This window comes from Leuresthes tenuis, unplaced genomic scaffold (assembly GCF_036924035.1).
Source record: "Leuresthes tenuis unplaced genomic scaffold, fLeuTen1.0.hap1 SCAF_11, whole genome shotgun sequence".
Lineage (NCBI taxonomy): Eukaryota > Metazoa > Chordata > Actinopteri > Atheriniformes > Atherinopsidae > Leuresthes > Leuresthes tenuis.
In genome coordinates, this window is record NW_027325365.1 from 20,015,167 (window position 1) to 20,156,434 (window position 141,268).

The window sequence follows — 141,268 nt, forward strand, 5'->3', positions numbered from 1 at the left end:
CATTATTTCCAGTATGAATGAAAACTTCTTTCTGAGCTGTTTTTTCTATTCCGATGTAACTCTTAGCTCAAATAACAGTAAACCTTTTGCATTTTTCTGTATTATTTAGTTCCTTACCAACACCAGGCATTATAAACAAATGTTGTGGTTACTGTGCAGATGAGTCATGTTAAACTTGATTATTTCTGCCTGGAGAATTTTATTTGAGGCTTGGGTTTAAGCAGTCATAGCAGATGACAGGTAGACACACCACCAGGTGGAGAGAAGGAAGTCTTTATGACACACAGGGGTGCACACGCAAGTGAAGAACTTTTACAGCGTGGTGTCACTATTGTGCTCTGTGGTTGCCGGGCAACAAGTTGAATGCTGGAAGGCACGGTTTCAGGTGTTCCGAAACATCTCAAATGACCTTCCTTTCTCTTATCTCCTGTCTCTTTGCTTCACTTGTTCACTAGCTGTCAGAATCAGCACATGGTTCACGCAGGCGCCCTCGTAATGACTGTGACCCCACCCATTTCCGCCGGGGTGACAGCCTTTTATGGGCATGAGAGTGAGTGTGCAGGTAAGTCAACAAAAGCTGACTCTGGTGTGACTTTTCTTCACTCTCTTGTTGTCATTTTTGTAGCATGTCTTACCCATGTTGCAGGGATGTCCAAATCTGGTCCTCGAGGGCCGCTGTCCTGCAGGTTTTAGATTTTTCCCTGCTTCAGCGCACCTGATTCAAATCAGTGCATCATTAACAGGCTTGTGCAGAACTTAACAATATTTTGAACACATCTGTTTCATCTGAATCAGGGAAACAGAAAACCCACAGGAAAGCAGCCCTCAAGGACCGGATTTGGACATCTCTGCCATATTGTATGAAGCTAAAGTTTGTCTTGGGTGATAGTGAAGTATTGATATTCCAAACATGAAGCTGAAGGAAAAATGGTGTTACAAGTAGACAGGAAAAGAAAGAAAGCAATGACATGCACTCATAACACTGAGAAAGTATTTCTCTTGAAATTCGAAAATTTCACACTTGGGCTCTTTTAGGATTAAGGTTGGCAATCATCTGGCTGCATACAACACAGTCCGCCAGAGATTCTCATCCCACTCCAGCAGGTCACAAGATAGATGTAAGATGTCACAGAATTTTAAATCAAGCAAAAATGTTCATTCTTTATGTCTCATTTAAATTGTATCATTGTTAAATGCTGGGTAGTTTTACTTTTCCTGGCCACTTCGGATAATTTGATAAATGAAACAACCTCTAATTAATATGTTTCTCTCTCTGATAAACTAATCTTTAATCCTAAAAAAGGTCTCCGGGTCATACAAAGGTAACTAAAATGGGTGTCGGACAGGAATTGTGATCTAATTTCCTCCCTTTGATTGATCCATTACACACCTACACAGCAGCGCATGGACAGACTAAAACTAATCCTTTACTTCTATCTGAATCAGCAATGCTGTCAGCGTTAGTGTGAATCTCTATTTCAGAAACTACTTACGACTAATCTCCGACTGCCCATGCAGGCAGCACTCACTGGAAAATGTCAGAAAGCATGTTACACATTTTATTCCAAACAACTTATCATCGCTTAAAACTCTGTCTCTTATCCAGCTGCCAAGCCCATGCCACCCACTCTCTTTTTTTCCTCTGCATTCCTGATATCAGACAATGCAGAGAGGACTTTTCCAGTGACCAGTCAGCCGTCCTGTGGGTCAACATCAAACGTGGCTCCAGGGTCAGATTCACCCACACACTTCTGGGTGTGCCGAAGATGATGAGACTCCTGCAGAGTGTGTGTGTGTGTGCGTGTGCGGACACATTACAGGATAGAGAAGCGGTCAGAAAACTTAAACAATAACAAACTGTCTGGAAATAGCCCAGAACCCCAGCTAATGAAGTCAGGGTTTCTGATTTGTGTGTATGATTGGAATTCACTGCAGTTAACCATGATGTGAAAGATGTGTCTGGAAAATGTTAATTGTGTCACATGAATGGTATGGATGAGCTACAATATTATAGGAACTTTTACCTTTTGCAGATTCATCATAAACATGCTCTGTGACAGTCTCAATTAGGTTTACATTAGACAGGCATTTCACAAACGCTGTCTGTGCCATTAATATTGGCTGGATTATCTAAAATATGTTGGAGAGCGGGTTGTTTCACATCAGATTTGACTCTAAGAAGTTAGGTAACTTGATAAAGCTTCTTATTGGGCCAGACCAAAGGCATGTGGAATTATGTGTGTTTGTCTGATGATAATTTTGTCAAGGCGTGTCAGGAGGTTTACACAGATTAGTGTGTGTTACTAAGGTGTGTCCCTAGTCGTTATCCAGTTAGTAACAATGCAGGTTCAATAAACTTGAATAATTCATTGAACGTTACAGAAGAAGTAGTAAGATGATATTCTAGATACACATTTGTCTTCTGTGAATGATTGACAAGCATTTTTAACGTTGCTATGCAATAACTACGTGTCCAGCTGATGAGCTTTGCAGACACCTTTTACGACTTGCCATAATTAAACGGACTCAGTGTCCTCTTTAGTTACTTAAAGTAGATTGCAGTCAGACTCTTTCTAGTCACTGGATCATCACTGGCTCTCTCCACAGGCTCTGGCCTCATTAATGACAAATATTTGTGGATGTAACAGCCTCTTCAAAGGACACAAGTAAAACAGTTTTCTTAAACTCCATGTGTCACAATATTCTGCTGATTTTATAACACCACAAAAAGTGAGTGTGGACTCTCTTCAGGGTGTTTTCCTTAAAGAGGAAGTCACACTAAAGTAACACCGAAGCCCCTTGACAATAATTAATTTTCCTGTCGTCCACATAAAACGAAGCAGGGCACTCGCAAGTTAGCCTCTGGACACAGCTTACAGGGGCAGGATTTTAGAGAGGGGGCATTAAACTGTGCAGCCATGCCTGGGCCCTCTTACAAAAGGTAAAAAGGTGTTGAATTAACTTCAAGAGAAGAAAACCTCCTATTCAGCTCTGGTCTATGACGCCCTCCAGTGGTCAAAGTGGTAGATCCTGCTTGTATGATAAACAACAGCCTGTAGCCCCCCAGAATTAAGGTGTCATTATATTTCTCAAAAATCCTTGTGACTTTGGAAGAATTTGTTTGAACCAACTTTTATATTGTCCCATCTATTGACTCCAATTGAACACCAAACACCCACAGAGACACAGCAGTAACATCGTGTATCAGGGTCTGTAAATGCAGCCACACAGCGCCATCTAGAGACACAAAGTTTTGAAAATACTTTTGAAAGGTTTTAGTTGAAGATGTTAAGTTGTGTTTGAGATAGATCACTCATTCAGGGACCATTTGCAAAAATATTGATCTGTTTGGAAAGGATTGTACCAAATGTGGCTGCTTGCTAACATCCATCTTCCACAAGGCAAGGAGGCACTTTACATAGATCTTATTTATCATCAAGACCTCTGTAGCTTCTGCTTTGAATGTAAAAAAGCATGTTTAATGAGCTAATGGTTTAATGTAGTCTACTCTGCAGCTGCTCTGTGTTGATTACTTGTAAAGCATTAATGCACTGATGTAGTATGCCAAATATGAGGAGTGAGGGCAGTGTCTGTGCACATACCCCAGTGTTACATTGTTGCCCCCAATAACAAGATCTCTAACTTCAACTATGATGTGATGGCAAAAATCTGTGATTTTTATAAGTTCAGAGGTATGAAATAATATTTCTCTAAACAGAGTACATTATATCATTTTCCTCACTTTCAAACTAAGCAACTGATTTTTAGTAGTGAGTTGCCAAACAACAGAAATACAGTACCGGTAACAACATTTCACAAAAGGACCTTGCATGACTATATCGGCTCCAATTTTACATGGCCTTAAGAAATGCATTGAAATGAATTAATAGAATGAAATAAACAAGCAAGGAAAAAGAGGCAAAGCACATTCATAACTTTATTGGTTGTTATATTGTGTTGTAGACAACATGTGCACAAACTCACCCATCCAGTATCAGACAAATACATTATTAAAATAAATATGAGGTTTTTCAAAACAATATGTTCAAGTTTTTAGTTTGCTGAGAAAATACACACAGTTAAATCAGTAAACCTACAAATAGTGCCTGTGCATTACTGTAGACACACAGTATTATGATTGTATCCTAGATAGAAAAGGTGATGGGTAACAGTCTTAAGAACACTTCATAGAAAAGACCAACTTGCTTGTAATTGCAATGCGGTTAACCTAAAAGAATCATTTCATCAAAACAGCCCAGCACAGAAAATAGCAGCAGCAAATACACAACAACCAAAGAATTGCTGTCTTCAGTTGCAACGTTAAAACTCGAATAACATTACAGGCTACAATTAGTAACTCCCTTTATACACAGTGTATTTTAAACCTAACAGGCTCCAGGAAGGCGGCCTCCACTCTCTATTTCAGGACCTTTTCCCCCCTGTCGGGGGTAAGTGAGGAGGATGTTTGTGGTAATAATCAGGTGGGGTGGGATTTGGGCTTGCATTCATCCCCGTGGGGACGTAATACATACTCTCCAGGTAGCTGTGGTCCAAAGTTGGATGATTTTGGTGCTCTGGCTTGGACCCCTGACCTGATGGATTCCTGTAGCTGACCCCAGGCCCACTCGGGTGTATTGCTGCTGCAGCAGAGGCGTCAGGATATCGGGGTGGCTGAGGCTGAGCCTGTGGGTGGGCTAAGGGAGGAGGAGCCGCACAGGGCATGTACTGTGGAGCAGGGGCATACATGTTGGGGTTGTGAAGAGGTGGAAAGGGGGCTGCTGAAGGAGGATACAGGCCTGAGTGTGACATTGCTTGCTGTGGGATGAGCACCTCCACATACTGGCCAGTCTCTGGGTCAAACAACATTTTCCTCAGTGGCTGTACAGGCACCTCAATATAAAAGTACTTTCCTGTTTCAGGATCCAGGAGCACTCTGCGTGGGGTCTGTCCATAGCTACTTTCTGAGTACAGACTGGCGCTGTCCCCCCCATATTCAGACCCATAAGAAGGCCCCATGTTTTGAGGGCCACACATGTACTGAGGATCCATAGGGGGAAGACCAGGAGAGTGGCTGTGGTGAGGATCAGTGTAAGGAGCCCCAGCAATGCTCGGTGGCTGCTGATGGGGAGATCTGTGGATGGGTGGCCGTCGAGAGTCAGTATGCTGGGCTGGCTGCAGTGGGCGGTCAACAGGGCAAGCTTGCATGAGTGAGGGGTGGGGAGGACAGGGAGCAGACTGGTGGAGAGGCTGGTACATTGAGGGGGGCTGGTTTGGACCAAGAGGGCTTGATTTTGGAGATCCTGGTTGGTAGCTCATTGGCTGAGGTTCTGGTCTGCACTGATGGGGGCGGAGAGGAGCCTGAGTCATGGAGTAAGGTAGTGCCTGACCTGGTGAGTGAGGTGGGGCAGGTGGGGTAAGGTTATGGGGACTGCGGTGATGGTGAGGTGGGATGGGAACAGAGTGAGAGGGGTAGCCTGCTGAGCAGGAGCAGGGAGGAGGGCGAGATGTGGGTTGATGCCGATTTTGCCTCACAGGAGTCAAATCGGGAAGTAAGAGTGGACTGAAGCTCTCTCTTTCATCATAGCTTGGAGGGTCATCTGAAGCATAAAAATGCAGCTCATCTGTTCTTTGAGTGCGCTCACTGGAGAGAGATCTGTGACAAGACTGATTTGGGTATCTCTGTAATTTTGATGTGGAGACAGTTGGTTGTTTTGCATTGTTTGAAGTAAAAAGCATAGCTTGCTCATGAGGATACATTGCCCTGGGATACTGCATTTGGATGTCTTGATCCGTAAGAGCTGGCTGTCTGGCTCCAGCTGGGGTGGGTCCGGGGATATGATTTGGTTTTTTGTCAGAAACCGGACCTGAAGCTGAAGTTTCACCCAAGCCTGTGGCTGATGATGTAGCTTGGGATGCAGGGTTTTGTGCATATGTGGAGCTCTGAGGAGAAGCAGCAGGCTGTTGCTGCTGTCCTCTATCACTAAATGCCTCTGTCTCAGATGATGCTGCTGGTTGGTTTGAAAGACTGGAGATGGTAGTCGCTGTTTTGTGAGGTGGAGGTTTGAGGCTGGACACTGCAGACACAGCCAGTTTTCTTGAATAGTTTGAAGTTGATGCAGACTCACCGGAAATCTTCCTGTAGATTGTGGGTGAGCTCACTACAATTGTTTGAGGCCTCTCTTCACCTTGTGGTTTTCCAGTTGATGACATTGCTGAAGCTCTCTGTGTTTCGCTTGGCACTACTTCTAAATCTGCAGGTTTAAATTTGCAGCTTGGTTTTGGAGGCACAGCTGGCTTTTGAGAATTTTTAGCTATAGATTTCACTTCGATAGTTTGAGGCCTGTGGTTTCCGGTGTATTCTGTGGGCATGTCTTGTTTCATAGGTTCTTTAGACAGTGACTTGACCTCTATTGGCTGTGGTTTGAATCTCCGTATTGCAGGGGACCTTGGGGGAAAAGTCGGATCTAGTCTTTTCACCGCTTCAAAATCTCCATTGTCTTTCTGTTTGGATAGAGGTGGGGTTTGATCATGTGAATTCCTTTTTTGTTTTGCATTTTCTTTTCCTGGAGGCCTAATGCTAACTCCCTCATCCTCTTTGGGCTTTGTGAGGATGTCTGTGTTGTTAGTCACTGCTGAGGGGCCTGAGGAAGAGAGCATCCTCTCTCGGTGAGACTCAATTAAACCTCCATCTGACGTAGGAGTGGTCTGAAGGGGGATCTCTAGAGAGTTCACATGCTTACGGGGAACTTCTTTACCTGCAGCTATGTTCTGGGTATTGGCCACCACTGCTCCAATGTCAGCTTGGTAGCCTTTCTCCTTTAAAAGCATGGAAACTGAGTGGCCGCTACCAGGGGCGTTGCCTGGGGGAGTGGGCCCAGGTGAAAGTGAAGCGGGAACTGGAATTTGGATTGGGGCAGGAATCTCCTCCGGGGCTGAGGTTGCAGACATGTTAGTTTTGTTTGGTCTTTCTCTTATCAGCACCACAGCAGTGGACACCTCTCTTTCCTTACTGGGCTGTTTAGGGAGGCCTCCAAGCATGGGGGGTTTTCTGTCTGTTCTAGTCACTACAGGTTTGTCTTCACCATCTGGCACTTTGTGGATTTCTGTCACAATCTCTTTTGTTTCTGCTGAAATGTTTGTATCATGTTCGCAAAGCTCCTGAGTTGCTGTGTTTCCAGTTGTGTGATCTGATGTGATTGCTTTCAAGGACTGGGATTCCATGTTCCCCTCTGTGACAGACTTCAAAAAGTCTTGGGGTTTGTCACCCACGTCTTTCCTAATAGTTGACATTTTATTTTTGTTATCTTTCCAGCAAACAGCCTTGTATTCAATTTGCATTGGCTGTGGACCGGACGGAAAATTTCCTTTGCTCTTAGTTGGAGACATGGTTGGCATCTTTGAATCTTGTGCCTCCTCTTTCGGTTCCTCTTTCCTCTCTGTCCAGAGCTCTTCTTCTCTTTCCAATCTCTCCTCTTTCCTCCTTATCTCCTGCATCACATCTGTCACCCCCTTTGCTGTGGGCTCATCCCTCTTTTCCTTATTTAAAGTGTCCATCCTTTCCTCATTTACATTTGATGGCATTACAGCACTAGCTGCCTTGAAGGAAAGATTATATGTATTTTTTACAAGCCGCCTCACATCTCTAACTTTGTGAATTGGGGCCTTAACTCTATCATTCTCATGATCTTCCTCTGTTTTCTCATCCGTGTCGGTGACAGTCTTTGCCTCCTTTTCTCTGTCAGACACATCTGGTGAAAAAGCCCCAGGTTTGCTTTCAGCCTCTGGCGTAAGACAGACATTGAGAGAGGCTTTCTTTTTCTCTGTGGCTTTGAGTGTAATCTCTTGCGTTTTGGATGTGTAGGCACCCTGGTCACCTTGCAGCAGTTGTTTGTGGTCCTCTGTGTTTTCACATTCCTGGTCTCTGTTTGTCACTCTGGCCTGTGTGTTGTTGGCTTCGTTGGCAGAAGGAGACGGGGTATTTGCTGACTCACCACCCTCCCTTTTGTGTGTTTTACTATGCTGTAATCCAGTTCTGGGGTGTTTACTGTCAAATGGCACTTTTAATTCTGATTTCATCTCCGATTTTAAAGATGTTGCATTCCTGCTTTGAGAGTCGGCCTCGTCACTGTCAGTTTGGGAAAATGTAACACTTCTGATGCTGCTGGATGAGCTTGGCCTGTTTCCAGTTCTTATTCCAAGGCTTTTGGGTAATTTGGCTTCATCCTTTGTGCCTGACTCCCCTCTCATAGGAAGACCCTCAGATGAAACACTGTAATCTGACTGAAGACTTGAACTTAGATTATAAGAGTCAGATTTTAGGGACTCTTTAAGTGGTACCACTATGTTCTCTGTTGGTGGGCTCCTTCCTTCACCTGCTTGCTCATCAGGTTGTCTGTCAACACTTTGCATCTTCTTGGACAGCACACTCTTGATGAGGCATGAAGCCATCTTGGTTTTAGAGCAGGTTTCATCCATAGAAGCAGATTTTTTTAGTTTGGACTGTCTTTCATTTTGTTTATTGGACTCAGGGCTGCATTCAGAAGGGTGAAATTCTTGTATTGCTGCTGGTGTGCTGTGTTGCCTCACAAAGGTCCCTCTTGGGTGACTCTCTTGAGAAGGGCTTTCCACCATCACAGGTAGCCCAGGACTGCTATTTTCACTACTCTCACCCTGCTTCCCTTCACCATTATTCTTTCTTTTCAGCTGGATCTGTCTCTTCGGCACTCCTTTTCTCACCTTCCTGGAGTCTTCTCTTTCCAAGGCCACATCAATGCATTCAAAGCTGCCCAACTCATAACGTCTAGATGGATCAAGGCCATCTGAGTAGTATAAAGATGGCTGCTGAAAGGAGACTTCATCGTGGTCAAGCTTTGGTGCAGAACCCCTGAAGTCAGCATAGGCCAGCCAGGCCGCATTGATCCCGGCTGGGCTCTCCTGGGGAGATGCTTGAGAAATGTTTGTAGATGAGCGATGGCTGGAGTTGTACATGTCAAGGTAATCTACTTCAGGGCTTGACAGGCTGCGGAAAGCCAGGTCTGTAAACCACTTCACCTCATTGTCTGTTTCATCAAGTTCACTTCCCATGCTGGAGCTGGAACTCTGACAGGGCCTGTTTGCGGCACCACGTCCAGGAGCGCTCCTTTTGTTTTGGGTTGTAGGTTGTTTAAGTCGTCTGCTGGTACTTCCACTTCTGTTGTCTTGTTGAGACGCGCGTTTAAGCACACTCTGTTGTTGCTGTAGCTGTCGTGTCGCTAGCAAACTGTCTGAATAGGAATGCGCTGCTGGCAGTCCCTGACGGGTCTCTCTGTCTGTGGGAGCTGCACTGCAACTTGCAGGTCCTTTTCTATTCCTGGCACTGAATGACAGCTCAACCTGTTCCCCTCTGTAACTGGTGACCCCCTGCCACCCCTCCCCTCTTTCAGGATCCTGCTCCTCCCTCTCTCTCTCTCTCTCCATCTCCCTTTGCCTCTCTATACCTACATCTTTTTTCTGCTCTAGTGGAATTTCCCGCTCCATCTCCAATTGCCTTCCTGGCTTGACCTGGTGGGGCTGGCTATTATTGTCAACAGGGTCAACATTGGGGCTTTCCCTATTTGTCGCAGCTTTCTTTAAATTACCACTTCGTGAGGATGCTAAAACTTGAGATGGACTACGGCTTCTGTTCTGCCACTGTCTGTATGGCTTCTCAGGGGCTATGATGTGGACAGGTGTAAACCTAGTGAGGGGCGGAGAGGGAGTCTGCCTTCTGTTTTTATGTTTGGACATGTCCTCTGTTAACGTGTCTCTGTTTCCACGTTTAACTTTGGTTAATGGTTGTCTTCTAGACTTTTCAGGCGTACAAGTTGATGTTGGTGAAGAAATACCACTGACAGAAGTCAGGGGGTAAGAAGTTGACTGAGGATGGAGATTTTCCTGTGTTTGCACAGGTTGCTTTGATGTTGCCCTGTGGACAGGTGAAATGTTTGGACTCTTGTGCTCATGGGCTATAAGATAAGGGGAGGGGGACTTGATTTCACCTGGGAAATTACTATAAGTGTCTTCTCCCTGAATAAAGAAGGAGTGAATGCCCTCTTTTTCCTCAGTGAAGGAAGTTTCACTTGATTTATCCTGAAGGTATTCTTCCTTTAAAGTTTCTTCTCTCTCTGTGGCTTGTTGTATCACTGAGCTGTCTAAACTTTTATCAGATAGGACAGATATAGGTGAATGATCTGCCTCCGCTAATGAATAGCTTTGGAGTTTCGCAACAACTGGTTTCTCTCTGCTTTGTGATTCCAATGTTGGTGACACACTGACTTCTGCCAGATGTGTGGGGGACTGTGTTTCTGTGATATCACCGGAAAATAAATCGGCTTCAACCACAGGTGTGTTTCTAACAGAAGAATTAGGTGGTGTATACAGAGGGTTAAATTCTGTGGAGAGAGTTACTGGAGAAAGTTGGTACCTCTGCCCAGGAATTGAAGCAACTGGCGATGGATCTCTACTCCTGTGCATAGGTGAAGGACTTTGATGCTCGTCAGATGAAAGGGTTTGATATCTTGGTTCGGGTGAGGGGGTGAAGTTGATAAGATGAGGTGAAAGTGTTTGGTACCTGGGTTGAGGCAGCAGAGTTGTTTCAGACTGTGGAATAGAACTTGGGAAGCCTGATATGTGAGGTGAGTCTTGTGGGGTGTCAGTGGACTCTGCAACACTGCTGGTTATACAGTCTCTGCTTGCTTCACAGGACATAAGAGTACTGTCTGGCTCTGGGGTGGAGAGACAAGAGAGTTCTGGAAATGGGGTACTGTCCCTGTCCTCAGGCTGAACAACAGAGTAAGAAATTCCTGTAATATGAGGGGAGGAGGTGAAGCTTCTTGGTGAGGCAGAATCAAAGTGTGGCTCTAGGAGAGGAGAGGCTGATGCCGTCTTCACTTCAGGGGATTGCTCTTTTCTGCTGACCTCAGGTGAGGATGCTATAATCCTGATTTCAGGTGAAGGAGAAGTATATCTTTGATCAGTGGGAACGCTGTTGTCCCTCTCTCCAGGTGATGGAGATAAACTATAATTAATCACAAGTGAAGATGCCTGTGTTTTGATTTCATCAAATGTTAAACTGTTTCTTATCTCAGTTGAGGGGTCAGGAGAGGGGCTTCTTGTCCCAGTGTTTGCTGGAGATACAGGACTGAGTAAGACAGGCGAGGCACTTGTGTTTGTTAATTCAGGCGAAGCAGCACTCTCCACAGGCTCAGGAGATGTTGCTATTGAAATGACAGGAGAGGGGGGGGTATATCGAGGGCTAGGTGTAGAAAAAGTACTCTGTGGTTCAGATGATAACCTTGTATCTTGGCTCTCGGGAGTAGTTGTGGTGTCTCTTCCTGCAGACAAGCGATCTGAAATCAGTACAGGGGTGTGAGCACAGTCTTTAATATCAGGTGTGGAGCCTCTGCTTAAGAGATCATGCAGGGAGACTCTCCCACTTAGCTCAAGGAAAGGAGATGTTGCTTGGGGATGAGGGGAAGGGGAACTATGTCTAAGCTCAGAGGACACCACTCCTGATTGAAATTCTATCTCTAAATCACTGGGTGAAGGTAAAGGAGATGAAAAGATGCTTCTAGATTCAAACGCTGATTCTGTGAAATTGTGAGAAAAATGTGCAAGCTCAGGTGATGGACTGCTGTTTTGATTTAAGTGACTTGCTCCTGGATTAAGCAAGTCCTTTTGAAGGGTGGGACTTGGACTTAAAGACTGATTTGAGGGGCCACTGCGTCTGTCTTTGATCGAAGGAGTTATTCTACTTGGTTCAGTTTCTGAATTGGTTTGTTTTGGATCAGATGATGATGGTAAAAATCTATTTTCAGCTGAGGAGGAAGACAAGGATGACAGTCTTCCCTCTGGTTCTAGGGTATTGAGGCTGTTACGTCCAGGAGAGGGTGTCCTCTCACCACTGGTGAGAACTTCTGATGATGGGGTAATTTTGTCGAGTGGAAGTACTGGTGATTTGTTTTTTGATTCTAAATTTGTAGTACTGTCTTCACAAACTTGTGGATGTTCTGAACTTAGTCCCTTACCCTCCAATCGCCTTCTCTCTGAAGACTCGTTTTGCTGTGCAGGGTTGTGACCCCTTTCTCTTGAATCTTCAAATCCCTCCTCTCCCTCACTGGACCCCTCTGCAGTATGGTAGGAACCAGATGAATCGTTCAAATCATCCACGGGGGGTGATACAGCAGCTGTGCTTTCTACCACTCTCTGGGAAAGGACAAAGGCGCCTGCGGCAGGGCTGCTTGAGAGGGAGTGCGATTCGCAGTCGTCTCCAAAAATGTCACACAGGCAGGTGGTCTCAGAGATGGCGCTGCGTTGAGTGGGGACGTTGATAATGTCGTAGATTTCAACGTGGTTAGGGGTGCCGTCTCGATGGCACAAGGAAAAGGTACGGGGCGCGCTGCGCAGGAAGGAGTAGCTGTCCCCTTGGAGAGTCCAGCTGTCCATTGCTAGTCCACAAGCTCCAAATTTTCAATGTGGCCAGTCCAGGCTGATTCTGCCGTCTGGTCTTGGCTCTGTTCCTGCACTAGAAATAAGACATAGTCACCTGGAGGGTGTGTAGCTCATTACTTATATCAACAGTACTAAAGCATTTGATAAATATCACTGAGTGGTAAAAAGTTTATTAATTTCAGTCTTGAAATTTCGTCCTCCTTTTATTAGCTTTTAACTATCAAATGTTGTATGAACACTACAGCTACAACATCTCTATCACTATTCTGTAAAATGCTGCACCAGACAGCTTGAAATAAAAAAAGAAAAATATTAACTGTAACTTGACTGCAAATCTTAGGTTACATGCCAGACATTCAGAAATCCGACATGTGCTTACAATCTTAGAATTGCACTGAGACATCAAGAATTCTTTGTGCAAGAAGAGAAACACAAAATGTCTGCAACTGTACCTTTGGCCAGGATGACGCTTTCTCAATGGCATTGAATTCCTTTGTGTTGCAGTATCTGCCTATCATCCAATCAACAGTCTTTTAAATCCACAAAAGGCTACAAGTTGAAAAGACCCTGTTCTAATGCCGTATCCAAGACTGAGCAGCTCTGCACAGCCAGTCTGCCAGTGACACACTAACTGGACAACGTCAGAATGGCAAATGCACTGCCATGTGTCAGACTTGAATAGAAAAAGCAAAGAGAGGGATCTCACTCAGACACATTACATCCCTTAATACTCTCATCTCTATTTCTGCCCCGCCCCTCTGAGCTGGCATCAGGGAAAGCACTTACTGCATGTAGCCTGGATTTATTTTTTTTCTTCTGCGGACTGTGCGTTGGTTGGGCACTGGCTTTTCTGCGTGAGCTCGAGAGGGGTATCTTACAAGGGGTGGGTGGGTTTATAGTTAGCAGCAGGTGCTGAACAGGCCAGGATGGACGAGTACGCCTGGAATCTGACACTTAGAGCCAGCTCAGTCACAGGGCTTCTCTATATATAGACCCATATTATCAGGGCCAGATAGACGTAGCTTTAGCATTTTGCCTGGGCGCGCTGGTGGTAATAGAAAGGGTGAATACTGAGTTGAAAGAACAGCACACACATTGTCCACTTAGCTGCAGCATGTGAGGTTGTACTTAACATTGAGAGTGTAGTTGAACTACACTTGCTTGCACTTTTCTATTTGGGCATTATGTGTAAATGCCAAGGTGTGGTTGAAGAGCAGGTCAAAGGTTAACACTGACCAAATGACCTTAACAGCTCACATGAAATCCTGTACACTGCACAGTTTGCAAAACTTGTATGATAGGATGCTCTGACATATTGAAACCCAATTATACCCCCACATTGTGAAGAAACTTTCATTTCCAGGACTACTATAGCCAGTGAAACACCTGTTTTAAAATCGCATTCATGCTTGTCCATCGTATGACAAATCAAAACTTCCAAAACACAATTGTTTTTATTTGTTATTTTCACATACAAATCAAATAGTGCTACAATAGCAGGGAATTTTGACCTATGCTGAGGCCAACTACAGATGTTTAGTAGAAAGTTCAGATAAGCCCTATGGACCTATCCTAATACCTCATGTGATCACCAGTCATTCTCAGTCATTAAGTCATACGGGGAAAACCAGTGGAAAATGCCTGTATACAAAAGGCTTTTATTGTCTCAACTCTGAGAGGTTAACAAGCTATAAAGCAATTTAACACATATACATCTACTTTTCTGTTTAAAGTGACATTGAAAGAAACACTTCAAGTGAGTACTGTCCATGATATCAATGGGTTTTTTGTATACGGCACTACTCAACACAATACTATATCTTTATCTTTTTAACAGCAATTCTTTATAATCCATCATTGTTAACAGAATGGTGTCTAAAAAAATAGTTCAAAGCTGTCATGTGACTTAAATCATAGGATAATATAGATCACATGTTAGCCCTAGAGTTAATTTAGTAAACTGCCATAGAGTATTAGATTATGTTTTGCCACTATGCACATATATTGCTCAAGTTTATATGTACAACACGGGCTTTTCCAACAATAAAGTTTTCAAAAAGCTGACCAGTGTGACTTTCTTCCTTGCATTAGTGTCCTTGTGTGCGGGGTATGAGACTGTGTGAACTTAAGTGTATAGAAGTGCTGATGAATTTGAACCTCTGTGGTTAAGTCAGCACAGCAGACTGGAGGAGGACTCAGTGGGAAAGAATGATGAGCACCTCAGCAATGGGGTGCTTTGGTCTACATCACTGTTAGATTATTCACACCAGCCTGCATAAGTCCAGACATAAGACCTCACCCACTATCGCCCTCACACAAATAAGCTCCACATGAACAATATGCAGCATGGACAGCTAATTGCAGGGAAACTATTATAACCTTCAAAAAGGAATCAATACTGAGAGGTAGATGTTCAGGGTCCACATGCTTGCAAATGTTAAAGACTGTCTGCTACAAGGCTTCTGTATGTGTGAAGGTAAACATGACTTACTTGTGAATATTTATCAGAGCTACTGTTTCTTGTTGAGGCTCCATCTGAAGGATAGGATGCTAAATAAGGATCCAGTCTTGTGAAAGTTGTTTTTTTTTAACTTCCAGCATATTTGACTGTAAAAATATAAAGATCACATTTCGAATATATCTTTTTGTGTTTTACACATTACCACAGTCCTTGTTTCGTTCAGCGAACAGCCCAAACCTAAAAACTATTGAGAGGAATAGCAGCTAATATATATCTTTTTATTATAAGGAAACCGATTTTTAAAATAGAATTAATTAATTAATTTACGCTCAAAGAATTTCAGATTTACTTTTTGCTACATCCGCGAGAAATGATGTGAATCATGTGGAAAATTTAAGGTAGATTAAGAATAGTTTCCGACTTTTATTTTTCAAGTGTCCAGTTAGCGCAGCATGCGACACAGGAAGTTCCGCAATACGACTGCTGGCGAAGTGTTGCCATAACAGGCAAGTGGCTAACGCTAATGTTTGCTAACTAATTAGCAGGATAGGTGAGTGTTTTAAGAAAAAGATATCCCTCAAATTTAGTTGACCGCCGGTAGGTGTTTAAACTGTTTGAATAATGCGAAATGATGAAGACGTGTGGGTTGTCATTCCCTCTACAAATAGTTTGGGCCTTACCAGTCAGCAGCAGGCTAACATCTACTAGCATCTAGCGGTGAGGGGCTTTTGTAGCCTGAAAGCGACGGTGATACCGTTTGTTTATGTTAGCTATGCGGCACTTTAATTGTCAAAATTACCGCACCGAATCAAAACACCCGGTTTGCCATCTATGGCCCTTAATATGTATAGTTGTTAGAAGATATTGACTAATTGTAAAACGTGATATTGCTGTGTTGAAATTGTAATTACCGATTGGAGCGTTAATGTTGGTTAGCTCTTTACGGTAGGTCGACATTTTCTGTACCCCGCTTATCACGATTGGTGAGTTACAGCAAATATACAATTATTAAGTATGTTTAATCTGTTGAAATTATGAAATTATCACTTCTTCCGACAGACCAGGAGTCTAAAGAAAATCAGCTTTGAATGTTACATGGTGATGTTATTTCACCCTCTTATGGTTTAGACGGAGGTAAACACTAGGCCGCAGGATACACTGTGTGTCTGCATTTAAGATTGTTCAGGCCCTGCTTGTTGTTAGCAGTACTGCAGTAGGCCAAACTTTTAATCAGGGCCGCATTAACTACTTTAAAGATAGAAATGGAGAAAAACCAAAAACAAGAAAAAGAATAAGAAAAGGTCTACCTCTTGTTCGAGGTCCCTTAACGCACCATGGTATCCCATATAGTGGGGCTAAGTTTCACAGTGAGAAATGTCATCTTAAATCTCATAGAAACAAGGTTGGTCACATTAAAATCAAACTTTCCAATCTTTTTCTACTGGGATGCCCTTTCAGATTTGCAGTAGATTCTGTCATGTTAAATTTGAAGCATCATTTGTGCTGTATGACCTGCTTACTGCACATTTGAACTTAAACAGAAAACCAAAATGTTACAGGTAGTATCAGTCTGCTGTCATTCAGTTGAATGTTTTTATTGTCCGTCATTCCGTCACGATTTAGAGATTTTTCTCAAATTTCTATTATGTATATGAGGGCTGATTGATTAAGGTGAAAAAATGATTTCAGTACCTTTTAACTGTGATATTCCTTGAATGATATCAAAGAATTACAGGAATTTGTAACACTGTATTCGTAGCATGAAAAAGTGTTAACTTTACTGACTGTCATTGTTTTATTTTTATTCTTTTGTTATTAAAGTTCAAAGTCAAACTAATAATAATTGAATATCAAATTTGATTAAATGCACAGCTCAAAAGTCTTATATTTGTTAATAAGTAAGTAAGTTTTATGTAGATCATAGTATGTCAGAGCAATAGAATATAATTTTGAGATCAATTAAGTACCCCCCCTCCCCTCCCCGTTAATCTGTTCCTTCTGTCTCTCTGTCATCTAGGTTTTGTCATTGTGTGTGTGTCCCGATCTGCACCATGGAACAGTGTGCATGTGTGGAGCGGGAGCTGGAGAAAGTGCTCCATCGCTTTGTAATGTACGGCCACCAGTCTGAGGAAAGGCTAGACGAGCTCCTGCGCAGTGTCTGTGAGATACGAGGGCAGTTAGTTACTTTTGGTAAGAAAAATCCATATTCTAAAGGCTTCTGAACCTTATAGATGTGAAATATTTTTGTGCCGGGGGAACTAAACTACATCAGTAAATGAAATGTGACTTTGATATGCTTCTTCAGTGATTTAGCCCAACTTTTACTGCATAGATGACTGCATGCTGTTATCCCTTTTCTGCCTAACAGGAGTACAAGATGCAGACTTATCCGTCCTGTCCCAGACTATGGCACAGTGTTGTAAGAATATCAAAGAAACGGTGCAGATGCTTGCTTCACGACATAAAGACATTCATGGCAGTGTGTCAAAAGTCGGCAAAGCCATTGACAGGGTAAGGGCGGACGGCAGCGATCTGAACGTTTCAATTTTGGCATACATAGGCTTCACCTCTTGCGTACTCCCCTGTAGAATTTTGATGCAGAAATCAGTGCTGTGGTGGCAGAGACGGTGTGGGACACCCCGGAGAGACAGAAATACCTGAGTGAGACCATTGTGGAGCACCTGTATAGGCAAGGGATGCTCAGTGTAGCAGAGGACCTTTGTCAGGTAAGAGATTCAGGCCTTTTAACCAATTGTTGCTGGAACGACTTCAAGATTAATAATATCATTGGTAATAAACTAGGAGATGCAAACTTATGGTGCTAAAATTGAGTGGATTTAAGCACTTTCCAAGCAATCTGCCATTGATTGTTTTTCAGGAGTCTGGTGTAGTTATTGACATGAGTATGAAGCAGCCTTTCCTGGAACTGAACAGGATCCTTGAAGCGCTGAGGATGCAGGACCTGGGGCCGGCATTAGAGTAGGTCATCTGTTTATATGTGTATTGTTTCCTGATATCGCCTGTTTATAACCAGCCCAAGTATTTGTTTTAAAAAGAGACTTGAGTATTCTTCTGAGTTTGAACCCAACTGGTCCAGTTTCCAATTAGACTGGCAGTAATTTGGTCATGTCAGAACTTGATAGTGCTCAGTCCTGGCACCTTTACGCACAATAGTTGACTGTACTTGTTCTTTTCTATACCTCCTTAGATGGGCCGTTACTAATCGCCAGCGTCTTCTGGACCTGAACAGCAGTTTAGAGTTCAAGTTGCACCGCTTGTACTTCATAAGTCTGCTTAGTGGAGGGATCGGCAACCAAATGGAGGCCCTGCAGTATGCCAGGCACTTCCAGCCCTTCGCCTCTCAGCACCAGAGAGGTCTGTTGTATAAAGTCACACTGATGCTATCGCACAGATACTTGAGTTGTGTTTCTAAGTTTTTATTACAATTTGAAAAAAAAAGAGAGAATAAGAGTCTAATTCATCAAAGATGTAGAATCTGTTCATTTGAGTGAATGAAAGCGTCTTTAAGGAAACTAAATGAGCTCACATAACTAATACAAGATTGCTTGTTCTGGTTATTTTCTGTTACCTAATTGCAGATATCCAGATACTGATGGGCAGCCTTGTGTATTTACGTCATGGCATCGACAACTCGCCGTATCGGAGCCTGTTGGAGACAAATCAGTGGGCTGAGATCTGCAACATCTTTACTAGGGATGCCTGTGCTTTGCTTGGCCTCTCTGTGGAGTCTCCACTAAGTGTTAGGTCAGAGAAACACGGACAGGAAACTGCTCTCTATCTCTGGTTTCCTTTTAAAGACTCAATTTTAATTTTTTTTCAACCAACTTTGATACTGGAACTGAAATGTTTAATTTGATTCCTTCGGGTTGACATATAAGCAGCGATGCATTATCATCAGTACATGCTCCTATTAAACCCTGTGTGTATGACATATTTATTGATGACATGTTGTTTGTGTTGTTTCAGCTTTGCATCAGGATGCATGGCCTTGCCAGTGCTGATGAACATCAAACAGGTGATCGAGCAGAGGCAGTGCAGTGGAGTCTGGACACACAAAGATGAACTGCCTGTGAGTCTTTTCTGCAGTTTTCACACAGCATTTGTCGCTCTTCGTTTTGTCTGATTCTGCCGGTAATTAATTTTCTATTTGTACATTCAGATTGAAATTGACCTCGGGAAGAAGTGCTGGTACCACTCCGTGTTCGCCTGCCCAATCCTTCGGCAGCAGACCTCAGAGAGCAATCCTCCCATGAAGCTCATCTGCGGCCATGTCATCTCCAGAGATGCTCTCAACAAACTTACTAACGCTGGGAAGTAAGTGGGCAAAACGGCACTTTGAGCTATTTGTAATGGTAGCATAGGTTTGTTTTGGGTGTTCCTGGATCAAACTAAACCGTTTCGTTGCCCTTTGCCCCTCGTTGCTAAAATTTGGAGCAGCGTAAACAAACAAACAAAAAAACATCTGTAGTCAGCCATTCAATAATGATCTTGTCTTTAGTCTCTTCTGTAACATCTTATTGCTGCTGTCATCGTTTTCAGGTTGAAATGCCCGTACTGCCCCATGGAGCAGAATCCGTCACATGCAAAGCAGATCTACTTTTGATACCACACTCTCCTCATCAAGGATGAAGTTACCTGGAGCTGTTTACGTCTCCAGGACCCTTTCCTCTGTCCCTGGCCTCTTGGCCTGTTATTGTAAGCATTAAGGTTTTATCCCAGTGCTCCTCTGGACAGCCTTGGCCATCCTGTAACCCACCTCGGACCCTCCAACTTTACATAATTTACAGAGTCCAGCAAGGACGGTCCAATGACAGCCTGTAGTAAGGGTGAAGAGTCTGTCAGACCATCCTTCACGAAGGTGCGCCTCTGAAAAAGGATCATTCATTGAAAACTCATTTGCAAATGCCTGCAGAGTTATAGGCTTATCTTTTTAAAGTATGTAACACTTTCTAGTGTTTGTTTTCTCTGCTTTTTTTTGACTGTTTGAGTTGGATGGCTGCTTCTTTTTTTTTTCTTCTTTCCTTTTCCTTTGGACAGAAGCAGTTGAATGATTCTGAATGAGATTAGAGTTTGGGTAAAGGATGGAATAGATTGTCTTGATTCTGCTTTCAGAATGGGAATGATAACCTCTGTTACGCACGATAAAACCCACAGAGTAGCAAATTGCATTGAAGGCTTACTATTTGCTGGTAAAGGGAAGTGGAAGTGTGGGCGTGTGTCTTGATTTTTGAACCCTCGATTGTGACCCATTTCTCCACCATGTTGTAATAAAGGCCTCACGTAGCTTGAAAGTCGCATTCGTTAATCAGTGGTGGAAGAGCTTTGTTTTTCTGTGACTGACTGCACCAGCAAGATTTTTCCTTATTATAGAAGCCATTTGTCTTGTTCAATGTACGTATTTAACACATATGACAAAAAGCAAACACACAAAAAAAAATATATATATATATATATCTATATATATAGATATATAGATGTATGTATATATATATAGATATATATACTACTGTGAAATGTTTTCTGTTCCGATTTTTCATCAAAACCACCTCATGTAAATTAGGAAAACTCAAAAAAGGAAAAGTATAATCGACTCTACTGCATAATGATTCAAATCACTTGTGCCGTTGCTTCAGTCTGTGTACCCTAGGCTAGCGCGCCATGTGGTTTGAAGATGTAAAGTGGTGTGGTAGCCTTATAGTGAGACTTGCAGTGACTGTGGGCTTGTGACTAAGCTTTACGTGTTGTGGACGGGGGAAAGTCTTTGATCATTGTGGCTGTTGTTTCTTATATACTTAAAGATGCCTCTGCAGTGTGAGGTGAGCTTTTATTTGAGGTTAAGTCAGGTTAGCAACAATAAAATCCACACATTTGCTCAGGGTTCATGATAACAGTTCATGCCACACTTTGCATTTAGTATTTAAGCTGTACATTTATATAGGGAGTCTTGAACAAATGTCACACATACTTCACTATTGAGGCTGATATTTGAGGGAGTTGCTGAAGATTGTATATATATTTTCCAATTATTATTGTCAGCTTAGATTTGGAAAAAGTGCAGGCAGTTGGATGTATAAAGTGCCGATGGTCAGTACTAATAGTGGAAGCTCCCAGTGTCCTCTTGGAAAATGGTGATGTCACCTCACTGTCAGGTGAGGCAAGTTTCTTCGACAAGCACTGCACCAGCATGGCTCACCTTGACGACGCAACATTACACTCAGTTCTGCAGACGAGCGCTTTATCTCGGTTTCAGACTGAATGCGTTAAACTACCTATTCTTTTCGGAAGTTCACTGAGCTTCCTCTTCTCTTGGGTTGACAATCATTCATTGCTTCTTTGAGTGCTAGCGCCTTGTGCTCCTCTCCTTTTCATTTCACTGATTGTTTGCATTTCCTGCTTTTGTGAGTTATGCAACTCTTACTGTAAATATTTATCCCCTTAACATGTTTCATATACCTGCAACTGATATTAAAATAAAAATTTATACTCCAGTGAGTTTCGCGGGCTTGCTCTGGCGTTTGGTGGTGGGGTTCTCTTGCAGTGAGATGCTGTTGGTTCCCTCTCTCATTACCACTTGGGGGCACTGGTGCTTCATCTTTGACTTCAACTAAATAGCCTTGAGGTCTGAAATCTCAGACTTTAATTGTGAGTTTCAGAAGCAGGGACCATTTTTAACCATAAATGATTCACTAACATTTAAGGCATCACGTTAATTCTTCAGATACAGAGCTCTGATGGAATTCAGTGCTGCAACACTCCCACAGAGTGAGAACATGCGCGATAAGAGTCTTTTCTCATCCCACTTCACTAAATCACTCAGCCTCTCTGGAGCTGTGCAGTTATATTAAGCCCCAGTTTATATAATGTTTTAAATGCCAAGGTAAGGTCTGTGTGAGTCAGCTGAGCTCATATCTACTCAGATTACGACCCTGCATAACAGATAAACCTGCATTATGAACTTGAATATGCTTTCCTTTTTCTACTATTTCCATGCTTCCCCCTTTGTGTTATTTTCATGCGCAGCAGATTTGGCTTTTATTAAAAAAAGTCGAGCGTTCAACCTTAATTCCTGCCAAGAGTTCCTTGGTGTGAAGTTCTAGCTTGTAGTTTTGATGGTCTCCACAGAAGTGCTCCTTCCAGAAGGATCCTCCTATGTTTCCTTCTGAGCTGACCCTCCACCTCTCTGCTGTCTGGACAGACAGAAGTTGATGGTATGTGAGGGCTGACCAGGGCTGAGCGGAGAGAGACGTAAGGGAAAGGCTGCGATGAGGATCCGAGGCTAAACCTCTAAAAGCCACACAACTCCCAAAAAGCTTATGCCTCTCTGCTCAGTCCGTCATAAAACCCCTCTTTGGGTTTTAGTGGTACTCTGTGGACAGACCGAGTCTCTTCACAGCAGACAGGCGTCTGAGCCTTTGAGTGAATGCCAATCGCTAACATTTTGACTTTGATTTCCAGCATTTCAACTCAGTTTAACAAAACAGAAAAGCTTACCAGCATTTCGCTGCTTAGACACGAGATTGGACCTTCTCACAAACACACAGTGAATGCGAAACAAAGATATAGTTGTACTGTACAGTTTTATTTCCAGTAAATACACATGAGTCACAGTATGTTGAAAGGTCAATAGTGAGCTGGCTTTTGAGTGTTCATATATTAATAAGCAACACAATAGAACAGCTTTCACTGATGTCATGCATGTGCAGCGCAGTGCACCAATAAGCGGGGCAAACTACCATCGTTCACTGATCGCTTTTTTCTCTGCGATCAAAAGATGTGGAAGTACACAGGTTTAAGACAACAGTGGGCTTGGAACACAACAACAAAAAGGCCAGTCGAATAATAATTACAGTTATGTACAAAATATATAAATCTCACCTGAATGGAGGCCTAATGAGTGACGTGAGTCCAACTTTTTCAGGTCAGGGCACATGGTTTTCTCAATAGTAAAGACTGGCAAGCTTGGTAACAGATAGCTTAAATCTTTCAGACTTAAACTAGAGATGCAGCCTTATTTCCAAAGCTAAAGTGAACCACAAATACTCAGATCTGTCTTCACACACTCTTCAAATGCTGAATCATGACCGGACCCACCTGTCTCCATATAAATGCTTTGGTTAAGACCCTTCATCAGTTCAACAAAGTAAATACAGTCAATAGTAGCATACACGTCTGCTCTTTTCATAAGTGGGACAGTTTAGGTGCTTGGCTTTTAAATATAACCGAGAACTGACACAGTTCTTTTGCTGAGGACAGATGTGGCACAGACACTTCTGTAAAGTGACCCTCAGTGTGATTGTGTTTAGGAGGAGATTTTGGGTCCAGTCTTTGCAGGGTGAGGGCACTACACAGCCAACAATGTTGCACAGGTAGAGAGGGGCGGACAGACAAGAGGCCTTTTTCTACCAAGAAAGACCCAACTTTTAAGATAACTCTGAATTTTACATTTATTCTACACTGCCTGAAAAAAAAAATAGAGAACTTGGGACTGAACAGCTGTGTAGGCTTAAAAAACACTTATGAAGGAGACTGAAAAGAATAAATAAAGAAGAGAAAATTGTTTCAGTAAGGTAATGACCATAAAGACTGGGAAAAGATGAGTAACAACAGGGTTAGATGAAAGGAGGATGAAGTTCTGCACCCATCGTGCCTGGTGCCTACAGCGCAAACCTGCGGGGGCAGAGTTAGGATTTGGGGTTGCTTCAGTTGGTCAAGTGTAGGCTCAGCAACCTTCTGTTTTTCCACTGGTTTGTTGCATGTGTTCGTCATTCCCTTTCGTCATTTTCACATGGCTCAAAAGATGTTTCAATTATCCCTATTTCGGACAAGCTATCACGTGATTTTCGCTTGCAACGTACAGATCAGACAATTTCGCCTACGGAAGTAAAGAGTTTGACAGATATGACACAATGTGTTCGAAAAAGCGATTTCTCAATGATTTTGACATTGTTCGTCAATCTTTTCAGTCAGTATTAGTTAAAAATTTGCTATACACTTTTGCGCATCATCTCAATAGTTTTGAGTCTTATCATTTGAAAATGTGCTCGGTTGTTCTTTTGCTGGCAGACTGGCTCTTCTGTAGACGCAACAGATGAAAACAGTTTGCATTGCAAACAAGTCTGTCACATTCAAATTTCAGAGGATTCCATCCTCTCTATCCAGGGAACACTCGAGGAAGGTGTGTCCCCTTGTTTTTCACCCACTGTATCGCTCCTCAGATCCGGGGCTTCCTTTTCCAGTGTCCCATCTCTGCTCCCTCCTGCTCCTCGCTCTCTTCCCGCCCTCAGCTGGTGCAGTTCCCTCTCGAGGGCTTCGTTGCGGTGGTACATCTCTATGTAGCTGGCCTGCAGCTCTTTCTGGTAGCGGATGACTTTGTCCTTCTCTGTCTGCCACGTGTGCCTCTCTTCCTCAAAAGCCATGGCCTGGGCCTCACTCTGGCGTCGCTCCAGTAGCAGCTCTGCACGCAGACGCTCCTCTGTAGGTCCCCCATAGCCTCCTGCAAAGAAAAAGTTCATATGGTTTCAGCTTCAGTCCAGCTGAGCAGTAGGGGGAATATAATGAAAGACACTTGGTGCTGCTAAACGATCAGAGAACTGTGCTCCTGACCTGGTTACTCGAATAACCTGATTTTAGATCTAAACTTGGAAACATCAAAACTTAAAGCAACCCGGACACGTGCCCTGCTGTCTGAAACCTGTTTAAAAGGCCCCACTCTATTTATGCTCATACACACTGTGGCTGGTCTGATCATGTAGGCCATTTTTTTCAGTCAAAGCAAGGAACTCAAACGTTACAAAAATAAATAGATGAATAAAATGTTTTCCATTTTTCTTCTTATTTGGTCATTTATTCATGCATATCATAATGTTTTATTTTCAATAAATGTCTTTATTTAATTTGTGAATGTAAATCGCTCTTGATCTTATTCTTTGAATTCTTTTCCATTTTATTGATTAGTCTTTGCTTTGTCCACTAGCTTTTACTACAGGGTCTACTTCTAAGTTCTTTTTCACTTGTGTAAGACACCTAATTTCTTGTTTGGGTGACAGAATCTGATTGGTCAGGCCAGACACATGTGCTCCAAAAGTCAGAACAAACTTTTGACTTAGGCCTTGTAGATCTAATAATGCCAAAGAACATCTGGCAACTTCAGTGTTAATTTCTCACCTAAAATATGATTTTGATGAACTTCATGATATAATATGTGATAGAAGAAGTAGTTTACATCAGCTCAAACCTTTTTGGCTCAGAGCAAAAGGAAATTCAAAGATTTAAAGGAAATAACCGAGCATTTTTGGGGGAGGAAAAAAGGAAAATGGAAAGTTAATGTGATAAGAATGATTACAAGGCATTATAAAAACAAGGGAAAAAGAAGAAACTGAGAAAAATCTACATATAAGAAAGAAAGGTCTATATATTTAACAATATAAACATACATATATACACAAATGAATGACTGAATAAATGTGAAATAAAGTGATTTAAATAGTTGTCTCTATATTTCCACATAATTATCTTTTATCTCTGTGGATCTTTCCTAATTCATCTTCATACCCTTTCACAGATTTATTCCCTTTTGTGGAACTCCTATCATTTCATGGTCAGATACCTGTTGCTCCTGCTGATGGACTCTCTTCAGCTCCTTTTCCATCTTCTCGTACACTCTGAGAGGAACACCTGCCACGCTGTGTCCCCTGCAGGATGAGCTTGAGAGCATCTATCTGCTCCTCCTTGTTGCGCAGATCCGTTCGGGTTTCCCTGAGCTGTGTCTTCAGCTGGAACATCTCACTCAGCTTCTGGGTTACCTCTGCCTGGGAGTCCCTCAGCTGCTGCTTCAGTAAGGAGATCTCCCCGGACTTCTGGCAGACCTGAGAGACCGATCAATGGCAACATAGAGGCATGATGAAAATAAACTTATCTTGTCTAAATCTTGACTGTTTGCTGTAACTCCATGTTGGAGATTCTCCCTTCAACACACTGTCACTGCCTCATCCTTTAAAAGCCTCACCTCCCACTGCGTCTCCTCCAGGGTCGGACTGGTTGGCTTTGGTAATGTTGCAGTGTCTTGGCTCACTTCCCTTTTCAGGCCGTCGAGCTCCTCTTGCAGCCGATTCCTATCCTGCTGGGCCTTAAACAGCTCCAACTGCAAGCTGCGCTGGGAGCGCTGGGCATGCTGGGACACCTGGCGCAACTTAGCGGCATACAAGCGCTTCAGGTCCTCCACCTCCTTCTCCCACAGACGCTGTTTCCCTTCAAACACCTGCATGCGGAGAGCAGATGGAGGTCAGACTTCAAAAGAGAAGCAGATGGATCTATAGTTGGATGGCAAAGAGACGATAAGAATCACCTGAACGATAGCGCCCTCACTCTCATCCAGGTTTCTTTTCATCTGTTTAAGCTCATGTTCTTTCTCCACCAGGCGCTCCTCCAGATCCCGCACCTGGAAAAGAGGAAAGTGTGAATGACTTAGCAATCTGTCAGTCATGTTGACCTGTTCATCCTCTCGTCCACTCGCCCATCTGCTGCGCACTCACCACATCCTCCACAGAGAGGGACAGCGTCCATTCATAAGGAGGTGGAGCCTCTCCTCCGTATGGAGTCAGACGGCTCAGAGTGGCCATGCTTCGACATGCCATCTCCCCTATAGCCACGCCCCCTGATCCAACAGCCTTCATGCCCAGAGATGTGCGGTCCAGGGAGCCGATGGTGTTGATCTGCCCCATAGATGCACTACGGTTTTTAAAAAAAGAAAAGAAAATGATCACTACCCACACAGTCATTAAAAAAAACAGTTATAGCAACACTGACGTAGCAGCAGACCTGATGTGTGCAAGGTGTGGGCGGAAGGGAGGGCGGTATGGTGGCAGGCTGCTCATGGAGTTATGGCCCGAGTCTGACAAGTTATCATCTTCCTGGCTCATCACACGCACTGAAGAGAGGGCCTGTACAGTCATAATTATACAGCTATTAAATAATGGTTGAAAAACAAATGGAAAATCACCAGTAGAATTGTTTTGCATCTGTAATCAGCATGAAAAACTTGACAAATCACTGGATAAGGGATCCAGATCGAGTTCACTTGTTCTCTATCGCATAGCTCAACTTTCTTCCATGTTTAATTAAACAGCAAGTAAATCAAACAAAGAGAAAAGCAGACTTGAAACCTCATTTGTCATGCAGATCAAGTCATGGGAAATGCATGAAGGCTTAAAGTCATGAGGGATACCTTGTTGACACCTAATGTTGGTCCTCCGTGACGGGAGGGCGAGGAAGAAGAAGAGGAGGTGGAGACCGCCTTAGGGACATGGGCGTACGCTCTATGCAATCCGTTAGAAAGGCCGTGATCCATATCCTCCGACTTGGAAGACGGATAGAGGTTTTGCATGGAGCTGAAGTTTTTTGGGGTGACAGGCTTGAAGGCAGAAGACCTGAAACGAACCTGAAGAGGGAGCAGCAAGAGCAAGATGTTTTTAGAGCATAACAGAGGTCAGACGTGAAAGGCATCACTCTTAACAAGACAGGCTGGGTTCTGTGGCATAAATCACAACGTTTCTATTTAATCAATGCTACTACACCCTCTGTGTTCCCAGTTCTAATCAATTCGAGCAGAGAAAAGGTGATATTTGATCACTGCAATAAATTCAGAGCACTGCAAGCGACAGATTTTCAATCTGTGGTGGTGAGCTGAGAGACATCTGAGGCTGAATTATGCTGGTAACAGGCTATGGAGGTGTTGCATCCCGCTGCTAGAGATGTATGAATGTGATTTTGATCAATTTACCACAACCCTAGTAGTCTTTCACAGACTGTATATCTTTATAAAAAGAACACAACAGCAACTCCTTCATCTCTTACTTTAAAGACTACTTTGGTGTACTTTTACCTAAATCAGCATTTTAAATTCTAAATCTTCAAGTTATTACCTTGAAGAAGTGATCAATGCTCAATGTTTGGCAGCCACGTAAATGTCTCTTATCAAGGCATGCCAAATTAGTATTTTTTTTATGAATATATTCACCTTTTCATACTTGCCCCCACTTGGCAGTGAGTTCTTTGTCAGATCTACTTCAGTGCCATCTTTATGATAGACTTTGGCATAAACATCGTCCTCCTCCTGGCCAACGATGATGTCCCTCTTGCCGTCACCACCTGCATTTGCTTTAGGCTCTTTTCTGTTTGGAATCACAGCAGGTCAGACATCAAGTGAAATGTTCTACCACAGTGTCAGCTTCTAAACGTTTTATATGGCAGTGCCCACCTGGTGATGTTGAGGTAGTTGAGTAGCTCTCTCTGGCTGAGGCCTTTTTTTATAAGGCCGTTGGTCTGCTTGGGTCTCACCTGGGGCACGGCGCGGTTCCCTTTGGTGGGAGACACATTCGGCCTCTCCACCAGACTGCCTACGCTTCCCATGCCGCAACGAGGGGAGAGTGGTGAGGCGGGGGGAGGGTGACGGAAGTTTTTGCTGGGGCCACGTGTCAGAGGAAGAGTCTGGACGGAAGTTGCCATTGATTACAGGGCACTGCGGGGAGGTAAGGTGCTCTGTAAAGAAGAGAAACAGGGTGTAGTGGGTAGGTCTGTTAATGATAGAAAAGTAAGTTGATCCGATAATGTCAAAGACACTGAGACGTGGCCCGCTTCTCAGCAGACAATTTCAGCACCTCATACCTGATCACTCTGAACTTTTTTATGTTGACTAGATCTTTAAATGCTAAATTTGTTGTTTATCTACAAGAGTAAGGGTGCAGAAGGTATTGAGAGTTTTTGGAACATTTGATGGAATGGAACCAAAAAAATTTGACAGTCTTTGACAATCTAATTGTCACGACCAGGCAGAACACAGGACACAGATGCAGGGTACAATAGTCTTTATTAGCAAGACTGTAACTCTCCAATGCAGAGGAATAAATACCAGCTATCAAAATGATCTAGAACACACTTCTTCCAATAAATAAATAGGGAGAAGCGTGGCTATGAATAATGATCAAAACAAAAGGTCACTCCCCTCAAGGAGGAAAACAAAAGACTTAACTTTATCCAAAATAACAGGAAACACTCTTTCGACGGAGGCAGCGTCACAAAAACACTCCTTAAAAACTGGAGGCACAATGAAAAGATTATCGAAACCAAAATCACTCCTTACGGAGGAAACAAAAGACTATGCCAACTTTAACAATGAAACTATATCTATGACACAAAAACTTACAAAATCAAAATCACTCTCTTGGAGGAATACAATGGAGCAGAACGCGATGGCTTGGCAAATATGGCAAATATGGCAAGGCTAGAGTGACTGTACGAACACGAAGGAATAGGTGGACACAATTGGAAATCAGGGAAGACAATCAGACTGGTGACACACGAGGAAGGGTAAGTGACCCGAAACAACGCGGTGTGACACTAATAAACCAATGTAGTCACCAGTGCTACTCTAATTGTAATTACTGTTTTTAAAAAAAAAATCTGATATATTTCCCATGTTAATAATTTTAGGTTATGTTAGCATACTGCACAGTCAGGTTAATTAGCCCTAACATTACAAAACCACTGACAGCTTAAGTGTTTAACACAGTTCACCTCTTTACGATGCAATGTTCTGCTGGATGTTACATCTCCTCCCCTGAATATGTCAACAACACTCGCCTGATGTTCACAAAACCAACAGACCCACCAGATTCCAAATGAATGGCATCTATGAAAAGCAATCCCAATCCACACAGACTTTGCCCCACAGCTCAAAAGGTCCAACAAATCTATTGCGAGCATCCTGATATTACATTCCAGGACCCCCTCAGATGGCATTTGTTAGCAGCCTGACTGGTTAGAGCTCTTTGAGCAGCATGAGGAGAACTTAGACAATATAAGGCAGGTTGCTATAATGTTATGACTTATCAATGTACATGTACATAAAAACTAAAAGGTCAATGGATCAGGCAGAACAGCACATCCAAAGGGAATGTTTGTGGTAATGTATTACCAATCTATTTAGCACACGTTAAGATATCTTATGGGAAATATTTCCAGGCAGTCCATCCAGTGGCTGATGTCATACAGTATTTCATTGTGTAACAAACATTACCATTCTTTCCTCCTTTACTGAAATAAATTTCACCTCTTGCCCCTTTACCAGTATAAGCGTTAATCCCTGGAAGACAAGGGCGAGCTGATGCATTTAATCAGCTGTGTTTTTCTCTACAGACAGCTGCCTCACAGCACAACTAGAACAAACACACGCAACCTGACCTCCATGCAAATGATATAATAGGACAATTCATGCAAACATTACTTTACAGAGAAGCACAATCTCCAGCCAGTTTAAAAATCTCCATTTCCGCGATGTGGTAATGACAGAGTGAGCTTCTCTCGTCAAAGCTCCGTGTTATCTTACCCAACAGCAAATAAAAAGAGCACAGGATCATGTGAGGCATGGACTCTTGTTGTTGTTTTCCAAGACAGGGCAGCATATGTCACATTATAAGCTTGTTATGCAACTCTGATCCAAATAGTTTACCACAACTAATTTCCCTCAAAGAGAAAAAAGGGCGCACCGATGAACCCGGCACATAATGGACATTTTAATCAAGTAGTGTGGTCAGGTTTGCCTTGCAAATTTCCTATCCAAATGTGCTTTCAGAAGTCTATCACTGCTTCAAGATTTTTCACACATATTCGATCGCTGTCTGAGCGATATAAGGATCATTAGTCCCAGCAACACATTATAAATAAAGACACAACAACAAATATTTTCTATTGATTTTTCAAAAGCTAAAGCAGTTGCCGACACCCACCTGAGAAGCCTTAAGAACTTCTTCACCCCCACATGACGTATCCTCTTTGTACAACCCCACCCCTCCCCGTCGCCACCGTTTTTCAAATCTCCCACATATCCCCTCCTTCCTTCCTTTTCAGACAACCTCATTAAGGTGCACTATTGATTTCACCCTTTTGACCCCCTCTGTTCCTTGTGCATAAACACCCCAAGCACTCATAAAACATCCTTGAGATCATAAAACACACAAGCATACCACAGTATTTCCGACTATAAATAGGACCCGAGGGAGACAAAGTCTTCTTTCGTGTTCAGCCAGTGGATGTGCTACTCATAGAACAGGTAGAATCTAAAGGGGGTTTCACTCCTGTCAGCTGTCAAATACACATTTGAAACACTGAACACTTTTGCTGATAGATAAACCTTCTAACTTATCAGCATCTATTTTCATTCATCTCATGAAATCAGAAAAATGGAACAGAGCAGCTAAAAATCTGCCACATATAGGTCACTTATTTGATTCTCCTCATTTTGCAAGCATGCACATCAGAGTGCAGATAAGTAGGATACAGATGGCAAAATCCAACAAAAAACAAAAAAAAATTTAAGGGTTGCTGTCATAAGAATTGATACACTCATCAAGAATTGACGTGCATGTCTTTCTTTTTTCCCAAGATTATATTCCCGGGATGTTTTGCTTTTTATTGACAAAGCAAATATACTGGAAATACTCCTCGGGGCAGGTGAAACCTAAGTGTCCTTAAAAGCATTAAGAGGGATTTTCCAACTGGCTCCTAATGGAAAAGATATCAAGCCCTTTTAGAAGCACATTACAAGTTATACAGTGAGATTATCCGAAATGAGTGTCTGTAGGGCTTTGAAAGCTGTTTGCAAAAAAAACCCCAACTTGATTACATGTGTAATTTGTAAAAGCTTTAACAAGTGTAATTCTGCATGAAGGATCAAAAGCTGGGCTCGTTTCAACCGATGACTGGGCTATCCTGCAGCCCGCCTGCCTCTTCTCCGCTCCGTCAATATAAACTATCGACACACTCGCTTCCTGAAAGCATTCAAACTCACTCACTTTCCAACACAAATCTCCCTGACATCCACAGAGGCCCTCTGGTATTTCCTCTTGCTTTCATTACAATCTTTATCAAGTGCCTTGCACTGCGGACCTGGACAGTTACAACAATTATGTAAATGGTTAAAATAGGCAGGGAGAACTCCAGCCCACTTCATTCAGAGTTCTCAGCCAGGCTGAGATCAAAGAAGCCCAAGCTGCTCATGTTTATATTCATAAGGTACAAATTCCCCCAATGTGAGACTTTCCACTAAAGCTTCTGGGTCCTAATAAGCTCATAATACAGACCGAGATGAAGCTGTGGAAGAAGCCTGATAATCGATAATGATGGATCTGACAAATTATAATATGACTCATTGAGATGTGTGTTTTTCTGCCTCCGTCCAGTCAAAAAATCCTTATGTTTCTCCGTGTAAGAGTAAGACATGATCAAAGTAAGTAGGGTTAGGTCATGCTGAGTTGCATGCATGTATGTGTTTGACATCATATGAATAAATCATGAGTGTGCAAAGCCTAATGGCTGCTGGTCAAGGTCTGATGCAGTATTTTTAGCTGCTGCTCTTTACTAAGTTTGTGTGTTGTAGCCACAAAATACACACAAGTCCAATCGATACTTGACGGGAAGCTGAGCTTGAGGGCGAGTGTCCTATCTACCCAAAAGGAACTGCTTTGCTTCAAACATCAACCACAAATCTTGCGGGATTGAAGAAATCGTGCATCCAGTTGTTTTCCATAATTGCCTTCTAGTTTATGGGCCTGAGTAAACCAGGAGACACTGCAAGATTTACAGCTCAACCCAGACTCGCCAAGAGGCCCTGAAATGCAACACACCTCCTTAAATCTCACACACACACACAGACGCACACGCGTGTGCAGATCAAAGCAGTGCCAGCCTTGAACAGTTATGGCTTAAATGAAAAGTGTTCTGTTTTTGATTTATGCCTCTTTCAAAGCGGTGACGAGGTTTTTCAGAAGTGCTGTGTAGACAGCAGATGCATCATATCCTGCACACTTTTACCTGCATCTGCTGCGCTGTGAAGTTGCCTCTTTTTTTGATGGCCTTGCAAAAGATATCTCCAGAAAAAAATGAATTTTGAAAATAATTTTGCACATGGATCAAAAAATATCTCTTGTAAATTGACTAGGTCTTGTGACGGTATTTACTCTCTTGTACCGCATCATCTATCCTTAAACAGTGCCATATTGAATACTGCTAAATCAAAACTGAATGAGGATTTCAGATCTCAATATTTCTCAAATGTCCTCATTTTGAGCCAACTTTTTTAATTATCATACTATGATAGCTAAAAGTCTTGAGCGGGGTTACAGGCTTGCAGTGAGACTTTGCTCTCCTCTCAGAATATCTTAACTCCTCTACAAAGACTACGACCACTTTACTACAATTACAAAGAAAACAAAACCCTCAAGAGGAGGGCTTCAAGGACGATCTCTCTTTAAATATTGTAATCGGCTCTCTCACAGGGAAAGAAAAGCTTTCAATGAAATGCTTGAGCGTGAAGAGGGAAGGGTTCAAACCCTCCCAGACCCACAGCTCAGCACTGGGACTGAGGCTGAGGGGAGAAGGACGGGGAAGCCAAATTCCAGAGATGCTTGACAGAGCACAAGCTTGGACTCGTCAGTTTTTGATGCACAAAGCGCTCCCACTCCCACGGACGCTCACTCACACTTGTGTGCACGCGCTGGCCACTCAACACAGTCCCAATAAAAAGCATACGCACGGATAGCAGCACCTGATCCCTTGCCCTCCTGCCTCAGCGCTCTTTCTCTCCCTTGTGCATGATCAAAGTTTGTTTACATTTGTGGGGTAACTTTGCAGGTTACATCTAAAACTCCCACACAGCGCACTCTGTTACATTATATAAGCTCAAGCAAAGCCTTGCTTGCTAGGTTTTCACAGCTGTTAGTTGTGTGAAACATTACCGTGCAGTTACCATACCAAACACAACTGTTATTCTACTGAGGACTACAGAAATACATTTAGCACTTACTCTGATCGGTCGACAACCTGGCGCTTCCCGACAAAGCCCCATAAGGCTGTTGAGCAAAGGCACAGCCGCAGTTTCAGTGAAATGCTAATCCTAACATGCTTGCAATGACTTTCCTAACATTGTTGACACTGTGCAGATAATGTTTACCTTGCTCACCAGCTCATCTTTTTTTAGCGTGCTTACATTTCCTAATCTTTACTAAACAAAGAAATGAAGCTGACTCTGGTGTGTTACTTCCAGAGGTACAAACTGTATATTCAAAGTATTGGACAAGATTTTCATTTGAACAGGTGATAAGAGAAGCCAGTCTTCAAAGTAATTTGTTAGCAATTAAAGAGCCCATATTATGACTATTTACTGGTTCATAATTCTGTTTTTGGGATCAAGGGACTGAATTACATACTGTAATGTTCAAGAACACATTCTTTTTTCCACACTGTCTTCTGTCACAGCACCTGTTTGTCACCCTCTGTCTGAGATGCTCATATTTAGCTCCTGTCTCTTTGAAAAAAAGCCCAGTACATTCCGATTGGTTATCTGATTGTCAGAAATGCCACAGCAAGACAACTGCTAAGACAAGTCCAAGGCAGGCATTACACAAACGTGCTGCATTGTAAAATAGATGAGTGGCAGAGGCAAAGCCTAAACTATCAGAAGCAGTGTTTTCTTTAAAGAAGAATGATTTTTGGTGTGGACTTATGGTTTTGAAGTTTTTCAGGCCTTTAACGTACTCAAAAAAGCAGGTGACGAAAATTAATTACCAACATCATTAAGATACATCCCCTTAAATGTATGTGAAAAACCTTTGCCAATCTATCCTGTAGATGTTGATGACTTTTATTGCATAGGGTTACTGTGTGGTAGTTGAAATAAAGTTATTCAGTGCCCTAATTCACTTGTGATTGGAGGTGGTGGTGCTAAAGCTGAAGGCACAGCGTTCAGTCTCACACTCTCATCATTGATAATGACAACGCCAGTCTTTACAGGGGTCAAAGGTTATATTTAGTCATAGCCGCAGATACAGGGCTTGATTAGGCAGACAGTTAACAGACATTTCATACTGCAAGTTCTAACAAGGGAGAACTTTTGCATTTAATGAGAAACTGGACCAGAATGTTTAATATACCAGACCCTTGTACACACTCATCCATTAATATTAATAAGAAACCATGCAATCCCCAGAATGAAACGCTGCCATTTCACAAAGGACATAAACACCAACTTGCTTGAGTAAGTGCCTTTTCATCAAGGAGCCTGTTCCTTATCAACCAGCATATTTTAAGGATGGGGGACTGCTGGTGGAAAAATTCACCTGACAAGTGGGTGTAACAAGTTTTGCCTGAGGGTTCTTATGCAGTACACCAGACCAATGAGAAGAACCAGCAGTGACGATTCCTTAAAGTCTCCTCCAACTCTGCAACACTACCTCTGCTACGCTCAAATTATAAAGAGCAAAAAGCAATAAAATAATGATCAGGGCTGCTAATTCTCACAAACTGAGCTCCAGAATCATGGACATTTCATGTAAGGATGCAGCAACCGCTAGCACTGAACAGCCAATCAGTGTTTTCTCTAGCTGGCAGACGTAACACTGATTTATGTTGAACTGGCTGCCAAAAGGAAAAAAAAACATTGACAGGGTCCAACAAAGCCGACTGCATTAGTTTTCAAAAAGAAAAGAGAGACAGATGTTCACTGACACCAACTAATATGCAAATGTTAAGATAAACTGAGCTGGTCGACAAAATGCCCAATAAACATAAGCATGCTAACATTTCCTAGTCAAGAAGTTAACATGATGATGTCAACGTTGGTCTCAAAGAGCTGCTATCATGACTGACAGACAACAGATGTGTGTATGATGTGGGCATTGTGATGCACATATGATCTCAATTGGACAGGGGTCAGATGGCTGAATTTCTGACATGTGGGTCAGCCGCAGCATTCCCACACATGCGCTTACCCAGCCATCCATCTCACCCCACCCGAGTTCAGGGAAAAAAATCCCCACTTTAGAGAATCGGCAGTAAAATCAGTTTAATTCTATTTAGAAGTCTCACAACTAGTTGACTTTGCCCTGAACCCACTCCACTAAATCAGCTGTCATGTCTTCTTCCAAGGCAGAGCAACTGAGGTGAACTTCATCACTTACCATCTGTTAGAACATTGATGGGAAGCCTGAACGGTGTGCTCAGGCTTTTACTGCTGCTGTTGACTCTACAATATCGTATTTCTACACAGAATTCAATTACTGGCTTTGACTATTGTAGCCATGCAGGGGTTATCTGGAGTGACTGGTTATTGATCTGGATCTGACTGATGTTACGTAAAGCTGCTTCATTATAAGAGAGCATTCATAAGGCCTCCTCTTTAACCCCAATATATTATCAATGCTGTTCATAGGAAAGTTTATTCGGATTCTCCTCCAACAGTGACTCCAAAAACGACGTTTTGTCACAATATTCTCAATTTGATGTGTGAAACGGATTGGTTGCATAATCCCTCACTCTGTTTAGATTAATGCCTGTGTGATCCTTCTGTAAGGTTACAGGGTCAGCCTCTGTCAGTGTGTATGTGTGTTTATGTGGATGTGTGAGATAAAGGGAGATTAGTACTGGCAGCATAAGAATATGTGCCTGACCTCAGTGTTGTTTTAACTGGCATCCACTTGCCCTTCACTCATTTCTCATGCACAAACGTGCACAATGTACTAATCTACCCTGAGTGGTATACGTCCCATCATACCAAACTGACAGAAATAAATCTGATATCATTCTTTACCAGATAATATTTCTCTTGAGGGATGGAAATGATGATAAAATGCATTAATGCACACACGCAAAAAATAAAAGAAAAAAACCACTCGCTTGAGGTTTTTTTGTTTGGTTAAAAAAAGACGATATATATTAAGAGGTAACAACTTTGCGAATCGTGTCTTAACTGGAAAAGCTTAAAATAACAAAACTCACCAGCTGTTTCAGGTCTAAGTCATCTTAGATGGCATCTTCCCAAATATGATAAAATACATTTCCAGAGTTGAGAGCAATTCTCGGAAGAAGAGCTCTCTCAGTGTTCGGGCTGTGGATCTCCACTGCAGTTTGTTTGGGTATGGACTGCTACTTCTTCTACTGAAAGAAAATTATTATCAAAGCAGCCTATGACGCCACCCTCGGATGACACTATACAGCCTAGTTTATGATGTCTGATTCACACTTTCAGAAAACAACAGATCGCTTCAGATTTACTTAGCTGTTGAATAAAAACCCAACTAAAGAGTAAGATAGTTATCTTGGTGTTGAACTCAAAGAAAGCTTGTTTAGTATTGTTGCATCTGTCAACCTTTATATTCTTGCCCCACATTTAATACAGATACAGTTTTTTCAAGAAGACAAAGCTAAGGAAATTGTTAGTCTTTTCAGTTCTGTCAATAAGGACTACTATGTTTGCCAATTGTAACGTGACCTCTCTGAGATTGCTATGACAGCTACAAATGATTTCTAATTATTTTTAAAATATTTATATTTAATACGTATCTGATATTGATCATTGTTGTTGCCCATTGTTTTATTCATTGTTGCTGTTGAGTCAGTCTCATTATTCACATTAATATTATTTACTATGAAAACACAAATTAGCATCATCTTATCACCACCACTAGTTTGCAGCTGCTAGCTTTTAACTCAGCTCAAATGTAGTAGAACTACTCTACACTAGAAATTGAGAAATTTAATGTAAAATGAATGTAATTAGTATCTTTAATGACATGAACCTTAGGCTCGACCACTATTTCGAACGTCAAATAAAGTGGCTAATGTTAGATAAAACTCTTGTTGGGTTTTAACTATTTTACTGCACAGTGACAGATTTGTTTTCCTTAGGTTTGTGAAGGATGAATGAAGCCATGGCTGTAGGCAAACTATGTAAAAAGAAATAGGCTTAAAGTTCAGGTTCTTTTAAGGTGATGCACTGCAAAAGTAAGATGGACTTTGTTAACATGAGTGGTGTGATCATGGCACTGTGTTCTGCATTTCTTATTTTGATACTTTTGTCTGGATGATGATTTTACAATGTGCTCAGGTGTTGGCATAAACAGTGTACATTTGGCATGTGATAAGAATCAAAAAACAAAATGTCAGCAACAGAAGTTAGGCAGGGCTCACAACTACACATTTCAGACATCAACAGTCTCACTTCTCATTCATTTTGAGTGTAGTGATGTCCTGCATTGCCCAGTTGAATTCTGAGCCCGCTAAGTTGCTCGCTGTTTGTAGTTTGTAGTGCAAAGTTCACTGTCATCATCTTCATTATCCTCACCATATTTCTGCTTGCTGCTTCAGAGTACACAGTAGCACAGCGCTACACCATCATTGTTGGCCTATGTGAACGAGCAAAGGGGAGCAGTGTCGGCTAACAAGCACGTTTTATAGAATGTGACCACTGTGTGAAAAGAGGATTTAGATTTTGCTGTCTTGTAAAGTAACGAACATGAGGTTTGACAATCCATTATAAAACTATAATAATATTATAATAGTTAAGTAAAAAAAAAAAAAGGCCCTCTTCAGCTCACTGTCTTCTCCAAGTGCAGCTATTGCATCTGCATCAAGCACTAAATTCAACGCGTGCTTTTTCAGAAGTAAATAAGTGCTCGCTCTGCAGCTACCTGTCAACTGAAAAAGTAAATCACACTGCATGATTCATTCAAAAATTCTCCTCCTCCTAAAGTCAACTCCCTTCAATACAAATCCGTAACACTAAAACCGAGTTTGAGTGTGTTGAGATGATTATATAGCAGTTGCATCTGAAATATTATGTTTTTGTGGACTTTTTGTACTTTTTTTTTTTTTATTTCAGTGAGGATGTAGACAACTGTGAAAATAGCACCATGTTGAAATATTTCCTTATACAACTTCATTGCAATTTGTGAGAATGCAAACAAGCGAATGGCTAGCCGTTTAGTTCACTGTGTCCTGAATCCAGCTCAAGTTCTGTTTGGTCTCTGGTCTTTGGTCTCAGCTTGCGAACGAAGCCTGGACACTGTTTGCCAACTGCTGCTATCAGCAGAGCTGTGCTCAGAATTGAGCACAAGTTCAGCAAGAGCCATGTGAGGAATGTGAGCTCACATTCCTTTAATTTCTTTCTGGCTAATTATTAATGCGCCATCACATAACGCGTGGAGCTCTGATAGGGTGGTATGAATGGTCCTCTCTGCTGAAGGCACTGATGTGTTGTAGGACATTTTTCGTCCATTGAAAAAACACCTTAGTTCCCATGAGAACTTCCCTGAGAAAAAAATAATGACTGATAATTTAGCCTCATAATCAGAGAGTGGGGGAAATAATGGTAAATCGAGCTGAAAAAGACAAAAGCACAAGGGGGGCAGCGTCTTATTAAATTCTTCACTGCCAGAAAGGGTTGAGGCTGACTAGAGACTTCTTTGTTTCCTGGAGTGGTTCATGTTGAAGTCAGTGCTCTGTGATTACAGCAATGGAAATTGAGTGGTTCCCACATCGACCCTCACCTGAACCGATTCCACCTAACCCCCCCCCACACCCACACACACACACACACACACACACTCAGTGTTAGACCACACACTCAGCACAAACAGAACATTTGTGGAACGAGAAACTGATTAGGATTCAGAAAAACAGATGATACGGATTGACCCCAGCACAGTCTGTACTTGTTAATGTTAATGCATTCCAATTTAGGCCTGAAGAAACCACAAAGATGAAATACTTTACTGATCTCATCCCAGCAAGCATTCTTTGATCTCATGTGAACCGCAACAGCAGAGGATACAGCGAGCAGGCTGGGTGTCAGGTAGTAAACACTGATGCTGACGCATGCCGATGCCTTGTCAGTGGATCAGCACTTTTTTGTCTTGTGGAGTTTCTGTGTAAATAAAGGAAGTGTTTGTTGCTCATCTGTGCTGAAACCACTCAAATTCAGCTTGTTCAGTCAAACAGCTTTCAACTTAAATTATTCTATAAATTGAAAATATACAGTAAACAACAACAACAACAACAAAAAAAAGCAGTGAAATTCCAAAATTAAGAGATTTTATGAAGCATGGTTCTGATATTTTGCCTGAAAGTCAGCTTAAGGAAATCTTGTTACTCTGCTTGGATATAATAGAAAGTCGTGAACTGTTCTCAGGGGTCACAAATAGGCCATCAAGCAAAAGAATGAGAGTCAAGGAAAGATGGTTTATTACAACATATTAATTCTGTGTAGGAAGACAGAGCGGAGGCTGAGGCTGCTACGCAGTGTGATGTCATTCGCCCGGTTGACAAGATTTAATTAAAAAGTTAGCTAATTCCAATTTGGCTCCACTACAAACATGCATTTCTTATGAGCAAAGGAATTGATAATCAGGTTGTTTTCCTCCTCCCTCAGCAGTTTAAGCTGTCCTTAGAAGAGGCGCCTTAAACCAAAGTGGCATATTGATATGTCAAATGTTTTTCCAACACAAAGCATCTAGGTGAACAGCATACACACACGCAAAAACAACTTTCTTTCAGTATGACAGAAGTGGCTTTTCAAGTCAAAACCAAATCTAATCCTTTCACACAATCAAAAAAGAAGGACACTTTACCTGTGTGGTTGGCCACCTGCAAATTCCCTTCTCAGCTCCGGATCCAAGTCTCACTCAATTCCACTGCCTCTCTGCCTCATGCTCGTGCTACAGATGATCGCATGACCGCATGGCTTTCAGTTTCTCCCTATTTGACGGCAGCTGGGAGGTACGAGGATGAGAAGGAAATTCTCTGAACTGACCTGCAGGATGACTTTACACTGATTTAAAAAGAAGACTAAACTGACCTAAACTGTGGATGGTGTTAATAGAGACAACAGCATCACTGGAAATTTTCCAGTGGTTTAGATAGTGAAATAGGAGAAACCACTAAGGGTGCCCACTGTCATCTGTCACTGTCATTTCATCGTAGGGAGCTTTGCACTTTCCTGTTTACCCTCCGCTTTCACTGCTCATCCCTTTATGTACTTTGAGCTCTCACAAGGGCCGGTGTGGTCGGACTTGTTCCTCCAGTTCCAGACAAAAAAGCCCCGCATGTGAACCAGGTTCCAGGCATTCATCTCAGACCCAGCATTGAAATCCAAGCGCCACCTTCGGCGGACAAATACAACAACAACGCAGTGTGTGCTGTTTGCTTACAGATTAAAAGACAATAAGGAGGGATTAGAGTTGGGTTCAAATGCAGACAGCAAGAACAGAGAAAGAAGCAGGAAGGGTAGGACAAAAAAACAAGTGAGGGCAAATGAGGAAGAAGTGGAAAAAAAGGACATGTGGGGGCTGTGTCAGAGTGGACCGTCTGGACAATAGTCTGAGTGTAAGTCTCCCTTCCTGTGACTGGGTTACAGGACAGGTTCCGCGCTGTATCGAGTTACATAATTCAGACTGGAGACATTCGCATCTGACGGGTGAGAAGAGAGAGCACATTGTTCTCTGCTCCTTCAACAGAAGAGAACAACTTCTTTCTTCGCCATGTGATGTTGACCACTGAGCTGAGGGTAGTCAAGGAGGTATCTGGGCTTCTTAAAGCTGGTACCAATAGGTGGGCACATGAGAATCTCTGCTAACAAAGGACCTTGCCAGTCAGAGATGCACTATGTTTAAGCTGGCAAGCTATTAAAGACATTCCAGAGCAAGAATGTGATGTTTTATGGTGCCCTTTGGTCTGCACGGTGGAATTTAGAAGAAAATCGGCTGAAAAAATGAAAAGAGCGGATAACCCCATCAAAGCTATGCAGCCCAGTCTAACACTCGAGCAGGTGCCAGTGTACCCCTGTCATTATGTCTGGGGCCTGCAGGCATATCCAGTCTCAGATTCCAAAGTTATGCACTTGTGAGTCTCCTGGCTGAGGAAGACTGGAGGAATAGTAAAAGTGGAATATGGCTGTGTGGATGCTGGGAGAGATGGCAGCAAATAGAAGGATGGAGAGGGAACAGCAGTGTAGAGATCAAAAGCTGGAGATGCAAGGTAAAAGCATCAGAGAGATGAGTCGAGGCCTGCTCGCACATACTGTACCTGTCTGACGAGTCAACTAGACGAGATGATAGCCTGAGCTAGACTCATTTCCTTTGCTTAAGCTCTTATGGCCAATAACATGACAGGAAACAGCTTTGGGAGCCATTCTGGCTGTCTGGAGAAATAACATCATCTTGTGTCAGTTAGCCAGCTGTATGTCAGCTTGGAGTTCTTTAAAAACATGGCATTTTGAAATTCTGTCCTAAAGAAAACAGGTTTTACATAAAATGAGAGGTAGATGAGAACACCACTCATGTTTGCTAAAAAACTAACAAACTATTTACTTATAAACAAGACGAAACCACTAATCCAGCTCTGTCCAAAGGTCACAAATTCCCCTCAACAGAAACTCTATTGAGTTTGGCATGTTGTTTCTTATTTAACTGAAACCAACCTCTTGCACAGAGTCAGGTTAGCTTTTTTATCCTCTAGCTTCCGTTGTGCTACATAAGCCACGTCTGACTGCATGTCTATTTTTTTGACAGAATGAAAGTGTAAGCAACTCTTAACCATTGTCCCATTTTTCTACCTGTGTGACCTAAAAGGGAGACATGTGCAGATCGCGCCAGGTAACTGACTCCAACCTTCAAAAGCACTGTATTGATTTTATGTAAAAGCACAGCAGGATATGACAGCAAACTGAAATGCTGCTGGAGAGAACACAGCAGATATAAATATAACAATGCCCACTTACCGAGGAGAGGGTTTCGACTCGTGGCCTTTTGTTCTGCAACACTACAACTCTTCAGACTAAATAAAAGAGACAAGGACCAAGCACACACACATGCACACAAAGCTCATCCCAGTACACATACAGAGGGTAACCACTGCAGCTGGTGTCTATAAAAAGGCAGGTGAGTGCGGGTGCTCCTCCCAGGGAGATAAGCCAGATCCATAAAAATATGAGGATACGATAAGGCTGAACACAACACAGTCGACTTGCTCACGTTTGTTAATAATAGCCCCAGCAGGAGTCAGGGTTAACAGCAGAGAGCTGCTGGTCCTGGCAGCCTCCTGAGATGGTAACATTTAGAGGCAAAGGACAGTATGAGCTCCATCCAGCTTCCTACACTCTCAGACTTTTCCCCTCTGAAGGACAGGGAGGGCCGCCTGACCCATTAGGAAAAGTTAACAGTTCAGCAGTCAGGTCAACTGACAACGCACTCTCGAGTAACCCAAGTAATACTGGGCACAGCAGACCTTACGATGATTAAAAATGAAATGGTGGATGTACTAGTTCACTTTTATCTGGCAGTGGAAGAGAATTTGATTGACAGAAATGAGTGTAGGAGCCATCAAGCTAGCTCCTCGTGGTGCCAAATCCACCCATGCTCACTAACACTTAAACTGTTACAAATCATAAATCTGTGATGTTCTGTACATTAGCTATTCTGTGAAACTGTGAGCCTTGCAGAAATTTGCTTTGATATTTGCAGACAGTACTTATTAGAAAAAAATTATATCAGTGGTATTACTTAATGAATATCCAGCCAAAATGAGCATCTATTTTATGCAGCTGACAACAAGTGTAATGCTTGTTGCAAGTTACATGAAAAAGGAGGAGAAGAGCTTTGGGTTCTTACAATTTGATAAGATATTCCAGTTTTCTTGCACAATTCCTGGGAGTCAAAATAGGCTAACACCCAGAGTTAGATACCAGCACATACATGCTGCCACGGCTTACCTCGACTGATCAGGCATAACATTAAAACAGCACAGTTGAAGCAAAAGAACACCTAATGTCTCATTTCAGAAGAATGTTCTGCTTGGAAACCTTGGGTCCTGACAGCAATGTCAATATTACTTTGACAAGTATCACCCACTCAAACATTCCTGCAGACCATGCACTCCTTGTCCGTAGTGGCCTCCCCCAACAGGACAATGTGTCCCACCACGCAACAAAAAAAAACAAAAACTACTCAAGCTGAAGAGCACAACAAGGATGCCAAGACACTGACCAGTCCTCCACCCCCCCAGTATGCAGCAAACAGGACACTAAAGATCTGCTGGAGCCAGACACGACTAGACACCCCAAATCACTGTTTTAACAAACTTCCCTTCAGGTGTGGCTTTATCTTTTTAGGGCTGCAACTGTTTTTTTGGGTTTGTTTTGACACAGCAGGGGGTGAATCACTGTCAACAAAGCATTTGCATTTTCCCTCCACGTGACTTGCATTAGCTGCAACATCAACGCTATTTTCTAAGTGTTCTTTTTTTTTTAATGAATTTCTGAATATAAGTTTGATAACTCTCATAGTAGCTCTGTTTTATTTCAAAGATTTCAATATGTTCACAAATTAGTTGGCAACTTTGTGCACACTGTCCATTTGTTCCAGTGGGGCTACTGACTGGACTTCTGCAAATTTAAGGTAACCTTAATGTAAATAAGGAAAACGAACAATTCTACATAAAAATCCTCCATAAAATCCTTCTCTTGTGTTGAAGTTTGGAAGACGAGGAAGATCAATTCTCGGCTATGAGGAAACATCTGTCACTGTGTTTAATCATTAACCTGGGCGTGTTCTTTTGTTTGGTAACTGGAAAATAACTTAGTAGAGGCTTGTAAGTACAACCTTACCCATGTGAACGGGCATGAAGCAAAGCAAAGTTTTACTCATGTTAGTTAAACCTGAGCTCAGTCAGATCAAAGCTCTCACGCTGCAGGACCACACACGTGCACTGTGGAAAGGTTTGTTAATGCGCTCAAATACCTGATCATCTGGTGCGGGGTTACATATATATATATATATAAAAATATATTTGCAGGCAGTTGCTTACCAGGTCAAACACTTTCCTATGGTCCTACTGATAGTTAATAAATGCAAACTGTTGCCCTTTGCTGTGATAGCTTTGAGCTGTGAAAGCTTAACAGCCTTATGTCCAACTGTGGCTGAATATGGGCAGAAGGCCCGGCACGCCTGGCCAGGTCCAACACTGATTTTCTTAACCCGGCCAGGCTTTAATCGCAGCGACAGACGGCTCAGGGAGGGGATCAGGCCAGCCGCGGGCGGAGGGACGAGTGAAGGCGAGGAGTTTAAGTGTATGAGCATGACACTTTCTCCTCAGAGCGATGAGGCATGCCCTTGTCTATTAGGAATCTATGAGATGAGAGTTGGCAGGAGAGAAAGAACGGGGTAAGAGGATAAGCTCAAGATTAGAAGCAAATAATGTGAAAATGGAGTGAGAGGGGAACAACATCTGAGGAGAGAACAGTGGGAACAGAGTTCAGGAGACAGAAAGAAATCAATGAGTAGAAGAAAGGCTCATTAGTCTTTGATTGGATGGCTGGCCTGAGGGGAAATGTCTGTCAAGGAGCAGAGTGCCATTACAACTGTGCTCTGCCCACTACACCATCTGCTAGACTGTGCGTGCATGACTAACTTGAGGTGCACTTACACACAGCAAAACATGACTCCGCGATTTCACATGGATCCAATAAAGTTAGATTTTATCGCTCTCGCAGGGCAGAACATTTTGTCGCATCTTTAAAATCTGCTTCAAACCAAATCTGATGTCGGCGGGCGGGGGTGGACTTCATTCAACACCACTCTGCTTGATGGAACAGAATCTGTATCCTCTAATCTTTACGTTAGGCAACACTAAGCAAATGGTCAGCAGACATTTGATGGTCAGCAGAATTAGTGTTTCATCAGCTGCCAGTGCTTTAAGGACACACACACATATAAACACACAAACAGACACACACATGCACTCACTCGGGAGAGTGTCAACCCCCTGGGAGCTCAAACAGCTGACCGAAGGAGACATCACATCAGCTGTTGGGCTGATTCTGCTGAGAGAGGAGCACCAAAGAGACAGGCTGTGCTAATATAGTGGAGTCAAAAACCTCCCAATAAGCTTTTAGGCAACAGATGGGTTTGTAAAATAAACAAAAGAAGGCGCACAAAACACTTTTTTTTTTAAACACAAGATATAAGTTTTGGATTTTTCTCTGCAATCCTGAATATACAACATATCAGGAAGAAAATTCCATTGAGCACTCACAAAGTAAAGTCACCTTCTGTATAATAGTCTCTTTGTTTTCATAGGCTCAAAAGTAAGTGAGCAAATGTAAAGATTTTCAATACTTCCAAATTATTTGCACTCAATTCCTGTCTTGAGTCCAGAATCTGTGGGCATCATCATAGCCCGAGTTTCTTCATTTAAGATGCTTTACAATTCTTCCCATAATCCCTCCCATCGTCTATAAACATCAGTGGTCCAATTCCAGTGGTAGCTAGATTTGCCCATACCATAACACTACCTCCACCATGTCTGACATGATGAGGAATGCTTTTGGATGATCTACCTATCTTTCCTTCTCCAAACTCTTCTCTTCCCATTAGTTTTACAAAGTCTAATCTAACCTTTTCTTTATTGATCTTTATAGCTGTTGTGCATCTTGGGGAAACCATCAGTGGGTCTATCTATATTCATGAGGCCTTCTGTTGATTGAAGTACTTATCAAAGTGTTAAATCTATCTTCTTCTGAAGTGTCCACTATCTTCCTGGTAGGTCTGTTTTGTTCTTTTTCAGCCTAATGACGACATCTTTCACTTGCCTCTACGCTTCCTTGAGCTGCCTTCTGAGAGCCATCTGAGAAAGGGCGGACACTTTAAAGAAAAACTATCTATCAAAGTCACAAACAAATTTCAACAATTCAGATGAACCAAAGAGAACCACAAGGAACCACTGAACCATCATTGACTGTCACACCTAAAACCTGCCCATAGCAACCAAGATGGAACTCTGGCTGGTCTAAACTTTGCTGTTTCTGCCACAAAATGATAGCTTGGAACATTGCTGGAATCTATCATAATCGTGACCTCCTAAAATCTCACAAGTATCCAGCCGCTTCATGAGGTAAGACCAGAAAATCGTGTGATTGTCAACATACTTCTGGACTTGAATGAATATTTCTTTCATGAATTAGTTTCCGAGGATAAATATTAATCAGCAGATGGCAGAACTCTTCAGCTAAAGAGGCGCCAGCAGGAGTCTGACTTGGTTTGAGATAGATGAGAGAAAGATCATAAAATACTTTTGCCAGATAACGAATGATGTAGCTTCTGCTGTGGGTTCAGATGTTTACAGAGTAGGTTGAACTCCACTCATCTCAATTTCATCTTTTATCTGCTAAATCTCATCTTTCAGTTACATCTCTGTAATAATTAGGTGGGCTGGATGAGATAGGGAAAAAAAAAAAAGCATTTTTCTGCGGTGAGTTGAACCCAAAACAATACTTAAGCTGTCGCAGTGATTGCCGTGCAGTAATGAGAGCTCACTCACACCAGCAGAGACAGCAGAATCACCCCACTATCACCTCTTTGAATTATCCTTTCCCAAATTACAGGAGTGGTTACCACACAGTCTCCGACAACAGCCCACATATCTATTGTCTCCCTATTGTCAGATATGCTCCTTCACGTATGGCAGCACACACCCATTACCACCACAAATTACTCTTCCTGCAGCCCTCAAAAACTCCTCAGGTCAGAGGTCACCTGTGGCCTCTGGTCTCCAGGACAACAGCCCAGCAGTCCCCTGGACTGAGTCAGAGTCTCCCCTCCCACCCCTCCTCCCACAAACAACCACAGACACAGGCAAAGAAGCAGCTTTTGTCCCAGAACTCTCCTGTGCATCAAAAAGAGACCCAGGAGTTTGAGCCTCTGCCCAAACATTTATAGCCAAACACTTTTCCAGTGCACTGCAGTGGAAGTGCAGCAGACCACCATAGGAGCCTGGCTCAGTGGCAAAAATACTCTCCAATCTCTAAGACAGCGAAGCCTTGCAAACACCAGAACAAATTCTCTCATTTATATAATGTTATCATTTTAAAAGGCTTTAGACTGCACGTTCAAGCTCGTCATCAAGTCTAATCACTTCAGAAGATCTCGCCCGCATAAAAGTTTTGAACGTGCAGGCATCAGGCAGCGCAGCCCACCGTGCAACACTGCACTGACTCCAACTCCAGCAGCATACCTGCGTGTGCACGACACGATTAGACAAACTCACCATGATCTGTATGCAGGACATCTCCTTAGAGCAACACCAAATCTGCTGCTGTTTTGCGTATCGCTGGTAAAGTAAATACAAAACAAACGTCGTTAACGTGGCTGCGCAGGATATTTCCCAGACTGATCAGCCTGCGAGGGGAGAGAGCAAACTGGGACTGTTCCTTTTCCCTCTCGGAGGTTTGAATAGCGGAGGATACAGAGAGGGAGTGAGAGAGAGAGAGAGAGAAAGGGGGGATAAGGGAAACACGCGAGGCAGGCGGTAAGCGTCCTGACACACTTAGAAAAATGGGAAGAGGACCCGCGCCATCTATCGACAAGGCAAAAAATAACCGCAAACGTATCACTTTAAGGTCACTTTCTTTTAATGGGTGAGACTTTATTGAAAGAAGAAGATGGAAAGATCTTTCCTCAGAATGCAGTGCTACTATTCATCAGCCTTTGCTGACTACTCACGCAAGTGTTTGTTGATTGAAGTTTTCGGACATGCTCTATCTAGATATCCAAAGGAACTTTCTATGAATGTGCACAAACCTCATGAATATGAACACAGAGGGAAAGAATAGGTTCGACGTTCTTGTGAAATTTTTATCTTTTTTATTTTATTTTTTAAATGTGTCTGTTGCATGAACTGTAAAATCAAATTGATTTTCATAGAAAACACATAACAGGTGGACAGGTTGCCAGTGCAACACAGGGTCAGCAACCACACATGCCCACACTCACACCTAGGATAACTTTAGAATCCCCAGTTAACCTAACATGTGTGTTCTCAGGATTTGAACCAGAAACCTTTTTTTGCTGTGAGGCAAAAATGCTAAATAACCACAATGCAAAACCTAACTAATGGACACTCTTATCACTGTCTTTTTCTGAATGAAGTACTGCTATAACCCCACCAACAGAGGTGTCCTCTGTGTATGAGGAGACCTAAACAACAGAGTTTACGCTAATCAAAGTCATAAAAAGTTTGAGGAAGGGGATCAGTTAGGCTCTAACATCACATTTTTGTGACCATAATTTCTTAAAGAAAAGAAGAATTCTCTTGTAATGTTCATCTTTGCAGGGTGACGTGCAAATAGGTAAAAAAAAGAAAGAAACAGGCAATGTTGTATGTATACAAAACTTTTAATATACAAGCTTGAATAGCTGCTATACATTGATCTAAACTGCCACATTTCTGTCATCGTTGCTATGATGCAGTGCAACCTGAACACTCGTCTTCAAAGAAAGAGAGGATTACGCTTTGCTGTGATTAGGCATTTCTATCCAACTGATAGAAAAATCACTTGATACTCTGACAGTGCAAATCGCTTGACATGATGTCATCCGGGTATCTCACTCATGGTTTCTTAGCTTTGGCTTTAGGGACCACTTTAACAGTGGTGGACACGGATTTGGCTCCTTGCAAGTTTTGGGCAGTGCAAGTGTATGTTCCACTGTCCACGTCTCTCACCTCGTCCACGAGGAGAACAGACTGAAACTGCTGTTGTGCCGGTCCTCCGCTGACAGGACTCATGCTCTCCTGTGTGTAAAGAGGCCTCCCAATCTGCAACGAGCAAAAAAAAACAACACACAGACAGAAAATGATTGGAGGAAAAGTCTGTCATGGCAAGCTCTCAAGTTGGAAGCTTACAAGCTAGTAAGCCATTAATGATTAGTTACAAGCTCAAATTCTTCGTCCACAGGCTGCATGCTTTGTGACTAATAATAAACTAGCTAAAAAGACAAGTAAGCTACTGTGACTGAGGGTATTTGGCAGCTGTGAAAACTAACATTTTTAATGAATCAGCTAAACTAAATTATCCTAATGCTTGGAAATGTCTTATTACTAATCTGTTAGGCTGTAAACATGTTTAAAGTTGTTTAAGTTGGTATTAACATCATTAAACAGAGTTTCTGACCTCTTGTGCTGGGTAGTCCCAGTTGACCTCTGTGACCACGTTCCGTTCTCCCATCACAGTGCAGCTGACACGCAGGTTCTCCCCCACCGCCACTGAGCTCGATGATGCCTGGATCACTGGAGCAGGAGGAGCCATTGGATCTGATGGCAAATGTCAAATATCAGTAAGTCAACAATCATTCCTGGTGAAGTATACCCTCTTTCAATTCTAATGTTTTACTTATCAACAAATAAATGAAAGTCATCTGTTACTGACCAGGTTCTAAAATTTTTTAAAGGCAACCTCAGATGAACAGCGAAAAACTAAGACAAAGCACAGAAGCAGCATGCAGAAAACTGAGTACACTTATACTGTTTCCATAGGAACCAAGAGGGTGAGCAGCAGCCAGATGCTTCTAATCAAATGCACTGGATTAAATGGTCATCAACTGGTGTAAGCACTTCTATAGAAGCAGAAGTTTCAGACATCAGCAATAAACTTAGAGAAGCAATTGTTGCTCCCCAAGAAATTTTGGAAGGGTTATCAGGCAATTTCCAGAAACATTGGAGTCAGTTATTCTAAAGTGAGAAAGAAAATTTGCAAGAGAGAAAACTGAAGACGGCTGCCAATTTTCAAAGGAGTAGATGTACCAGCAAGTTCATTCCAGAGTCAGATTCTGCAATGCTCAGAAAAATGCAAAGAAATTCAAGAGCTCAACCTCGACAGGACTCAGTTAACATGTTAAATGTTAAACTTCACGGTAGTACAATTAGAAAAAGCCTGATTAAGTATGACTTGTCTGGAGGGTTTGCTAAGAGACGGCCTATTTTTCCCGAAAAGAACCTGGCAGCACAGCTTGGGCTTGTATGGTTGCATCTGAATAAACCACAAAACCTGTCAAACAAAATCCTTTGTACAGACCAAAGTGGAGACGTTTGGTCAACATTCAGATTTCTACATTTGGCAATATAGGTGTCTGACAGCTAAAGCTTGACTGAAACTGGCTCTTGCAACAAAGGCAGTGATCCCAAACAAAGCAGTAAAACCACAACAGAAAACTGTCAAGATGTTGCAATTACCCGGCCAAAGTCTGGACCTCAATCTGTTTGAAATGCTGTGGTGGGAACTTAGAATAGCAGCACATAAAGAAAAGTGGGTCAAAACATCTTCACAACCATGTGAGAGAGATAGATTTATACAGAAAACACTTACAATGCCAGCCACACTCTGCACACCGTCATCAGCAAGCAGAGGAGCCTGTTCAGTGGGACACTGCTCCTTCCCAAGTGCAGGATTAACAGACTAAAGAATTCCTTTGTCCCTCAGGCCATCAGGCTGTACAACTTCTCACTTGGGGGGTGGAGGTAAAAGGTAGCTGCTAACCACCTCATCATAGTGAACAGTTGCTGCTTTTCCTTTTATTCAACAGCAATACTTTATTTATCTATCAAAATGGTCGTCTTATGTGCAATAACCTGTCAACCACAGTGCAATAATTTCATTCAATTTCACTAAATAACTTGGTCAATTATCCACTGATTACTTCTATATTCTCTAAGAGTGTATATTCTGTTATCTAATTTTGTTATCCAATCTTGTGTTTTTATATATATTTTTTTCTTTTTACCCTCTGTGTGCTGACTATTGTTGTACAAGCTGTTGGAGATTGAATTTCCCGGAGGGAGTCATCCCAAAAGGATCAATAAAGTTGAGTCTAAGTCTACTTCAAGTTATTACCAAAGGTAGTTCAACGAGCTTTTGATTATTGGGGTGAAGTTAGAATATGACACTCTGCTTCAGCATTTTGGCTTACTTTTTCAGTAAGCAATGATGCTGTGTAATATGTCATGCATTTAAAGTTGTAATTAAGTCATTGTAAGACGTGATAAGGACCTGATATGTGAATTTTTTTTGTATTTGAAAATACAAATTCTGTCAGCCGCTTACATTTTACTGTTGGTGTAAGTGCTAAATGAAGCACTTCCTGCTTCTTTTAACATCACGGTGGGACAGGCCTGCGCACTCCATTAGGGAGTTATCGACTTATCGGCAGCACTCACAGTTAACATAGATGAGCATGTACTTTATGGAGCTCTGCCTCAGGCTTCCCAGACTGGCCACACAGTACAAAAAGCCGGCGTGATGTTGTTGGGGTCGATGGATGGTGAAGCCTTTCTTGACGTCGAAGGAGATCTCTGTCCCGTCCACAGCCACCTCAGCGGGTGGGAACTCACGATGCAGAGATACTTTCGCCTCAGGCGATGTCACCTGGCAGGGTAAGCGCGTCGGCCAGTTGGTTCTCAGCTGTATCACATCATAGTAGTTAGATGATGGAACGAATAGCTCCTGTGGGTCTGGATGTCACAGGGAAAGAATGTGGCAGATTGATGATAAGATTTGATTGGAAAAACAGTTCCAATCAAATTGGTGGTAAAATGGTGCCTGTAGTTCTGTGAAAAGGAAGTATAAACATCATTAAAGTTTATTAACTATACCTGGAAAGAACACAAAGACTTTCACAGCTTTGTTGTACTCCTTCCGGCAGTCTTTGTCTTCACAGTACATTGGGTAACAGGTGTATTCCCCTGTGTCTGCACCTGTGGTGTTAACTAAAGTCAGAGCACCATATCGCTCGTGTTGGACTATCCTGCAGAGTCAAAACAGAAAAACACCTGAAGAACATACAAGCTCTAACAGATTTTATTGTTCTGTTATCATCATGCATAATAAAGTTTTATGGACAGCATAGCTTACTTAAGCCTCCCATCGTCATCCTCCTCCAGGTAAGAAGGGACACTCCACTGCACAGGTTTACCCCTGCACCTCAGCTCCAAAGTGTCCCCGGTCTGCACACTTATGGTCTCCCCAACCTTCTTAAACTTGCCCTTGGTTAGCACCTTTATGTGTTGGATACAAAACAACAGTTTCACGAAAGAACATCTCAGACACTTACAGAAATAAGCTTTCCAATTAGAAAGTTGTTGTTTTTCTACCTGCGTGAGGAGGGCCTGTGCAGGTGAAGCCTTGATCTTTGGTTTGACCGTCGCAGCTCGAGGCCCTTTACTTGTCGATCGTGGACCTTTACTTGGCTTGGGTGTCCTCCTTGGAGTGGTCCTCTGTTCTTGGGCATCTTTTTTTTAAGATAAGAAACAGTGTACAGGTGCATCACTAGTTGTCATATATATGTAAAACTGCTGCATCTTGTAGATATATTGCTTAATCACATACCAGCTTCTGGGATAGCCCAACAGAAATGCCCCATTCTTTGTGTTTCTAGGAACAATTGTTCACAGAACTGCGCAGCAAGGGAGTAAAGTCACTTACCTAACTCGAAGATTACGGCACAAACAAGAAGAACGACAAGCCCCAGCCTCCACTTTGACCCACATAAGGGAATCAAAGGCATGATTGACCAGTGGATATTAAAGTGGTGTGTGGATTCTTAGTTGATGCAGTTTAACCCAGAGCGCTCGATGTACAAACCAAAAGGAGGGAAGGCAAGAAAGGGGAACGAAAAGAAGAGGAGAGTAGAGCTCGCAAAGTGAGGAGTCAGTTGTTTACATGGTTCACACGAATTCCTCCCCCTGAGAATGGCATTAGTCCCCCAAATTCCTTCTGAGTTGCTCAATGGAGGCTTTCAAGCCTGTCCAGACCAATCAGGGCCCAGACTCTGAGGCCCCTCCATCCGGAACCACACTGCCTGTTTGCTTAGCTGCTGGACTAGAAGTGTGCAGTAGCAGCACGAGTACCCGCAAATGTTGCCCAGACAAGGGCTGTGGCCATGCCTGTAAAGCATTTAGTGCCCAATAAACTTTGTGACGTGTATTCTCTCCATTCTCCATGAAAACTAAAGTTGCATGATACAGAGCAAACAACAAACCAATCGTGAACGAGGTAAGTGCAATTAACAGTCATCAAGTTACTATCTTTAATTATGAACTCATCACATAAAGTCAATGTGATTTTGTTAATGGTGAGCCACATGATGTCTTTATGTATCCAGTTTCCATCATGCAATAATCATGTCCTGCATCGGTTAAACATTACTTATATGAATAAGTTACTGCTTTGATGAGGAAGAATGCTACACAATTAAAAAAATGTATGAAAAAAATACAGCACACATACTGATCACAATACAAAGTGTGTTCAGTCAGAGGATTCTTCAGCTTCACTGCAGCAATATAACAATCTCTATATATGTATATATACCATATTTTCCTTTTTTTTATTAATAGAGTATTTCAGTGCAGATTATTTGAACCTGTATCATAATGTGTTGGGTAAATAGTTTGTAGTCTCATGAAAACTTTTTGTCATGAACTGCCATGAAGTGTAATTCATTGATTTGTGTCTTATTTATAGAGATATATTTATTTGCTTTCTTGTGTACAGGAACATGCGAATACCTGCACAGTAGGAGTACAGTCTCACAGTGTTTGGTGAACTGTGATAAAAGGAGAAATTAACAGATTTTAAAAGTTCTTAGTTGGAGGCTGAATGTTTTGTTTTTTTTTGTTGATGGAGTTATGGACATCACTGACATCTAAATGATCCAGGCTAATCTCCAACCCAGTGCTTTAATTAAATTTGTTTTTCATGGCTGTTTACTTTTGCTTTCACACACTCTTCACACAGAGTATCCATTAGCACAAAGAAAACAACATGTTTCCTGGCAATTTCCCTTTTAGGCTGGGTAGACTGAGCTGTTTCTAAGTTTCTAAACAAGAAATGCATTTTTGATAAAAACGTCATAACATGCTGTGCAGTATGAACACAACAAATATTTCCTTATGAGCGACTAGTGAAGCTGTGATTTTGAATAAGATACAGAGAATCTGCCTTGAAAGGCCCCTTTGTTCTCAGTAAACTCTGGTTAGTTTGCCATCTCTGACTCCTTCCAGCCAAGAGAGGTCAAACAGAGCAACAGTATTAATTCATTACTTTAGATCAGCCTGCTGTGCAACAAATTTACTCCAGACTGCAGTCATCTGTAAGACTTCATTATTTATTTTTTGATTCAGGAATACATTTACGGCAACAATATTAGCAAACATGTACAGTTTCCATATTTACACTCAGAAACAAAAAATAATTAAGACACTGAAACTTTGAATACGTTAACAACAGAAGATAACAAAACAAACATGGCATTTCTCAAAAGGCTCCCTGTATCTACATTATGCAGCTACTTCAGTTAAATGCATTAGATTAATATGTGAAAATAGAAAGGGAAAAAAACCTGTGTTACTTGTTATCATCATCAGAATTATATACACTGAAACTAATTTACAAATTTCTCTTTTTCCGACAGCTGTAACTATTTGAGGAGCAGATTTAAAGGTGAAGATGGCAACATGCACCCCAGACCACCACAAATATAACAAATAAAGATGTTGATACGAACATTGAGTTCAGGACAGCGTCTGCACATATGAAACTATGGCCATAGAGATATGTTAGGTGGTAATTTCAATCATTCAGTGTTGTGAGTTAGAACAAGTATTCATTAAGATGTGATAAAGTGTCAGTGTGGAACAAAAGTTGCCACGTTAGGACACCTCTCAACTGCACACTTGACTCGCTGACACACTTAGACACTGAACACTGCATAATCATTTCAGCATTGATGCATGTAAAACAATAGTTACACATTTAAAGTAGTTGCTCACTGTAACATCTCAGTTTATCTATCATCGCTCCATCACAGCTCAGAATCGCTCTTCGTTGATGATCGCCTTGTCTGTTTTGCCGCTGACTGTTTCAATTCTTGTACGGTCGGCCATCAGACGCTTCCTCTGAACACTGTTACGGATTCCATACAAAAAATAGATCACTAATCCTGCAGAGAGAGGAGGGAGGACATCACAGTTCAGAAATACACTTGATAAAGCGCTCTAGAACTTTCATGCAAAAAATATGGTCTTACCCACTAACATCCAGATGGCATATCTTAGCCATGTGTCTGAACTTAGCTGCACCATCAGGTAGACATTGATGAGTGTGCTCACTAAAGGCAAAGCTGGGAGTAGGGGGACCTATGAGATCAGAAAATTGGAAAGTTAGAGGCTTTTCTCTTTTTCTGCTTTTTAGAAATAAATGGTCAGGTGCCCAGTTAAAATACTCTAACCATAAACGACGCCTTGGATGGATTTTGTGGGTGCCTCCAGATAAATAAAAGGATGAGCAGCAGGATGACGGCAAAAATGCAAACAAGGGCCACACTCCACGCCTCCAAACGAGACAAAGCTCCGATGGCCTGGGTCAGGGTGACGCACAGCGCAACCACGCAAACAACTGTAGACAGATAAAAGAGAAAGATCACAAAGTGGCCCAGAAAAGGGAACGAACATGTTACCAATAGAGGCAAGTATTCAAAAACACATAAAGAGCTCCAAAAGATTTATTAATCGTCAATCTTTTAGTCACCAGAGGCTACGGTCAAGAGCGTGACTGTTCGTGCAGTGGAACTGTTGGGAGAAGATGGAGGCTTGAAGATGCTAAACTTTGACTTAGATTCTCTGATCTGTAGGTCTGAGTCTTCAGATGAATCTGCCTGGTACCTTGTTTAAACAGAAAAGATATATTATAAGTTGGGAGGTACACAGCATGTTAGATATAAAGCTTCAGGGACAATAAATAGATTAATTTACCTCAGAATCAGGATGCATATTGCCACAAGTGTATAAGCAAATAGAGTACCAATGGACATCATCTCCACCAGTGCTTCCAAGTCAAACAGGATAGACATGATGGCTGAAAATAAAGAAGAAACAGGTTAAGTAGAGTCTCTTTAATGCCATAAACCTCACCACAGAATTTTGAATATAGCTGGAATATCTGTACCTGCCACAGTCCCTGATGCAATGGTAGCTATAGCAGGACTGCCCTTAGCAGTGACTTTGGTCAAAGGCTGAAAGAGCAGTCCATCTCTCGCCATGGCGAACAGTACCCGAGGCATCGGGAACATAGAACCGAGAAGGCTGGAGAGATAGGCACATAGGGGTCAGACAGCATGTTATGCTTTAATTTCCTTTTCATTCCAAACAGGTCACGGGATAAAAAAACAGCAATCCCCAACAATAATTCCACACCTAGGATCCAAGCAATAAAGTTTTATGTTGCCTCTTTGAGCTGAATCTGTTTGGAGTTTTGTTTAGACTTGTTGGATAGCTTGCTGTCGTACCACTTCCAGAGTTTTCACTCATTTTTACTGTCTCATAGTTGGTATTTTGGGATTATACCAGAGAATTTTGAGTCACAGCTGATCAGTGGCAGGAGATTTTGGGCAACCACCATAAATGCTGTAGAGAAACTGGAATATCAGGGGTTGAGAACGGTCTGATTCAAAATGATGTGGGGGAAAATCCCCACATGACATTTGCCTGAGCTGCTAGACATTTTTTTTTTTTTTTTTAAGGTTTGAGTTTTAGATTAAGAAAATGTATTCTGGTAGGCTAGTAGCTTAGCTTCCCTAAAATAAACATGCTCTGATTGCTTTCCACTGCAGGTAAGACAATGACTACTCATACATACTCACACAACCCCACTTGAAAAATAGCTATCCGTTTCAGTTCAAAACCAACACTCTAAGCAAATGCAAGATTCGTGAGGTATAGTCACCATAAACATGCAAACAGGTCATTTAAAGCAAGCATTTTCTCAAAATTTGAATTTTCAAAAAATAAGAAATGATTCAAACAGGACAACCTTTTTTTTCCCAACATTCACCATAACTGGCACAGATTGTTTTCAGACTGCAGCTACACATTGCCCGTTGGTCAGACATTTTGTGGTACTAAAATTGCAATCTGGGATTATCATCCACTTAGCTAACAACCACTTATTTGGTTATTTGGTTGAGCTGATGTGTGAAATGTACCTTCCTGGCTCCCTGCTTGACCCCATCATCCATGCTTGCTGCTGTATTTTTGAAAACTTTGTGCTAATCACTGATGGATCTCAACAAAGCATAATTTATTAAGCTCCTTATAAAGCCACCTTGGCACGAAACTGAGATTTGCGATGATTACTCTGAGAGAATTTTCTCAGGCAAATCAGTTGCTTAAATGCAAACAATCATGTGACCAAAACTGTACTACCATTGTGGTTTCGTACCTGGTGGACAGGGCACACAGTGATCCCACAGCCACTGCGTATTTAGCAGGACCCCAGCCCACATATTCGAAAGCCACTGGGAGGGGGCTCTTTTCATTGAGCAGGTAGTAGGGCATCATCAGGGTGAGAGCAGCAGACACGGCAAAATAGGCCAAGAAACAAATCAGAAGTGAGGCCACAATACCCACAGGGACAGACTTCTGGGGATTCTTCACCTCCTCACCTACAAGGACAGAAAAAGCACTCTATAAACATATGGAATGAAACCTCTAATAGAGAGATACCTACTGTAGCTTGAGGACTACAGAGATACGCATGTGCTCTTGGAGGCTCTGAAAAGTAAAGCTGAATGGATGAATGACGGACTGGGTTTAGTTCAGAGAGTGTATTTCATTAGAAACTCTTGCCATTGTGGTATAATGTAGGTCAGCCAGAGAAACAATTCATTGTGTTTCATTGGTATTATCAAATAGGTTTTTTTATATATCATATTGTCTTGTTTACTCAGGTTTACTACATCACAAGTAAATACTGTCTAAAAAGACGAACTTGGTACATCAATTTAATTAACTGTGGGTAAACATACATGTAAATGCAGTATACAAGGTGTTAGTGAGTTTTTACAGTACTAAAAGTCAATATTTGGTATGTTCACCTCTATTCTTCAATACAATCAGAACCCTCTTCGACAAGGTTTATTGTAATTTCTGTAATAATAATGTTGAGGTTTGGGCTTTGAGGAGGATTTATCACTTTATAAGTCCTGTTGCCACTGATTTTCAGAGCAGTTCTCGTGTAATTTTCTACCCTTTTTACTCCCTGTTTCCCTTACTTAATTTTTTATTTTTTTTGCCAGGCACCCTTCCATGGAAACCATCTTTGATGAGGCTTCAGTGAACAATAGGTTGATCAAATGAAGACCAGATGCACCTCTCAGGTCCTGTGTCAGGTCTTTACTGGATTTTTTTCTTTAGCACATCACTTTCACCATTTCATGTATGTCTAACTGTGTTATCTTTGGCATTGTCTAGCTTGGTCGCAGGATGGTAGTAGGAAGTGCCTGATAATACCATTTAAAATGGATTCTTGGCTATGTTGTTGGTGATTTTAAGACAAAGCACGGGTTCATCCAGTGTTAGGGGCCTTTTTAATCTTGGAATGATTATGCTTGGATTACAAAGACAAAAGCATTCCTCTGAAACTGGTCAGGTCTAAAGAAATGAGTGAAACCTTCAGAAAGTTGGATAATCATTGCTTCAGACCACTTTGAAAGAATAAAAGAACGTTTGACTTATTGGAGGAAAAATATTCGAAAAAAGTCTTGTGATAAGAAAAATGATAATCTGCTTTTTATCAGTATTTCAATTATTTGACTTTCTGTTGATATATTCGTATGAGGCAGAAGGTCTCCTTACCTGTTGTAGCAATGCAGTCAAATCCAACAAAAGCATAAAAGCATGTTGCAGCTCCAGCCAGTGTTCCATTGAAGCCATAAGGGAAAAATCCACCTGTTCCATACACACTTGTTACATTGACGGTGGAGGTCAAGTTTCTGCGAGGGGGGGAGAGCATTATCCTACACTGAGATAGTCAGGAGAGTAACTCTGCTGTATTATGTTGGACATGATTCTGCAAACACACTAAAAAAGACAGGATTACACCACTCTTTGACATTACTTGAGTTCAACTGTGGCGTTTATCAACTCTTCTTCACTGATCCTCCAGTTGGAGATGTCTCCTTTGATGAATCCAGAGATGATCACAAACACCAGCACCAGGATGTTGATTGCTGTGAAGATCTTGTTGATGATGGTAGATTCTTGCACTCCGAATGCCAGCACACCTTTTGTGTAAAACATAGTTAATAAGTATTTCTAATCCATCTGTGCTTTTCTTGCATTATCTTAAGTTAACAACACCAGCATTTACTTGAGAGCAGCAAGATGAGAACAGCAGCAAAGACATCTGGGTAAGGCGCCAGGCCAGTGACGTTAATGGCTGCATTTTCTTGGAAGTATTTTGATATGACACCCCCAATAAGATCATCAAAGGTCCCACTCCACGCCAGTGCAACACTGGATGTTCCTGAGCAGAGAGATGCAATAAACTAATTAGCCTGAGTCACCATTTACCTGCAGTCATAAACAGAAAATACTGATGGGAACATTTCCTTCCCATTACACCATTAAATCATGATTTTTCAAACAGTCCTGTCTTATTAGGTTGATCAGAAAAAACACAATTTGATAAGCAGTGTAATAACAATGTAATGGGGCTAAACTTTCTATTTGAAACTTTTGCTTTCAAAAAAAAAAAAAAAGGACATTAAGAATGTGCTTCCACAGCAGGTGAAAGTTCAGAGAGCCTGCTGTTGATGGTTGATCATTTACGGCTTTCAGTGCAATCAGTGAGTCCATCACGTAACATAAAAAAGAACAATCATCTGTTTTTACAGTTGAATAATAATGGCAATGCTGATGGAAAAAAAAATTTGTTTGGTATCCAGACATTAGAATGAAGAACTGTTAACTTGTTTATCTTTTAGCATATAAAGACATGAGCTAAATCAACTTTGTTATAACAAAACAATATTTAATGAAGCTTTGATCTCATAAAGCATTTAAAGCTAAATTAACAGTGATAGAAATAGTGATTTATTGAAAATAATGAGCATATCAAGTAAATCATCCTTGCCTATGACATAGGAGAGAAGCAGATTCCAACCGGTGATAAAAGCCAGTAGCTCTCCAATGGTCACATAGCTATAAAGGTAAGCTGAGCCTGTTTTGGGAACCCTTGCTCCAAACTCAGCATAGCACAGTCCAGCAAATATAGATGCCAAGGCTGCGATGAAGAATGAAATGATGATGCTGGGTCCAGCGGTGTCTCTAGCCACCTCTCCAGAGAGAACATAGACTCCGGCTCCCAAAGTGCTGCCCACACCCAGGGCCACCAGGTCCAGAGTGGTCAGGCATCGGTTAAAGGTGGACTCCTCACCATCGGGTTCGATGGGTTTCCTCCGAGACAAGCTCACCAGGAAGGACTTCACCACACTGCACGGCATGCTTCTATGGGTTTGAATCAGGGCGGAAAGATGAGGGAATTATATAAGAAGCGACAGGTGGGAGTGCAGGTTGATGTCGGTGAGACGGAGAGAGCAAGTGGAAGAGACAGTGAGGAGAGACGACAGGAGTAAAGGAAGGAAGGGCAGATCAGAGAATGTGCCAGTGAATAATTGTCAGGTCAGCCATAAAGATGAACATCTTTTCTTTAAAAAAAACAAAACATATTCATCAAAGTCTGATAATGATAAATGAATTTAATAGATGTCCCTTTATTTAGGAAAAAGGTTGTATTTACTTAAAAAGCACAGTTGAACAAGCTATTTATAACTGGGGTATTAAATATCCCCTGTGAATTAGAAAGCATAAATATCAGTTTTGTCAAAGTTTCATAGTCTTCATTAAATAATATTTCACAGAATTATTTAAAGCAAACATTGCACTCACCTCTTGTGTGTACTTTCCTTCCTCACAGGTGTTCTTAGACAATAAGATCCGTCATAACACTAAAACATATATTTCTTTTATACAACCCCTTCTTTATCACTCCCCTGATATACTAATGCTGATGCCTGGACTTTTCTTTGCCGCCCACAGCACAGAACACAACGCCCCGCTCACGGACTGCACTTTACTCAGCCAGCACAATTATTTCCTTGAATAGCTTTCTGGAAAATATTTTGTCATTTGAAAAGTGTGCTCACCTCACCGGTAGAGTTTCATGGCAGAGACAATGCCTCTGGACAGGGATTCTCCAGATCAGTCACTGCCAAAAGCAAGCGAAAAACAGTCCATTAGATGCACACAGAAATAAAGATGTGACTTTTACATCACTCTTCCTTTGTTGTGTGTCAGTGTTGAATGAATTGATTTATGTAATTTATGCCAAGTTAAGCATTATTTGCATGTTGTAAATGTTGTAAATGACTGCATCAGTGCTTCACAGTCTTTAATGCATTGTTTTGTTTTAGTAGTAATTTAGTCATTTAAATCCCCATTTACAGTTACTGAACATGGGATTTAACTTAATGTGGAGATGATCAAATTACAAATGAACAGAGACAGTTTTTGTTATCTATTTGTTTATTCTTTTTTTATAATGTTTTGACATTTTTCACATTACATGTGGGCTACTTGTGGTTATACTGTTGGTGAGATCTGTGCTTTTGATAATCTTTTCATAATAACGCCTTCCAGTTTATCCAAGATTTCAGGTTTTTCAACTCCTCTGTGACTTTTGATGTTTGTCTCCACCTAAAGGAACAAAAAATGTCTCAAGGCGGCAACAGCAAGAGCTGAGAAATGCTTAACTTCACATTCCTAACGTACCCCATCCATTAATTACAATTGCAAATATCTTCTCAGAATGTGCTTACAGGTCGGGTTTGCTTCTTGCCTTTTAGGAGCAGTGCTTCCATCTCTACCGAAAGGTGTGCCAGACTGTCATCCCTGAGAGTTTATGAAACAGAGGAGGACAAAGAAGCTTTTATGGCTTATTCATGCTGCAGCTTTGCTCTTTTGGAGGTAGCATTTACCTTCTCATCTCCCATCATGGGATTTCAGATCACCTAATCCCTCCTGGCATCTACCTCAGCAGACAGGAGGCGAGCAGAACGGAATACTGTGTGGACAGTCAAAGTACCTTTGACCAAACTTAAGGTCTGGCTTCTTATCTGCAGATCTTTCCAGCTGAGATACCGTTTCCAAAGGAACAATGGGTAATGCTTAACTAAATAACAGCATCTACACATGTGATGTGCTGCTTTATGGGCCTCGGGTTGATCATGATCACAGGTAACTCTTGGCTAATATTCTTTAATGTGATCTTTATGGCTGTCATTAAAGACACATCAGATGCAACTCTAAGCACATACTGCCTAACATTCAAATACAAGTCAATGTTTTTAATCTGTCTTGATGATGGTAATTTTTCACAGTAGATACACAAGCTCTTTACCTTTATCTTTGGTCCCACGAGGAGCAACTGGTGACTGTAACAATGTGCAATGAGGCAAAAATATCCGTGCTGTTGACTTGGATTATGGAAACATGATTTTTACAGCAATATATACAAGACTGGCCTGTGAGACCCTCCCACTCAATGGAATTACTTACAAAGTAGCCTTTCTCACTCCCGACCAGTTTGGATCATAATGTGTTCATTATTGCATGGAAGCCACAGGGTGAGAGAGCTGTGAACTGCAAATCCCATTCAGAATGTGAAAAATTCTTTTGTTTTCACATAATTTATTGTTTTGTTTTTACAAATTCTGATTCCATACTGGCGCACTTATGAATTTATTGGACAGATGAGGAGACTTCCAGGAGTATAACCTGTTCTACTGGAGTGAAGGTTTAGGAAATACATGAGAAATTACAAAACAAAATTGTCTTAACATAACTATCTTAACAGTCAATTTGTCGTGACTGCACACATGAAGCGACCAAATGACTCTATTATTGATTAAATAAAACTGTAAGTGGTTGGTTTCTGTAAGAATACAGATTCAAATCGAAACAGGTGAATTTTGAAGTCATGAGCGCAGTCAAAACTTTAACGAGCCTCAAGCTCGAGCCTAACTTTAACAAGATAAAACCAGCCATTGTGGAAATGCTTCTGACCTTAGCATTGAGAAACCTGTTGTGGTTTGTTTGTAACAGATTACATTGTGCATGTTTCCCGTTTCTTCCTGAATTGCACTCATGTCCTTATGATCAGTGTGCAGTGCAATTCGAGAGCAGAAGGTGTCAGTATATGACAATGACTTTTAACCACTGTTGCTTTTCCACCTCTATCAGTGTTTGTCTTATGAAGTGGAGGGTAAACAGAAGAGGGTTGGCTGAAATGTTGCGCATATCCCACTTCCAGATAACTGGGGGAGTTATTTGAATTGTAACAGCATTTGAATGGGTAATTTATTCATCTTTGGGCCTTATCTAACAGCTAAAACTACGGATTAAATTATTTTTCAATGTTTTAATTGACCAATTTATCTATATACTTTTTATTTTTAAAATATAATCATATGAGAATGCTTGCAACATATACAAATATTTATAAAAAAGCTGGGATAAGGTATGTTCACTAATGTATTGCATAACCCTTTCTTTCAGATAATATTTAATCATTTGGGAACCAACAATGTTATTGCAGTTTTGCAAGAGGAATTTGCGTACATTCTCACTGAATACAAGATCTCAGCTGCACAACTGTCCATCATCATTGTTGCCTGATTCACCTTTTCCTGGTACATCCCACATTTTCATGACAGCTCTGGAGTGCAGGCAGGCTAATCATACACATACACTCTGTGTCTATGAAACCAGCTGTTGTAAGTTGTAGAGAGGGATGTCCGGCATTGTCCTGCCAAAATAACCACAGACTTGACTGAAAAACCTTAATAGCTGCATATGTTTCTGTGTCAACTGCACCTTCACTCTAAAGCAAATCATCAATTCCTATACCATCACTGGAGCTGACTTTTGCTGCTTTCTCTGATAGCAGTCTGGATGGTTTTTCACTTAAAAACAAAAGTCAAGTTTTTTCTTTTCCAAAAGCAGAAGACATGACAAGTCATCTGATAAAAGAGCACATGTCAGTCAGTCAGGCTGGCATTTTCTCAGGCAGCGCCACCTTAATGCTTGTAGGTCGTGTACTTCAAGTGGTTATCATCCATTTGCCTTTAATCACTGATGTTTTGATGTCACAATGTTATGCAATGTAGACGTTGAGAGACCAAAGTTTTGCATTGAGAAGTCTCATTATCTAACCAGGTTTGGAGTAAAGTATATGTCTGAAAAGTATGCTTATTATCAATATATGAATGTCACAGCCAGAAAGGTCATTATATATATATCAAAACTTCTCAAGGAGAAGTTTGGAGACAAAGACAACTGTGTTTTAAGAAGGAATGTTGTCTCCCCACTGATCGTTATCTTTATAGCTTCCCAAATAAGGTGATGACTCCAAACTCAGGAGATATACCAGGTCTTGGTACATGAAAGCAAGAAGTAGATTGTATGTGTGTGTGTGTGTATGTGTCACCAAATAAAAGAGCAAGGGAGGCAACCACTTGTTGGAGAACTCTTGTGAATCTGCAGAGAGAAGGTTTGTGTGTTGTTCTCCCCTTGCAAGTAAAATACTAAGGCCTCTGAGGATTTTCTTGGTTTCATGCCGTTGTCTGTGAGTGAAGTTTTCTAACAGTATAACAGTATGACATAGACTTTTAAAACACCAACGTGTTTCAGCCTACTTGCCTTCCTCAGGAAGTCAAACGATCCTTGCTTTAAATGTAAAGACTAAGCTAATGGTCTAAGCTCCTTTTATACCCAGTCCTGACACCCTCACCTGACACCAATTAATCTGCTGATCGTAGAAACTTCAAGAATGCAACTGGTCTGGAAATCAGTTAAAGAATTAAGAAAAAAAATGACCAGAACAACAAAATCTTTAAAAAGGACTCAGGAGAACATGTACTGTGTAAACATAAATATATGATGACTATTTAAAAGTTTGTATGATATGACTTAACATTCTTGTGAGTCTTTAACTATTGTGGCTCCACACACTGCTTGGTACTGAATAATAGTCTTATTACTATCTTTACTTATCCAGCATGTAGATGCCATCAAGAAATCTTTTTCTTTGATTTATGTTTACATTACATGGATTTTTAGATAGTTGTGCCAAGCCACTCTAATTTCCCAAATATTAGGTAGGTTTATTCCTTTTTCTAGTTGTATTGGTCAAATTGTTTAGGTCATACAGTTTTGATGTATCTCAAATGATTTTAATTTCTGATTTGGATCTATTTGTGAGGTAATAATGGATTAGTGATTAAAACGTGGCCAGTAAGGGTAGAGCAATATTGAATATAGATGTCTTTATGCAAAAAGGAAGCAGCTATTTATCCGTAAGGACTGCTTACGGAGAGGTTTGGTAGCTAACGACCAGCAACTTAAAAATAATGGCTCAGCATTCACTCACCAGGGAGAGGACATGACTTTATATTAAGGGACTCGCAGAAGGAAAGTAGCCATAAAACAATGAAGCAATCAGAAACTACCTAGTTAAAACTCAGTATTACTGCTTAAGGTTAAAAAAAAACTTGTAACTGATGTTAAAAGTAGTTACCTGTGAATGGATTTAGTCTAGTTTTATGTTGTTCTCCTGTTATGAAACCTTACCTTATCCATTAAGATCTTTCATTTAGTTTGTTCTTTAACAACACGTTGTTATCTGTGATGTAATCCTCAACTGAGACTTATGAGAGTAGTATTAACTGATAACTCAGCGATTGTTAAATGGATCCTGATTCATTTCTCATTTGTTTCTGAATGAACTACACTGTCACTAATCCGTAGCTACATTATAATACTCGATATGGAGTTACTCATTACTTAATGATTGCACAGACACAGATAAATAGATGCTTTGCATGTGAATCACTCAACCGCTATTCTGTGAACAAGACAAAGTACAAAGTACTGAAGGACAAAAATGATCTTCCTCAGCACATTTAAAAAAAACATCTTACTTCCTGCTCATTTACCAGAACTAATATTTAGATTGACAAATGTTGACAGGCATCACTGACTGGCCTAGTTCTCAAACTTTGCTTCAGTGTTATCACAGCTATTGATAGGAAAACACCCAATTCATCAAATCGGGGCATGTCTGCCTCTGTTTCCTTTCTGGCTAACCATGGAAGATAAGGCCTTTAAGAAACTGCAGATAAAGATGATCTTCTTGGTAATCTTCTTTACATGCATGATAATATGTATAATTTCATGACTACACATGCTATGCTTTATTGGATACAAATCAGGTGTCGAGACAATGAAAGTATGAAGATTAAAGATTCACTCTACAGCCTTTAGTCAGGATGAAAGATACTGAGTCATGCTTGTTCTCTGTGGGGTGCTGGACAGTGATACTGTGTGCTTCCTGTAAGTCACCTCCTGTTTCTCATCTTCTCCTCTGCCCCACTCCCCGTGCAGAAAGTCTCCCTGCATAAATCACAGTAGTTACACATACAGTAAATGTACATGTGGGTAGAAAATAAATTCCAAGAGTACAGTCATCACAGGTACATAAAACTGGTTTGTATGTGTTATACCCAATGTCTTTGCCATTTTCTTCACATTTTGGACACTTTCGACTCCTGTAGCTGACATTGTTTCAATTGATCTGTTTCCCCCATCCCCCCTTAGCTTTGCTGGCGTGTCTCTCCCCCTCTTACTGGAATGGACTCCTGACAGGACAGAAATAGAGCAGCCGGGTTTTCACATAAGTACCAATGAGCAGCTGCTAAAATCAAACTTCAGCTCCACCTCAAAATGCACAAACTCGAAGTTTACCATGTAATACATATATTGAATTTTGCAGCTCGAAATATTTCACGTCCTTTAAGCGTCGACGCGATTAGTTTGACTTTTAGAACAAGAAATGCCATAATGGAGGTTACTGACGCTGAGTTCCCCAGATGAGGACGTGCGCAAAACACCCCATATATGCACCATCCTTTTGTTACTCATGCAAGTAGTACGTATTTGTAGTTATTTCTTTCACTTATGACGCTACTCTCCTACACGGGCCCCATCTCCCTTTCACACACAAGCACACACACTTTTGAGAAATTGCGTGGCAGAGCGCTGCAGTCGCTGCGTCAGAGGACACGTAACAAGGCGGCCTGAATCTGACCAGGGGGGAGACAGACCGACCGGTTTGCTGTAGGAGACAACACGAACACCGTCACCCAGCACCGACACTTTCTGCACCAACAAGGTAAGCCTGGGGGGATTCTTCTATCCGAGCTGCCGCATTTAACGCGCTGTCTTCAAAGTGTGAATACTGCCACAGAAATCCACAGAAGTTTGATGATAACGTCATCACGAGCAAGGGATCTGATGCAGAGAGGCAGACGGCCCCCGGCAAACAGATGGAGTTTAATACAAGTGACTAAGTTGATTTTAAAAAGACATAGTACTGATTTTGATCTGATACGTTTAAAACTAATGTCCTTGTTGGTTTCAGAGAAAAGTTTGATTCAGAAAAAAAACTGAACAGTTAGAATCAAGGTCTCTGCAGTGTGGGGTGTGGCTCTTTATATATAGATGCCCACTCACTCACAGACCAAGATTGTGACACTAACATAAACTGCATTCTATTTTTGGAGCAAACAGTGCAGCACTTACAACCAGGGGGGAGCTTTTTGTTTCTTTTCTCTGTAGAAAAATTAAGTGGGACTAAGGTTTACACATGTCAAGAATACTCTTTTGATTAATATGATTGGACTTATTAGAATTTAGCTGTTTTATTTCTAAATCTAGAATTAAAGTCAAAGAAAGCTTGTAACGAGGCCTTCACATGTTTAACATGCCTGAATGGCTGCCTTATATGTTTGTATGGCCAAGTGGAAAATCTGACCAGGTAGTTTCTCTGCAGGCTGATTTACTGTAAATCCCATCCACCGGTAAGTCATGTAGCTGAACTTAAGTGTGGGTCTTGCACAAAATGGTCTCTCGGGTCCGTTTTTGGTCTTTGGCTGCTTGGCTCATGATTATAGGATCTCGTAAACAGTTTTAATTGTCTGACAGGCAGCATGCTGAACAGGCCAACTAACTGAATTTTCTCAGGAATGAAGGGATCATCCTGGTGTTTATTTGCTGCACAATCTCTTGCACATTGAAGGGGAATGACACCCTCAGCAGAGAGGGGATGTTTTGCAATACCGCCACCAAGTCAGCATTTCTCTTTCTCTCTTTAGGCCTGAAACTATTGATTTCTGGGTAGTGTTGACGCAGAAGACCAAATACAAATATGGTAAGTGGACAAGTCCTCTCTCATATTGCATTACGTAAGTATAACCTGGGTTATACTAGTGGTTATATTTCTACATAATGGAGAATAGATCTTGTGTCTGTTTAACATAGAGAGATTTCTGTGCCATTGAATGAAGTGTGGATAGAATGGGTCATCTGCTGCCACCTGGCAGCATGTGGCCCCTCCACATCATAAAGCCAGCAGTGTAGGGTGTCACTTCTACCTGTGTCTGCACATCTGATGGACACACCTGACAGCATTTTTCCAAAGTCAGTAACTTTAGAATTATTTAAGGTTGTAGCAGGCATCCAGCTTTCTTGTCTAGGGAACATGTCTGAGCCCTGGAACACACATAAACTCCTGTATGTGTTCTGCAAAGCTGTGGCCATGGCAACAAACAAACAATCCTCAATTAAAGACGGAAGGAAGTAGCTGAAATTAAGTTAATAATTTGAAGTCCACTTTAATGCTCAACATAACCATGAGTGTGTGATTCGTTTAGTCAAAAGTTTGTTACTGGGGTCTTGCATTTGTGTCCCTGTTGCTATGCTATGCATACATGTAATGCAGCTGTCGTGCAGAGTGATGGTTGCTGTAGTGTGGCAGAGGCTCAGGGCATGTGCAGAGGCAGAGAGGAGAGCACATTCTGGCTTAGAGCCTTATTGCAGTAGTAATCTCCATGACTGCAGCAGCTGTGTGAGTTATGAATAAATTTGGCCACATTTTTCAATTTCCCACTATAAATGGGTTCATATAATTGAAATATTATTGGCCCAAAATGAAGGACCCAGAGTAATTTTTTAATGCAGTGAGTGGGAGCAGAGCTATGTGTATGGTTTTTGCTCTATGACATTATTTCACTGTATATGAGCTATTGTATGTCAGACCCTTTTAAAGACAGGTGGTCTGTGTGCAACCTGACTCCTGCTCTGTGCACATGTGCACACCCTTTCCCAACGCTATCCACATGAATGGGCCACACACACACACACACACACACAGCAGGTTTTTAGTAGAATGTGTGAGACAGGTGCAAGTGGTCAACTGCTGTTACATCAGACTTGGCTGCTCCTCCTGTCCCACTGTCCAGCCACTCCTCCTTCCATTGCTCAACCCGTGAATAGAAAGGTGGGTCTAGCTAAAGCACTGTCAGAAAGTGGGGAATATGGCATAAAGTGGTAGTGCAGAAAAATAAATAAACTGGTAGTGCAGAAAAAGAAAAAAACTTTTCTAACATGCTGTCTCTCAGTTGGGAAGGTTTACATGTAGTTTCCATCTTGCTTTTATGAATGACCTGAGATGATAAACAAGCAGCCCGTGGTTGCAGTGGGCAAGATCTTTTGAAAGATCAAACATGACATTTGAGTCTTAGGGGAGTTACAGTTTTTCTGGTTAATGTAACAAAGTTGTTTGAACCTGCAGAAATGTTATATTATTGCATTATTGTGATGGATTACAGTGGTAGAGTGGTGGCTGCCAGAAGACCTTGTTGTTGTTGTCAAGAAGAAACTAGTCTTCTTAGCCCTAACCCTGGCTGCCAGCAGTTGAATTACATGTTCTGTACAAGTGGATAAGTGGCTGCTGAGTAGTAGTTCTGGAAAGGCCACAGACGCTACCTTAATCTTTTCAATGGTGGTTGTTAAATATTATCTTTTCACAATGAGGACATGACAACATTGATTAGAGTACAAAAACCTGAAATTATGTTGAAATAACATGTGTAATGTCCTTAAAAGTGCAGCCAATTATTTAAAAGTTGTCTGTCATGTTGATTACAGGAACAAAATCCCTGCCAGCTAAAGTTAGGTAATAATTCAAAGCTGTAAAGAAAGCGGTTCTCATTTCCGCTAACAACCTTTTGGGTTATTATATTTGCAGCTGCATGAGTAGACTCTTATTACATTTTGTTTTTATGAGCTGACAAACGTCAGGGTTTGACACTTAGGCTATGACATGCAAGCTGCAACTAGAAGCATGAGATCATTCTTCCTCATGTACATTTTGACATATCTTACACCACAGAAGAAAGTTTTAATTGCAGTAAGCAGTTGCTTGGCCAGCAGTGGAGCAATATAAGGTAAATCTATATATTCTACCATCACTCTTTTGCCCGGCCATCTGTGTACAGCTCACTGATATTGAGATATCAGCTGCCTCCTCTGTCCTTGCATGAATACTGTCTGTGTGTTAACAGACTTACTCTCTTGGAATTTATAAACATGTCTGTCTCCTTTTCAGATTAGACTTTTTAGTGTCATACTGACCAGACTCCCCGACGCTACAGAAGACAGTCTTCGATCTGGCCATTACATGTCCCTAATTTGACTCCTAATGTCTAAGTTAAACCTTTTCGTGCTTTGAAAAATACACTACAGTTTGCATTTACTGATTATCTAGCACGGAAACTCCCGAAAGTATGGTGAGGCTGATGGGAATGCTGAGTTGTCTTGTCAGGTTTTTAGTAGACAAACTAAAGTTGTGACCTTTGGGACCATGGATCGTAATCATTTAGAAACAGAGCCACGCTGCTAGCGTGCTAAAAAGAACCCTGTGTATTTAAGCTGTGTCAGGAATAATCAGGAATTAAAAGACTGTTTTTCCCCTAAAACTGTTTTTTTTGTAACTTATTCTTGCTTGTACATTTGTTACTGTATCACATTTAGACTGAAGAAATTAAGCTTGCCTCACCACAGCAGCCACAACTCAGCTAGCCGCTGCCAGTGCTAACATGGCACACATCTGCATTCAAGACCCATGCACCATAAACATCTCAAACATCAAGGGCACACGCACACACAAGGATGTCAACATAGAAGACTGCGAGATAATGTTACTATGTAATTAAAGTGTGAAAATTTGCTCATGTATGTATTTTATCAGGACTCTGAACATCCTCAATGCTACAGCACAGTTAAATGTTCAAAAAATATATTTTGTATGAAATTTCGTTCACAATTTATTCTTCTTTTAGGTGTTCAGAGGCACAATATCAGCTGATCCAGACTTTGATCCCAGCACTGATGCTGAGGCCCTTTACAATGCTATGAAAGGCATGGGTGAGTGCCTCACTTCTCTGTGGCTCTTGGCAATGGAGGCGTAAAGGTCATCTTTTATCCTTAGCTTACTTGAGGGGCAGAGTATCCCCCCAGCAAACAGTGGTGATAGTGATGCTGCCATAGTTCAGTCTTCGATGTGTGACTCAGACGTCAATAACAGTTAAAAATGTTGCTTTTTGTTCCTCAGGTAGCGACAAAGAGGCCATCTTGGACCTGGTGACCTCTCGAAGCAATGCCCAAAGGCAGGAAATCATTACAGCATATAAATGCAGTTACGGAAAGGTACACAAATGCATTTTTAAGACATAGTTTCTATTATATGTCACGCAGTAACTTACTTTGACCCCGGAATGTTTTTGTGAATTTACAACATGATGCTGTCTTATCAGGACCTGATTGAAGATCTCAAATATGAGCTCACTGGAAAATTTGAGCGCCTCATTGTCAGTCTGATGAGAACCCCAGCCTACCATGATGCCAAGGAAATTCATGATGCAGTCAAAGTAAGACACTTTCCTCCAACACTGATTTGTTTTCCCTTTAGTCACATTCATTGAAGCTGGAGTTGCATCAGATTAAACCTCGTACTACTCTTTTAAGGGTGCCGGAACAAATGAGAGATGTTTGATTGAAGTCATGGCGTCCAGAAACAACAGACAGATTCATGACATGGTTGCAGCTTACAAGGATGGTAAGGCTTGTCAAAGAAAATGGCATATTAAACTGGACAGATTATGTGTTAGCATTTGGCAGCATTTTACAATGATGTCTGTGTCTCCAGCCTATGACAGAGACATAGAGGAGGATATAATCACAGATACTTCAGGTCACTTTAAGAAGATGCTGGTTGTTCTACTTCAGGTCAGTTTTCCGAGGAGTTGATGTTATCAGCAGCGAAGCATCCAGTCACCCACACAGTGATTGCTTCTGCTACAGTGCCTTTAAACACAGATTGAGTGTGTTGTTTTGATTTGATGCTTCCAGGGGACCAGAGATGAGTCGGGAGTGGTGGATGCAGACCTGGTGGAGCAGGACGCACAGGTGACAATTTGAACTTTAATGATGAATTGATGAATTGGAAGCTGCATGTCTGGACTTTTTAACTTCATTCAATCTGCACTGAATAGATTATTGAATATTTTGTATGTAGTATGACTTCTTTAACCTGTTGAAATAGTTCATGTTAAAAGTAACAGCTGCTGACAGTGTAGAGTGGTGTCGTTCAGTGCATTTGTCTAATGTTGAACAGGTAAAAAAAAAAAAAACTATCAAAATGTCTGCAGTTTTATTGGGGAAGTACATTTCAGGCTACAGGGAAGCTACAGAGTGGCTTTGACAGATCATATCTATATAGCTAGTGATACAAGGATACTCCTCATATGCAGATTAAACCTCTGACTGCTCTTTTCACTTGTTTATTCAGTGACCCATATAAATAAGTTTGTCAACCAAACTCATATAGATTCACATAAACTGTAAAAACAGTTTTTTTTTAATATTTAGACAATGGGAGCAAATGAATACTAGTCTTCGTGTGTAAATCAGAAAACACAATGCGTGCCAGCTTATCACATTCACTTCAGCATATAATTATCATCAGGTTAATGATTAAAGAAAGTAATAGTTTCTCGCAGTTGAATACAGGAAAGTTTTTGCATTATTGGATGCAGCTCGTAATGATAAAAGTCCCATGTTATAACATGGTATAACAGTCACAGGAGTCATTTTACGTTAATTGATTTCAATACATTTTCCTATTCATACTTTAAATACTCTAAGTAGCATTTAAATGCAGATCTTATGATAAAGATCTTTTACAATGTGGTGTTAGTACTTTTACTCATATGAAGTTTCCTCCGCCCCAAAGTGTGTCCAATTCATTCTTAAACTTTGCTACAGGCAGCCTTTTGTTTTTTATTCCTTATGTTATCCATATTTTCTCACCTCTGTGTAGGACCTGTATGACGCTGGAGAGGCACAGTGGGGAACCGATGAGGCCAAGTTCATCATGATCCTGGGAAACCGCAGTGTGACCCACCTCCACATGGGTAAGCACAGCTCACAGGGAGATCAGTATCAGATCATAACAGTGAGGCATCTCAGGCATCCCCACGGCGACGTCACATCTCAGCTGTTAATGATACCTTCAAAGCAGTCATTAATGCGGAACTGCGAAAAATCCTTCTAAACAGTAACACTTTTCTGCTAATGTCCGTTTGGATAGTCTCCTGTTCATAAATTGACTTATTTAATGCGTGCCACAGATGGCAATAAGATGACAAAAAAAAATTGACTTCTGTGAAAGTTACAAGAAGCTGCCGAGTTCAGATGGAAACCACCTTAGCATAATGATTCTCAGAAATATCAGAGAAACTGAAAATTTGTCAGGATTTAACGCCATGTTGTCTTCTGGTATTTTAGTTTTTGATGCATATGAGAAGATCGCAGAGATGTCCATTGAGGACAGCATTAAGAATGAGCTGTCTGGAGACTTTGAGAGGCTGATGCTGGCTGTCGGTAAGAAACACACCAAAAGTACCAATCTACATCCACATGGGATCTGTGAAGTTGTTCATTCACACTGTATTACTTTCTGGTGTCTTCTTGCAGTCCAGTGCATAAGGAGTGTTCCTATGTTCTTTGCCAGGCGCCTTTACAAGTCAATGAAGGTAAACACCAGTAGTCATGCTATCTGCAGACCTCGTCAGCGCAAACACTGTGGCTAATATTTTTGTTATTATGGCAGATTGCGGTGCAATTGTTTAAGATTATTCAAGATTGTTGCCTTTCCAGGGTCTCGGTACAGCTGACAACACTTTGATCCGGATCATGATTTCTCGCTCTGAAATTGACATGTTGGACATTCGAGAGTGTTTCCGTCTCATGTATGAGAAGTCGCTTTATAATATGATAAAGGTTTGGAAAAAAGCTGTCATGCTTTACACACCACCAGGATCTAAGTGCATTACAACTATGAATGATATGAATTACAATATGATATTTGTGTATTTTATGTGTATTTCAGGATGATACATCAGGAGATTACAAGAGGACTCTGCTTAATCTGTGTGGAGGAGATGATGAGTAAGTTAGAGTGAGGCTGCAGACAGTAGTAACAACCAGTCGGGGGCGACAGAGCGCCACCTCTCAGCAGTATGTGTTTCCTGAGGTCATAGAACTTCAGCTTCATCACTTTGTTGTTGTGATAGGTGAAGCTTGTTTTCATGATAGTGTCGCAGAGGCTAAAACTAGTTGATGAAGCTGATATCTCAGTATTGCGTCACATTAGCAAACTAATGTAGGGGGCTTTAAAACTCATTCCTCCTCCTAGAAGTGTACCCATGCTTGAGGTTTTATGCTTTGCTGAGTGTGCTGTGTTGTGTCAAACTGATCATTACAGCTTAGCTGGAGAGTTCTTCCCTGAAGCTGCTCAGATAGCCTACAAGATGTGGGAATTAAGTTCCATGACCAGAGTGCAGGTTTGGGTCTCATCCGCTCCCGCTTTAGATGTGTCATTGCATGTTTGGCTTGGCAGTGCCTTGGAACTCAGTTACCTGCTTGGCCCCACAATGATGTGCTACTGGCAGTGCAACAAGCTCGCACTGATAACGTTTCCATGTCTGCACAGTGAGGGCTTTGTTAACTTTGGATACGATCAGAATGCTGTTCACCGAAATACAAATCGTTTTTGTTGTAATGCTCTCTCCAAACCTCCATTTTTGGAGCGTTGTAACATGGAGGATGAATGTCAGAAAGGTCTCAGCATTGTTGTTAACAAAAGACTTTCTCACTAACGCTTCATAAAACTGAGCACTTTCCCAGCCTACCAACCTATTCATTGTTGTTGGTGTCATGAATTCTAACTTCATGAGGTCACCCGCCCCCTCAAATGTCAACAGATAATTATCATAAAGCTTAGTGTGCTGTTTCAGTTCAATCAGTTAAATAATCTTTGAACAATCAACTGTTATGTGGAAAATTTCCATTTTGCATGCTCTGCACATTTCTGCTCTAAGCTTACAAATATGGTGTTTTTGATTGAACAATAATTGTGTGCGCATAAACAGTTGTTTAACTTTACCTGTTAACGTTTAATGTTTGGATGTGAGTGTAAGTGCTGGTTGTCATTCCTTTATAACTGTTATTTCCACCACCTCAGCTAAGGCCTACGGTCCGCCCTGCGTCTAATTTTGACCCTGCTGCCGATGCACAAGCACTAAGGAAAGCTATGAAGGGATTCGGTATGCAATCCTCTGAACTACATTGACACTGACCGCGCTTTAGCAAGTTTACAAATGTATTTTTACAATTTTTTCTTCCTCTTTCTTGACCATAGGAACAGATGAAGATGCAATCATTGACATTGTTGCTCAAAGAACCAACTCCCAGAGGCAAGAGATCAGACAGGCCTTCAAATCCCTGCTGGGGAGGGTGAGGGAAGCGAATGCTAGAAGATGAATGAGCAAATATACGAGTTGGAATATATTTCGTAGCTTTGTTTGCTAATTTGATATGTAACCTCCACTGGATGTATTTTGAAATCTTACAAGTTATAAAGAACTTTGTAGGTCAACGTCCTAATACCTGACTATGTTTGATCACCTGCCAGGATCTGATGAAGGACCTGAAGTCTGAACTGTCAAAGAACTTAGAGAGGCTGATCATTGGCCTTATGCTGACTCCTGCTGAGTTTGATGCCAAAATTATGAGAAAGGCAATGGAGGTAATGTACCTGTAGATGACATCTAATGATTTAGACTCTAATATCTATAAGTAACAAGAGAAAAACCTGTACTACAAAGAAAGTGTGTCACACAGTGCAGAGGTAGTGTCTTCTAACACTTAAAACCACATTCTGCTCATGCTTGATAGCACGTGAAAAAGGATAACCAAAGTCATTTCGATACACCAGTCTGTGTGCCATTCAGTCCTGTAAGAGCTCCAAAATACATTGAAAGAGAGGCTGAACAGTATGATATGACATCTCAATTTTTTTTTCCAAGCCTGAACTGAAGTATGAAACAGAGCTGGTGTGTGAATGCCATCACATTTTCTCAGGAAATATTTGATAATCAAATTGCTCTATTTTTAGTGTTTTCCCCTTTGCTGCACACAGAGATCATTCTTAACTCTGAACAGACAATTGTTAGGTGGAAAATGTTTGACAACTGTATGTCCCCACTTTCTTTGTTTTTAAGCAGATGATTTGATAATAATTTGAAGGAAACTTCAAAAAGACTATAGTTATAAAGACTCAACTGAACTGGGACGGCGATCACCATTAGCCATCAAATTATTATTGTCAGAACTTATGTGCAAGACTGGGTAACGTGTAATCCTCATTCCAAGTGTGTGCTGTTGGTTTCTTTCAGCTGAATAAATTACTTTCATGCTGCTTCTTTGAATCTCCCCCTTTTTGTGTGTAAATCTCTTTATTTTAACAGGGGGCTGGGACAGATGAACATGCTCTGATCGAGATCCTGGTCACCAGGAGCAACGAGGAAATACTAGCCATGAACGCTGCTTATGAGGATGGTGAGTTTTTTACCCAAAAATTAGGATTTGAAATCACTTTCTTTTCCTGGAGACCTTTTCCAGCACATCCTGTATCCTGTCCTTTTACAGCCTATAAAAAGTCTATGGAGGAAGCCATTCAGTCGGAGACATCAGGCCACTTCTGTCGCATCCTTGTTTCTCTCGTGCAGGTAACCATCATCATCTTCGTGAGAACTTAGACTGTGTTTAATTTCCACGCCCACTCACTGGTTACACTTTGGTGTGTGTTCTCAGCTGCAGCTGACTCGAACAGACACAAATATCTTTTTAATCACCTCCACATTTTACTCTCAGAATGTCTTGACACAACTTTTTAATAGAAGCCCACATGTCTGTGGTTTAAGCACTGATATTCAATAGCTCAGAGTTGTGCATCTCAGGATTCACATTCAACTTTCTTTGCCACGGTCAGGGTGCTAGAGAGGAAGGCCCTGCAGATGTGGAAAGAGCCAATGCTGATGCTCAGGTGATTTTGTGTACAACATAGTATTGACATCAGTAGTGTAAGATTTAAATGTGCTAAAAACACAAAATGGAAGCGTGGAATTAAGTGTTTTTTCCTGTTGTTCTTCTCTAACGTTTCAGGAACTTGCTGACGCTTGCAACGCAGAATCTGACGACATGGAGATGAAATTTATGAGTATCCTTTGCACCAGGAGCTTCCCCCATCTGAGGCGAGGTAAAAGTCAAAACATGCCCATCCCAATGATCATTAAAGTATAAATCTATGTGACTCTCTAGCTGATGTCCACAACATCAGTCAAATAGATTTGACTCAGCTGCCAGTAAATGTTCCCTGTTTTGTACTTCTCACAGTGTTCCAGGAGTTTGTCAGATGCACCAACAAGGACATTGAACAGATTATCAAGAAGGAAATGTCAGGAGATGTGAAAAATGCCTTTTATGCAATAGGTACTGGTTCCTTTGTGTTTAAGCTTTATACCTTTTGACCTTTCTTAGTTGATTCTGCTGACAGCATCTGTTTGCCGGCTCCCTCTCAGACCTTTCTTTCTCTCTCTTTCCTTTTCAGTTCGCAGTGTGAAAAACCAGCCCTGTTACTTTGCAGACCGTTTGTACAAAGCAATGAAGGTACTGACTGACTCATAGTGCTTTCTGTATCATATTGTAGCATATGTTTGAGGCACCGTATACCAAACAAATCGAGTGAAGGTGTTAGGCGCTTTCATACCAGCTACTGTTACAAAGTCAGACTGAACAAATTAAGCTGATTTCCTCTGCAGGGTCTTGGTACAGACGACAGAGCGCTGATCCGCATCATGGTGTCCCGTAGCGAGGTCGACCTTTTCAACATTCGTAAAGAGTTCAAGGAAACGCACGATGTGTCCCTCCATGAATTTATCCAGGTAGAGACTATGATTGTAAGTCAGAGTCTCTGCTTATTAACACTCTTGTTTGGCTTGTTTTGCTCTCATCTGACCTGCATGTCTGTGGATTTTTTGTCTCATGTCTCTTTTTTTTTTTTTCACGCCCTGTGTGAGCGTGCCTTTGCACATCCTTCATCTGCTGTGGTGGGGTGGTGGGGTACGGTAATCTACAGCTTCCTGCGGTGAACTACGGGTCTGTGGCTACTGCACATCTGTTTAGGAATTTCCCTAACCTAACTTCCTCATTATATCTGCTGTGTGATTGGCTGAGACAGGAAGTTCCTGAAAGCAGTTCTATAATAACTTACAGATTAAATCACCGTGACACCAATACAGACTAGCAAGCAGGATGCCCTGGATTTGTTGCAACAAAATGTTTAAATAAAATTTCAGAGTTAGACCGTGCATTTAAAGGAATACTTTTAGGTCGTTTTATTTGTAAAACAGGTACCGAGTTGCACACTGGATCATACGCCAAGTTTGTGTGTTTATCTAATAAACTGACAATTGAAATCAATATACAGACAAGTAGCCTATTGGTAAATAGAAAAAAAGAAAATGTAAAGGAATAACCATAGTAAGTATTTATTTACATAGCACCACTTCTGCAATAAAATGCTGCTGAAAGTGCTTTACATAAAGAACAAAAACACAATAGCTACCACCGCCAAGTGCTTCACACGAAAAGACATAAAATGAACACCAACTCATCTACGAGCAGGTTCAGTGTAAATCTCCAAGACTCTAAAGCTTCCAGTGGAAGATTTAGGGAGAAATCCGTGGGGAAGTCCGGAAATCAGGAGAGGAGTACAGAGTTAGAGGTTCTTCACCAAAGCCATATCACGACGTGAGTGGCAAAGTTTGGAATTTGAAACGATATCGGCTGTGTGAGCTCAACAAGAAGTTTCCAGGCTATCATAATGTGAACAGTTGTAGGTCTATGCATAAATATTATGTAAGCTGTGTCCGTTCAGTGCTACATGCATCCACGTACAGCTGCCACGAGCAAAGACCCTCAACCTGCAGTTAACGGATTATCATTATCACGATCCATCGGTAATGCTGCTCTTCATTCTTTATCCTAACTCTGTTTTCTAAATGCTGGCTAAAGCTGATGTCTTGTTTATCAAGGATATTATTGTTTGTTTTTAATTTTCAAAAAAATAATTAGAATTGTTTTTCTAAATGAGGTCAGATAAAAGGGAGAGTCCTTAGGCGACCAGTCACATTAAGGAAGGAACAAAGGGCAACATTAGGTAGAGGCACATTTATTGCCCCGTGTGAATATTTACTCTACATGCGTAAAAGAGCAAGTAAATAAGCTTAATTCCCAAAATGAGAACCTATTCCTCTTTTTTCCCATTGTTCGACATGTTACATAATCATATTCATAACTACAAAATAGAAATCATTATCTACAAGTGTCAACTGATATGAAGGGTATTTCCACTCTCTGCAGCTTCTTTGTTAAGTTTTAGTGCTTTTGTTCTATGGTTTTGCTGTTGTGTAAGCTGGATGTAAAGCCTGCTTTCCTGTCTCAGCTTGATGATGACCAAATGTCAGCAGACATTAACAGTATTTTCCGTAAATTTCCAACTCATGCTGTGTGTGTTTTCCATCCACATTCAGGGGGATACCTCAGGAGACTACCGTAAAACCCTGCTGATACTCTGTGGAGGAGAAGATTAAACCTGCTACGCCTCCTCTTCAGCTTTGTTCACAAACTTCAGCGACCACGATACAAACAAGCCTGTTCACAGAGTCAAAACAGTGGCGGTTAATGTCAGTATGTGTTGCCAGTGTCCCTAAATGCTGCCACTCTCCAGCCAAGCCAAGTGACCCACTGTATGATGCCCTGCAAGCCAGTTTTCTGCTCTCACACCTACTCACCTTGTGATGACGTCTGTCTTTTTTATAGTGTCAAATGTGACGTGAAGATGTGTGTCCAAGTGACTCCACACATACAGCGTAGCCTAGTGGGCGCTCGTGCAGTGCCTTCAGCTTGGTGCCCTCCCATTGAGTACTGTAAATTTTTACAGTATCAAATAAACCTGAATTAAACGAATATGATGACAAAAAAATTCTGTTTTCTCTTTCCTCTTACATTTTGATAATGTAGAATAAGATCAACAAACCCCATGTTTTTTTTTTATACTGAGAAATGTTTTTATTCTTTGCGTTATATCTTGAGGGTGCATTGTATTTGGCAGGGTAGTGCAGTGTTTACATGTATCGATGCTGGCAGTAGCACTGGTGTGAGCAAAAATGAACTACCAGGAAACTCCCACTCTAAACCTCTTCTGCTTAAAGTACTCAAAAATACTCAAAGGTTATTGCTGCACACACATTATAGCCTACATGAATACAGGCTGATAATAACAGAGTAATAACGTATTCAAGCTAACACTGGGTAGCAGCTAAAAGTAGCCAATAAATGTAGCTCTGCCTCTTTGGTTTGTCATATATATCAACCTTGCAGTGGTACTGCATGACTGAGCAGAATCAGCACACCAACACGTAAGTGAGCAAACAAAATCTGCCCTTTTATGCATTTACACACAACTTGACTTCATGCTTCTCATTTGCACTTGTGCGCTTGGCAGTGCCAGAGGAAAGTGCAGTTGAGCTGTCTCTGCTCTTTTTAGTCTCAGTTGGTTGCGTATGTGTGAGTGCAGCTGTTGTGAGGCCATTTCGAGTTTGAAAGAGGAAAGAAGAAAAAAGACGTATGTGGTGAGGAAATCCCCTGCAGTGCGCCAAAATCCAAGGCAACAAATAGAAGTCTGCAGCAGTCAGTCACTTTGGTTTTAATGGCACACCCAACCTGAAATTGTTCTATTTGATGATAATTACAAGAGATTACGAGATAACTTTAATAGCACAATCAATATATCAATAAGCACTCTGTTCTTGAATTTCCCTTCTGATAGCAGGGGGAACTTTCTTACTAATTTCAGTTTAATTATTTCAAAGCTGTTGTGTCCTCAGGGAGAGTCATGGGTGTTCTTTTAGCCTTTTACTTTTTTATCTACTGTTTCCATGGCTGTACTGGCATCACAGTGTGATCATGCACTGCATCTAGGCCCACCATACTGTGCATATGCACATTTATTACATGTAATCGATGTAATCGGTGTCCTTTTGCACTGCTCTCACGATATCATGTGTTGCATGCTTGTGGCTCTTTAGTATCATTCAGGTGTCTCGACAAGCATGCATGTGTGCAGCGAAAGTAGCACACGTGCATTAAACATGCACATACAGTAGCCTGCAAGCTACTGTGTGAAAATTATTCAAATGCACACAGATCTCTTTTCATGTGCTGGGTTATTCAGTAACGGGAGGCCACACAGCTGGACACACACCAGGTTCTGTTCAGGCAGAGCATGCAGTATCAGGCTATTTCTTTGGGTTACGGGAATTCCCCAAGTCTCGCATTGAAATTGCTTCCCCCCTATTCACCAGTTTCCTTAAAAAGTGCCTCTCCGACATAAGCTGAATGTGTGGGTGAGTTGTTGGTTATTTATTTTAACATTTGAGTTGTGGATACAGAATATTTTAGTCTTATTATCTGTGGCATTGTATCATTTCTTTCTGTTAATGTTTAGGGGTGGCTCTTGTTTTCTTTGAAAAAAGTGCTGTTGATCTTGGTTTGTAACATAAAGTAGAAAAAGTAACAGTGAAAAGATAGATATCTTTACTTTTTCGCATCCTATAATAGCCAGCTCTTAAGTTATGTATAAATATATATATATATGCTTAGATCCAGCTTAGTATATGCTCCTAAGCTGGATCTATTGTTGTTATGTTTTCTTATCCTGAATTTAAATGTGTTTTGATATATAATTATTTATCTAAAAACTAACAGCAAAATAACTCAGAATGCCTTCAAAAGAGAGATATTATCATTTCCAATTAGGCCAAAGATACTTGACAATATGGTGCATTGGCGTCTTGGAATTGATATAGTATTAATTTTAGACTTGCTGTTAAAAACAACTATATAATCAACCTGTTAAGAGTTTAAAAAGTACAGATTTTGCCCACGCCTGTCTTTGCCTGTTTTTTTGCATCTTGCCAGAGACTCTGCAGTGAGACTGTCCCTGATTTAAACCTTTGGGAGTACAGTCAGAGTCACGGCTCGCCTAACAAAAGGACATTTTGTATTAGGTTGGAGAGAGCTAATGACTATCAGCTGCTAATTTCTTCCACTTGGAAACTGGACTGTCCCTGTGTCTCAGCAGAGTGAGCTGCATACTCCGTGGCTGTGACACAGTGGGGCTTCAGTCTGGTGGTTTTCTCTCTCTTGTGTGTCATCTTCCCTCCTGTCTTTGTGCAACGAGGAAACTACTTTAAAATGTTGTGAATAGTTGGCATGAGGAGAAAACAAAGTGAGCAGTCTGCTATCCTGCAGGATTAATTGATGGGTGATATTTCCTGTATCCCCAGGCTTTTGTTTCTTGTTCAGTGCTGGCAAGCTCAGAGTCATCACCCTGTTTATTGTTTCAGCACATCACAGGAGCCTGAGGAAGTGCTGTGCACTAGTAAATACTGACAGGGTGTTTAGAGGCAGGCTCAGGACAGAGGAAAAAACAGCTTTTGTATGTGAGCCACATGAGTTGTGTGTTTGCTTTTTCCTGTAGCCATTGAATGGCTCTCTGGGGGACACATTTACACATTTTTTCACCAATGGGACACACAGCTGTGTGTGTTGCTGTGCAGTACGTGACTGACGTGTGAGAAGTGTGTGACTGTGTTGGAAAGAACATTTTTTGTAGATATTATGAAGGATTTTCATTTAAGATTCATGGCTGATGAAGGCATTTTGGAGTCCACGCACTACTGTCTGACAACCCACCGTCTTTTGTTTTGTCATTTTTTGTCTTTAAAGTAGTGAAATCCAATGTGAAAATATCAACTGTTTAATGCTTAAAGAGGGTGACATTTTGTATGAAAGCTGTTTCTCACTGATTTCCTTATAACTTTGTTTATATATCATTTTTTTCCACCAGTTGTAGTTCTGTACCCTGATATTACTGGTGGACAGGAAGCACTAATTGTGGCTGCTGAAGAGATAAACAAAAGATTTGATTATGACAAGCTTATTGTGAACCATTTCAAGTACAGTTTGAAGTGCTTGCAAACTGCGTGTTTTCTGACTTGACACAACATTTTTCCCGTTTAGGCCTCCAAGACGAAACTAAAATCCCTTCTTGAAGCGTCTTTATCTAAACCGTGAGCAATTGTATCTTTTTAGCTGAGATTAATGCAAGGCATGTTCACACTGATCAGAAGTACTAAATACACAGCCTGGGAAACACACAGTACTTAGTTGGGAGTATACGCTTGAGCAGTTATGTCTGATTGTGTGAGGTTACAGCCTTAGGAACTGTATAAACTTCATGCTTCCAGTTAAGAAGAAGATGTCCAATGCAGCTGAAATTTGATCGCAGATGATCTGTTTGTAAATTCCCACAGATTATTACAATTTCTCTGAATGATTATCTCATGTTTTGTTTAGCTTTATTAATGGGGCTTTCAACAAAGTTCTGAAAATCAGGTCAAACACAACTCATACATTATACTGTTTTAGCTCTGGCTGACACCAGATTCAAAGTTTTATTGTCATATGCACAGTACAAACACGTTTCCCTGTACAATGAAAAACTTTGCTGTCTGCAAGAATTCCAGTCAAAGGAGTTAAAAATGCTACATACAGTAATTAACCCCTTTCACTTTTTGAAGTCCCTTAACCGGCAAAAACACAGCTCAGTTTCTTAGGCTTGTCAAGCATGACACATTCATAGTAAAGAAGAAACCACTTAAAACCACTGTAGTTCAAATGGATGATGTGATCAATTTCTACTATATCAATATTTGTTGAGGTACAGAACAGAGTACATGATTTTTAGAACAGACAACGTCTAATTTACTGTTTTGACTTGGAAGAATTACAACTACGTTAGTCTGTAGATAGTCATGAGGAAAAGGAGCTTTACTTTTTCTTTTTTGACTTCTTGCCATGGCCTAAGTGACACACAATCAGTGTCAGGCTGTATCAGACATTAATCATTACATCCAAGAAATGTTGGGTCTGTACATTTGATGTTGCACATGCTGTACTTTTATCAATGTATGGATGTGTTAATCTTCGTCTTCTTTCTATTGCACAGCTATATATGAGGTGCAGTTAGGTAAAGGTAATGTCTTTGGGGATAAACTAACAGAACACTCAATTTGGAATGACCACGTTGAGTAGAACGTGTGTGTTTCTGAAGTTTTTGTTTTTCTTCTTCAGATGTGAACTGGATCTTTAGTTGTTCTGAGAAGAAGAAAAAAAAACTGATCAAGTAGATCCATCAAGAAGATTAGCAAGATTTTATACTTACCATTCACATATAGAATTTCCAAATAAACTAGAAAAAATTACACGCACCCTATGTGTATGTACATTGTTTAAATTTCATGTATACAGATACATGAACTAATATTATCTGACATTATCAAAATCCTAGGTGACACAAAAGAAGTAATTTGTGCTAAAAACCAATGAGACAGCCATTCCATCAGTAAATCGTTTTAACCTTCTGTCTGTATATATTTATCAAGTAAATTATATAATTAGTTAGAGTCATTAGGTTTGGCAAGAGGCTTTAATATGTAAGCTTGGCCTTTTTTCAATTACTTACAGATTTTCCAATGTTGATACAGAAGACAAGACATGATTGATTGAATACATCATAGGGTAATTTTTAGAGAAAAAATAAATTTGTTGCAACCTTTATTACATTATAGTGAATATCCCAGTCCTCTTGCGAAATAGTTAGTGTTAATCTGTAGTGAGGACTCAGTGCAACTTCATATCGGCTCTGTTACCTTGTTAGTAAAGAGGAAATGTGTGATGCAACAACAGAAACCCCCACCAGCCCCTTCTCTGAATTTATCAATGAGAGGGGAAAAAGTCATTCAGTGAAAATTGCGTGGTTTATCCCTAGACTCAGAGGTTTGGCTTTCAAGAGGTAAGAGTGAGAATGTGATTTTGTTTCATTAACATTATTTGGATTTAAAAGAGCATTAAGGCCATTTAATTTCCGATTTCAATGGATTGTGTCAGACCATTTTTCAATGCATAGATATTTATTTATGTACTCAAAAGGCAGTTTCAAGAAGCCATAAGTATTAATTCAATTAGAAATGGATATGTGGGGCATTTTGCACTAGTGTTTACATTACGGTCGCCCGCTCCGGTTCGTGACACAGAGCTGCTCACTGATTGGCTCAGCCGGTGTGTCAATCATCGCTGTTTACATCAAACGTTGTGAGGTGGAATTTCCCAGGTTACGGCATAGACTCAGTAGACCACTTCCGCAATAGATGTCTGTCTGGGAAGAGAGACGAGAGGCCACCGCTAGCTGAAAGGTACCCAGCTAAAACATGTCTTTGTTTTTTCTCTCGTCGTTTAACGGCAGATTCCGGCTTACTTACTGCGCTGATAGAAGTATTTGTTGAGGGGGAAACTAGAAGAGCGAGTGGCTTTCCGTCTCGCACTGTCATCTAGCGTCAGCTAGCCGATAGCTAACGAAGATGTTGCTAGCAATTTGCATGACAACAGCGAAAACTAATATTAGCCTTCTGCAGCCAATCAAGATTGATATCATCAGTTGGATTGTGTTGTATTTGACTGTCGTCTGTTGGACAGATGTGTGTTCGTAGAATTCACGTAACATTTAATATTGTTTTCTGTGCTTTGGTCTTTTTTTTTCGTCGGTTTTGAGCTTTGTAGTTGTCATTTTGAGCCATCTCCAACGCTAACACACTCTTACCATATGTGTCACCCAAGCAGGAGAGCATCATGGAGATGTTGCAGCTTTTACCTTATGGTCCCTATTTTCTTTACCGGGATCCATCAGTAGCTTTTAAGTCGACCTGCTGGAAATCGAAAGCCAAAAAGCGGAGTATGGTCCCCGGGTATAGAATGTACAGGATACGTGAGAGAGATACTTGTTTTATCTGCTCTCGGGGACATTTGCTGTCAATTTGAGTGACCGTGATATGTGGCTTCATTGTGTGCTTAGAATGATTTCTGGTGCAAAACAAGAACCTAAGAGATAAAGGGAAAGTTGCTCATTCCCGCACAGCCAGTGTTTTAACTGCTCTCCTCGCTTTTCAGAGTAGTTGCTTGGACATCTGATCTTTGTTGTTGCACATCTACCACACTATACGTTTGAGCTGTCTTCGTCAGTAGTACACTTTAAGATAAGATAAACTTTATTGATCCCAAAGTTCACCGTTACAGCAGCTCAAAAAGACAAGGGTGTACGGCAGTTTATGTAACTGTTTGTAAAGCAATGATGATTTTTTTTTCTAGATTGAAGTAAGTTTCTTTTTTTTTTTTTTTGTAAAGGCCATCTACTCCTAACTTCTTCTTTATCTGGCCTTTTTGTTTTCTACTGAGTAGCTTCCTGTAGGTTGAATTTCTGATTTGAAATCTAGTTGAAAATAATACTCTTTGCCCTCTTTTAACACAGTTGAGAGGATCATGAGTAGGAAGTGAGCAGCGGAATGGAAGGGAAAGGTCCGTATCGCATCTATGATCCAGGTGGGAGTGAAGTCAAGGCCAGAGAGGAGGCCACTGGGGGAAGCAGCTATCGACAGCTGCTGGAGGAGAACAGCATACTGAGGGAGCGGATGAAGGGACTTAAGAGCTTAGGTAGGTTCCAAAAGAGCGTGTGGTTATTTGACGGCCGTGAATTGGGGATAAAGCAACTTGCTCTTTGGCATTGTGGCTCTTCGTGTTAAGGACTTTCATTCCATCCTCAGAAGTGTTATATGACGTCTTCCATACCGGGTTACCTAACTGACATTTTAATCAGTTTATAAATGTAGAAATGAAACTATCCTGCAGCAAGTTGGATCCTATGTAGTACTACTGATTATCTTCATTGATTATCTTGCAAACCGGTGATGTGATTGGACTAAACTCTTCCTTAGTGACTCACTGAAGACAGTTCTCACTGAACATCATATCCTATTTATTGACTGCTCAAGCTGATAGTTCTTATGATTGTATGGTTTAGTGTGTGTGTGGAGTGGAAGGGGGTGTGGGGGGGGGGTAGATGAAGTTGCAACTGAAGTGGTGCTAGACAGAGACAAGATCTCTCTGAAACTTGCAGGTGATTTGCTGGAAGAGTCTCAGTCGGAGGCATCGAGGCTTCGGCAGCGGGTAGAGGAACTTGTGAGAGACAATGAAGCCTTAAAGTCCTCCAACTTTGCCGCCAGTCTGTGTATGGGAGGGCCCATTCAGACTGACACACAAGGTAAGTCCCACAGACTCAGCGGCAACAAATAATTAAATTATGTAGAGACTCTGTATGGTAACTATTTTGCACATTATGCTACTTTACTGTGACTTGCATAAATCTCGAGCTGTGGTTTGTTTCAGGAAAACCCTGTTTAAATCCCACTGTAGAGAAGGAGGAGCAAACAAGCTGTTTAGGGAAGACACTTCAGTCTGAGAAGCCCAATGTAAGTGATGGGACTCTTGTGGAATTGTATGTATCTCTACATGTAGACACTATAGGGGACTACATCTGGTAGTTTGAGAATGTTTACTGCCACAGTGCTTCTTACCTTTTTGATCTTTATAGGAGGCCTTATCAGAGTTTGAGGGGATGAATATGGAGGGAAAGAACTCAGATGCCTTATCTGTACGTACCAAATTAATACTTGGAATAAACTACCACAGAAGTTCAAACTGTGCTGTTTGCTACGTAAAGCCTGTTGCTTTGCGGTTCGGGGCCTTTATATATTATTATTATTTTGTGTGATTTAAGGAGGCCGAACTCAAACTTTCCTGTTTATAGAGGTTCCCTCAAATTTGGGAATTCAAAGCTGGTGTGTTGACTCACCAGCAAACTCAATAATGGTAGCTCCAGCCTGAGTCACTAAGGGGAAAGTCCAGGATTATTACTGCCTAGAATTACTCTTCTGATTCATTCACACACTACATCCCAGGAGATGTGTTAATAGGACACTTGCCTTAATTTCAGGCGAGCATGTTGACAAATTGATGTTATTTGGCACACTTTCCACACCTAAAAAGAATATTTATGGAAATATGTTACCACAGCTGACTCCACACGGTGATCACTAGATTTAAATCCAGCAAGACAAACTGATTTGACTTTTGATAGAAGTCGGCTGTTGCTTTCCATAGAGGCACCAGCACGTTGACTCTCGCAGCGTCTTTTGTGTTGGTTTGAGTGCACGTATGATTGTGAGCACACCCACTCGCTCCATGCGGGAGGATGACTGACTTTTTACCTGTGTGGGTATCTCCAGGCTGGGTCAGTGGCAGGAGCGATACCCCTCCTTCCTCAGGAGAACAACGAGCTAGCGAGCCAGCTGAAGAGACTCGAGAGCTCTTTCAGCGTATTTGCGGAGGAGTCCAACCCAAACCAGCTCTTAGCCCATCTCGGCCGCATGGCTGTAGAGTTTCACCATCTCTCCTCTAAGGTCCAAAAGAATGAGCAAAGGACCTCCCTCCTACAGGTACGACACACGTGACAAAAGGAAAAGATGACAAATCCTTAGATCTAAGTTATGTCTCTGAGATGGTTATTGATGCTTAAAGATACTATTTTTTTCACCTTTTAAGAATTATCACACAGCAGGCAAAAATATGTTCTTATATTTGTTAAATGAATGTCATTTTTACTTTTAATATATTAACTGGAAACCATTTAGGCGCTGTTTTACATTAAATGCTGCTATGCGAGTGTCAGCTTTGTCCATGTTATGTGATTGGATGGTTCAGGTTGCTAAATTGTTCTATAGCAGATTTTGTTGGTCCCACAGCATGTGTCAGAAGAGAAATCCTGCTCAGTGTTGATCGCAGTGGTCACTTGGTTCCATTAACAAAAATAACTGAAGTTTCAGGGAAACGCTTGTATAGGTGCCGACTGGTCAGATTGTCATCTGCTTACACAGTGTTCGATATCCATACAGAGACCTTGAGGTTATAACTTTAACTTTATTGGTCTGGATAGCGCATTTTTAAATTCAAATTCAGAAGTGGTTTACAGTGAAAGTTTTGTTTATTTTTCAGATGAAAATGTGAACTGGGCGGGCATAAAAAAATAGAAATAAATAAAATAAAAAAAGCCAGCGTTTCCTTATGAGTTCTATTTTGAATTCCAGCATCGTTTTATCTACAGAAGGACTTTTTCCACTCCTCTGCCCAGTTAAAGGCAGTTACTTCAATGCCAGTGCGTTCGTACAGACTGGCAGTAAATATTGTGATTAATTAGAGGCTTGTTTTGTATTTCTTTCTTGTTTTTGTAGACTCTCTGTGAGCAGCTCAGACAGGAGAACAATGAGCTTCGAAAGAAAATGGAAGAAGACCATCATATCAGGAATCGAGACTTGGAACAGCTGAGGTAATGTTTTTCTTTCTCTGTTAGCTTGGCAGGGTTTTTTTTATGTTGCCTCTGCTGAGTTAAGGAGGTTCTGATTTATTTGTTGGACCCTATGGAAGTTGTGAGAGTTTAGCATGTGTTGCTGTTTTACTTTGAGTTGGAATATGACAGTTTCACTTCTGATGGGGGATTATTCCAGCGCTTTCTTTCTGTTGGTGCAGCTACGGGGTGTTGTAGGTTCTTCCCAAAGGACGTCCTGACGCTGTAGCAAAATGTCAACAACTTTTTGGAAAGGGACCCTGTTCGCAGATGTTATCGTTTTCACTTTCTCACCGATGTAGGCAGGAGAATCAGAAACTCAAGGAGCTGGTCACGGGAGGAGCAGCGGTAGGATCAACTGCAGTGCCATCTGATACCGAGACGCCTGAGGCCAAAGACGAGCCAGTTAAGGAGGAATCTGCTGCTGTTCGACCTAAAATGGAGGCCACCACGCCGCAGAAGGTAGCTCAAAATGGAATTGCAGTGTAGATATTGTTATTTTAAAATTCTGTGCAGACATTTCTCAATAAGTCAGTTCAATGTTACATTCGTACATCACCTTTAAAATCTCCCTTTAAAAAAAAAAAAAAAAAGTGGCCGTTTAAATGTTTCTTAGTTGATTTGTGACTTTCCAACTTGGAAACTGGATTTAGGAATATTTTCTGTGTCCTCTCCCCACGCCAGAGTGGAAAAGCTGCAGAGAAAACTCCAACCAAACCATGTGATGTAGAGGTGTATGAAAAGAAGATCAAGCTTTTAGAGAAGCAGAGAAAGGATGTGAGTCTGAGCTTGCCTACTTTTTTTAGTTGCTGCTCATCCTCTTTTGCCATAGGGGAAAGTCTCTGTGCATTTTGTTTCCTATGTGTTCATTGTTGTTTCACTTTCTGGCGCTGCTCGCAGGTTCTGGAGGTGAACAAACAGTGGGACATTCAGTGGAACTCCATGAAGTCACAGTTTGAGCAGAAGGTACAGTAATGACTTTGCGGCTATAACGAGCGGTGTGGGAAGACTTCTCTGTGTGCTTGATTGACTTTAGACCAGCTGAATCCAGACTCTGCTGAAATTGAATGCTCATTTCTGCTCTTTTTTTCTTTTTTGAAATGGTTGTTCAGTGTCATGACTTGGCAGTCAAACGTTCCGGGTTTTATTTTTGTTAGTTGTATTGGAATTCAGCGACTTCTTGCGTTTTAATTTAAGAACAGTGCTTGCAAACACAATTGCAGATTGTATGTGAATGGATATACATGTCTAATACAGATCGTATGTTATTTCTTCCCAAAACTATCCTCAATCAGCAGAAATAGTATGTGCTGAGGATAGAAAGTCATTTCTCTGCAGGTTCAAAATGGGCTAAATTCAGCTGACTTCCACTGTGCTCATGTCAGCCTCTGGAGAGGTTTTGTAACCTCTGAACTTAAGAGTTTGTTTATTGCTGAACATACTTGCTCGTCACTTTTGTTCATCTCTAATCATTGAAGCTACTGTTATCAATAGGAACCATGTTTAAAGAAATAAAAGCTGGAGTCAGTCTGATGCTTCTGCATTCTTCTTCTGTTGTTTTTTTTTTTTTTTTTTCAAACTGGGGCTTAAAATAAGGCGACCGTAACTGAAGAGTGCAACAATGAAACCGTTTTGGAACGATCAGAGTAATTGTTATAAACTAAATAGATGAAAAAAATTGTTTGTGTGCATCAGTTGGCAGCGAAGCAGCTGTGAGCCTGTCCTTTTGTCTTTTTCTTTCTTTCTTTTTCTTTTTTTTTTTTTTTTCATTGTGCTTGTCCAGTGGAAAAGGTGCAATCTTGCAATAGCTTGCTATCTGAGCATACTTACCACAAGGCCTCTCACACTTCAGCAAGAATTCCCCTCACCTCTCTGGTACCCGCTGACTTCCTGCTGTGGTGCAGTCAGAGGGCAGCAAAGACACACAGATATACACCACTCTCGCACTCGCACTCACACACACCTGCTTTTATGCACACACACACACACACACACACAATTGTGAACATACCTACATTCACACTTTGTAGAGACGGGGACACCATGCAGCCCTGGGTTTTGACCGCAGAACCCTAGATATATCCATTTGCGTCACTGGATTTGTTCATATTTCATACAAAAACAGAACTGCGTGTTCGCAAACGTAGCCTTGTTTCTTGTGACATCAATTTGCAATTCGACAACATACAGCTCTAATATGGTATTTCAACACATGCACCAGCTGATGTTTATCTCTGAATAGCTTTTTTTTTTTTCCGGCTTGTGTTTGTGAAAATTATACCTTACGTCTGTGATTGATGAACTCAGCCAGATGGTTTACTTTTGTCCCTTAGATCACAGACCTCAGACAACGGCTGGCTGAGTCCCAGAAAACCGTGCTGGAACTGGAGGCCGAGCGCGAGCAGAGGCAGCGCGACTATGACAAAAAGCTACTTCTGGCCAAGTCCAAGATCGAAAATGTACAGGTGAGCCCTGCAAGGAAATAAAATAACAGATCGGTTGTAAATAAATACAAATCTGAAGTGGAAAGGTATAAGATGCCTACGGCGAGTGCTTTCAACGTTTTGGGGGTGTGTGTGTTTCAGGGGGAGAAAGAGTGTTTGAACTCTGAGACTGCTGAACTGAAGCAGAAGGTTCGCTACCTTCAAGATCAGCTGCTGCCTCTCAGCAAGCAGAGAGAGTACCAGGAGAAGGAGATCCAGCGCCTGAACCGGGTGAGTGTGGAGGAGATGCAAAAGGAAACCATCAAGCTCAGATCCATTTCTGTCTGTGTAATGTTTGCTGCGTCATCCTTCAGGCCTTAGAGGAAGCCTTAAACCTTCACTCCCCTTCATCATCCCAACAACCTCCCGGCCAGGGTAACTTTGCAGATGCAGCAAATAACTTTAAAAAACAAGAACTTCTCACTCAAATTGCTGTACTAAAAGAACAGGTGAGACATGCAAAGAAAAGAAAAGAAAAATGCTTTGGTTATGCTTTGGTTTTACATGATTTTCATCTAATGCTATTTTTTTACAGGTGAAAATCTTTGAGGAGGACTTTAGAAAAGAAAGAAGCGACAGGGAGCGAATGAATGAGGAAAAAGAAGATTTGAGGCGGCAAGTTGAGCGACTCCAGGGTCAGATTACTAATTTGACCAATCAGGTAAATTTAGTGTATATGACATGATCCGGGCAGCTTCGGCTACCACAGGTTACCTGTATCTGAACTGTTGTTTTTTTTATATAAACTTTCTCATTATGTTTGTGTTACTCAGCTTCATCAGGCACAGAATGAGTGTCAGAGAGAACGTACAGAGAGGTGTAAGCTGGAGAGACTTCAGATGCAGCATCACAAACAGGTACTGGCTGCAGCTCAGGTCTGAGCCTGATAGTGTTCTGCTTGCATTAAAGTGGTGAATAAAACTGTGCCATCAGACTGGGTAAGGCGAAGCCTTTGGTCTTTTTGTCCATTCGTTCATGTATATTTAACTAGGAACAAGGCATTCGCTGTGTTAAACCTCTGGGATGTATCATGCTGAGACATGTGAGCAGTGGAAACTTGGCAGACTAGTGCCCCCTTGTGACAACACAGAGGTTTAGATCTGGAGATTTTCCTAGTTGGTAAACAAAGCAGCACAAGAGCCTCACTCCGGCTGGCTCCCTCACGGTGCTTTGTGGATCAGCAGGTGGACCATTTACAGTCGGTGGGAGGCAGCTGCAGCAGGGTTGTGGGCCTGCAGTGGCCCAGTCTTCGACTAACCGCTGCAGTTCGCTGAGAGTAGCAGCCGTGCACTGATTGGGGATCACATGTGTACTTGTGATCCCTCGTAGGGGCAGCAGCAGGAAAGACGTACCTCAGACCCCACGTCAGGCTCAGTGAACGGCCCGCTGAGCCCTCCCTACTGTGGTCCCTTTGTGCAGGTGGGAACGCAGGGCCTTGAGGGCTGGCCCGTCCACTTTCCTCCCCGGATGCCCAATGCAGCAGGCGCCACCACGGCCGCCGCAGCCGCCGCCGCCGCAGCACCCCCTCCTCGAGACTTCCAGCCTGTTACCCCGGTAAGGGTGCTCTGTCTCTGCTTCATAAAGGAAACGGAGCTCTTTTTATTCTCCTTTCTCCTCTGGGGGCAGCGCTCCACTATCAGTATTCATTGTTAGGTCACCGTAAGAATATTAGCATTATGCTAATGCCATGCTGGTTGTGATGATGTACTCTTATAGAAGTATAACTTAAATGGTGCTTTTTCTTTGGTCAGGCTTTTCCTTGGCAAATGTCATTCCCTCAGCCTAGAGGGGCCAGAGCAGTAGGAGAGAGTTCAAGACCACCACCAGAGAATGCAGGTAAGGAGCAGCCAACCGAGTTCAGTACTGCACCCTTATATATTGTTATGCGTCACATGTTTGTGCAGTTATGTTTCTCTAAGAGCAAGTTTCCCTATTGTCCACAAAGTCTTGCTTCAAAGACAAAAAAACAACGAGACCACTGCAAAACGCATCCTGTGTTAAATTCAAATTTCAAATCGGGGCTTGAAATTCTGTGATTTTTGTGAAGTTTGACTGGTATAAACTTGGATGTTGTTGGCCCTGACCGTCCAGAGCTGCACGCTAAGTTTAGGCTCTTCTGTGCATTGTGAAAGCTGGGTGCTAATCGCTCCCTGGTGCCATAGACTGCTTGTGGCTGGGAGCTGTCTCCATTAAAAAAAAAAAAACAACAAATTGGACGGACTGATTACGGATCTACATAGTTTTGTAAAGCCTCAAAACTTTTTAAGTGCTAAGAACACCTTGTGCATTCTGAAATCTCCATTGCTTTATAGTTGCCAGAGAGACACACAAACAAGGACGACTCATGAAATCAGACCTCGATTCATAAATGGCCACGGCTGTTTTTTTCTTTTTCTTTTTCCCGTTGAAATGCAGACACGTCATTTCCTCTCTGTTCCCGCACACATAGAGATGTCAAGCAGAGTTTAAATTGAGAAGTTTAGACCGAAGAGTAACCCCCGTAACTCCTGCCATTCATCTAAAACTCCTGTGATATCGTGTTTTTGACAATATCCCACAGCCCAGACATTGGGTACTTAATTTGGGAAATTCTTGCGTTACAGCAGAGGAATAGAAATCCAAACGACACTCAAACAAATAAAAGTACTAGATATCAGCATAAGATATCATACTTCACAAAAATAACAATTTGTGTTTTAAATTTAAACTGAGTTGAGCTTGCAGAGCAGAAATCACAAAGGGCTACTGCAGTTTTGTCATTTTTCTCTTTCCTTTATTTCTATTTATTTATCTTTAATCAATGAATAGATTAATTGTTTGTTTATGTGTGTGTGTGTGTGTGTGTGTCCAGATCAGTCATCAGCAGCGACGGCAGCCGCAGCCGCAGCAGCGACAGGGTTTGGAAAAAGGGAGAGACAGAACATAGACCCTGGAAAGCACTAAAGCATCACCGTACCCACTTACTGGAGTCTGGGTAGTAGCATGAAAAATGATTTGTAATTTGAGTTGACAAGGTGTGATTGATCTATAATTTTCCTACTGAACTGTAGATATCCTATTGTAATGTTGTTTATACTTGCGTTTTATAAGGCTATTTGTGAAACACTTCGCTCTTCTGAATATATATATACATGAAATATTATTTAGATTTTTTTATCTGGAACTTAAGTCATTTGTTAAATAGGTTGGAATAATTAACACTGCTCTCTTTATTTCTTCCTCCTTTTTCTTTTTGGTCTTTTCTTTTCTTCCAATCTTACCTATTTGATTGTCTCTCCACAAGTACGTAACAACTTAAGTTTCCTACTTGTCGGGTTACAGGAAGCCATTCCCCGATATGACTAAGACGACACACGCCCATTCGAACGGTGAATGATTATATAGGTACACTGAAACATAGAATTTACAATGTGAATGTTAATTGATTTGCGAGGATTTCTACAGTGCCATCGATGTTATAGAGCTGTCCGATATGTGTAACTGTTCAAAAGTGATTGTTGAAATACAAAAAAATAATTGGGAAAATTAATTTTGATGGTATCATACCAAAAAACATGATTGTGATTACTGATAATTTATTTATATCCTGCTGTTTTGATAGTTGCATTGACTAAGTGTAAATCATTGTCTTTAGTAATGCTGTTCTTTCTATGTTGTTAGTGTAATCCCAATATATTGTAGCTATTGACATTGTATGTTTGTATCAGACACAATACACAATGCACAGTACATAAAAAACCTTTTTTTTCTTCCATGATAATGGACCTAATCTCATTAAACAACACTTCTACTTGGTTTGACCATTCTCTCTGATATTTACGCTCCTCCCGCTTCATTACGTTCAGTTTAACTCCACCATAAAGGCCCAATCCCGAGGCCGCAGTGGTGGCTACGCTTTTCTTCATACCCGTTATGTCACAGACCTGCTGAGTTAAACTGTTGCCTCTGTGTCTGAACATATACCCCCATGCTACAGCAGTGCATCTGCCCCGCAGAAGAAAACTTCTACCCGGATGTCTGGCTTTGCTTTCCGTCTCCATCGACAACCAGCAGCAGCACGCGCCACGCAAAAACGAATCCGCAAAAGCGACGAGCCCCGATAACGTACACAGGAAGCATCATTTGGGATTGCGCGCCCACTGTTTATAAAGGCTTGATCTGATCTCCCCAAAATCCAGATTTGCCTGTTTTACCCAAACACTTTGTTATGATTTCTATAGAAAAAGGGTGTTTCATGTGGACAGACGAAGGGCTTCAAAATGTGTGGACGTGACTTTGGGAAAATGCTCCCGTTTTTTTTTTTGTTTTTTTTTTAAACAAGTTGAAAAGTAACATGGAAAAATGTCCTGGTGGGTGAGAGCTGACACGAGAGACGAGTAGACTTGCACTTTGAAGGGTATGCTGTAATTATCGGCAGTTGTATTTTCCTGGTTTGTAGCCTTCTTTTTCCTTTTTTTGCTATAGGCAGAAAGCACATGTGAGACTTTTTGTATTTGACTGGCTTAATAAATCTATTCTAAATGTCTTAATACTGCGCTACCTTCATTATTAATATTTTCGTGGATTTCTTTTTTATTTTTTTTAGGGGGGGGCACATACTTTCTCAACCTCATTTTCACCTTAACATGATGGAAATCCCACCTTAGGAAAAGAAAACAGTCAGAATAGTGCATTTTTCTCCTTCATTTATTGAAATGAATGTTGATGATGTAATGGCGAACAGGTCCTGAGAGGAGAAGATGGGATGGTGCTGTGGGACTGCAGGGCAGCCTGAATGCACTGAAAAGCTGGCCTGAGCCCCAGACTCCAAGGAGGCACCACAGACGTCCTGTTTTCAAGCCTCCTCTTCATTCTACATACCATCTTCATTTAACAGAAGCTGTTGCATCACTATCTTACATGCTAGCGTAAATCAATTGTGCCAATTGAAAACATCCTGTGTGTAGAGTTTGAGCAGATAACTGCGAATATTTGCTCGGACTGTGGATACGTTGACGCGCGGGTGCCACCTCATCACTGGCTTCCCGTCCGGCCCCACCAGAAACTTCTCAAAGTTCCACTTGATGTCACTGACTTTTAAAGGCTCCCAGAACAATCGGCCGGCGTGGTCACCAAAGTCGCCCCCGACTGGAGGGCAGGCGCTCTGCGTGGCAGAGAGCACAGAGAGCACAGGTAAGGGAACAGGTGAGCGGATCAGTCATTTACGGGAGCAGAAAAAGGTGGCACCCGGAAGAGTTCAGGGTTCCATATGCAAACATTTAGGAGTCTACATGCACAGGTGGGATGCAGCAGTCTTTGTGAGAGGTGGTCGTTGACTTACTTTGAGGAAAGTGAAAACCTCTTGCTCATCCTTTCCATTCACGTCGCCTTTCTCGAACAACGGGAAGTTTGGAACAAATCCATTGCCTGGTCTCACGTGCCTACAATACGGAAACGGAGCGTGTTATCAGTGGACTGAGCCCTTTGCTGTTTGGCAGCTGCCCCAGATTCAACACAAGCCGAGTAAAACAACATCACATTATTGCAAAGGCTTCGCTATGGATCTGCGATGACTGATGGAACTGGAAACATTAGTTCTGTTTGTGTTAAAGCGGCCACTAGAACAAGCTCATGTTTCTGGTTAAATTGAGCTTTGTTGACAGAGAGGATTAATCAAATGTTGCTAAGTCCTCTGTACATCCAGCTTTGGAGGTCCTTATGTAACAGCAACTGATATATATCTGCTTATTAGAAGCTTGGGGCTCATATCTACGGAAATCTCATGTTTTCACATTTTCTAGAGGCTTCCCGAGCAAAATCCTATCAAGTTCCCTAAAAGCTGAGACAGCTGATAGCCTGCGTGTGTGGCTTTGAGTTCAGTGTCATCTTTTAATCCTTGTTTTTTTAACAGTGTTTTCATTGTGGCTGTCTCTCACTGAAAGACAAACATTTCTCACTTTAAAGCTGGCAGGATTTCATGCCTTTGCCCCGGTTCCTGTTTCCCAAACTGGTTGCAGGGAAAGCCAAGAACAGTGAGACCAAGAGGCTTCATCTCCTCGTGCAGTGCATTCAGTTCTGGCAAAAGAGAAAGTTGGGAGGAGATGGTGAGGCCTGCATTTGCCATACAGCTGCATGACACAAGGAGGCCTGCGGTGTTGTTTCTTACCCACATACTGAAAAGTCAATCCTCAGTATGTAGCAACGTTGACGAAGAGGACAGCCTTGCCTGTGAAAGCAGTGAAGTTCACAGTGCGACTAGCGTTCAGATTCTTTGCGTGGTATTTGTAGATGGTGCCATCTGTGGATGAGTCACACTGCTGTGGGGACGCACAAACACACAGGGTTAGAGCAGGTTATCTGTGTTCTGACCGGCTCAGAGCCAGCGCAGTCCATAACAAATGTTCGATTATGTGTGGCACCTTCTGTAACATCTGTCTAATGTGCATTCAAATATCATTATACAATAATACAATTAAGATTTCTGTGACAAACCATTTCGTAACTTGATCAGTTTGACAAAAGGTGATTATGTATGTTGAAAATCCTATCAAGTGATGATTAGCGTATTAAATTGTGTATAAGGCTAAAGCAAAGAGGGATTAACCGCGTTACAGATAATCGTTTACAGAGTGATAGCTCGCGCCAGCTTTGTTGGTTATGATAGAAATGTGCACACCCGAACAAATGACAAATGCCAAGTTTAGAAGAGGGCGCAACAGTTTAAATAGACTACCAGTCTGCGTCCAACATTAGGCTGTCCAACCTGTACCAAGAACACGAAAATCACCCAACATAATCGCAAATGGAAGATTCTGTCCCGTCTCTAATTTCAATATCAAGACCTTTGAAGCCATGAATTTTGAATTTAACCAAACAGGTAGCAACAAAAACTCTCACTGGCCTTCCCCTCATACCTCTGTTGTTATGAGGGCTGGAGGCTGGTCTCCGTGTGCCCCGTGACAAAAACAAGGCCCGTGTCAACAGGAAAACCTGGCTCTCAGAGCTCCAGAGACACTTAAACAAAGTAACACTCATCACCCCAACCAGAGGTCTCAAACTATCCACTGAGAAACAATATCCCAATATCTTGCTGCTGAGAAATGACTAATGAAATACCACAGAGCTGCAGGGGTCTGAATCCTTCTCTTTGATAATCTATACTTTTAAAAAGGTGCTCCACATTTCCAGGTGTTTTTTTTTTTTTTTTGCCAAAGAACGAAAAAGCTAATTATTTGTTTCCATCTATTTCTATCATCAGCAACATTCCCGAAAATCGTGGCCACATTCAAAACATAGACGAACTGCAAAGTGCAAAATAAACACCAAACATCAGACACGAGATAGAACTGTCCAGAAGGGGTTAGGAAATAGCTTAAATGTAATGAAAAAGCCAACTAAGCCCTTCGCAACATATTGATTTCAGCGAAATGTTGACATTATTCATGTTCCCTCTTGTTTATAACATTTGACTTGAATTCAAAGTCTTTTTTAAATCAATTTTTTTTTTATTTTAGCTATTCTCAAAAATGTGTTTTCTCGCGTAAACCGCTCCACGGCCTTCTGCTACAGTTTCATTACGTCTAATTACGCAACGCAGGTGTCAATGTGGCGTTATTAGACAGAAAGATATCTGAAAGCTCTCTCTTTCTGTGTGTATGTGTGTGTGTCGATTATCAACAGGTACCTGAGTGAACGGAGCGTCGGCGGTGCAGGGTCGCAGCAAGGCGAGCAGCAGCAGCGGTAAGAAGGACCACATCATGCCGTCCTCTCCAGACTCGGCGACCGCTCTCTGTGAGCGACTGGCAGCCTCTCCCAGTGTGCACGCCGAGGGCGGAGGGGCACACAGCTGGCTGAGACGTCGACATCTGCTGACGTAAAGCATAAAGTGGCCAATGGATGTATTCATGATTGAATGATGAGTCTACCGCTGCAGGTTAGATGCGATAGAGAAGTGCCCAGTAAGACTTGGGAATGAAAAGTGACTTGAATACATGAATAAATAGAAAAATTATCTGGCAAATGGAACTCAATTCAGTTTCATTGAAGGATGATGGTGCCTTTGTCCCGAATGCTGTCAGGTCATCTATTTATGGATCATTTCCCCTTTTATGGGATCAGTTGTTGCCATGGTGAGCTACTTGGCCATATGCCCCGTGGATGGCTGACATGCCTCTCTGCATGCCCGTCAGAGCACTTCAACGACTTTATCATACATGGTATTCAGTTCAAATCCACAGACACGGGGATGGGGAAGCTATTCTGAAACTGAAAATATGTCACACAAACACACAATATGACCCCATGTCCAAAATAAAGTGGACACTGAATGAAAACGAGAAAACAATGACGTTCAAATCATTTGTTTCTCAAGTATCCTCGTATTTAATGTTATGTCACCGACATGTTATTCAATTTCCCTTTGGGAGAAATAAAGTATTTAATTGGATTTGATTTGATTCCATATAAAACTGGTTTTGGGATATGCTGCTTATCAGTTCAGGGCGTCAAAATATTATTTTACATTATTATTTTTGTTCATGATAAGTCACATGTTTCAGTGGCCGACGCGTCAGGACCGCTGGAAGCGCAGCTTTGTATTTCACAACTGTATCACAGTCAAAGTTTTGTTTGAGATTTTCAGTACGATGTGTAGTGTAGCTTCCCTGACAAAGACTATGAACATAACTGAATATTATTCAGTTGTCTATGATATTCAATATCATCCAATGCTCTTTTTATCATTGACTATTCAATATTATTGAATATCATAGACAATTAAGTATGTTTTACCATTAGGTAAGCGATGCACGCACCACAGTCTCCTGTGCGTGCTATCATGAATTTGTATCTACAACCTGTTGTTACAGTATTCACCACATGGGGTCGATAAAGAGCGCCTTTGTGTCTGTGGGCAGCGGTGACATCAACAGTGGTTGTGCAGACACTGAGCCCTCGGACTCAGCTTCGCCGGTGAGAGATGGCGTCCCTTTTGCAGCCAGATAGAGTTGTCTATCTGGTTCGTGGGGAAAAAAGGATTAGAGCTCCTTTATCTCAACTCTATTTCTGTCGCTACTGTAGCGAGCTACGATCTCTGGAATGTGTGTCTCACGAGGTACGTTTATTTTTTTCTCCCTCGGTCATGACAGTTTAGCACTTAGCTTCCTTGTTGTTAGCAAACTTGCTAGCCACTTTGACAGATAGGCGGGACTTGTCTAATAATGTCACGCATTGTATGGCCGAGCCCCTTGTCATTCAGCTGGGTTTCCAGCATTCCTCTCATCTCATTGGTCGTTCAGTTTAACTTCCGCTGGGGTTAGCATTAGTTGAACGCAGCAGAAATAGGGATGAAGCTAGATAGCTTAAGCTATACTTGAAGCTTGTTGCTAAGCTATCTGGATAGCAAAAATAAAGATATGAATGGCACGTTCAGTTGTCAAAAACAAAACAAAACAACAAGTTTTAACTTGGGTTATATCAGCTAACGTCCTCCAACTTGGTAAATCTGCAATAGTGAATAGGTTCAAAATTAGGGCCACCACACCCAGAGCGAATCAGCTATATTCTCATGTAGCAACATAACAGTGCGAGTCTTTGGTTTTCTTTGCAAATCTGTTACCAGTAGTTCATTAAAGAATGTCAACCTTACCTCCTGGAAAAGTAATCTTAAACTTTTCATCGCCGCACCACATTGCTTAGATAGATTAGTCTCACTCTCAAGATAGACCTGCACAGATAACTGACTCCCCAGTTGTACCTCTGTCTCTGATCAGGTGGACTCCCATTACTGTCCAAGCTGTCTGGAGAATATGCCGTCTGCAGAGGCTAAGCTTAAAAAGAATAGGTGAGACTGATGTTGTAATGCATAAATAACGTCACACATCTATTCAGTTTTTTACCCATGTAGGTTTCTGTTAACTTTGTGGCAGCCTGGCCTCTCAATTTGACTGTATTCATGTGTGCCATCGATTCACAATTATTTTGTTTGCTCTACTGTAGGTGTGCAAATTGTTTTGACTGCCCATGTTGCATGCACACGCTTTCCACTCGGGCCACTAACATCCCAGCTCCTTTGCCTGATGATCCTACCAAGACAGCCATGAAGAAAGCCTACTATTTGGCCTGCGGCTTCTGTCGCTGGACCTCCAGGGATGTGGGAATGGCTGACAAATCCGTTGGTAGGTGTTGAAATAAAGTAGATGGATTAGATGGATGCTGTCATACTTATTTGTACGCTTTACATTTATTAGTCCTAACAAGCAGCACCGGGGATAAAATGACACACTGGTCAGAGTTTTGTAGTAGCTCTAAAACGGCTCGTTATTTCATCTTCTGAATGAATATGCAATGAGTTGTGTTAGTTTATGTGACTTTCCTGAGTCTGATGTGTTGATATGGTTTGTTCTCTGCAGCCAGCGGTGGATGGCAGGAACCAGAGAACCCTCATGCTCAGTGGGTATGTTTTCCCCTGTGGCCATTTGAAAAACTCTTGAGTTACTCACATGTTTCCTGATCATGCTTTCTTTTGAATAGTTGTCTGAATAAGTTGCATCCACACTCTCACAGCTTGAGGCTAAAGCAATCTAAGCAGATACACGGTTGCTTGAGCAACAAGTTTGGTACAAACAAATGGTCACTGTTCAGTAAAGTCAGTGTTGGAGTTTTCTCATTATATGTTGCTCTCTCTGACAATTCGTCTGTCACTCTTGGCGCCGGCATACACAGTGAGGGTTTCTAACTGCTTTGGTCCTGGTTCATCTCTTCTAAACTAAATTCTACAAACGACGGCTTCACAAGCTACCGTCTGAAAAGTTTAAAGCCTCATCTAAACTGCTGTTGAGGAGATCAGCTTTACAGCTCTCTGAGTCATTTGGAGGTCTGCCTTGCTTTTTGTTCTGCTGTTATTTAAATAGAAGAGAGGCTCAAAGTTCTTTTCTTTAGTGAAACTACTTATTCTGCTCACAGCAAAAAAATATTCAGTCAAAGAAGAAGCCCCGCAATTACTTTTAAACTTGAAAGTGAACAGATAGAGAAGTATTATCAGCATTTTGTATTTCTATTTACTTTACATCTGTTCAAGGTGGAGCTTTTGATGTGATCGTCAGTATTTCTCAGAGCAATTTTACTGTTTCCTTAGTATAACAGAGATCCTGTAATACCAAGCTCAAGTAATGTGTTATATTCCTGTAGTTGGTTATTTTTTTTAAAATTTTTTTTAAAGATTGCATATTTGCAGAAGATCAGGATTTAGAATTTTCTGGATTTCACATGATAAACACAAACAACATGCTCATGTTTATACAAAGTGACCACAAATAGGTGATCATAATTTCACACCAGGTCTGTCATCCAGCTGTTTCGAATGATCACGTCATAGTTTTTGTAGGTTAGTTTCATTAAAAATGTTTAAAGGTGCATTTACAGGTGCAAAACAACCAAGTAATGTTGTGATCTTAAACACTCATTCTTGTGTAAGGATTTGCACAGAGCTCTTCTGACTTGTGTGTGGATCCATTTTTGTTTTCAACAGATCAACAAGCTGATTGAGTATTATCAGCAGCTGGCCCACCGAGAGAAGCAGGAGAGGGACAGGAAGAAGCTGGCCAGGAGACGACAGTGCATGCCCCTGGCGTTCTCGGTACCCTCGAGCTCTCTGACCTGCATAGTTTTATTCAGTCTTCCTAAGAAGACCACACTTTTCCTCTTTAACCTTTTCAAATGTCAAACCGATGTTGTGTCAGGGTCATTTTCTTATATCCGAACATCAACATTCATGTGCAGTTATAAGATTCAGAACATCTTTAACCTCTCTCTTAGTTATGTTATTTAAAGTGTGACACATTTCCACTCGGAGTTAGGTTGAGCAGTGTTCACAGCGGCACATTTGCCGATGGCTGCTCTCTCCTTGGTTCCCTCGATTAAGGTTCCACATCAGGATTAGAGTTGTCCTTGGAAAAGATTTTGCTCCAGGTCACAGGCAGGAGAAGACAAGGATGCTGAAATTACACAAATGAGATCAGCCTCTAGCATACAATCATAAGAGGGAAATTGAATATTGACTTATGTCTGACTCCACGGCGATAGGAGGCGATGTGCCCCTTTCAGCTTGATTGTACCGGGCTTTTTTGGGTTGACATCTTATGTTGCAGGAAAAAACAACAAACAGTCTTATGGCTGGCAAACTGGTGGCCTGTCAGACAGAGAATCGGACAGATTTACAGCTCTGTGTATTACTTTCATGCTGTGCCCTTACTTTTACAAATGAGAACGACATTCAGGAGTAGTTTGACCCCTGAAGGTTGTGTTAGTCTGACTTATAGAAATTCCATATTGTATCATACAAGTCAGATGTATTTCAAACCATCCGCTTTTAGCTGGACTGACACAGGAATTCAATATGTATATCTTTCTTTTTTTTCTGTCTACCATCATAGAAGCCTCTAAGGATGTTTCGATCTATCTGCTGCTCTGTTTGATTTGTTTTGTTTTTGTTTTAATTTCTTTAGTGCAAGATTGACTATAATTTCATGCTGTTTTCAAATGATCATTCATCTACATAAAATTGTCCAAGCGACAGCCAGCTTGCTTTGTCTTAAAGGCCAGATCACAGCAGAAAATAGGCTTCTTCATGCCTCTTTAGCTTGTTGGCACATTGTTCACATCTCCTGCATTCAGCTTTTACAATAATTAACGCCCGTTAATGCAAAATCGGTCCTTCCTGTTGCGTGTTGGGACCTGTTAAGATGTGATGTCCTGCAGTTATTTTCCCATCACTGATTGCTGTTGCATGCCATCAAATGCCACTAATGTTTTGCTAAATCGCTTTGTTTTCACCTTGTTCTGTATTCTCTCTTTGTTTCTTTGCTTATGCACTCTGACATTTTGGTTTTTACCCCCCCAGCAACACACTATTCATGTGGTGGTGAGTTGTATTTTTCACAACTTGTGTAGATTCTTCTTCATAGTAGCACTATCTTCTCTGTATGTCTTTTCATGTCTAATCTGTCACCGAGAGACCTCAGAGATCACATGAATTTCTGCTTGGCTAAATGAGGCTGAGATCCACACAAAAGGAGCTTTTATGTTGGTTAGATGAAGACAAGCAATAGAACACAGCCTGAAGTCTGCGTAACTAGATTTTTCCCAATTACGTTCCAAGTCCCCTTGAAGAAAGACTTTTCTTTTTTGTTTCTTACCAACACATATTAAAACCCTTTCCGGCTTATTTAGTGTTTATTTGTAAGTCAAATCCAATTTTATTTCTGCTTTTTGTTCTCAAAATCTGTCGTAGATGCAGTTTTTTTTTGGACCAAGAATTAGAATTGTCTTGTAGATGAATAGCTGTAGAATATTCATAAATTCCCCGCTTGGTTCTCATTGGGCTGTCTGCCTGACCGTGTGTGTGTGTGTGTGTTTCCCTCAATTCACCCAGGAAAAATATGGCCTTGGAACAAGACTGCAGAGGCAGAGGACTGGAGCTCCCATATCAAGCCTGGCTGGCCTTTCGTGAGTCATCCTTTCCCATAAACTTGAAATGGTGCTTCTTTTTGACTCCTGACATCAAACCTTTTCTTCTTTTTAAGGGATTTGAAGGAGTTTGCTGGATTTGTGCGTCTCTGCTCAGTAACTACACACAGTGTGTGTTCGCATATGACTAAAATGATTAGATGCTCCACCTTCCAGCAGCCATCGCTTTGATTAATTTTAGGATGTTTTATTAAAATCAATTAGCAGGGCCTTGAAAATGTACTTTTGATAAATTGGCAATCCATTACCGACAACAGTACATCGCCCTTATTTCTTTTCTCAAGTTGCAGTTCTCTACCTTGTTGTAACGGCTGTGAGCAGGGATCATTTCTAAGTGTCTCAATCAAAAAGCCCTCGAGGGCGTCTTGAATTTAGCAGTTGGCTGGCAGAAGGCTGGATGTTGACAGAGTAGGTCATCAGATTCAGGGGAGAGTTCTTTCTTCAAAGGTTGCCGTGCTGTGGCCAAGAATAGAATTATTAAATGGACAGTCGTTTTGTAACTTTGTTAGGACTGGAGTCCTGATAAGTGCTGCACCCAGTGCCTTTTCTTTCCCCCCCCGAGCTTCTGCTTTGCCTTTTTGTGTGCGACTGCTCTGAGGACAGAAGCTGTCACTATGGTAACCAGGAAAAATGAAATGGAAGATGAGCAGGTCCTCGCTGGGGCCCGTCTGTTCCCGAGCGGCCGGCAGAAATACCCCAACTGAGAAATGTGTCCTTCGTGTGCCACTTGTGTTGAAATAAATGTTTAACAGAAACCTATACGGGTAAAAGGGCTTCAAATGAAATCGTCGTCACATTATTATTATAGGTGGCATCGGAGTTCTTCTTTTTACTTTTGCTTTTTGGGCGAAACACCAGCAGCAAGAGTTTCTGGGCGTCCTGTGAACACGGGGTCTGCGGCTGTCGATAGTCATAAACAGCTGTGTTTGTACTGTGTGGTTTACTTCCAACTGGCATCGTTAAGAAGTATCAAGCAGTGTTTGTGTCTCGTTATTAGCCTTAAAGAGGGTGAGGACCAGAAGGAGATCAGCATCGAGCCTGCCCAGGCCCTTGATGAAGTGGAGCCACTGCCAGAGGACTGTTACACCAGACCTATCAGTTTACCAGAAGGTAACACTTTGTCCAGAAACTATGCTAATTACCTCTTTTAACAGCGGAGGAGGGAAATGTATACTTTGTTGTGTCTTCGCAGTGACCACACTGCGCCAGAGGCTCCTGCAGCCAGACTTCCAGCCTGCAGGGGCGTCTCAGCTCCACCCCAGACACAAACACCTTCTGATGAAGCGCTCGCTGCGCTGCAGGGTCAGGAAAGCTTTCACTGCTCTGCATTAGTCAAAGGCACTTGCTTTTTGTGTTAATATAACTTCTTTACCTCCCATCAGAAATGTGAGCACAACCTGAGCAAGCCGGAGTTTAATCCAACTTCAATCAAGTTTAAAATCCAGCTGGTGGCTGTGTGAGTAGTGGGCGTTTATTAATCTACCTGAAGCTCCAATTTAGTTCTCATTTGACAGTCGGGAGAGTTTATTTTGAAGCCAGAAGCATATGTTCAGGAAATGATTCATATTGAATGTGATTTTATCCTAAAACTGTGTTCTGGAAATGAAACCATTTGCCCCTTTTTAAATGTCTTGAACTCAGATGAGGAAGTGGTTATCCTGTTGTTTTCGACCATCAAATTGAACTTTGTCATTGATAATGTTTGTAGGAGTCTGGTGCTCAGCTCTGAAGCTTTAATGAATGCAGCTGAATGCTGTGCTGAACACGGTCAGGATGTTTTAGTGTTGGTGTATTGATTGGGCCTCTGCCTATTCCTCCCACAGGAGTTATATCCCTGAAGTGAGAATCATGTCTATTCCTAATCTCCGATACACGAAGGTCAGTGAATGCATCGGTTTTTCTGTTCATACGCTTAATCTCAATATTTCTTAAGATATAAGGAAAAATCAAAACGGATTAAAGGGCCATACTGACAAAACAAAAAGACTATGATTGGTTAATAAGTAAAAACATTCCATTAACTTCTTTTGCTCTTTTTTCCCTCATCCTGTATGAATAGGAGAGTCAGGTGCTGCTGACCCTCACCAACCCAGTGGAGAACATCACCCACGTTACTTTGGCCGCTTGTGCGGAGGAAGATCCTGATGACATCAACAGCACCGCCAAGGTATTTTTCTTTAGTTTCTACTAATAGCGAACCAGGACTAAAGACCGTGTCCCTAGGTTGTTTGATAGGCTGCATCAGCCTGACCAGCTTTTTCAGAAACCAATCGCAGAGAAACCCACTGCAGTAAACATCAGACTATATTAATTCACAAGAAAGTAAGTCTGTATGTCAGTGCCGTGTCTGGACTGTTAACATGTACCTCTGTGCTGGATTGTCACCTTCTTCATGGACCATTTATCGAAGAAATGAGCAGCCTTCGCATCTCATCATACGTTCACGCGGAGGAGGATGGCCTTCTGAGCTTCCTGTTAAAGCGGCCGCTTTGTGGCTCTCAGTATGGACAGGCTATCTATCTTGGCTTCTTAAATGATGAAGTCACTGGTAAGCTTGGGTAAAGAAGAGCTCCAGGGCAAAACGGAACATCTTCACGACCCATTTCCATTCACATTATGGCCAAACAGAGCGCGCAGTACTGTGCCCCCTCTTGATGTGATATTCAAACACCTGGAGGGGAATGTGCGCCACAGAAGTCATGCTCGGGTGATTTTAGCAGCCATCACTCCCGGCTGGCCCCACATACCTGCTACATATATATAATATATTACATCTGTAAGTTCTGTTGGCAGCACAGACTCATTTATTTAACCAGCATGACAGAGATTTCTTAAAACACACGTTTCTGCAGCAAGTTAGAGCATTTATCTATGGGGTGATGAATAAGCTACACAGCCAGACTTTTCAAAGAAAATGTCTATTTCTAATTATTAAATTTCTCTTTTGATTTTTGGTTCGTTAAGATGCCTTAAAAGGAACCCTGACGGATAAGACTTATTGGGCTTGATAAGCAGCCGCAATTTGTTGTTTGAAAAACTTTATGTCGGAACTTTTTCAGTCCAGCACTAAACAAAACTTCGATCTGGTGCCATATTGTGAAGCTTTTGGTTGCAGTTTTCTGCTGACAACATTTTTCCTACTGCAGCGATATGACAAGGAGACTTATCCCCTGCGCGTTTCATACTTTTAGTCAACTTAAACAACTCGTGGGTGCTGTTCGCTACTAAAATCTGATTCTGTTCCGAAGGCATCCACACTAGAAGCTATCAATTTTGGTGTTGGCAAGCACTCAACTACATCTAAATTCAGAGATGTAAGTGATCAGTCTTCTGTCCTTGGATACACCTGGAATTACAAGCACTGCACACAAGCACGAGTGTTTACCAGTCCCTCGCTCGTTCCTCAAACAGCTCCCATTTACAGATAAAAAAGAAAAGGCATTCTCTCCACAAAGAAACACAAACAGAACACCAGTTCCTCAGTGACAGCTGATTGCACGCAGAGTATAAGTGGTACATACTCGCCTTGACATTGTCCAAATCACTCATCCTGACAATCCAAATGTGTCGGCCCATGACCGTCCCTCAGTAGTTCTTTGTTCGGCAGCTTTTGTGACAGGTTGTCTCCATATAGTTGAATGATCTTCCTTTCAAGGTGTGGGCGAAGCAGCTAATTCAAAGACTACAGAGAAAGTTATGTTGTCATTGTATAGAAACAGCCACTTTACTCACAAGGTTGTCTCATCAGAAGAAGTCAGTCTCATCCCAAACTAACGACCCTGGCTGCTGGTTCTGTTTCATTATGAAGTAGTGACCTTTATCGCGCTTTCTGATTGCATCCGTTCTTAAACGTAGTTGGCGAGTAATCGCACATTTATGTATAAACGCGTTAAAAAGGCCTTTTCTTAAGGTTGGCACCAGCACTCCTGTTGCCATGATGACAAAAGGAAAGAAGAGAGTGGTGCACTATCTACTGTAGCCAGAGTTTAAAAAAAAAAAAAATAAATAAACCTGGTTGAAGTTTTCAAGAATTTTCATTTTACTGGGCGGAGACTTGTGTTTGCATGTAGACGATGGGCAGAAAACCTGAAAAGATTTTCCACAGAACTCTCAGTCACGGTTGCAATTGCATCAACTGTCCCCGGCCACCTTGTGCTATGACGTCACTTTGACCTTGACCAGCTGATAACATCAGGTGAAGCTCTCAGCCGCCACTTTCACTGTCACCACCGATGGTCTTCTTTGGTGTCCATTATAACTAACGCCCGCAGTGTTGTCATCACCGCTTTGTTGCACCCGGGTTCAAATTGGAACCGCCGAAGAGAAGTCATGTTTATTTCACTAGATTGGTCCAGAGGATGGGCCTTTTCAGCTAGTTGACATCCCTTCCCAGAATGCATTGTATACAACAATAGCTGGCAACGAGTGACATGAATCCCCCCTGCTTTTCTGTTTTCAATGTTCTAATTTGTTGAAATGGAAAAGGCACATTTAAAATCTTGCTTGCTGTCATACAAAAGTCCCAGAATATTCAAATTGTTCATTAGGTTATCGTGCCCAGTAAGGAACTGGTGTTGGCAGGAAAGGATGCTGCTGCTGAGTATGATGAACTGGCTGAACCTCAGGACTTCCAAGATGATCCAGAGTGAGTAAATGCACAGCCGCAGGCACTCGCAGACAGAAGTAACAGTGCAAGGTAGCTTTAAACCTTATCTCTCTTCTCTCTCCACAGCATTGTTGCCTTCAGGAAATCCAACAAGATTGGCTTCTTCATCAAAGTGATCCCTCAGAAGGAAGAGGACGCCGATGTCACCGTTTCATTTAAGATCCGACACGACTTCCGTAACCTCGCAGCTCCCATCCGACCCAGCGAGGAGGGATCCGACACTACCACCGAAGCCATCTGGCTCACGCACCACGTGGAGCTGAGGCTGGGACCACTCGCCCCCTGAAAACAAACACTAGTGTTGGGCTCTTTGAACTAGTTTCTCATTTTTAAAAGTGAGCTTAATTGCAAGGAAAACTGATTTTTGATTCAGCACATTGATGCTCTCAGATGTTTTTTTTTTTTTGTTTGTTTTTTTTTTTTAAATTTTTTAGGTGAAGCTGTATCAACAGATTGTGTAAAAATGCAGTTATTGCATGCTTGCTTTGTTTTGCTTCCCAGTTGATAAAACCCTGTAAAACCACAGCTTGCTGCAGACTGATAAGTAGCTAATATGTGACGACGTACCGTATCTCACAACGACATCCTTCATCTCTGCCTCAACACTATACCAACTATCAATAGAACACAATTTTAGAGTGCGTTTCCTTACAGAAAATGCATCCACATATATTTATATGTATATATAGATATATACACACACACACACGTGTGGTTACTTATTGAAAGTGTTCAGTATTGTTTAAAAAACGTCTCATATTTGCTGTGGCCAGGATGTTATCACTGTGGTACATGCAGTTATTTTCTTCTCAGCCTCTGTTCCCACTATTAATGCATATCTTGTCTCGTTCAGTTAATTCTATGTGAAGTCTTCTGTGATTTACTTGCCTTTACTGTGTGTTGGAAACAGCAGCTTATGTTAGAATGCGAGTGGGAAGTTATCGATTAAAATGACGGCAGTCTGCCTGCAGAAACTGTCGGTGAGCTGAATCAGAAATCAGAACAGAGAACAATCTGACCCAGTCCTTTCCGTTGCAGCACACATGGTGCTTCTAGTTGATTTTTTTCCTTGACATTCTTTTCTGCAGACAATAGTATTAACTTGCATGCTCACACAATAGGAACTACTCCATTTGTTGGACAGTGTCGTCATATTTACTGATTTTTGTACCACTAAGGAACATGAGGAACGTTTGGTTGTGGTTAGGAGAAGATGCGTGCCTATAATTTTATGATAACCCAGCTCTCCTGTGCTGAGTGGAAGAAATTCCAATTCACCAGTCAGTTCTTATTGTTTATCCTCATAGGCAAGGATTTCATAATGCATTCAACAGCCTGTTAACCACCAAGGTCAAAACCAAATTGTGTTAATAGATTATTGCTGGAAGAGGATGGTTTTTAAACCAAGAGAGCAGATTCACATTTGTATCTTATTTCCTTTTCTCCGCTGGCCCAGGGTGGGCTGTTAAGGATTGCTAAACTCTACGCACAGATCGCTTAACCCTACGCACAGGTTGCCATCTGTGGGCGAGGGGCATATATCCGCCGGCAGTTTACAAACCAGAAGAGCAGATTCTCTATTCACTGTCTTTGTTTCACAGCCGGTCTTTGGCAAATGCTGTGCTATTGCCTGACATTGCACAGTAATTGTTTTAGGCACTATGAAGAAGATGTATAAACCGCTCTGTATATCACATGCAAGTACAAAAAGCCCATCATGTGTTTGAACTGAGACACTATTGTTCGATTGTAAAACTTACATTTTTGGTGGACTTCATTGACTTACCTGTCGGTGTATACTGTAGGCTGTCATTTCTCCCACCTCTGCAGTGGGCACACCTCATTAGGTAGAACAGCTGTATGTCACAGTTAGTCTTCAGGACTGGCTAATAAAACAATTCAATACTGTAAAACACCTCTTGGCCTTTATTTTGTTGTGAGCAGATGGGGGGGGGGGGGGTATTTTCACCTAGCACACATGGAAAGAACTGGGGAGTGAAATCTGTGTAAACAGAGAGCTAAAGCCCATGATAATACAGAGGATTGGGATGATAACTCTCTGTAAACGAATCTCTTTCACACTGCCATATGTTCAGAAACAAAAAAAATACGAGTAGCTGCTTTGCGGTTATCGTCTGTGGTAGGTCAAAAACTTCAGAGCACCAAGATCTGCAGTAGTATTTGTCCTATTACTTATTTTCTCCACAGGATGGAGCCACAGGCAAACAGATTTTAGACAGCAGCGCCACTGAATGGAGCTTTAAGAAGACCTGAAAGCAAGCACATGCAGTCTTTGATTATTATTCTGAATTACCCTGCATGCTGAAACATTGCTGATAACTGGAGTGATAACACGCATGGGTGACAGAGCACAAGGATGTCTTTCCGAAACACACATCACATGATAATGCGAGCAAAGCTGTGTGCTTTTTCTTCATTATATGAGTCATGAGGATGAAACGTCTGCTTGTCAACATTAGGAGCAGACAGCAATGGAATTTGTGTTCCAAAGGATATCATTTCTCATCCTACATTATCAGTCCTGTTCAGGGTTGCAGGGATGGTTTGCACACATGTAGCGTGGTGCCTGTAAGAAAAGGCAGATCAGATGCAGGTATGTTGCAACTCCCCGGTGAAGCTCTCTGCTGTGTAAACACACCCACTCCATCTGGGTAATAAAGCCATGATTTTTCTTTTATCTTCGGCTGATATAAGCGGCCCCGAAAAGCGGCCTGTGTGAGAGCCATAAATCACCACTGAATATGAGGTAATAAAGCACATACGGGGTGAGTCCATGCCACTGAAACAACCCAGACTCCCTCATCAACTGCAGCTGATGATAGCGGTTGTTGACTCACGGTGCACAGCAGTGGTGCACTAAACATGACTTTCTGGGCTGCTGCTCTGCTGCTGGGAACGTAATATTTTATTTAAGAAGATGCTATGCTTTACTTGGCACATTTGCATTCAGAACCACGGCCGTAATTTAGTTTAGCTGAACAGAGAGGAGTGATGAGAAATAACTGGATTGCTTTTGGCGTGTGGCGATTTGTGCAGTAACCTTATATCTGACTCATGAGGAGACCTTGAAACCCCCCCCCCCCCCAAAAAAAAACCCCTCCCGGCTGACAAATTCCTGGATTCCTCCAGTCAGGATAATATTTTCCTGGATCAAGACTTCGTTTCACACAAAGCAATCAGCATGCTCATGTTGACAGAGGTCCACACTGTAAACAGGACAGAAATCTAATCTTCGACCATGTTATGGGGATTAGAAATTAATATCAGGGTTTTCAAGATGCGCACAGTGAATGATTGCATATGGTAACTCCTCTCCCTCTTCTTTTTTCTTTCTTTGGCCTCTTTTGAAGACTGACATCTTTATTTATAAAGACAGCCAGCCTTGACCAGATGAGAAATTCCTCACGGAATTACTAGTTTGACTACACCCGGGACCTTTCCGCAATTACATCATCCCCCAAACCGCCAGTAAAACGCACCCACAGAGGAGGCGTGACACACGCGAGCAAAAGAAAGAGAAAAGCAGCACCTCAGCAGGGACAGGAAATTCCCTACGTCTAATAAAAAAGATCTGACTATCATTTCTCTGTGCACAATCCCCCATAGACAGCTGGCACAGTACAAGCTCAAGGATAAAGGTGTGTTTTCTCCATTAGATCTGACAGGTGGATGATTATTGCTAATGTAATCCTCCGAGGAGTCTCTATTTTTTCCTGCCTGTCTACCACTATGGTTTGGACACGTCCTATTTCTGCATGTCGTCAGTGCAAAAGAAACCTCGGAGCTCTTTTTATTCACATACCCCTCTTTGAGATTGAGTTGCGGACCTGAAGGTGCTCTGGTTGATTAATCACCTCCTTCATTTTCTGCTCACCAGACCATCATCTGGTTAATTAGCGGTAATTGATGACGTCTGCCCAGATTAATAACTGTAGGCATATGGGCTTCCTGAGCTGGGCAATCCAAACCCGTGAAACCTTAGCTATTCTTCACTGATCCAGTCATTCAGACTTTCTCCCCATTCTCTTCTCTCTGCATTGCTATAGGTTGGTTGGAATGTTGACTTTGGACGCATGGTTGAAAAAGATCGCTCTGAGAAAGCAGCTGACCCCAGACTCTCTTTCTGAAACTCTGTCCGCCCTAACTGACAGAGACGCCGCTGCGGTCTGGGTTTTCATTTATAACTTGCTCCTATGTGCACAACTAGTGTAGGGGCAGGAGTGTGTCAGCACCCCAAACTGCGGCCAGCGCCACAGAGGGCGGCCCCAAAATCCACAGTCTGTGTTTTACTCAGCTGAAAAAAAAATCAAATCAGAGAAGCAAGGCCTCTGCAGTCAGCACATCAAGTGACACTATTGGAGGAAGAGTTAAACAACTGGTGTTTTTTTTCTTTTCACTCCATGATGTGCATATGTTGGGGGAAAAAAAAGGCTTCATGAAGGGGGGATTTCAGAGATAAATGTTTGCTGAGTCCCTCTATTGGCCACTCATTTGAACTGAGTAAGCATTCCGAGTGTTAAATATGCCACTCTGATAAACCGTCATGCTAGCTACGTCTTGCAACACATATTAAACTTGCTTAACTGAATCACCAAACAGATTAAAACTTGAGTTTTAGGCACTTGCCTTGTTTTGAGCTCAACAACAAGCACACGCAATCTGGGGTCTATTACTGTCCACCAAACAAGGTTTGTTAATTAAATGAATTGCCTTGCAGAAGGCTCAGCTACACGCCAGCAATGATGCATTGCAAAGTGAATAGATGAATCCAATTAGGACAACACTAGTGGCAGAGGCCCTATTGTTGTCTCACAGTGTGGTCGGTGTTGCTCCCAGCTTCTTGGGCAGCTAAACCCCATTAGGTCTTGACAAAAGTATGCTGGCAGCTGAGAGTGTGTGCTGATAGATGTTAGAGATTGAGGGGGCCGCTTTCAACTGAGCAGCCTCCCCAAGATGTGGAGCCAAACCCACGGTGAGAGGTCCAGCTCAACATGACACACCGTCACACCACAAATACTGTGTGTCCACATCCACACAGATAGAAGTGCACACACAAGCTCCTGGAGGCGAGCAGTGGTGTATTTCACCCATGAGAGGTAAAGTTAAATCAATATATGGAATCAATGAGGGCGTCACTAGATTTATAGTGCAGGAATATGAAATGTCAAACTGCAAATGGGGATTTGCAACTCTATCAGTGGTACAGACATATAAAGGGCGAAGAGCCCCTTATTCAAGGCTAGAGGACCGTGAAGTCACTTCACATTCTCTGTCGGTCCTCATATATGGATGTGTTTACTGGATTAAAGAGTGTTATACACTTTACATGGGATTTAATATGGACCTTTCTTTGATGCTGATTTTTGTCATGCTTTTTTTTTAAATGAATCCAGTTACATATATTTTTATTGGGCAACTTTGATTTAGTCAGAAATACTGAATAGTACTGCTGCATATGACCCAAAACCTGTGCCCGAGCCTGAATGAATAAGAATGCCATCTGTAAAAGAGTTTCATAGGTATTAAAGCTCAGCTGTGGAAACATAGACAGCCTCGTGATCCCAAAGAGCATCGAGGGCTAATCTACTAATATTAATCATGACCACGGAATCTGAGACAGGATATTTTTTGCCACCACCTCTAAAACAATAAACCAAGGAATTTATCATGAGGTCATGATCATATACAGTTTGCGTGAACAGCGTAGACGAAGAGGCTGTCTGATTTGCGTGTTTTCAAAAGCAAAACAAATGAGTAATTATAATGAGACCTGATATAAGCCCCAGAAGAGGATGGAGACTACATTTCCTAGAGTTTAAAGTATTATCTTTGGAGGTTTCTGTCGTTGCTTTTCCTTCAGACTGGATCGACCTGAGAGAGCGTTTCACTGTGAGGACATACTTGCCGGGGATTGTCACTGGTTGATGTTGCTGCTGCTGCTGCTGCTGGGAGGATCTACATAGTTGGAGGTCTGTTGGCTTTTGTCTAAAGCTTGTTGTTCTCTTTAATTTCCTGTTGATCGGGCTCAGGGACGTGATTCCCTGCCTGTGTGGGACAGATAATCTTGTCAATCTACTGACTTTATGAGGGAGATTTTGACTTCATTCGTCTTTAGACTCTCCACCAGCTGAATCACACAGGCTGTCAGCACCAGCAGCTTCACTGTTGGAGTTAAGACCTCACTGGATTTTCACATCTGTTGTCAATCATTTCAAAATTAGCGTTAAAAGATCTTTGTGAGAGTGTGTATTAATGTCCTATTAAAACACACTAAATGTAACACTTTATCATTTAAACGACCAACCTCAAAAAGGTCTGTTTTTTCCCCCCCAACATTTCAGAAAATTAATAGTAAAGTGTGGTGCTGCAGAACTGAGTGCAAAAGGGCAAAGAGAAAGCATAATGGAGACTGAAGATGTGGAGAGAGTGAGAGGTCATGAAGGAAGAAAATATGTCTTCAAAGTAAGGGGGAATATTTTGGTCTGGGACCAATCTGAAGCATCTGTCACTCCTTTCCTGTGTAACGTTGACAATATTGAAGACTTAGCCACAGGGTCTCCTCAAAGGATCTCAGCCACATGTGTTTTCGGCTGTAAGCTGTCACTTGTATTCAGACCAAGCACTAATAGTGCAACATTCAATGCACATTAATGTCACCATTATCAGGGCAACAAAGTGGAAAGTCTCGGCTCACTGCTACACACAGCAGCTCGTCCACAGCTGCAGATATGGGAGGATCTGTAGCTGTGGGTGACATCTTTCCATTTTGTGGAGGATGGATGAGCTTGACCCTTCATTGCTTGACCTCATTCACTCTGAAGGAACAGCAACACATTCCCTCCCGGATCATGATCACTCTGTTCAGTGTTGAATAACTCCTTTCTGCTGGCTGAATGTTGAAAGAGGGACCACCGCTGAGGTGTAGCTTCGTGCAGATTAAAGTCACATGGAGAATTTTATGTTGCTCTTCAGATAGTGTTTTAAAATTCAGAGTAGGAGCAGAACAACATGTGGGTGTTAGCCTTAAGACTCCAGTGACTTCATGTTTCTGTTGTAGCTTGCACAACACTGTTAGCTTATGCCGGCAAACTTCCAACACGATCTGTTATTAAAGTCCTTTTTTGTCCTCACTTTGCTGAGCTCATAAATATTTTTCATGCTGAGGGTTATCATAACATGACCCCATGAAAAGCTCAACAAGACATTCCTTCTTCTGCAAAGAATGAAAATGAACTACAACTCTTGCTCAATTCTCCTTCCCAATTGCTTAAATTGTTCTCCTCCTGTATTTCTTTGACTTTTTATCTGATTGTGTGTGTGTCGTCCCCCCCCCCCCCCCCTATTCAGTTTCAAATTAAGCTTGTGACATTTAGACCGTCATTTGAGAAAAACCTTTTTGGCACATTGGCCAGCATGTAGCCTTTAGATGGGTCATGGAAGTGAGGCCTAGTGCAACTTATGAGTGCTTAAACGGCCCTCCGGAGGCAGAGAGCTCCAGGCCCAAACCGAGAATCCAGCTAGAAGGTCAAACATGCCCTTAATTAAGACCATCAAATCCCAGACACCTCTGGGAATGTGCTGCTGAATTTATTAGCAAGCTTTTTGTGTTGGCTTGATTACCTATGGGCTGGAACAGAAGACTGGGGTTTTCTTGAGTCAGCCTGAACAGGAACTTCGTACCGCCTGCTATTTATTTTCTCATTTTCTTATTCAGCACTGTAATGGATAGGCCCAGATGACCACCACTGGCTAGATTGACAGGCGCATATTTCAGGCTGTTTATATTTGGTGGGGTCTCCAGGGAAACTTTCATAACTTACATGGATGTTATATCAGTACCTGATGAGTTTACACATAGCACTGCATTGCCAAAGACATTCCTAAAGGTGATTTTCCCATTTATTTAGAAGGTTTCTCATTCAGAAGGTTATTTTTCTCTTTACAGGAAAACCATGATAGACAAAATAATATTTTTGGGTTTTGTCTTTTTAGGGAATGTTAAAAACCAACAATGTTTCTCATAAAAACATTAAAGCATGGAAGATTTTTCCTCTGGGTATGATAAACATTTTACCTGGCATCAATCTCCCAAATGAGCCCATAAAGAAAGACAGATTTTTGTGCAGATTCTTGTACTGCAACATATACCATTTTTAGTTAGCAGAATACTACCCTGATCTGAGCTCCTTTCTTTACGGAAATGTTCGATACCCACAGGACATCTAAGGTTTCCCCTCAAAGGGATTTTATTTTTCAAGTACATTTTCCTCAGTTGTTTTAGCTGTTAGGAGCTATTGAGGACATATGAGGGGAAACATGTTAGAACCTACAGTCAGTTAACCCAGACTGCAGCCAGTAATAAGCCACTGGAAAACTAGTAGAGACCCAGACTCAGGAAGCAGAATGTTGTTCAGGTTTTAATCGCAGACAAGAGATCCAGCCCTTTGTTTGATTCTACAGACTTTTTAACGCATTTTTATCTTATCTTTTTGCAATTGACATGAAGTAAAAGCCAAATAACTTCAATGTTAGCTTTGGAAATTTACAAAACTAAAAGTTCACACCAGAGGGAGTTATTCTCTCCCACTGAAAACACTGGTGCTGAACTGCTTAAAAGTCTTCTCTTACTTAATGAAACCTTCATGTAACACATGTACCTACTGTAATACTTGCCTAATGGCTATGCAAAAGTATAAGAACCTAAATTAAGACTATTGATAACCGGATTAGCTCTAGTTGGCTCTTTATCTTCTTTCCTATTTCGCAGTAGATTGTGAGGTACTCTATTGCCACTTACTGTAGAATTGACTGTTACTGCAGCAGCAGCTAATCTGGTTAGCTTCAGCATGCTAGTAACAACAGAAATAAATGATCTAGTAGGTTGTCAGCCTTAGCTGCAGGCCTGTCCTGCTAATGCCTAGCTGAGGAAGTCGATATTGTAAATTCCGGACTGTAGAGCGTACCTGAATATAACCGCACCCTCTAATTTTAAAAAGAAAATCCATTTTGTACTTGAATAGGTTGCACCGGATTATAAACCGAGGGTGTCCACGTTGTAATATGAGATATTTACACAGAAAGATGTTTTTTTTTTTAACTTTTCATGAAATGCGTATGGTAACATAAACATATACATACTGCAAATACTTTTTTTCAAGGCTGTAAGGCTGGTTTAAAAAAAAAAGTAGCCTATCAGGAAAAGTCATTGATCGCCTTTAATGTAAAAGTGGCATCATATGCATTTCTTCGTTTGTTTTCCATGTTGAGGGTGAGTACAAATGACCGATTTTCAATAATTTAGTAGTGTAAATGAGTTTCATTTATCGTACCACTGTAAACTATTCGTTAATTTTATTGGTCTAATGTTATGAGGCAAAATGTTTTTGGCAGCATGAGAAAAAAATATATATTAGTTGCACCGTATTATAAGCCGCGGTGCTCAACACCTGGGAAAAAAGTAGCGGTTTATAGTTCAGAATTTACGGTAATCTGATAAATAGCTGAGTTGGTAGCATGAACTTGGACGGTTGTGTGCACCCCCATGACTGAAGGTCCGTGACGCAGCTGGCCATGGTTGAGGCCCTTTGCTGCATATCATCCCCCACTCTCTGTCTGCCTGCTTTCCTGTCCAGCAACTATCAAATAAAGGCCCCTTGTCCCCCCTTAAAGAAATAATATGCAAATAAATAAATAGCCCACTTATCACTCAAATTCTGCTCCATTTTAGAAGAAACGTTTGACCAAAAGACCTGGTGTGAGTTATTGTTTTTCTAAAATAAACTTGAGCATAGAGGATGAGGAGGAGGGTGTTCTGAGAGATGCAAAGAGAAGCATGAATTACCTTCCTATTACCTTCCTATTCATGCTAGCTGGCAAACAGCTGGTCAGGAAATTACACAAAGAAGGTACTGCTGTCACACCTAGCACATCCCTATTTTAGTCAGCCAGCTGTCACTCGACACAAGCACACACACACACACCTACTGTCTGTCATCTGCACATCCTGCCCAACTCAAGTGTGAGCCAAACTTTAATGTCTCACCTCAACTCACCCCTGCCTGCTGTCTCACATAACCCTGTCATTATAGAAGGAGTTTATCTTTGCTCGCTGCTTTTAAGAAAAAAACAAAACAATCATAGCCTATTTTTGCTCGTTCCCAGCTCATGTTTCTATGTTCAGCATGATTATACAGTAGTACAGTAGAGTTAGTTGTTTGTTGTTGGATGGATAATTCACCATGACTGCAACATAACATATTTTCAAGGACTAGAAAGAGGAAACAAAGGGGCATTCACATACTGGCATACTGATGACATCTGTTTCAAAAACATGCTGAATAAATCTTTTTGTATTCATCTGCCATAACATAGTTTAGATGTACTGCCCATCATCAAAGCCATCTCAGCTTGTAGGCTTTGATGTACTCCATATCAGTTTTGGCACAATGAGTGCTGAGACTTGTCCGATCTGAGCCGTTTTTCCAAATTCTCCAGTTGTTTTGTTTGAAGGCAAAAGCGTGACAGTTGCAACTACATTCTCTTCGGTGGAAATCTGAGTCAAAAGAAATTACATTCTTCATCAGACCCTCCTCTCCTTCTGGAGAGCATTGGGACGGAAACCAAAAAAGACAACATCAGGGCTGATAAGAAGCTTGACTTTCTGCCCAGAGCACAACAAAAACACATGTGGCTCGAATATTCTCCTTAGTGCAAATATTGCCATGTCATTTTGGAACAACCTATAAAGTCCAGGCTGTCTGAGTCTGTGTGCTGGGCAAAAGTTTGAGATGGGAAGCTGATGTGAAGGATTCACAAAAAGCTGTTAACGAAAGGCATATTTAGCACCCTGCATTCAGTTAGTCAGCCATCTCTGCCTGGGCAAGCTCCTTGCCCATTTTCTCCACACATCTGTAAAAGCTTAAAACTCAGTGGGCTGGATCACAGAGACAGAGCTGGGCTTTGTCAGACCTCAGATTCTGTGCCAAGACTCAACTTAAATGGATTAGAGGCTCTGTTAGAAAGCGGCAGAGGAGGACTGAGTTCTCTGCCCCCCAACCAGCAGTTCCAGTCCCTTCAGTTCATTAGAACTGCACCACATTATAGTCTTTTTTTTTGTTTTTCTTTGAGAGCACTGGAGAGCGTAGTCAATACAGTCAGCAGAGTCATTCATGGTTATGAAAACCAAACAAAAGACTAAACAAAGGTGGACATACTGGTCAAGATAGTCATTATCCTTCCCTCTCCACCGTTTTTCTGTCTGTCACCTTCCCTCTCCTCTCGCCTTGTTTTTCATCTCCATGCCTCTCACTTGGCTGCTATGTAATGGCATGTGTTTTTATTGGTGCAGCCGGGGGAAGCAGGGTATTGTCTGGACAGGATCTGGGCTGAGATCAGCAGATAGATCGGATGGTGGTTTAGGGCAGTTCTCGAGCTACCAGCGTCATTTTTGTTTTAGTTGGACCTTGCAAACACTTAGCTAATTCTAGAAAAGAGCCAGACATGCAGGAAATGGGGACTTATGAAAACAAGCAACCAGTCCAGCATTATTATTATCCTGAACTCATTTATTAGGAATATGCAACTATTGATTATGTGTCCAGATGTTATCAGCTATCTTGTGTTCATTTTGAGTACACTGGCAAGAGATGTAATCAACAGATTGCTATTTCCCATCTCCTCCTATTTTATTTTGCTTTCTCCAAACAGACAGAGGGTCTTGGACTGCACTTCAACCCCACTCGTATCTGCTGTCAGAATCCCTAGCAACTGATTCCCTTGGTTATGGCCCACCCCAGTCTTATCATTGTCAGGAGTGCACAAGCTCATCCGCCTCTCGCTGTGCAGAAGGGAGCTGACACTGAAAGGATGCAGACAACCGATTTATGTCTTTTGGCAAAATAACAGGCAATTAATTCCTGGCAACAGGCTTAAATCACAACTTGCTTGGGTTGTGGCACTAGTGCATGACCTGAAATAGCTGGCCTGTCAGTGCCATGAATCTGCTGTTATATCAAAATCCTGGAAGCCAATATGAAGCAGGGCATCACTGGGAATATGTCCCATAATATGTTCAACGTCCAGATCAGTCTGGAGAGGGATCACAATGTTTCAAGAATTCTGTTTGGATTTATCAAACAAACTGTTTATATTGGAAATGTAAAAAAGAAGCTCGGATTCAACTGAGCATATGTGATAAAAACATAACAAATAAGGAGGCCAGGTCTTTAGACGGGATTTTACAAAACGCTCGTCCTTTGAAAGTTTTAAGCAGACACCCGAAACAGTTGGTTGTCAAAAAATTAGACATTAACACTCGGTCAAGAGCCCCTGGGTTCCTCATTTAAACACAGTGAGTACCCTTTTGGTGCCATTTTTCAAGGTGCATGGTAGTGATTCCCCTCTGCAACCAGCATCTCACTTAAATCTCCATATTTGGAAGTGAAATAAGAGACTTCAGATGTCTGTCATTGTTATGCTTTGCATTGTTATGCTTCATTTCTGTTTCCAGTTGCTGTTTTGTTAGGCTTAGACACCAAACATGCTCGGCTAGATTTAGAAAAACATCATGGTTTGGGCTTTATCATATCCTTTTACAGGGTTAACCCACTGTTACCCATCACACCAATTCATCCAGCAAAATATGCTTCCACTCTATTTTCTGGATTGCCACAATGACAGGTCTTGGGACAGTGACATTACCAGTAAAGAGCATTTGGTTTCATGGAGTACATTTTAGGCAGGTTTCTACTGAAGCACATGTGACTACGATGCACATTGAAACATTTGCCCAATCTCACCAAAAGATGGTAATAGGTACGTTTGCCCCCTTTTCTCACTGATAGTGGATATATGTATGTATGTAGCCTTTTTTTCTTTGTTTTTAAATGTTTTTTTTCCCTCATAATTGCTGCATTTAACCATTCTGCATTTAACCATTAGAATAGCAAAATGTGAAAGCTCTAAACATTTTGTTCATTGTGTAACCACTTACTTTTGTAACATGTAACATTAAAACTAACCCTAACCATGTACTTACTAACCATCCACAGGTGACATCGTCGTGTACGGACACAACGAATTCAAGCTCAAGCTTGATTTGTGTCGGGAATGGAGAAAGGAAATGTAAAACTTTTATTATGAGACTGTAAAGTTTTCTGCTGTGGACCAGTGTAACTATTTTGCTTTCTGCCGTGAGATTAGGTTTGCTAAAGTTGTAGTCAAATCAAGCATCTGTGCATGTATGTAGCAATGAGAACATGTTGGTTTCAAAACCTCCTTGCATTGCGAGTAATAAAGTTATGATGGTGGATGCTGAATCTTTTGTTGATTTATCATTTTCTTTTTACCACTGGTCTGCCTTTAATCTGGACAGCTAAGCCTAACAAGACCAGTTTATTATGGACTGCAAACATAGTGATAGTCCTCTGCACTCACGAAGCAAACGGTTCAACAAGAAATGAACTCCAATGTGCAAAATGTCATTGCTTGCTTCTGAGCAAACACTGGAATTGTTGCAACTCAAGGAGCTGTGGCAACAACATAATGGGTTGCCTTTATCTCCTCCAGTCCATCAGAATTCATCTCATCTCACGTTGCACACAACACTGCCATCAAAGTGACAGTCTCACCACAGGGACAATTACAAAGGCATCAGAATTTGTGGCCAGATTGTCAAATGAACTTCCTCTCCTTCAGGAAAGTTCTTCACATCACTCGATGTTCTCTGGGATTAAAGACTTTCCACGGTGTAATTTCCTCTCTGAAAGTGTGGACTAGTCATATCACTTCCCATTGTCCTTGCCCAGGAGTGGCCCTCTTGGCAGCAGCAGCTTATTTTTGTTCTCGGATGCTTGCATGGGTAGTTGCACCACAGTCGGCGCTTACTGTCAAGAACATTTCCTATCAGTTTGAGTTGTGAAATTCAAGAACTTTGAAACTGTCATTAATTTTGACATAATTCCCAGCCCTTGAATGGCATTTGGCGCTGGACTTTATGGTGCGGCCAAATGTTGATAGCTCTTATCCAGCAATCTGTCAAAACCATATATGGTGTTGGTTAAACCACGAAAGAAGCATGTACTTGTTTATATGATGGTAAGATGAGATTTTAGTAATAAAAGCCTTGTGTGTCACTAAAACTGAAATATGTCCGTGAGAAACCATTTCCCAAATACTTTCCTTCAGTACCTTAAACTTTCACAAGCGGTTTCTGCTCTCTGTACCTAATGCTTAAGTTGGCTGGATGAAAAAAGAGAAAAAGGGAAAAAAACTAAACTTTTCCATCGAGCTCCAAAGCAGCCCTGGATGTACAAGTGGAAGTTTTAATGGGAGTCAGATGTGGTCTTAATCAAAGGAATACAGCGGGAAATGTCTGTGAGCCCAAGCAAATCGAAATGAGACTGCAGGAACTGTGATAAGACTCAAACAACAGAAACACATGACACTTTTTTACTTCAGAGCCAACTAACAATTTCACTGTGCTGTTGATTTGAACCTCCACTGCAATCATGCTCTTATTGTGGTGTTAAACACCTTTTATGAGCTGCTGTACATTATGGGAGTGAAGATAAAATGGCTTGTAAACCAGAGACGGGCTGTTGAGCTTTTAGAAGTGGTTGCATTATATGTGTTCTTGCATATTAGATTCACACAACTAGCCCTGTAAAGCAGCTGTGGTAAACATTTTTACTGTAGATATAGACCTAATGACATTGTTTAATGTGTAAGGGGTCAGATATTTTGCTGTGCAGTTCATCACAGCTTGCTGTCAACAACTAGTGCCACCCAGATTTGAGTGTGGGGCAGCTGTGGACTGATCGCCAGTGCCTTCGTGTGTCAAAGCGTCTGTGGGCAGGACACTGAACCTCATATTGCCCCTGATATAATCATTGATGTCCTGTACATGTGTTCATTGGTGCTGTTGAGGTGTTTTTATGAATCGGTGAAAGAGAAAGAGCTTTGTTGGGCCCCTTTCAGGCAGTGAGTACAGGACAGACGAATGTATTCTTAAGACTGGAGTTAAATAGACCATATCTATATCAACCAGTATGGTACAGAAGAAACATTGAAAAAATGTGGTATTTATGTTGACTTAACTGATAATTGACACTAAAAAGCTCTAAATGTTTGCACTAGCCGGAGATCTTTTCTGCAGGTTGTAAGGTTCAGACCTTTTTGTCCAACACATTTCACAGATGCTCAGTTAAAATGGAAATATTGGGAACTTGAAGGCCAAGACAACACCTTGTTTTTTTTCCACAACCATTTCTGAGCTTTTCTGCTGTCTGTGCTTTTTATGCACCCTGTTGCAGTTTCTCTCTGAAGTAATTCATGCACACACACCTGGTTATCCATGCGACATAAAAAGAGCTCATTTTCACATTCCCATCACACAGGTCAGCCTTTGTTCCCCACATGCATCAGTGAGAACACGTTACATGACCTGCTATATTGGAGATGTTCCGACCCATTCAACACATTATTACTCGTGTCAAATCACTTGGCTCTTGTGCGTGCCCATTTTTTCCTGCTTGTTGAACTGATTTCTTAGTTGCTTCCTAATATCTCTCGTCCCTTTAATTTCCACTGTAATGAAATAATCACTGTTATTCACTTTATCTCTTTCAATTATGTGTCAAACTCGCAATACCAGGGGAAAGGGTTGAGTTGGTCATTTTTGGTCAGAGTTATTCACAACTATACTGTCTGGTACATTCTCACGGCTTTCGTGCGGTTGTTGTCAGCTGCTCCAGGCAACTGTTTTCAGTCTTCAAATTTAGTTTGCATTTTTCTGTAATGTGGGGAGCAACAATAACCAACTTCATTGGCAGTGACAGCATCTGTTTAGAATGACTTGGTGTGTTATATTTTCAATGTAATGACTTTCCCTCCTCTAAAGTAACTGTCACCGCTGCTCAGCATAATTTTGCGCTGATGTAGCACATGTTGTTAACTCTGCGGTAATGCCACAGCAGCCTCCTCTATCCTGTGACAATGGCATACCGCCCATCTAATCTGCCGCTGCACCCCGACGCTGCTCTGTCTTGTTCTCTCGCACTCTGTTTTTAAACTGTGCATCCTTCTTATTATATATTTGAATGCCTGAGCATGCCCAGAGCACATTGACCACCAGCCAGCCGGCAGCCAGTGATGTCATGTGCTGATACACGTTCAGTTCACTTGAGAGGAACAAACTCGCCTATTTGTCTTTGTCAAACCGCAAGCTCCTTTCCTCTGCCTGTAGACTAAACACACGCTGGCTCACAGAGAGGGACGCAGTGTAGTCGATGCGTACACAGTTGTGAGTGCACACAATGAAACGCCACCTCACAGAACCAGACAGAAATGCACCAACTGAGCAGCATGCAAAAATGTCAACTCGAATGCACTGTACGTCTTATTTTTCACTCATCCACCAGTCCGTGGGGTCCCTCTTGTGTGGTTGCTTTTACTGTTTCGAAGCTTGAGTTTTAACAGATAACTCACAGACAGACAATGCAGCGGTCTGGCAGCTGAGACTTTAACTCTCATAAACATAAAATAACCCCAGGTCATCCACAAAGAACTCATGGGAAAGCAGCACTGAGTCTACAGCTCCGTTTATCAAAGGGCATTTCCACTGCACTCCATTTTCTGAACCAAACTGGCTTGGTCCATAGGGAGTCTCCGCAGTCTTAAGAGTGGGAATAGGAAAAAAACAAGACAAGAAAGAAGTCAAATAAAGGGGAAAGTAAAAGATAGAAACTGTTACGGAAATAGCAGATCACGTAGGGAAGCCTGCCGAAGCATGTTTTGTCTATTTACAACGCACTCATTGCCGGTGTGTGGAATGCCTGGATGTGAGTGGAGGCAATAATCTGGAGAGCTGCAGAGGGTGGCCTCATGCGAGAAAGGATATGAGTATTCAGTATTCTGCCTGTGAACTTCTCCCTAAGTGATGCAAGTGGGAGACAACTTAAAAACTAACCTGTGTGGGATGAAAAAAAAAAAACTACTGGTGCCTGTTTTTATTGAGCCCACACTGCTTTTCTGAGCATCGAAGGACGCTGGTGGTATCTTCCAAGTGGGTGGCTGGTAACTGTAGTGGATGAGGGGTTTTCTCGAGGCATAGACAGGTTTTCCATTACACACTGTATCAGGTGAAACAGCGTGTTTTCTTAATTGGTCATTGAAAAGAACCGTTTCCTCTCCGACACATATGCTGAGCAGATGTGATAAAACTAGAGCAGTGTTCACAGGCAGCTATAAACAACCTGATGGCCTGAGGTGCAACCACCCCTTTACAATAACAAATGACTTTTTACTTAAAATGGAAAGAGCACTTAATTTGTACACTGCGTGAATAATTTGGGTATTGATGCCCTGTCTCTGTAAGTAGCTATCAGGGGTCAGGTATAGGAGCATGCATGAAGGAGAATCTGGTATTTATGGGTCGGGATGATGATGACGTCAGGGCTACGGTATCTACTCCAGACATCCGGTTGAGGCCATGTCTGCTTTCAGCATGGGGCAGTAGGCTGAATTCAACCTGGTAATGATGTGTGAACATGTACGAGCAAGTACACTTGTATTCACACACCTGCAGGGTGCAGAGGGAAGCTTGAGTCGTCAGTCATCTGGTTGTATATGGGGCACAGAGAAGAGTTGCGGTCCAGCTTCAAAGAGTTAATGTTCGTCTACATTGTGCTTTCAGAGATGGACTCGGTCCATGAAAGCGCAGTCATAGACCGACTCATCCACCTGTGGTATTAAAGAATGTTTTTGTATCTGTCTGGTATTTAGTTTCCCAGGAGAGCAAGAGTCATGCGTCATTAACAGTCACAGTTGATGGAGAGTATGAAGACAGAGCTTCGGTTGTTTGTTTTTTACTGCTGTTTGAGAAGAAAAGAAAGAAAAAGACTAAGGATCTGTCACCATGTAAGCGGCCCTCTGGGGATGTGATTCTCATTACACACCAGGATTGTTGGAAGGATGTTGTTCTCACATCGTTCCTACTAGTGGTGGATAAAACGTATGTGTGAGCCAGTACAGTGGAAAATCACCTTCAGCTGCGGATTATCAACATTAATATATCAGCTCACAATGAGAGAACATTATTTTAAAACTAAGGTATATGTATAAATTTGAAGGATGTTGGAAGTGGGGAGATACAACACCTAATCCCATGATACATACCACAAATGTTAAAAACACTACACCACAAGGTTCACAAATCAAATTGTACTCTAGTCTTGGTGACTGTGACCACAGCTCATGATGTGAAGCGAAATGCTTGGACTGCTCAAGAGAAAAGGCAAAAGAAAATAATTCCTTCATCTAAATGGACAATATAGCCCCTTTTCAGGTGTGTTATTAGACATTGTTTAATCCCTATAATAAATGTTACAACAATACATGTATGATCAATGTCAAAATGAAAACACAATCTATGAAATAACCATATAAGTCAAAAAGAGGCTTAGTCTGTGCTGAATGACTCACTATGAAAGAAAAAAAGTCAGAGCACAATAAAACGGTGCAGCGTGAAAGCAGGTCACAAAGAAGCAGTAAAACACAACAGCAGGGATAGGAACGGTGGTGGCTGTTCTCATGATATAGTTCCAGCTTTTAGGACTCTGAAGATGCAGGAAAGCATGGTTTCACACGATGGCACCTAAAAAACCCTGCCTTTGTTTCAATCATCATTTTAAGTGAAAAAATTAAGATATTTTAGAGTCTATACCTTAGTGTTGAAGCAGATTGTCAAGGTTCTGCGCAATTATCTTGTAAAATACAACCTTGTACCAACTAACCAGCACTAAAGGAAGTTGTAAGTCATCTTTATCCTCCAGTAAGTGCACGGTGACCTTTTCAGAACATCTCTCAGACTTTGCTTGTTGGGTTCAGCTCTGCTGTGTCAGTTCCAGCTCAGGCAGCTGTGCTTCAAGTTTAACACTTACATGGTATTTTGACACTCTATTTATAGCATGATAATGATATTTTAGTAAATGCATCTACGAGGGCTTATTTGGTAGATAACATTCTAATATCTATCTAATTTAGTTAGCTATATGTTTATTGAAAATAAGTAGTTGATTACTTTTTCAAAATTGGAAACTGTGTTTTTAAGAGACAGTTATAATGTTATGTGGTCCTTACATGCCCAGTGAGCTGTGACTGGCATTGACAGAAGTCCAGAGGGCATTGAGCACTGCAGAGGCTAATCCCTCTCAGCATGAGCTCACCTCACAAAACATTCAGACGTAAAAAGCTGATTAGCCACCAAATAAATCTGATGTAACCAACGCTTACAGAGATTTGCCACTGTTGCTTTGACAGTGCAGCTTCTTTCATACAGTCCTTCCACTGTGAGCGCCAGTATTTCTACAGTAGGGGTCCCATAAAAGCTTGGAATCTCCCTCCCTGTAGTCAGAGCAATGTTAGCAGAGGTTTGCTTTGCATGCGAAGTCGCTTTGAATGAGTCAGAACTTTCCCCTAAGTACAGATTTGATCAAGTTTCCTATCATTTTTACACCGGAAATTCTTTCCTAAAACTTTCAGACTTGGGGATTTTCTAATCCCCTCCACTAGTAAACCATTACTGAATAACTCATTGTGGTTAAGTGAATAAGTCATTGAGAGCCACAAGAAAAAAAGAACTCTAAACGACTGAAATGAATGACTGAAGTTCTGTGACTATTGACGTTTGTCCCTAATAATTATCTATTTGCATGTTTAGATATAAATCTCATAATAGTCCAGAATAGTTGAGAAATTCCCCAACAGGCAATAAAAAACATAAATCTGTAATTTTCTACTTCAATCTGTGCTTGGTTCTGTACTTTGTTTAACAGATTCCTGTGCAAAAAAATTACTTTCACTGTATTCACTGGACAGCTTGATTGTATTCACAAAGTATAAACAAGTTTAATATTTTTATTCTGCGGCACACTCACAAAAGTTGTGATAAGAGGCATGTTTAGAGACATTTTTTAATTGTTTGGAGACTGAGGATACTAATTGCTGCAATTTTGCGAGAGGAATCTCAGTCAACTCTTCCTGAATACAGGAATGCAAAGAGACAGATCTGGAAGCCAGTCAAGTACACATACTCTGTCTACGAAGTCAAGCTTTTGGGTCTTGCGTTGTCCCGCTGAAATAAGCATGGACCTCCCGAAAAAAGACATCACTTTGATGTTTGCATATGTCTCTTGAAATGTCCAATGCGCTTCCCTTCATCAGCAGTACCATATGTCACCGATGCGCCACCATATCATCATAAGAGCTGGCTTTTGCACCGATACCAACCTGGATGGTTTTCTCATCTTTGACACAGAATCCCCTGTAATTTTTTCCCCAAAAGCAGTTGAAATAGGGACTCATCTGACCACAGAACACATTCCCACTGTCTCTTTCTCCAGAAAACTCAGCAGCATTTCTTTCATATATGGCTTTCTCATTTAAACTGTTTAAATTTCTTGATGCAGCGGTGGACTGTGTTGAGTGTAATAGGTTTACAAAGCTTTCTTGCATGAGCCCATGTGGCTATACTGATTATGGTGGCGTGATGGTTAGCACTGCCTGACATATCAAACAGTGCTGTCCGTCCCTCACCTTTAAGCACTGAGATTTCTTGGACTCCCTGAATCTAAACTTCTTTTTTTTTTTATTCTCTGATGCAATTTGGTTCTAAGTTGATCCAAGTGAGCCATGACCCATCCTTTTTCGGAAAGTCGCAGCCTTTGGTGGACGCTTGTTTTATATATATTATATATATTTATATAATCCTGACACCCTCACCTGTCACCAACTGATCAGCTGATTGAATTAGTTTTCATTAGACTGTTATCTGTGTATTCTACATACTTTTCTGCATTTCTTTCCTCTCTCACAACTGCTTTTGAGTGTTGTTTTCATGAAAAACTTGATTTGTTTGAGTTTTATGAAGATAATTCTAATTTCTTTGCACTTGTGTCTGTTGAATAAAGACTCAAATTAATTGACAAACTACAAAAGATACACATTCTATTGCATTTTTAAAAGTTTGTCAACTTTTCTGGAAATTTTCTGGACTTAAATATGTTAATAAGTCCCTGTATCATCTCTTTTGAAGGTAAGAGGACTTACACGGGATGAAAATATGGTGAGAGGAGAATTGCTGCTCATTATAAGGTCTCTGAGTGATTTTTACTCTATGTTAGGGAGGCAGGCTGTGCTGGTGATTGTCCAATCTATCAGGCGGTTGGTAGACAGCTAACATGGGTTTTTGTCAGAAACTGTGGTATTCTCTTGCGGTCGCTCAGGCCTGGCCAATGAAGATAAATAACCAGATCAAATTGCCAGTTCACCGTGACCCATCCATCGGCCTCTGTGGACCCTTTTAGCACTTTCTCTTTAATGGAAAAGTTATGTACTTGCCAGTATCTCCGTCGGCTCAGAGTAATAGGATCTACCACCGGCCGGTGGAGGATTATTAAACCTGTGGAGTGACAATGATGAGCAAAGCGCACTGTGGAGACTCAGGAACAGCAGGAACATCGATTATAGCCTGACTCACTGGTTTGGCAGAAGTTCAGGCCTTACCTGGGAACTGAAATGGCACTGAGCCTCAGCTTTTACTCTCTGATCAAACGTCTCTGTGTAAAATCCCCGTGAGTTGATTTTGCATTATCAAGGAAATTATTCAAGACTAGATATGTCAGTATTTTTTTCTATGGATCATTTTAACAACATAATTTAACACAAATGTTTCTGCAGCTGTGTCGTGTGTACATTAAGTCATTCCCAGGTGGGACATTGAAGCCTTCTCCAGTGGCTTATTTTCACTGAGTAATGTAGAGCAAGGCAAAGAAAAAAGAAAAAAAAACTAACCAACAAAGCCTCCAGTGTGCTGAAAAAAAAATATGCCGGCAGAATGGAAAAAGATTCAACACAGTCTCTTAATTCAGGGAGCAAAGCAGTGAGAAAGTCTTGCAGAGCCCAGATGGCAGGAGGTATGAAGGTATGAATTTAATTGCTTCCAGACAGGCAAGCAGAAGAGGGTGGGGGGTACAAGGTACTGTAGCTGCACAAATACACCACAGGGGATGTCTGATGGGGATGAATGTTATTACAAGTCACTTCTGTTTGTTAGAAGTGAAATTAATTGAGGTAAAGGCATGAGCAACAGCATCAGTCTGAGCACTGACCCATAATCTCTCATGAAAGCATTACTTGTTAAAAAATGGAATTAAGAATTTTATCCAGGAACCTTGGAAGCATGGAACACTGTGGGTCTGTGATGACAGCTTGTTTTATGATGTCCCACTAAATGAATAATCCAGGGTTATCCTGCACCAACCATTTGTAAATTCATCACTGAGTTGATATGTAGGCTACTTCCAATGTTTATTACAATATAGCTTATTCTAATGATTAACTGACTGTTTTCTATGTTTAGAAATAAAAATGGCTCTATTTTGCGATCATTGTTGTGATGTATAAATCAACTACTAGGAAACGTTTAACATGTGGTCCAGTCAGGAGTAGTCTCTGTGGTGTCATTAACTGAGGAATGGAGCTCGGAAATCTGTGAAGCTTTTAAAATTAGAATGCAAACCGAAAACATGACCAGGTTTCCACACAATCAGGTCCTAAAAAGTACACGAAGAAAACCAGATTTAACAAACGAGCCAAAATGTAATACTGTGAGGAAAAATTATGAGGAAAATAATCCATGATAACATATCTCTGACTGGCATAATGTGCCAGCCACCTAGCAGTATCTGTTGATTTGAAGACGAAACAAGAGAAATAAGAGAAATAAGAGTTTTTTTCTGGAGATTGTTTTGTTCATTTATTGTAATTAACCGTTATTTCACTAAAAGAAAAGAAAAGGTCTGCATGATCACAAAGAAAAGAAAGGGTAACTTCCGAATAACTAATAGCCTCTTTTGCATTGGCTGTGATACCACCATCAGGAGAACACTAAATGACATGCATGGCAAACTTTGAGGAGAAAGCCAATGCTGCCAATGTGTGTGTTGCTATAGATCACATGGACAGTGTCGAAGAATAATGGGAAAATATTTTGTGAACAGATGAGATAAGAACAGAAGGTATTGATTACATCAGGAAGCATTTTGTTTTGGATAAATGCAAACTCTGTTTTTCCAGCATAAAAACCTTATCTCATTTATGAAACATATTGGTGATAGTTTTGTTGTCTGGGCATGTTTTACTACAAAATTACTTCTGAACTTAGCAGAAGATGGGTCCTGGAGCAGGACAGCAACACCAACCACTTCAGCTGTTCAACTGCACTAAAGAATAGTAAAAGGGGTAAAAATCTTATGTTTCCAAAAGGCCAAGAAAAAAAGTACAAACCTGAAAGTACAAACCTGAACATTATCTTAATTACAAATGAAAGAGGAGGTGGTTTCAAACTTTTGAGTGGCAATGTAAAAAACACTGGATCTGGGTAAAGATTGTGATGTGCAGCCTGTTTTTTTTTTTTGTTTTCTTATCAAACTACCTTGAGGCTACAAACAGCTAGCAGCCAGCTCCTGAGCTGGAAATTAGATCAGGAAAATCTGTGACATTCTCCCACTTTCACTTCTTTTCTTTTCCTGTCTTTTCTTTGTTCCACTTTCTCTCACTCACACACATAGACACACAAATTGATTTATGTCACCGCACAATGCTTTCACTGAGGCAACAGCAGATATTTTGGGTTCATGCAGTAATGAAATTTGCAGGAGGAAAGGCGTCTAAACATTTTGTGAGGACCTTGCGTTGTGTGATAGAGATTAAGTCCTTACTGCAGCTTGCGTGACAGTGAACCACGTTAGTGTTGGATTTTTTTTTTTTGGCAAAATTTTGATTACATTCTGCAGAGCTTTGATTTAAACAAAGCTAGAGCCTCTTCCTGGGAGAATAATTCCTGCTGTGTTGCTGTTCCATTTGCAAGAAGAAATCAAGATGGAAATTGGCTGAACTAAACAAAATCATTTGATCCACAAGCTTGTGCCTAAGCTTATTTAGTGCTTGAAATACTGCTCTCTTTTAGTGCTCAGTTTTGGGGTTTAAACCTGATTGACTGGAAAGATGCAATGTGGAAAATAAAAAGTATTCATGCATAAAAGTGGAGGTCTATGGGGCAGTTGGAAAGTGAAACGCTTAAGCCACCACCCATTTCCTCTGATTCTTCATCACCTGACATGGTTATATCATGATTAATCAGGAAAAAATGTTGCACGTATTCTAGTGAATTAAGTAATATCCTGTACAGATTACAACGTGGACTGCACACGGAAGACCATTACCTCGTGTTGTGTAGCGCTACTCTCACTCCGACCTTTGACCTGTTACACAAATGTGCAGCAGTTCAGTTTCAGGAGGTAATTGTTTACTTTTTAAAAATGGGACGTGCATTCCATACATGGAAACAGAAATCAAAAGTTTAATCTGCTCTTCTACTAACAAACTCAGACTGTATCAAACTTCTTCCTTTTTTTTTTTTTTGCAACATCCGGAGTTTGTTTGTTTTGGCATCTGCAGCCATGTGAACACTGATGAGTGTGATTTTAAACTGGATAACACCAGAAATTTATTGCATTAGAACATCACAAATCAAGAACGGGCCAGCTGGCGGTAAAGGAAACAGCGATTGTGTCCAGGGCAAGCCCCTGGGATTCATTTGTAATGATTTCTAATTCCCTCATGTCTGAACCGCATTGTTGCCAGGAACATAGTCAAAAGGGAGGCAATGCTGCCATATAGCTGATTTGTTTTTTATGTGTAAAAAGGACTGTTGGCTCCGTGCGATTTTGACATTACCCAGACAGAAAGACTGAGCCAGTTGATTGTGGTTTGGATTCAATCACAGTCTCTGTGTTAGTGCACAAGGGCTCCAACCATATGCTGATGGTGCTGTAGGTCCAGGTTTACACATACACATACAGTTTATAATGAACAGACACCCACAGACTCACAAAAACAAAATAGTACACAGAGGTCCACCACTGTCTCAGATGCCCTGCCCAGTCTGTTGAAGTAATTTAGACCACAAAACTCCAGCATGACGCAAGAGGACTTGTTACCATGTAGTATTTTTAGTGTATGCATTGAATGTGGAAAATTCACCTAGCTTTAAATATTTTAGCAGACGCCATGCTGGTATCCGAGTTTGCTTAAATGTTAAATCTGTTGAAATCTGTGAGCAGTTGGGTACTGCTATGGACTAATAGCAGAATTAGACTTCTGGACTTTTAAATATGGCCTTACAGTGGTATAAATCATCAAACCACAAGCAGACACACCCTGATTGTACCAGGCTTTACTCATCCCGGCATCAAACCACGACACCCTCTGAGGTACTTCATGAGAAACACAGATGTGCCATTGACTGGAAATAAAGATGAGGTAGTGCTGAAGTGTATGCATCTTAACCAAATCAGTTCCACAAACGCTGTGTATCCTTAAGGACTTGTAATCGGCATAATCGGTATGTTGACGTATCCTCCAGCATAATGTGAGACGAGATTGCCTATATCACACTGCACAATAACTGAGAACCTTCCACTCATCAAACCATTCACAAGCTCTGTGAGCTATCACTCTTTCTTTTGTGTCTGTTTCTGTGTCTATGCTGCGTCTTTGAACAGGGCCGCGACTGTATCCCATTACATCCAGAGGGATGTGTTGAGAGGCGGTATGGTGAGCAGGAGGGGGGCATGTGTATGATTCAAATCAGTTCAGGACCAGGCCAGAGAAAATGCTCTCTAATAACTCCAGTAGATGAATTCAGCTTGAGAGTCTTGAGAGAGAATACAAATCAGATCACTTAGGAAATTCCATGATGCTCTGTTTGCAGCAAATGCCCCTCTTCTGAAGGAATGTGTGTGAAAATTTCCCCCTCTGCTCACTGGTCTCCCACACACACAGCTGCCCTTCAGACAGTCACGCCAGAGCAAAGCCGAACAAGCCATTGGAGAGGTGGAGAGGGAGGAGAAAGAAAGATATAGACTCAGCTGCATGGGGTCTTACAGTATGTCAGGAGAGTTTGGGTGGAAAAAGAGGGTGTACAGGAAGACTGTTCAGGAAAAACTGATTTAAGGTGAAAGAGGGAATAAGTAGCAACATGTGACGGTAAAAAAAAGGACAAGATGAATAAGTGTGGGGTGATAGATGTGTGAGGAAAGAAAATGATGGAAGAATACAAAGAAGGAGAGTTGAAGCAGGAGTAAAATGGTGTTTGAGAATGAGGAGTGACAGTAAAGTACTTAAAGCAGCCTTGAGAAATTTATTGTCTAAGCTGATTTAAAGAACCATCCATCAGGTGAGGAAACTTGTCACGCTAAAATCGCAACGAGTTCCACTTTCGGAATCAGAAAAGATGCTAAAAAGAAACCTTCATGCACCTTGAAACACATCGTAACTAATTTGAGAAGTAGAGGTTCACCTTTTAGTAAACTTTGTGTGACCTGCTCTATGAAAAGGGGTTGAACCACAGATAGAATTACTCGGATCATATAAGTTATCTTGTCCTATAGGACTGCGGGGAGATTAAAATGTCCCTCCTTAAACTCTGGCAGCTGCTCAAGATACATCAAACTCAGCCATGCAGTTTCCACCATGTATCCAACAATCCAGTGCCCACAGCCAGTCCCAATCTAACTGAGTGCTTGCAGGTTTCAAGAGAAGGTTTCAAGAGAAATGCATCCAAGCTATGGCTCTAGAACTCTAATCATTTTAACTATCATATCTGGTACAGTGAACCAGATGTTACTGACATTTTATGATTCTTTAGGGATCATTTGAGTTGGAGATGTGGCTGTTTTTAACGTAAGGTTTACAATCTTAAGATCATCATCCCTGCAGGAAGGCCAAACTTCGTGCACAGTGTTCTATGAAGTTCGGGAGAAGCTGTAAAGAGATAAAAAAAGGCCACTCTTCACTGCATCGTGCATGCACATGAGATACAAATCATTCCCATGTTTTGATATGTCTACAGAGGGGGCTCTACACATTGTGGATTTCGTTATGCATTCTGTGATTTTCCTATCTTGAACAAAAAGAGCAGTGTTGTTTGTGTTACAGGAACCCCCAAGCTACAAGAAAGGTCTGATTAAGACAATAAACTAATTTATTCTATACAACAAAATGTCACACAGAGATACAATGCCTGCATTGAAACCTAATTTCAACCCAAACTCATCACCACTTATAGTTGGCTTTGCTCTGATTGCCTCCCAACTACTCACCTTCTGATTTCTTCCCTTTTGATTTTAATAGATACATCATAGCTTTCTCTCTCTTTATAAAGGATGGCCCAGTGTTTCCTATGCAAAAGAGCATCATAATGGAGGTATTGAAGCTTCTTTCCTTAAAATTTGGAGTATTCGACAACCCCTTATCTACACGTCCGGTTACATACTTCTGGGTGATTTAACTCCGTTAGAAACCTGCTTGAGCGAAGATTATATTTTGCTCTATCTTTTGTCTTCGGGCGATCGAGACATCGTGTGTTATCAGTTCCATGAAAAAAATCCCACTCTGTCACCTCACAAGTTAAACAGATTTTATCTTACAGGCAGGTCAGCCTGTCTTCCACCTGTGCTCACACATGGCTTGAATGCAGCCGCCAGCCGTACAGTCAACCAACCCGCTAAACCAGCACCCTGTGCATTTCTGCTTGTCACTGCGAATTACTGCTCGGATGGTGTTGCACCACATGTGAGAAGCTTGTCATGTTTTCAGGGAAGCTCATGTCATGACTTGATAAGAGGAGTCAAGCTTGTTTTTAGTGGCTTCTGGGTGAAAAGATTGCCTGCTGTGCTGACTCTGTGTGTGCACTGTCCTCATGTGCATAAATGAACCAAAATATGCAAATAAATCAAAATGCACACAGGAATGAATAAATCCTTTGTAATTTATTGTATTGATCAGTTGCAGTTTGTGTACACGGGATAGTGAAATGGGGCTTAAAATGTACTATAACTTGAATCAATTGTTATCTGTAAGATGTTATCAGGCTCTCACACCAAAGTAGAGGAATTTCGTCCCACTCTTATTTACCATGTAGCCTAAGTTCAGTAGGATTTGAACATGTTTGTGTGCATATTTGCACAGCTTTGTAAAGGTCTCACAACATAATTTCAGTCAGGTTGACATCTAGACTTTAACTGGATCACTGCAACACCTTGATCCTTTTCTTTTTCAGACTTTCTGTTGTAGGTTTGATGCTATATTTGGGGTAATTGATCTTTTGTACGACCCAGTTTGGGCCAAGCTTTAGTTGTCAAACAGATGGCCTCAAATATGACTCTGGAACACTTTTCATGGTGAACTCAATAATAACGTGACTGGTAAACAAGCCCAAATCATCAGCCCTCCAACCCTGTGCTTCACAACTGTTTTTTTCCTAAACATGGTGCTTTACATTATGACCAAACAACTCCACTTTGCTCTCCTCTGTCTAAAGGATATTGTTCCAGAAGTCTTGTGATTTGGTCTGGTGCAACTGTTCAAATCTAAGTTGTGCTCCCATGTTCTTTTTCTTTCTCCTGATAACTCTAACAAACATGCCACACTTGTTTAGTCTTTTTCTAAATGTGCTGTCATGATATTTAACATTTAACATGCTAACTGGCGTCTGTAGTCTGAGATGTAACTCTTGGGTTTTTTACAGTTTCTCTGAGCATTGCACACTCTGACCTTGGGGTGAACTTGCTGGGACGTTCAGTCCTGGTTAGATTGGCAACTGTCTTCGATGTTTTTCACTGGTAAATAATCTCTCTCTCTAGAATGATGAACTCCAAATAGTTTGGAAATGGCCTTATAATCCTTCCCAGATTGATGGGCAGCAAGAATTGCTTCTCCAAGGTAATTGCTGTCTTTCCTCCTTGGCATTGTGTTAACACACACCTGAATGCTACAGACCAGTAAACTGGCACTTCAACTTTTATAGCTTTGCACACACATGCCAATGATCAATTGATTAAGTGCATTTGATTAGCAGCACCTGGCTGCCACTTACCCTCTTAATTCCTATGGAAGCAGAAAGAATGTGCGCAGCTTTTCACACACTGCTTCTGTATGTTGACTTATTTTTGTTAAATAAATACTGGCTTGGTGTAATATGTGTATTTGTTCATCTGAGGTCTTGTTTACCTAATTTTAAGATCTGATAAGGAGCATGAGAGGGTGTACTTTTTTTTCAGAGACTAGTCTGTTTCTGTCTATGGAAGATGTTTGTCTGAAAATTCTTGAGAGGAAGTAATTTTCTGTGATCTGTGCTGAAATATTTTTTTTTTCTATTATTTTAAGATGAAAGATCTGAATCAAGGAATTCTGTGGTTTTAGCAGGAACCATCTCTTCCATTTTTCTGGATTATCTGGATTTTTCTGCCCAATGTGCATGGCAGGAAAATGGTTCAGGAAAAGAAAGTAGGGTGTGGAAGTGGTGGTGGGGGACACAGTGGGGCCCACTGGCCCCCTCGATATCCCTCTGTTGAATATGAAAATATATTATACCATAATGTGTTCAGTATGCAAGCTTGAAGAAAACCATATGAAAAGATTCCAGACAAAGAGCCTTCTGTGTTCCAGCTGACCCCCCCGTACCAATCCTTCGTCTGAGTGAGAGAGTCAGCAACACAGAGAGAGAGGGAGAGAGAGAGAGAGAGGAGAGGTAAAAAGGGGGAGGTGTGTGTACAGAGTCGTAGGAACAGAAAAGGGGCCGTACACACTCTCGCTGCCTCACACCGCCAGACCCACCGGAGTACAGGTGAGCAGCATGACCAAACCAACACGCACCAAACAGGAAAAAGGACTGAATTGTGGAATTTTATCTGTCGTTGCAAAACTGTGACTTCTGCACACTTGGTCACCTGCTGCCAATTATATCCATCTTTGTGGGGTAAGACACAATCTTTGTTTGGGGCAAGAGGGACAGGGGAGGAGGGGAAAGCCGAGCACTGGAGCAGAGGAGGAGGGAAACTTTGAAAGTCTTTGTCTGAGTAGATGACAAACATCTGGGGCTGCTGTTTTTTTTTTCTGGGTACAGGCTGCAGACTTGCAGGAGTGGAAGGGTGGGGGGTGTTGACTGGCTACATTAGCACTGATATCCAAGCCTGTTGTCCTGAGAGTGTGCAGCTCTCTGTGTAGCCAGGTTATAGACTTGAACTGCACTGTGTAACATTAGAGGGTGTATCCAATTAAAGTCCTGGCTGGAGACTGTATTTACTTACTCATATACATAATTGCTTCCTGTTAATACAACAGGTGAGGCCTATTAACTGGTTTATAGGGGAGCAACAGGAGTTTTTGTTCCACCATATGTTTATTCACATGTATCTATTAGCAAATGATGCCCCTTAACCTTTGCTATGACTTTGTCTTGCCAAGTTTCTTTGAAAAGTCAATAC

The 141,268-nt window shown here is 41.5% G+C and overlaps 10 protein-coding genes across 20 annotated transcripts in view; 5 read left to right on the forward strand and 5 right to left on the reverse strand.

Annotated features, from left to right (window-relative positions):
- Positions 1-3,950: 3,950 nt before the first annotated feature.
- On the reverse strand, positions 3,951-13,073 carry LOC140318264 (uncharacterized). The gene is made up of 2 exons (XM_072395999.1): positions 12,921-13,073; positions 3,951-12,541 (listed from the first exon to the last, which is right to left on the reverse strand). Exon 2 carries the CDS (start codon positions 12,460-12,462, stop codon positions 4,423-4,425), a length of 8,040 nt encoding a protein of 2,679 aa, XP_072252100.1. The 5' UTR covers positions 12,463-12,541; positions 12,921-13,073; the 3' UTR covers positions 3,951-4,422.
- A 2,328-nt stretch (positions 13,074-15,401) lies between these two features.
- On the forward strand, positions 15,402-20,241 carry rmnd5b (required for meiotic nuclear division 5 homolog B). Its single transcript, XM_072396000.1, has 10 exons — positions 15,402-15,479; positions 16,947-17,119; positions 17,298-17,440; positions 17,518-17,655; positions 17,808-17,908; positions 18,138-18,304; positions 18,529-18,694; positions 18,917-19,019; positions 19,110-19,264; positions 19,490-20,241. Exons 2-10 carry the CDS (start codon positions 16,981-16,983, stop codon positions 19,551-19,553), a joined length of 1,176 nt encoding a protein of 391 aa, XP_072252101.1. The 5' UTR covers positions 15,402-15,479; positions 16,947-16,980; the 3' UTR covers positions 19,554-20,241.
- A 2,267-nt stretch (positions 20,242-22,508) lies between these two features.
- Positions 22,509-48,055, reverse strand: n4bp3 (NEDD4 binding protein 3). 4 transcript variants are annotated; one of them, XM_072396002.1, is made up of 10 exons: positions 47,873-48,055; positions 28,206-28,486; positions 27,966-28,119; positions 27,174-27,386; positions 26,768-26,889; positions 26,482-26,677; positions 26,295-26,387; positions 25,956-26,207; positions 25,557-25,815; positions 22,509-24,443 (listed from the first exon to the last, which is right to left on the reverse strand). In XM_072396002.1, exons 2-10 carry the CDS (start codon positions 28,451-28,453, stop codon positions 24,076-24,078), a joined length of 1,905 nt encoding a protein of 634 aa, XP_072252103.1. In that variant the 5' UTR covers positions 28,454-28,486; positions 47,873-48,055; the 3' UTR covers positions 22,509-24,075. The 4 variants fall into 4 exon arrangements, with proteins under 4 accessions (XP_072252103.1, XP_072252102.1, XP_072252104.1 ...); XM_072396001.1 differs by lacking the exon at positions 47,873-48,055 and adding an exon at positions 40,405-41,016; XM_072396003.1 differs by lacking the exon at positions 47,873-48,055 and adding an exon at positions 33,807-33,890.
- Positions 48,056-48,980: 925 nt separating this feature from the next.
- LOC140318652 (platelet-derived growth factor receptor-like protein) lies at positions 48,981-53,327 on the reverse strand. Its single transcript, XM_072396461.1, has 7 exons — positions 53,079-53,327; positions 52,748-52,884; positions 52,509-52,651; positions 52,250-52,401; positions 51,815-52,108; positions 49,776-49,915; positions 48,981-49,420 (listed from the first exon to the last, which is right to left on the reverse strand). Exons 1-7 carry the CDS (start codon positions 53,158-53,160, stop codon positions 49,214-49,216), a joined length of 1,155 nt encoding a protein of 384 aa, XP_072252562.1. The 5' UTR covers positions 53,161-53,327; the 3' UTR covers positions 48,981-49,213.
- A 2,040-nt stretch (positions 53,328-55,367) lies between these two features.
- Positions 55,368-60,936, reverse strand: LOC140318269 (cationic amino acid transporter 2-like). The gene is made up of 11 exons (XM_072396008.1): positions 60,567-60,936; positions 59,802-59,957; positions 59,550-59,715; positions 59,288-59,424; positions 57,873-58,095; positions 56,601-56,737; positions 56,408-56,510; positions 56,184-56,317; positions 55,885-56,051; positions 55,684-55,792; positions 55,368-55,596 (listed from the first exon to the last, which is right to left on the reverse strand). Exons 1-11 carry the CDS (start codon positions 60,934-60,936, stop codon positions 55,466-55,468), a joined length of 1,833 nt encoding a protein of 610 aa, XP_072252109.1. The 3' UTR covers positions 55,368-55,465.
- Positions 60,937-67,613: 6,677 nt separating this feature from the next.
- On the forward strand, positions 67,614-80,821 carry anxa6 (annexin A6). 3 transcript variants are annotated; one of them, XM_072396005.1, is made up of 25 exons: positions 67,615-67,721; positions 68,704-68,759; positions 71,731-71,815; positions 72,003-72,097; positions 72,205-72,318; positions 72,416-72,506; positions 72,597-72,676; positions 72,800-72,856; positions 73,770-73,863; positions 74,237-74,332; positions 74,426-74,484; positions 74,609-74,731; positions 74,841-74,899; positions 75,216-75,294; positions 75,975-76,056; positions 76,152-76,246; positions 76,425-76,538; positions 77,260-77,350; positions 77,441-77,520; positions 77,784-77,837; positions 77,957-78,050; positions 78,188-78,283; positions 78,402-78,460; positions 78,613-78,750; positions 80,386-80,821. In XM_072396005.1, the coding sequence occupies exons 2-25, from the start codon at positions 68,757-68,759 to the stop codon at positions 80,443-80,445; spliced, it is 1,998 nt and encodes a 665-aa protein (XP_072252106.1). In that variant the 5' UTR covers positions 67,615-67,721; positions 68,704-68,756; the 3' UTR covers positions 80,446-80,821. The 3 variants fall into 3 exon arrangements, with proteins under 3 accessions (XP_072252108.1, XP_072252106.1, XP_072252107.1); XM_072396006.1 differs by having other exon boundaries at positions 78,613-78,735; XM_072396007.1 differs by lacking the exons at positions 78,188-78,283; positions 78,402-78,460; positions 78,613-78,750; positions 80,386-80,821 and having other exon boundaries at positions 67,614-67,721; positions 77,732-77,837; positions 77,957-78,002.
- A 1,330-nt stretch (positions 80,822-82,151) lies between these two features.
- tnip1 (TNFAIP3 interacting protein 1) lies at positions 82,152-96,487 on the forward strand. Of its 4 annotated transcripts, none has more exons than XM_072396010.1 (18): positions 82,152-82,260; positions 87,282-87,463; positions 87,927-88,070; positions 88,196-88,278; positions 88,401-88,460; positions 89,095-89,304; positions 90,097-90,191; positions 90,512-90,671; positions 90,894-90,986; positions 91,110-91,175; positions 92,543-92,674; positions 92,795-92,923; positions 93,007-93,141; positions 93,228-93,353; positions 93,466-93,549; positions 94,022-94,246; positions 94,444-94,528; positions 95,544-96,487. In XM_072396010.1, exons 2-18 carry the CDS (start codon positions 87,316-87,318, stop codon positions 95,633-95,635), a joined length of 2,067 nt encoding a protein of 688 aa, XP_072252111.1. In that variant the 5' UTR covers positions 82,152-82,260; positions 87,282-87,315; the 3' UTR covers positions 95,636-96,487. The 4 variants fall into 4 exon arrangements, with proteins under 4 accessions (XP_072252111.1, XP_072252110.1, XP_072252113.1 ...); XM_072396009.1 differs by lacking the exon at positions 82,152-82,260 and adding an exon at positions 86,066-86,172; XM_072396012.1 differs by lacking the exon at positions 82,152-82,260 and adding an exon at positions 86,066-86,172 and having other exon boundaries at positions 94,112-94,246.
- On the reverse strand, positions 95,936-100,592 carry gpx3 (glutathione peroxidase 3). Its single transcript, XM_072396013.1, has 5 exons — positions 100,356-100,592; positions 98,838-98,988; positions 98,629-98,746; positions 98,013-98,112; positions 95,936-97,835 (listed from the first exon to the last, which is right to left on the reverse strand). The coding sequence occupies exons 1-5, from the start codon at positions 100,575-100,577 to the stop codon at positions 97,605-97,607; spliced, it is 822 nt and encodes a 273-aa protein (XP_072252114.1). The 5' UTR covers positions 100,578-100,592; the 3' UTR covers positions 95,936-97,604.
- A 995-nt stretch (positions 100,593-101,587) lies between these two features.
- Positions 101,588-112,774, forward strand: dctn4 (dynactin 4). 2 transcript variants are annotated; one of them, XM_072396014.1, is made up of 14 exons: positions 101,588-101,783; positions 102,442-102,512; positions 102,668-102,846; positions 103,081-103,124; positions 104,199-104,306; positions 105,570-105,590; positions 106,101-106,174; positions 107,193-107,305; positions 107,388-107,497; positions 107,578-107,651; positions 108,019-108,073; positions 108,255-108,362; positions 110,743-110,840; positions 110,928-112,774. In XM_072396014.1, the coding sequence occupies exons 1-14, from the start codon at positions 101,649-101,651 to the stop codon at positions 111,145-111,147; spliced, it is 1,410 nt and encodes a 469-aa protein (XP_072252115.1). In that variant the 5' UTR covers positions 101,588-101,648; the 3' UTR covers positions 111,148-112,774. The 2 variants fall into 2 exon arrangements, with proteins under 2 accessions (XP_072252115.1, XP_072252116.1); XM_072396015.1 differs by lacking the exon at positions 105,570-105,590.
- Positions 112,775-140,578: 27,804 nt separating this feature from the next.
- LOC140318274 (synaptopodin) overlaps positions 140,579-141,268 on the forward strand; it is a 16,002-nt gene continuing 15,312 nt past the window's right edge. The window contains exon 1 of one of the 2 annotated variants that reach the window (XM_072396016.1): positions 140,579-140,760. The gene's annotated coding sequence lies outside the window, so the exon portion shown is untranslated. The remainder of the gene's footprint in view (positions 140,761-141,268) is intronic. The other variant, XM_072396017.1, reaches the window with a different exon arrangement.

Coding starts and splice junctions, on each gene's coding strand:
- LOC140318269 (XM_072396008.1), bottom strand. CDS start 60,936: ATGCCGTGCAGTGTGGTGAAGTCCTTCCTGGTGAGCTTGTCTCGGAGG. Junction 56,738..57,872: donor CTGTGTGCCCTGTCCACCAG/GTACGAAACCAC, acceptor CTATCTCTCCAG/CCTTCTCGGTTCTATGTTCC. Junction 56,511..56,600: donor TGCATCAGGGACTGTGGCAG/GTACAGATATTC, acceptor CTTTATTTTCAG/CCATCATGTCTATCCTGTTT.
- anxa6 (XM_072396005.1), top strand. Junction 73,864..74,236: donor TGTGACCCACCTCCACATGG/GTAAGCACAGCT, acceptor CTGGTATTTTAG/TTTTTGATGCATATGAGAAG. Junction 77,521..77,783: donor TCCTTGTTTCTCTCGTGCAG/GTAACCATCATC, acceptor TGCCACGGTCAG/GGTGCTAGAGAGGAAGGCCC.
- dctn4 (XM_072396014.1), top strand. CDS start 101,649: ATGGCGTCCCTTTTGCAGCCAGATAGAGTTGTCTATCTGGTTCGTGGG. Junction 102,847..103,080: donor AATGGCTGACAAATCCGTTG/GTAGGTGTTGAA, acceptor TGTTCTCTGCAG/CCAGCGGTGGATGGCAGGAA. Junction 105,591..106,100: donor AACACACTATTCATGTGGTG/GTGAGTTGTATT, acceptor CAATTCACCCAG/GAAAAATATGGCCTTGGAAC.
- tnip1 (XM_072396010.1), top strand. CDS start 87,316: ATGGAAGGGAAAGGTCCGTATCGCATCTATGATCCAGGTGGGAGTGAA. Junction 87,464..87,926: donor GAAGGGACTTAAGAGCTTAG/GTAGGTTCCAAA, acceptor TGAAACTTGCAG/GTGATTTGCTGGAAGAGTCT. Junction 88,279..88,400: donor TTCAGTCTGAGAAGCCCAAT/GTAAGTGATGGG, acceptor TGATCTTTATAG/GAGGCCTTATCAGAGTTTGA.
- LOC140318264 (XM_072395999.1), bottom strand. CDS start 12,462: ATGGACAGCTGGACTCTCCAAGGGGACAGCTACTCCTTCCTGCGCAGC.
- n4bp3 (XM_072396002.1), bottom strand. CDS start 28,453: ATGGCAACTTCCGTCCAGACTCTTCCTCTGACACGTGGCCCCAGCAAA. Junction 27,387..27,965: donor GTGGGGGCAAGTATGAAAAG/GTGAATATATTC, acceptor CTCCCTCTTCAG/GTTCGTTTCAGGTCTTCTGC. Junction 26,678..26,767: donor CCACACCTTGCACACATCAG/GTCTGCTGCTAC, acceptor TAAAAACCGTAG/TGCATCTATGGGGCAGATCA.
- LOC140318652 (XM_072396461.1), bottom strand. CDS start 53,160: ATGCCTTTGATTCCCTTATGTGGGTCAAAGTGGAGGCTGGGGCTTGTC. Junction 52,885..53,078: donor TGCCGTAATCTTCGAGTTAG/GTAAGTGACTTT, acceptor CTTAAAAAAAAG/ATGCCCAAGAACAGAGGACC. Junction 52,109..52,249: donor AGTCTTTGTGTTCTTTCCAG/GTATAGTTAATA, acceptor TGTGACATCCAG/ACCCACAGGAGCTATTCGTT.
- rmnd5b (XM_072396000.1), top strand. CDS start 16,981: ATGGAACAGTGTGCATGTGTGGAGCGGGAGCTGGAGAAAGTGCTCCAT. Junction 17,656..17,807: donor TAGCAGAGGACCTTTGTCAG/GTAAGAGATTCA, acceptor ATTGTTTTTCAG/GAGTCTGGTGTAGTTATTGA. Junction 18,305..18,528: donor CGCCTCTCAGCACCAGAGAG/GTCTGTTGTATA, acceptor ACCTAATTGCAG/ATATCCAGATACTGATGGGC.